The sequence below is a fragment of the Panicum virgatum genome, chromosome 2K (genome assembly GCF_016808335.1).
Source record: "Panicum virgatum strain AP13 chromosome 2K, P.virgatum_v5, whole genome shotgun sequence".
NCBI classification, from domain to species: Eukaryota; Viridiplantae; Streptophyta; class Magnoliopsida; order Poales; family Poaceae; genus Panicum; species Panicum virgatum.
In genome coordinates, this window is record NC_053137.1 from 55346174 (window position 1) to 55487520 (window position 141347).

General features: G+C 47.5%; 8 protein-coding genes, 1 long non-coding RNA gene, 1 other non-coding gene and 1 pseudogene across 16 annotated transcripts; 2 read left to right on the top strand and 9 right to left on the bottom strand.

Annotated features, from left to right (window-relative positions):
* Window positions 1–22232: 22232 nt before the first annotated feature.
* LOC120686694 (prostatic spermine-binding protein-like) lies at window positions 22233–24118 on the top strand. Its single transcript, XM_039968905.1, has 3 exons — window positions 22233–22590; window positions 23394–23452; window positions 23544–24118. Exons 1-3 carry the CDS (start codon window positions 22465–22467, stop codon window positions 23887–23889), a joined length of 531 nt encoding a protein of 176 aa, XP_039824839.1. The 5' UTR covers window positions 22233–22464; the 3' UTR covers window positions 23890–24118.
* Window positions 24119–27334: 3216 nt separating this feature from the next.
* Window positions 27335–34709, bottom strand: LOC120686674 (annotated as a pseudogene).
* A 206-nt stretch (window positions 34710–34915) lies between these two features.
* LOC120686684 (cysteine--tRNA ligase CPS1, chloroplastic/mitochondrial-like) lies at window positions 34916–40446 on the bottom strand. Its single transcript, XM_039968899.1, has 9 exons — window positions 40009–40446; window positions 39441–39504; window positions 38874–39035; window positions 37932–38102; window positions 37544–37825; window positions 37337–37462; window positions 36191–36391; window positions 35946–36047; window positions 34916–35479 (listed from the first exon to the last, which is right to left on the bottom strand). The coding sequence occupies exons 1-9, from the start codon at window positions 40374–40376 to the stop codon at window positions 35429–35431; spliced, it is 1527 nt and encodes a 508-aa protein (XP_039824833.1). The 5' UTR covers window positions 40377–40446; the 3' UTR covers window positions 34916–35428.
* Window positions 40447–50125: 9679 nt separating this feature from the next.
* LOC120686701 lies at window positions 50126–66988 on the top strand. Of its 6 annotated transcripts, none has more exons than XM_039968915.1 (22): window positions 50126–50307; window positions 50576–50996; window positions 51093–51224; window positions 51582–51670; window positions 51807–51896; window positions 52037–52754; window positions 53241–53860; window positions 53970–54258; window positions 54355–54472; window positions 58166–59685; window positions 62612–62744; window positions 62884–62986; window positions 63086–63169; window positions 64066–64216; window positions 64302–64531; window positions 64711–64806; window positions 65274–65420; window positions 65489–65632; window positions 65791–65904; window positions 65997–66179; window positions 66321–66365; window positions 66635–66988. In XM_039968915.1, exons 1-22 carry the CDS (start codon window positions 50221–50223, stop codon window positions 66767–66769), a joined length of 5649 nt encoding a protein of 1882 aa, XP_039824849.1. In that variant the 5' UTR covers window positions 50126–50220; the 3' UTR covers window positions 66770–66988. The 6 variants fall into 6 exon arrangements, with proteins under 6 accessions (XP_039824849.1, XP_039824858.1, XP_039824853.1 ...); XM_039968924.1 differs by having other exon boundaries at window positions 66004–66179; XM_039968919.1 differs by having other exon boundaries at window positions 58166–59622.
* On the bottom strand, window positions 54680–56543 carry LOC120686767. Its single transcript, XR_005680372.1, has 3 exons — window positions 55385–56543; window positions 55184–55275; window positions 54680–55079 (listed from the first exon to the last, which is right to left on the bottom strand). It is a non-coding gene; the product is annotated as an uncharacterized LOC120686767 (long non-coding RNA).
* Window positions 66989–66996: 8 nt separating the features above from the next.
* LOC120686741 lies at window positions 66997–69052 on the bottom strand. Of its 2 annotated transcripts, XM_039968956.1 has the most exons (5): window positions 67883–69052; window positions 67715–67794; window positions 67563–67634; window positions 67283–67471; window positions 67018–67222 (listed from the first exon to the last, which is right to left on the bottom strand). In XM_039968956.1, the coding sequence occupies exons 1-5, from the start codon at window positions 68912–68914 to the stop codon at window positions 67192–67194; spliced, it is 1404 nt and encodes a 467-aa protein (XP_039824890.1). In that variant the 5' UTR covers window positions 68915–69052; the 3' UTR covers window positions 67018–67191. The 2 variants fall into 2 exon arrangements, with proteins under 2 accessions (XP_039824884.1, XP_039824890.1); XM_039968950.1 differs by having other exon boundaries at window positions 66997–67471; window positions 67883–69050.
* Window positions 69053–69378: 326 nt separating this feature from the next.
* Window positions 69379–71107, bottom strand: LOC120686757 (uncharacterized protein At2g39795, mitochondrial-like). Its single transcript, XM_039968963.1, has 4 exons — window positions 70847–71107; window positions 70371–70726; window positions 70091–70272; window positions 69379–69636 (listed from the first exon to the last, which is right to left on the bottom strand). Exons 1-3 carry the CDS (start codon window positions 71027–71029, stop codon window positions 70113–70115), a joined length of 699 nt encoding a protein of 232 aa, XP_039824897.1. The 5' UTR covers window positions 71030–71107; the 3' UTR covers window positions 69379–69636; window positions 70091–70112.
* Window positions 71108–82458: 11351 nt separating this feature from the next.
* On the bottom strand, window positions 82459–85083 carry LOC120686775. Its single transcript, XM_039968976.1, has 2 exons — window positions 83507–85083; window positions 82459–83282 (listed from the first exon to the last, which is right to left on the bottom strand). The coding sequence occupies exons 1-2, from the start codon at window positions 85037–85039 to the stop codon at window positions 83253–83255; spliced, it is 1563 nt and encodes a 520-aa protein (XP_039824910.1). The 5' UTR covers window positions 85040–85083; the 3' UTR covers window positions 82459–83252.
* A 4415-nt stretch (window positions 85084–89498) lies between these two features.
* TRNAS-AGA lies at window positions 89499–89580 on the bottom strand. The gene has a single exon. It is a non-coding gene; the product is annotated as a tRNA-Ser (tRNA).
* A 24215-nt stretch (window positions 89581–113795) lies between these two features.
* LOC120695478 (probable purine permease 5) lies at window positions 113796–116724 on the bottom strand. The gene is made up of 3 exons (XM_039978717.1): window positions 116514–116724; window positions 114737–114950; window positions 113796–114321 (listed from the first exon to the last, which is right to left on the bottom strand). Exons 1-3 carry the CDS (start codon window positions 116722–116724, stop codon window positions 113796–113798), a joined length of 951 nt encoding a protein of 316 aa, XP_039834651.1.
* Window positions 116725–137541: 20817 nt separating this feature from the next.
* Window positions 137542–138883, bottom strand: LOC120695479 (probable purine permease 5). Its single transcript, XM_039978718.1, has 3 exons — window positions 138861–138883; window positions 138514–138717; window positions 137542–138076 (listed from the first exon to the last, which is right to left on the bottom strand). The coding sequence occupies exons 1-3, from the start codon at window positions 138881–138883 to the stop codon at window positions 137542–137544; spliced, it is 762 nt and encodes a 253-aa protein (XP_039834652.1).
* Between the last annotated feature and the right edge of the window lie 2464 nt (window positions 138884–141347).

The following is a 141347-nucleotide window of genomic DNA, read 5'->3' on the forward strand; positions in this document are numbered from 1 at the left end:
AATTTCAACTATTATTGCCCATGGAACAAAGCGTGCATGTGTTCAGTGTTCTCTACTAGAGATTTTCTTCATTAGGGGCTCAGTTTGCTATCTTGGATAAATGCCAAATGACGAGATCAAAGCAATGTAGACGTCCGTGAATTTTCTTCAATATGGGCTTTTTTCTTCTTCTAAATACAGTACACATACTTGTACGCTCATACACACACGCGCATTCACCCTTAGATGTTGACATTGTGTATAATAAAACATAGTATACCTATATACTGAGTCAGATACATGAATTTCGATTCCGCAAGTAATCTAACAAACTGCACTACAATTACATTAGTTCATACAAAAACAACGAGGCTCAAGGCATGCTATTACTTTCAGTTGCAGAATTGTTACTGTAGTTATTCAGTTAAATTTCAATTTTGATGCGTGTATCTCGGGTTATTGTATGCAACTAGTGCTGGCATTATTGACATAGGGCGGTGCACATGGCAATGCAATGATAGTAGTATACACAGCTTATCTGTTGCATTGAATTCGTATATATGCTCAGAGAAGCCGAAGTATATGTATGTATATAGAGCTTGGGTCTGTGGGACTCATTGTAGACAAAGAAGCAAACCCATGGAAAAAAAGGGGCCAGTTCGAGAGCTTAGGTCTATGGGACTGAGAGGCCAGGGCCGTCTCCAGGATTTGGAGGCCCGTGTGCGAAACACAAATGGGGACCCTAAAATATATGAAATCGTATCTAATAGAAACAAGGCATGTACTTTCACTAAATAATAGAACTTCAATATATATGATTCATATAGTATTTAGCAGTCTATCGAATGATTATTGATAAACAAGTCAACATAGTACTGACCTCACATTCCATGAAAAAGCATCATCCTTCTAGTGTTTGTTGAAATGAAAGCCTCAATTATATCTTCATAATTAATCTTCTCCAAGACATCAATTTCAAGTGCTATCGTCGCTAGCCCATTGAGTCGTTTTTGCGTCATAGTTGAACGCAAGTAAGACTTCAACAACTTCAGTTTAGAAAAACTTCTTTCCGCAGATGCAACAGTCACAGGAATGGTTAACAAAATTCTATATGCAATAATAGCATTAGGATAAAAGGTCATAATTTTTAACGGAATAATCAATTAATAGTCACAATCAATTCTTGTTGACTGATGTACCACATTGCAGATTATACACTTGCAAAGATCATAATTTTTAACGGAATAATCAATTAATCAAACAAACTAGGATACCTACTGGATAGGAATTTGGAAATTAGAAAGCAACAACAAAACTAGGTTAAAAGTTTAAAGCTCGGTGCCATGTGCTCACCCCAAATGTCTAATGCGGCGATGGTGTGCAGTGGTGCAGGTCAGCAGGTGCAGGCGTGGCGACCGGCGACCCGGCGACGGAGCGGCGCGGCGAGCCGAGCCGGCGACGGCGCTGCGCGGCAAGCTGGTGACGGTGCGGCTGGCCGCTGGCGGCGCGGCGACCTGCGACGGCACGGACGGACGTCGAGCGGAGGGAGGGACGAGCGTTGCGGTCACGTCCAGGCGATCGGTCGGCGACGGCGACGATTCGTGTTCTCGTGGAAGCAGGCCTGCGTGGAAAGAAGCCAGGAAGGTAAGTCAATGAGCCACTCTTCATTGGCCGACGGTTCGTGACTTCGTGTGCTGCTATGGGCCTTGACACTATTGATTTGGGGGCCCTCAGTTTTTGGAGGCCCTGTGCAGCTGCTTACCCTGCACATGGCCTTCGACGGGCCTGTGAGAGGCATCACGAAATTCAGCTGCTCTGACCGTCGTGGAAACATCAGTGAAGTTGGAATTCCTCGGCGCCCTGATACGTGGGTTCCAAGTTCCATGAGTCCCGAGCTAGGGGGCATCCAGCGGTGTTGATGAGCGGCGACGAGCCTCGGCGCCAAACTTTCCGCTGCTTGCGGCCCCCTACAACTATATCGCGATCAGGTTTGCCGCCGCCGGTCCCAGTCAGTCGCGTTGACTCGTTGCATCCTCCGCATCTGAGGCTCCGCCGCGCGCCCAAGACGACGTTAATGGCTAAGAGGCAAGCTGCAGTGGTGTACGGAGGGTGGCGGCGGGGAGGCTGTAGCCCGGGGACCAGTGGCGGCGCCAGGGGTACGCCCGTCTAGACATACATAAAATTTAAAGAAAAATACTAATATGTATTCATAGATATATACTACTCCTTCCGTCTTACAAAGAGTGTAGTTTTAGAAAATTTCAGACACATTACTCATTCAATGAAATGATTTTGTTACCCCTAATTACTTCTACCAATTGTGATAGAAAACCGTGTTATTTATTTGGTTTTTCATATCCTCAATGCATGCATACACATTGGAACTAGAAAAATAATATCTACTAAATATTTGATTGGCACTATTTTTCTATGCCATGCTTTCTTGGTACTTGGTATTGCGCTTTAATTAGATGGATCTTATGACAAGCTAAAACTATACTATTTGTGGGACAACATTTGAAAGCCAAAAACTACACTTATTTTGAGACGGAGGGAGTATTATATACAAACTTATGGTCCCGGTTCAACAAAGCCCAACAAGGAAGCCCAAAATACAAAAGAATCGCTCTCTCTCTCCTTGCGGCTCGCCCCTGTCCCCCTGGTTTCATGTCCGCCACAATGCGCCTCCGACCCTCGGCTCTCGGCCCTTGGCCCTTCGCCTGTCCCCAGACCGGCGTCCGGCAGTTCGTCTTCCACCTCCCGACCTCCCCATCTCGGCAACGGCAACTCCACCAGTGGCAGACCACAGCCGCCTCGCCGCCCTAGTGCCAACGCCCCAGCACCAGCACGAAGGAGGCCGCCACTAGTTATTATTATGGATTTGTTATGGCCGGTATAACTTAATCGTTCATTATATTGCGTATTAACTTCGAATTTTTTTTTTGCTTCGATTTTTTTTATGTTTGGCATACCCAGTCACAAATTCCTAGCTCCGCCACTACCGGGGACGCTCTCACGCGCTGGCTGGGCAGCTGGCACGCAGTCAGTGGATGATTGGAAGGATGACAGGAGATGAGAAAAAGAAACGAGGGAGAGATCGGGAAGCTGATGAGAAAAAGAAACGAGGGAGAGATCGGGAAGCTGATTCTATAATCAACCGTGAGTTTCTAAACTCACGGTTGCCGACTCGCCTAGCACCCACGTGGTGGGCCCCGGCACCCACGTGATATCATTCTCCAGCCGAACAAATATCCTTCCCGTCCGCCTCTCTCTTCCATTCGCCTCTTCCTCTCTTCTCTTTCTCTTTCTCTGGATCCTACTCCGGCCGGTGGGGGAGCTCCGCGTGGTTTGCTGGGGGCGACGACATCTCAGCTGGGCAAGCTCCGCGAGCTCCGCGCCCTCAGGGGAGCGCGCGCGGAGGTGAGGCGGCGGCGGCGGCAGGGGAGCTCCCCCCGGGATCTCGCCCAAGGCGGCGGCGGCGAGCTCCGCCCCTCAGGGAGCGCGCGCGGAGGCGTGGCGGGCTTCTCGGGACGCGTGATGGTGGCAGCAGGGAGCTCCCCCGGATCTCGCCCAAGGCGGCGGCGGCAAGCTCCCCGGGGCAGCATTGTTTTTTTTCTTCTTATTCTTGGATACAAAAGTTTCTTACAGAACTTTTTTCTCAAATTTTTTTAGTTCCGATTTGGATGTAAAAGTTTTGTCCTCCAAATTTTTTCTGATACAAGTTTTTCACCTGAGGTTTTTTCTTTTTTTTTTAATTTTTTTATGTAAAATTTTTTCTGTTGAAATTTTTTTAATTTGTTCGTACAATTTTTTCGATTTTTTTCTCTTGAAGGTTCCCTGTTTTCTAATTTTTTTCAAAAAAAATTTCTGCTCTCCAATTTTTTTCTTTGATTTTCCATCTTCAATTTTTTTCTCAAATTTTTCTCTCTAAAATTTTTCTCGTCAAAATTTTTTGTCTTTTTTTTCTCAAAATTTTTTTCTTGAAAAAATTTCTTGAAATCAGAAAACGACAAAAAAACTTACTAAAATAGAAAAAAAACGAACGGTCGGAAAATCGACCGTACGGAACTCCTCCGTACGGTTGACTGTAAACTAGCGGTTCCCGGGAGAGATGTATTTGATCTGATCCGAATATGGTCTGACTTTGCCGGCGTGGACAGCCGCACCTCAACTCTATACCCGGCAGGCAATCCTCTTGTTAGCAGACGCCGTCTCCCTGCTTGAATACGAGAAGATAGGCACACACACGCACTGCGAAATTGGTGACACACGATCGATAGCAAATTAGTGCTGCGTGTTTTCTTTTTACATTTTTATATGTGAAAAGGAATAAGAAGAAAAGGACATGGTTAGGAATTGATGATTCAGTTGAACCATTTGCAATTGGAGCTTCAAAACTTTTTCTTTCCCTTGAGGGATGTTGTGAAAACAGAGGAATACAATTTGGAGAGAACTAAAACGTACTGGTAGAGGATAACACTGTCCCCAATGGAACAGAGGGTGTGTGTGTTCTCTGTCCTTCCCACTCTGATAGATATTTTCTTCACTGGGGCTTATTAGGACCTGGCATATTTTCTATCTTGGATGCCAGACAATGATGAGATACAGAGCCCTATAGATGATGATGAAGCTTTCTAAAAAAATGGAGATTAAATTGGTTGATGCGTTAAGTGGGGGATACAAATAAATGATGCATGTTATTACTTGCTGTCGCAGCTCTATTTTATTTTTCATGGAAATGTTGGCACAGTTCTGTTATTGTAGTCCTTCAGACCAGAGGCGGAGCTCCTCATACGGCAGCATGGAGCAGCTGCCCCACCTACCAGTGGAGGAGAACACCATCCCCATAGAGTTTTAGGCGGCCAGACCTTGGATTTGGAGGCCGCGTTGAGCAAGCGGCGGTGTTCCGGAGTTCGATGGCTGAAGGAGGAAGAAGGAAAGAAAAGAGCTGTTGTGGGCCGATGGTTGGTGGTCTGCTAAGTGAAGGACCCAATAAACTTTGGTCCATCCCGCAGCGCAACACACCTTTGTCCCTTGCCCCCTGACTAGCGAACCTGCTCGTTAGTCGTCACCCACCCTCTCGTTTGGCACCGCCGCCGCCTAGGCCGCTTCCACGGCGCCCAAACCCATCGACCTGCAGCCCGCGCTGGCGCCGAGCGTTCCCACGCCACAGAAGCTACGCCAATCGACGGCTGCGCCAGCGGATTCCACCGGATCGGGGAGGAGGAGGAGACGCGAGAGTAGGGGAGCGGCGAGGGCCCGCTGTGGCATAGATTAGTCGTGCGAGTTTGCCCCAGCTAAAATTTTCAGCGAGCTCCACCACTGCTTCAGATGGAGTTTATTTTGCATTGATGGGCATATCTGGGTTGTTGCAGTGTGTGACGTAACTCTTGCTCGCGTTAACACAACATTGACGTTGGGTGTACTTGGGACAACATATTAGGCTAATCCCAGTGGAAGGTTTCATGTTGATGTTTCCAAAGTAGCCACATAAACAAGAAGACTATGAAACAATGGTTGAAACCACCTCTCCCAATACATAATTTCATGGGATCTATGTTGCATTTAATTTTAAGACTCATAGAGTGTTGGTATTCGTGTAGAGAGAGTTTTATCTAGATGAAACTGGTTTCTTCTCTTTCTTCATAAATTCTATGCCATGTCATCATATAATCCTATATGACATGCTAATTAATATACATGGAACTTTTATGAAACTCTTAGTAAGCACCTGCTATTGCATTGAATCTGTATGCATGGAGATGCTCTATATAGAGTGAGTGGTTGCAGTCATGATAGGCATCCTCCAAACTGAATATGTTATCCCGTGCTTACAACTTACACAACAATACCAGGTTAAACACAAGAAACATGTAGTGAAAGGAACTTCAGGTCCATGGAGAAGGGCCTTTTTGAGAGCTTTGGGTGAGTGGGACAGGGAGGCGTTGTGAAATTTAGCTGAACCTCAAAGTTGAGAAGTACTGGTTGGCATGTTGGCGCCATCTCGATATGTATGTGCCATCTTCCATGAGCCCCGACCTCGTGGGCTTCCTGCAGTTGAGTGACAAGGAGCTCCGGCTGCCAGAGTTTCTGCTGGCTACCATCGCGATGAACGATGCTAGTCTCCTGTATTTGTCAAGGTCAACATCTGTGAGGAACCAGCATTCTGAAGATTTAGCGTGCGGGAGGAGCCAAGCGCAGGGCTCGGCCGGGAAGGCGCTGCGTGGATGGCCCGGGGCCTAGTCGGGATTGCCGACCGAGTCAACCGGCCTTTTTTTTTTGAGATTGGGCCGATGTGAGTTATGCCTTCGTGGGCCAGGAGTCGCCGATCCCAAAAAAAATCAAAACTAATTGATTTTAAATTAGAAAAATATGAAATGGATATCAATTTTTTTTAAAAAAATATAACATATCTATTATTGATCTATTTGATTATTATTTATTAAAAAATAATGGGCATAACTACAAGAAAAAAATACTAAGAACATAAACATTTTGTGAAACGTCCCCTAATAAGAGAAGACTTAAATGTGATACAAATATCAGTCACAGAAGACTGATAACACATTTATTATATCAGATGGTATATCACCGTACAACTCTATGCAGTAATGAGCAGTGAAGCGCCACTATCGCGAGGATAACAACTAAAACCCACACAACGACATTAACTACGAAGAGGTCATCAGAGTCTTGCGCCATACGGAGCTTCCTGCAGGTGACCCTATCCACAGTCAAGATTAGGTGTAGGACAGAACCCCTATTCAATGTCTTCGGGAATGAAGTCTAGATCTTTTTCTGTAAAAATTAGGGAAAATGGGTGAGTACGAACATACTCAGCAAGTCCAACCACACCCACGGAGGGGGTATAAACAGAGTACATGCACAGGATGGATCAAGGATAAGGCCAGGATTTAATTTGCGGAAATCTAATTTTCATGCATGGGTTCATTTGAGAAAAGAGATTTTCATAGCAATTATCTTATACCGAGTAACACGTAGGGTTGATCCACACAGGATCCCAATTTTAAATTGCTACCGGACTCCTCGTCCGCCGTAGCACACCGACCAGCTGCCGGACACTTTTCCAAAACAACTCACGACAATCCATCCATTCCCAGAAGAAACACTAGTTGTGGGACCAAACCGTAACTCGCCCAGTACCGTGGGCACGACTATTCGAATAGATTTTAACTCTGCAGAGGTGCGCAACTTTACCCACAAGCGGGGTACCACAGCACGACTATTTTAGTGTCGGTGCAGATCCCAACAAAGCCATTACCCACCATATCTAGACCTGACTAGCCACCACGAGATCCACCAAGGGATCGTCGACCTATCACTGAGGTTTAACTGGGGCGTAAGTCACACAGAGTTTATCCCTTCTTCTTGATCACCCGTTGCTCTCAGCTCTCCTGATGGCTATCAGACTAACTAGTGGGGTTTATGCTAAGCCGTTGCTCATACAACGGCCGAGTGGTTTGCACGATAGTGGAGTTAGGCAAGATGACACACCAACTCGGTCCTTAATTATGACAAAATGGATATCTCCCAACTTTGCTCAACCACACAGGTACGAGCACACCATTCGACAATTCACACAGAAGTGTCATCCATCCCGTCTAAACTCATCTTTCGAAAATTCCACATTTTCCCTTCCCACACACTCACACATTTTCTTTTTATAAAACAAGTGGTACCATGTTCGAGGTCCTAAGCGTTCTAGCAGCGATTAACATCTAAATAGAATAAATCATATTCAGATATTAATCTATGTGGTCAAGGAATGATTATAACAAATCAAGGGTGGTTATCCAACCATGTTTTCAGCAGTCAAACATATGCAGTCAAGGGTGGCTATCCAACCATGTTTTCGCGGCGCGTGGACAGGCGGCGGCGAGCGCCATAGCGAGCGGCGCGGCCACGTGGTGCACGTGGGGGCGGCCGGGAGGAGGGGTGTGCACGCGCGTCGAGGTGGCAGGGGCACGGCGGTGGCGCAGGCAGGGGTGAGGGCGGTGGCCGGTGGTGGCGTTGTGGGGTGGGTGGCGTCGAGCTGCCCGGCTCGTGCGGCACGCGGCAGAGAGGAGAGGGAGGAAGGAGAGAGAGGGAGAGGGAGGGAAAAAGAAAAAAGAAAAAGAAAAAGAAAAGGAAAAAAGAAAAGAAAGAGAGAGAGAAAAAAAGAGATCGCGCCGGCGGGTTTCGTGGTGGCGACCGCGACCGGACGAGCACGCGTGCTGGTCGGGCGTGACGCGCGGAACGAGGAAGAACTGGGAGACGGGACGACGATAGGATTCGGATGTCGAGACAGTTTTTTCGGGAGATTGGGAGATCGGGCGGGGGACGATTTTGGATGGATTGAGCTCAACGATGAAAAGAGATTTGAAAATATTTTTTGTGCGTGATTTATTTTGGTAAATTTTCGGGCTGTTACAAACCTACCCCACTTAAAATGAATCTCGTCCTCGAGATTCGGCTGGCTTCTAAAGAGGTGGGAAAACTCCTTCTTCAGAGCATCTTCACGCTCACATGTAGCTTCTATTCCATGTCTGCTCCACTGAACTCTGCAAATCCGTACTTCGGAGTCTCTTGTCCTCCTAGTGACAGTGTCCAAGATCTTGACCGGTATTTCCTGGTATCGCAGGTCTGGCTGCAGACCTATCGCTTCTACTGGCACGTGTTCTGTCTCGGGTACCCTCAAACATCTTCTTAGTTGTGAGACATGAAACACTGGGTGTATATCTGACATTTCTTCTGGTAGCTCCAGACGGTATGCTACGGTGCCGACTATCTTCAGAACTTGGTACGGTCCAATGTACCGAGGGGCCAACTTTCCTTGTACTTGAAACCTTCGAGTTCCCCGAATAGGTGAAACTTTAAGGTAGACGAACTCTCCCGGGTTGAAACTTATTTTTCGTCTCTTCTTGTCTGCGCAGCTCTTCTGTCGAGACTGGGCGGCCTTCAGCTTTTCTCTAATCTCGGCCACTCTTTCTTCGGCTTCTTTTATGAGTGCGGGTCCAACTAGGGCACGTTCTCCAACTTCTGACCACATCAGAGGAGTTCTGCATTTTCTCCCATAAAAAGCTTCGAATGGTGACATGCCCAAGCTTGTTTGATAACTGTTATTGTATGAAAATTCCGCATAGGGCAAACTCTGCTCCCAATCCTTGTCATAGGTAAGGACACATGCACTCAACATCTCCATAATCTGATTTACCCTTTCTGTTTGGCCATCCGTTTGTGGGTGATAGGCGGAGCTGAAATCCAATTTGGTGCCCATGGCTTTATGCAAACTTTTCTAGAATCTAGAGGTGAATTGGGTCCCTCTATCTGAAACAATTCTGCTAGGCACACCACGCAGCTTTACTATGTTTTCCACATAAAGCTTAGCTACATTTTCTCCACCGTAATTGGTCCGCACGGGTATGAAATGAGCCGCTTTAGTGAGTCGGTCCACTATTATCTATATGGAGTCATGTCCTTTCTGTGTTCTGGACAAACCTACTACAAAATTCGTTCCTATCTCATCCTAATTCCAAACCGGGATGGGTAGGGGTTGCAACAATCCTGCTGTCTTCTGATGTTCGGCCTTGATCCTTTGACAGGTATCACAATGGGCGACAAACCGTGCAATATCCGCCTTCATTCCCTTCCACCAATATTTTTGTTTAAAGTCCATATACATCTTGGTGGATTCTGGGTGGATGGAGTAGGCCGAGTTATGGGCTTCATCCATGATTATTTGCCGGAAGTCTCCTTCCTGGGGCACACAAATCCTATTTTTATACCATAAAGTTCTCTCATTATCCACTCTAAAATCCGGTGCCTTATTTTCTCCAGTCTGCATTCGGATTTCCATCAAGTCCTTGTTCGAACTTTGGGCCTTTCTGATTTTATCCTCTAGAGTAGGTTGAATGCTCATCTTGCGAATGGAACCTCGAGGGACAATGTGCACATTCAATCGTGTCATTTCTTCCTGCAGATGGGCATCCTTGGGTCCATAAGATTTCCGGCTTAAGGCATCGGCTACCACATTAGCTTTGCCAGGGTGGTAATGAATTTCCACATTATAATCATTAATCAGTTCTACCCACCTTCTTTGCCTTAAGTTCAAATCTGGCTGGGTGAAAATATACTTCAAACTCTTATGGTCGGTGTAGATCTCGCACTTATTTCCAATTAGATAATGTCTCCAAATCTTGAGGGCATGCACTACGGCTGCAAACTCCAGATCATGTGTTGGGTAATTCTGCTCATGAGGCCTAAGCTGTCGGGAAGCATAAGCTACTACCTTCCCATCTTGCATGAGGACACATCCTAATCCTTGTCGGGATGCATCACAATAAATGACAAAATCCCGATGAATATCTGGTAGGGTCAGCACTGGGGCGGTTGTCAACCTATTCTTCAATTCTTGAAAACTTTTTTCACATGACTCTCTCCAGGTGAATTTCTTATCTTTCTTGAGCAGCTCTGTCATGTGCCGGACTATCTTGGAAAATCCTTCAATGAATCTCCGATAATACCCAACTAATCCAAGAAAGCTTCTGATTTCACTAACATTGGTTGGTTGCTGCCAGTTGGAGACTGCTTCGACCTTTTCAGGGTCCACTGCTACTCCTTCCGCGGTCAGTATATGACCAAGGAAAGCAACTTTCTCAAGCTAGAATTCACACTTGCTGAATTTGGCATATAGCTTATGTACTCTCAACTTTTCCAATACTACTCGCAGATGTTGCTCGTGTTCCTGGACACTCTTGGAGTAAATAAGTATGTTGTCGATAAAGACTACGACAAACTTATCTAACTCATCTATAAACACCTTATTCATGAGATTCATGAAATAAGCAGGTGCATTGGTGAGTCCAAAAGACATTACTGTAAACTCAAACTGCCCGTAAAAGGTGACAAAAGTTGTCTTTGGGATGTCGCTTTCTCTAATCTTGAGCTGAAAATATCCTGACCTCAGATCAATCTTGGAGAAGTACTTCGCTCCTTTTAGTTGATTGAAAAGGTCATCAATCCTGGGGAGGGGGTACTTATTCTTGATGGTAACTTTGTTCAGTGCCCGGTAATCTACACACAACCTCATACTCCCATCCTTCTTCTTGACAAATAGGACGGGGGCTCCCCAAGGCGACGAGCTTGCTCTGATGAAACCAATTCATTGTAGTTCTTCCAGTTGCTTCTTTAATTCTGCCAATTCAGAGGCTGCCATCCTATAGGATCTCTTGGCTATATGAGAGGTTCTAGGGACAAGGTCGATGACAAACTCTATATCCCTATCTGGTGGCATTTCGGGAAGTTCTTCAGGAAAAACATCTGGGTATTCGTTTACTACCGGGACTTCTTCCAAGAACTTGGCTTCCATGCTAAACACCATTGGGTCTGGTCCACTTCTCCGGGTATGGCAGGTCACTCGTACTCTTTCTGGGTTCGTTAGGTGTACCACCTTGTCAGTACAACCTATGAGACCATTGTGTAGGCTTAACCAGTCCATTCCAAGGATCACGTCTATTCCCTTAGACTTAAGTAGGCCTGCTAGAAATTCTACCCCGCTTAAATTGATCCTTACCTGTAGACAACCTAGTTGACACTTGATGTCACCTCCATGCGTCCGGGTTAATAGGGGTGTTTTTAGTAGTACTGTAGGTATTTTATGCTTATCCACAAAGCTTGACGATATGAATGAATGTGATGCTCCAGAATCAAATAATACTATTGCCAGAGTTGAGCTGACTAGGAACTCACCAAGTACTACTCCTTGTGCACCCCGAGCCTCCTGCGCGTTGATGTGGTTGACGCGGGCTCGTCCATAAGGCTGCTGGCTGTTGTTGTTGTTGCCCTTGTTGTTGCTGCCGATGGGGACACGGTTGGCTCCGGACACAGGTGGCCTAGGCCCATTCACCGAGTTGGAGAAGACTGATGCAGTAGGCTTGTTTTTGGTATACGGGCAGTTGGCAATGTAATGTCCTGTCTCACGGCAGTTGAAACAGGCCCTAGCATTGTTGTTGTTGGTGGTGACTTGGCTGGCATTGCTCTGCGGGGCCTTCATGATGGTCTGGCTCCGAAACTGTGTGTTAGGAACCTAGGAGCCTGTCACCTGAGACTAGGTCCTATACTGCATTGGGGCCTAAGATCTTGGTGCAGTATAGCTGAAGCTTCTTGGTTTCTGAAAGCGGTCCTGCTAGCGGGCCTTGCTTTCTAGAAATTTGCGCTTGTTATCCTTCCTTTCTTCATCTTTGGCCCTTTCTGTGAGAATGGCCTTGTTCATCAGAGTGTTGAAGTCCGGGTAGATCTGAGGGGTAAGCAAGGTCCGGAGTTCTGGGTTCAATCCCTTCTTGAACATGTCCTACTTCTTTTCATCATTGTCCACTTCCTCTGGCGCATATCGGGTCAGCTCCATGAATTGGTAGGTGTACTCTTCTACTGACATGCTTCCTTGCTGCAGTGCGCGGAACTCATCCGCCTTGTGCTTCATGGTGGCCGAGGGGATATGATAGCGGCGGAATTCCTTCACAAATTCATTCCAGGTGATGGTGGAGGCATCTTTGGCAGCGGCACAGTAATTCTCCCACCAAGCTAAGGCAGTTCCGGTGAGCTGATGGGCTGCCAGAAGAACCTTGTCTCGATGTTGGCATTCGAACGGCTCGAGCTTCCTCTGGATCACATGCAGCCAGTCATCTGCCTTCAAAGGGTTGCTGGATCCGGCAAATGTGGGTGGCTTGGTTCTCAGGAAAGCTGTCAGCTTGTCATTCATGGTCTGCTCTCTTGGCCGCTTATTGACGAGGGCATTGGCCAGGGTTTCCAGTATGAGAGTCTGATTATGTATTATTTGTGCCAGATCCCCGAGGGGTGGTGGCGGTGGCGGTGGCGGTGGCACTTCTCCTTGGTTTCCTCCTCTATTCTGGCTCACTTCCTGTTCTTGCTGAAGAGGGTTCTGTCCATTAGGCTGTCCTCCCGCACCAGCGGCTGCAGGGGTCCGGTTGTGGGAGGCCCTCGTACCGCTTCGAGAAGCCATCTATAGATTGGGTAGAGTTTTTGTGAGATTATGATTAGTATTAAGTGATGTTTAAGTTGTTTAATTCGTATTTTTGAAAAGGCAGAATCTACCTTCCGCCGAAAAGCACACAGACTAACAACAAGCACACAAACTAGCAAATAACAAGCACACACATCTTTATTACAGCAAGAGGGGGTACACACTGGGACAAGGCCAAACGCGTACTACACGTCCGGGTACAGGGTCAAACTTAAGGGTACAACTTAAGCCGAAGGGGCTGGGGTGGCTTCGGGGCATGCTACTCGCGGGGCGAGCCTTCTTCGGAGTGTGCTTCCAGGGGGACGAGCAGTCCTTGCTCGCCATTCTCTGGGTTCCCGTTTTCCAAGGGTTGTCCAGCAGCTTCCCCTTCAACGGCGGCAGTAGGCCCTTCAGGGTTCTCGGGCGGGGCTTGTGGGGTTCTCAAGAGTGGTCCCCATCCTATGATGGGCGTCCCAAGTAGAATATGGTCTTCCCCAATTGCCGGGACTGGCGTTCCACTTCTGGTCCATTCTTGCATACGCCAGTCCCGGGCCTGCCTGAGGCTCTCCTGGGCAACCTCTTCGCTGCTGACCATGGTCGCGGCTCTTGTCTTGGCTTGGTCTGCCCGGATTTGTTGCAGTCTTACCGCGAGCTCTGCTCGCTCGGCTCGATGGGTCTGCTCCCTCAGGATGCTGGCTTGCTCGTCAAAGAGCTGATCCAAGGAGGCTAGATAGGTAGTCACTTGGTATAGGGGGCCTTCTTCACGGCGGCGCCGTTCCAGGCTTCTCATACAAGCTTCCCAAACTGGGGTTCTGATGGCCGGAGGGAAGAACCTCATTAGTGTGGGAGCGAGGTGTCCTTCAAAAATCCGGCACAGATAACGGAGTGCCTTTCTGACGGCCAAGGGATAGGTGTCTTGGTGCCTAAACCCTGTAGCGGTCACTCGCCATGGCTGGATGTCGGGGTAGCGGTCACTTCTGGCGATGACCAGGATCACTCTACAGTGGAGGGTACCATGGTGTTCGTATTCTCTCCTGTAGTATCTTGGGCGTTCCGTAACGCCAAGGCTTTCCAGGGCGTTGATCAAAAGGCTGGGGAAGCTAGGTGCAGCTTGGCAATTGCCCTGGGTCCATCCTTCCTCAGCCATCTGAAAACAAAGATAGAGTGAACAAGTTTTGCACAAATATCTGGGTACAAAGGGGATAGATGGTACTTATTATTACAACATGATGGGGTATAGATTTCATGGATACACGATTATTAGGATAGAGGCTCTAGCTTAGGTGTGCTACTCTCCTCTCATGGGGACTCTTCCTCGATCTGGATAGGGCGCTTCTTTGGTGGAAGACACTGCTCCATCACATCATCTTCGGTCTGAGTACCCGTATCCCAATGGGTTTCTTCGGGTTCTTCTTCTATCCACCCACCTACTCCTCTGTGAGCCTCGTGTTCTTGCCATTGGGCTTGGAGAGTGGCTAGGGAATACTCGGCTCGCACGGCTCTGGTCTGTTGTTCCTCCATTTCTTGGATTGCCTTTTCTGCCCTGCGGATTTGGTGCTTCAGTTGTTCCGCCTGTTCGCGGTAGAGTTCATCCAGGCTGGTGAGGTAGATGGATAGGTGGGAGACCGTATCTTCTAGGTCTTCTTCTTTTCTCCCAAGTCCTCTCATCCGAGCAATCCATGAGCGTCCTCTTCCTCCAGTAGGCGGGAAAAATCTCATAGGAGTCCGCTGAAGATGATGCTTGTAGACCACGCGCAAACGTCGCAGGGCTTTTCGGGCGACCTTTCGATAGGTGTCTGGGAAGCGAAAGCCGGTGGTGGAGATGAACTAGGGTTGCACGTCAGGATAGCGGGTGCTCTTTCCCACGAAGATCATCATGTCACACCGAAGGATGCCCCTGGAGTCGTACTCCCGGTAGACGTACTCTGGTGGGTCCACAACTCCGACGCGTTCTAGGCTGAGTAGCAATAACTTAGAAAGGCCGGGCTCTGCGTGGCAGATTCCGCCCCATCCATTGTCAGCCATCTGGAATAGGGTAAGAACCAGCGGTGAGTGCTTGTGTGGAAAAAAGATTAAGCAAGGAAAGGTCCTAATGTGAAAAGGCCTGGAAAAAAAAGGTCTCGCTCCTAGGGTCATGTCCAACGGCCAACCTACGGCTCTGATACCACCTGAAGCGTCCCCTCATAGGAGAAGACTTAAATGTGATACAAATATCAGTTCAAGGAGGCTGATAACACATTTATTACATCAGATGGTACATCACCGTACAACTCTATGCGGTAATGGGCAGTGCAGCGCAACTATTGCGAGGATAACAACTAAAACCCACACAACGACATTAACTACAAAGAGGTCATCAGAGTCATGCGCCATACGGAGCTTCCTGCGGGTGACCCTATCCACAGGCAAGGTTGGGTGTAGGACGGAACCCCTCCTCAACGTCTTCGGGAATGAAGTCTGGATCTTCCTCTGTAAAAAATTAGGAAAAGGGGGTGAGTACGAATGTACTCAGCAAGTCCAACCACACCCACGGAGGGGATATAAACAGAGTACATGCACAGGATGGATCAAGGATAAGGCCAGGGTTTAATTTGCGGAAAGCTAATTTTCATGCATGGGTTCATTTGAGAAAAGGGATTTTTATAGCAATTATCTTGTACCGAGTAACACATAGGGTTGATCCACACAGGATCCCAATTTTAAATTGCTACCAGACTCCTCGTCCGCCGTAGCATACGGCCCAGCTGCCGGACACTTTTCCAAAACAACTCACGCCAATCCATCCATTCCCAGAAGAAACACTAGTTGTGTGACCAAACCGTAACTCGCCTAGTACCGTGGGCACGGCTATTTGAATAGATTTTAACTCTGCAGAGGTGTACAACTTTACCCACAAGCGGGGTACCACAGCACGATCACCTTAGTGTCGGTGCAGATCCCAACAAAGCCATTACCCACCTTAGCTAGACCTGACTAGCCACCACGGGATCCACCAAGGGGTCGTCGACCTATCACCGAGGTTTAACCGAGGCGTAAGTCACACAGAGCTTATCCCTTATCCTTGATCACCCATTGCTCTCAGCTCTCCTGATGGCTATCAGACTAACTAGTGGGGTTTATACTAAGCCGTTGCCCATACAACGGTCGAGTGGTTTGCACGATAGTGGAGTTAGGCAAGATGACACACCAACTCGGTCCTTAATTATGACAAGATGGATATCTCCCAACCTTGCTCAACCACACAGGTACGAGCACACCATTCGGCAATTCACACAGAAGTGTCATCCATCCCGTCTAACCTCATCTTTTGAAAATTCCACATTTTCCCTTCCCACACACTCACACATTTTCTTTTTATAAAACAAGTGGTACCAAGTTCGAGGTCCCAAGCGTTCTAGCAGCAATTAACATCCAAATAGAATAAATCATATCCAGACATTAATCTAGGTGGTCAAGGAATGGTTATAACAAATCAAGGGTGTCTATCCAACCATATTTTCAGCAGTCAAACATATGCAGTTTTGCAAAATAGGCCAATGTGTTGTGTTTATAAAACTGGGACAAAACATGCATCAAAGGGCAGGATTGAACTTGCCATCCTCAAAGCCTTCCGGGAAGTCTTGCTCGAGGTACTGTGCTTTGGATTCGGGGTCGCGAAACTGGTCCTCGTTCACTTGCTCGTAGTACTGCTCATCGATGGGTTCTCCCTCGTTCACACCATGATCTACGTCGCACACAAACAAGCACACAATAAGGAAAAGAAACAAAAGTTTTATCGTTGAGCTCGAATCGGAAACAATTAAGATATGGGGATGGGAGTAATATTTTTGGGTGGTTTCCTAATGGCATGGCCAACATTATGTTAGAAATGGTGTGGTAAAGTTTCGGGTTAATCCGAGAACGTTTGGCGCATGAAATGTCGAATTAAAGAGGGGTTCAGGGGTTAAATAAGAATTCAGGGACCTGTTTGTAATTATTTTGGGAGAGAAAGGACTTGGATAGAATTTTGGAAAATATTTGGGCTATTCTGGAAAGAGGCAGGGGCATATTTATAAATATGTTTACATGGTGGAAGGGTTTATTTTGGAATATAATAAAGGAGAGAGTTTCTTTTGCAAAAAGACTAAAGAGTGGGAGGGCTCTTAAAGGAATAGGGAGAAGGGCAGGGGGGTCTGGGCAATTTTGCCCTTCTCCTACCTCCCTCCCGAACAAAACAGAGGAGGGGGGCGGGCGGCGTACGGCGGCGCTCGTCGCCGGCGAGCTAGGGCAAGGCGGTGCTCGGGAAGAGGGGGGAAAAGGGAGAGGGGAGTGAGAGGAGCCGATCCCCTGCCGCGGCTCGGGCGGAGGTGGTCCGAGGCGGGCTGGCCACGACGGCCGGCGGGCGGCGGGCGGCGGCGGCCCTGGGCCGGCGTCTTGGAGGCGCGGCGGCGGTCAAGGGGAGGGGGAAAAGCGAGAGGGGACCGAGAGGGTTCTATCCCCTACCTCGGCTCGGGCTGGGGCGCAGCGAGGGGAGCTGTCCACGGAGGCCGGTGGCGGCGGGCAGAGAAGCTCGCGACGGCGGCGCTGTAGATCTAAAGAGGAGAGCTAGCGGTGGCGGTGGAGGTCGTGGAGGCGGTGGGCGACATCGAGGGCCCTTTTATAGGCAGGGAAAGGCGGTGGAGGGAGGGACGCGGTGGTGGCCGGCCGGCGGGCATCCCGCGACCATTAATGGTGCTCGGAGCGTCGCGGAGCGGTGGCGCGGGCGGCGAGGCGGCATAGGGTGATGGGATGGCTCGGGCAGGCGTGAGCGGGGCAGGCGGCGCTGTGCTTGATGGCGGGGGGGCGCGGCGAGCATCCGGGCGCGTGGTCCACGTGGGAGCAGTGCGCGCGCGTGCGGCCGGCGGCGATGGCGGGGCGCTGTGCGCGACTCCGGGCTTGACGACGGGCGGCGCAGCGAGCAGGGGCGCGCGTGTGGAATGAGTGCTGCGCACAGGGCGCGCGCGCGGCGCGTGGACAGGCGGCGGCGAGCGGCACGGCGAGCAGCGTGGCCGCGTGGTGCACGTGGGGGTGGTCGGGAGTAGGGTGTGAGCGCGCGTCGAGGCAGCAAGGGCACAGCGGTGGCGCGGGCAGGGGTGAGGGCGGTGGCCGGTGGTGGCGCTGTGGGGCGGGTGGTGTCGAGCGGCCCGGCTCGTGCGGCGCGCGGCAGAGAGGAGAGGGAGGAAGGAGAGAGAGGGAAAGGGAGGGAAAAAGTAAAGAAAAAGGGATAGAGAAGAAGAGAGAGAGAGAGAGAAAGAGATCGCGCCGGCGACCGCGACCGCGACCGGACGAGCACGCGCGCCGGTCGGGCGTGACGCGCGGAATGAGGAAGAACATGGAGACGGGACGGCGATTGGATTCGGATATCGGGACAGGTTTTTCGGGAGATTGGGAGATCGGGCGAGGGACGATTTCGGATGGATTGAGCTCAACGATGAAAAGAAATTTGAAAATATTTTTAGCGCGTGATTTATTTTGGTAAATTTTCGGGCTGTTACATTTTGGATCCAAATAATTAAGAAGTAGAGTGCCAATAGATAGCTTACATTTTAGAAAAAATTTGGTACTAATTTCATATTTTTTAATTTAAAATAAGTTTTTTTATGAATTTTTAGTTTAAACTTGAATATTTTGATTTTAACAAAATGAAAAATTAACTATAAAACCACCCTAAATGTCATACGTGTCTGGTTTCGACAATTGGATTGCTTCTATTATCTGATTTTGTAGTTGTCGTTGAAAATCAGACTTTTGTGATAATTTAAGGGTGTAAATTAGACTTTTCTCTAAAAAATTTTACGTCATTATCAGCTCAAGGGCCGAATATAAAGGGAAATGAGCACACATGTTTCAAGGATAAAGTCAAAGGCAAAATTCATCCATTTTTGGTGAATATATCCAATGGAGCACTGCACATGATGATTAGATTTCTTCAAAATGCACACTACTAAATTGGTCGATGGTTAAGCGAGGTAAGTAGGATTAGAACGAGGCATGTTATTGCTCACAGTTGCGGCTTTGTCACATAAAGTTTCATTTGGTGTGTGTGTGTATGATCTGGTTAGTTGTTGTTCGCAACTATTGCTCACATTAAGGTAGCATTGACGTTGGCTGTACTTTCATAGAGTCCGCATGCACGCATGAGGCCATGTATATATATTTGGGATTACAGAGGTCGCAGACATGATAAATCCTCCTCCAAATTTAAGATGATCCCATGCTTACAGCAATACACGGCTACTAGATAGGGTAGAGATCCAGATAGCAGAGGAAAGGCGGGTGACACCTTCCTCAATTCGATTTCTCGAGTTCAGAATCAAAAGCTAGACAAATCCTTCACGATACAGGGAACGGGTTATATCCCCCCGGCCAGACTCTGCCACGCAGGGCCCACCATACACGTGACTCACGCTCCCACGCTAACACAGTACGTATCCGACACACGAAGACGCCTTCACGATGCAGCCGTGACACTTAAACAAAGAAACATTTTTTAGGTCACACAATACAACTCCGACACTCACAACACATGCACACTCACACCTCTATAAACACACATACACAAATCCTATCCCTATGAGCATTTTCGAAAACTGAGCCGGCAAATCCTCAAGATTGACGAAGTCACCACAGGCGTCTCGCTGTCGACGGAAACATCGCCTACCACTGAATGCACAACACCGTTAAATCCCAGAATATTCGCTCCTACTTAAACAAAACAAAGAAACATGCGAACAAAGAAGCTAGAAGTCCATAAAAAAGGGCCTTTCCAAGAGCTTTGGGTGAGTGGGACTGGGAAGCATCACGAAATCTAGATGAACATTGTGGTCATCACGAGGTTGTTGAGGGTGAGCCGTTGGTGGACATCCGGCTCGAGCGAGTAAAATTGCAAGTCGGTCCTTGTCAGGTAGACCCAGCAGTCCAGATTGCAACAAACGGGCCAGTTCGATGTCCGTCTTCCGAGCTTGTGGTCCACTATTTTTCAGTCCTACTCGTTCGTGAGGCAGGCGTAGGGGTGGTAAAGGGCCCAACATTTTGAACTAGAAAATCTAAAGATCGGATCCTAAAAGGGCCAGACTCTAAACATATGTATTTTTGAACTAAAAATTTTAAAGACCCTATTAAGCTGTGAAGAGGCCACTAGGGCCATGGCCCATTACCACCCCTAGACAGACGGCTTCCGATCAAATCGATGCATAGCTCCACTCCTCTAGTCCTCAGGACCTCAACCCTCCTCATCATTACCACCATCTCCAAGCGTCCAATCCGCATGTGTCCACAACTCGAGCTTTATGTGGCCTCATCTCCACTCATCTTCGCAGCTCGAGCACAGGAGATGGGGACAAGGTCAGCGGGAAGAGCCCGTCGGGTGTCGGCGGCCGTGCTTACCGTCCTTGCTGCCAGCAAGGCCAGAGGTTCCTTGCTCTGCTCGCTCTTGCGGCGACCCGCTGAGAGTAGTATAGTGTTTTCGAAATGGGAGGCAGTGGGATTATAGTCCAAACATTCTAACTTCTGGATACCTAGGGCACATGAAATCTAAGGATGAACCCGGCCACTATAGTGTATGATTCATTGGTTTGTCGTTCGAGTGAACTTTTTTGTGTCAAATGAAGAGCTTGGTTCAAACGAAGTTGACTGGTGTACTTTGGTGAAGCGATCGAGAGCCAATTGTTTTCCTTCAGAGCCTTTGCATGAGGAGCTGACGAGGCTAAAAATGATATGTACGAAATGTGCCGCCTCACATGCTTAATCACGTGCAGCTTCTAGTCAATCCAGTTTAATTATCGTCTCTCCAAAGCAAGAAAAATGGAAATCTCCTACTGTACTGCCTAAAAAGAACGATGTTCTGTTTACCCCTCGGTTGAATCAGCTCCCCCCGTGGGCCGCCCCTCCTCCGCCGGCCCGCGCGCCCGTCCTGCGCCTCCCCACGCAAGTAGATGGTCCGCGCCGCCCGCCTCGCCGCCGTCACGCCGCCTCGATCGCAATCCCCTCCGTCCCCTCGCGACGCCCTACCCCTCGCCCCGAGCTGGTCCGCGCCGCCGCCATCGCGTCATCCAGCCATCCCCGCCCCGCCCCGCCAAATCGAGGCGCCCCTGGTTGCCGCCGTGAGGGGTCCCTGTCCGCTTGCACAAAGAAGGTGGGTCCCCGTCAGCTTGTCGCCTCCCCGCGCGCCAGCTCGCCGTCGACCTGCCCATTGAGACTGGTTTTAGAGGTAATACGATACTTTGTGCACTCATTTAATGACTTTTAGTTTTTTTTAATCCCTGGAACTAAACATGTAGCGACAAAAGTTTTTAGTCCAGAAACTAAAATTAGTCTATGAACTTTTTCAACCAAACACCACCTTAGGCCGATCCCAGTGGGGAGTTTCATATTGATATTTTCAAGATAGCTACATAAGAAAAAGACTATAAAATAATAGTTAAAACCACCTCTCCTAATGCATAATTTCATGTTGTAGTTTCCTAAAATCTATGTTGCATTTGATTTTAAGACTCATAGAGTGTTGATATTTGTGTAGAGAGAGTTTTATCTAAATGAAACTTGTTTCTACTCTTTCTTCTTAAATTCTATGCCATGTCATCATATAATCCTACATGGCATGCTAATTAATGTGCATGAAACTCCTATAAAATCCCTATTGGGACTGCCCTTAGACTGTACGAGTAGTCCCCTGGAAAAGTGTGGCTCGAACAGCCCGCTGCCAAGATGGGCCTGACGTGTAGTGAAACCCACCCACACACGGCAGACAGAAACAGCCAAGTCCATTAAAGACCTGGACGCATCACGGAGTCCCCCCATCCTCCACTCAGGACAGTTCCAATGCAGACTTCACTCATAGAGTCTAAGTCTCAAAGACTCCATCACAAGAAATTATACTTCCCAATACAAAGTGTGTTATTTTGGTTTATATGGCCCACTTGTCTCTCTCACATTCATTTTTGATTTGTGTGAAGACTTGGAGTCTAAATAAGACTTGGATTCTTGATTTCTCTTCCTCTCTCTTTTATAAATATACTATCAAAAAACAAAATAAATAGAAGACTTAGACTCTATGGTAGAGTTTGGATGAGGACTGCCCTCGTCACACGGCACGCGACCCGAACAGCCGAGGGGGTCGAGATCCCGATCGGCACCGCACCGCGCCTCCTCCTCTGACCTGCCCCGTTACGCTTTCGAATCCTCCCCGCCCATTGGACGAGCCACCTTCGCTGGGGCCCACCCGCCAGAGGCCCGCGCGCCCGGCGCCACGCGAGCGCCAAAAACCCTAAGCACGCGCTCACACGGCGCGGCACCCGCAACCCCACCCCACCCGGCGCCCGAGCACAAAACCCTAACCCCCCATCCCGCCTCCGCTATTAAAGCGTGCGTCGAAGAAGCCGCTGCGGCTCGGCGACCGCATCCGCATCTCCACCCCTTCTTCACCGCTCGCGCACACGGCAAAGGCAGCGATGGCGACGGCGGCGGTGGCGGTTGGTGGACCCGACAGGATGGCGGCTTCGGCGTCGTCGGCGACGGCGGCCGGGCTCACTGGCGCTGTTGCCGCCCAGAGGTTGCTGAGCCTGCTGGCTCTTGCGGTAAGTATTCTTTTCCTCTTCCCCCAGTGCGAGGACCTGTGTGACTGTGTTATTGCTATCCAATTGCTGGATTTGTAGTGACCGCGATAATCGTGTGATTTTGCTGCCCTTGCGGACTTTTACCCCGATTACCCTGTGACTCGGTTGCGAATAGAGCTAATTCTTCACGGCGTAATTTGCGTTTGACTGAAAATTTCGAAGTTTGCAGATCTAGTGATAGAGTTGATATGTGCCATTGCTATTTAGGGCGATGTTGGATTTTTGCTGTGTCGGAATTTCGGCTTTTTTTACTCTAGCAACTAGCAATAGATCTAAGCAGATCTGGGTAACTGAATATAGAAATTTTAGATTCAATGCACGATGGGAACCAGAGTAGTGAGTACTCAATGCTGTAAAAGCTACTTTAAGTGACATTTGTCCTGTCTTCTCACAATTCATCATGTCTATGTGTATTGACTAGGATTGTGCTGGAATAAATTGAAAACAAGATGCTTATGTGGAACTGTTCTGATCTGTGTGTATTGATCTGATCACAAGCAAGATGCGTATTTGGGAAATTCTAGCAGATCTGTTAGAGGAGTCCTTTTGCTACCCGTCTAAAGGGTGATCAGAATTAGTTGTCATACTGCTCTCTGTTTACCAAACTAGTGGGATTTATTTCTTTTTGATCAAAATCATGTTATTCTCACCTTGCTGAAGCTATGCTTTATATACCACTTGTTTTATGGAGTCTCTCCTGAATGATGCTTTGTTTATTTTTTTTTCTATTACCCTGTCCTGATGTAACTGCATTTCTCTCCCAGATTCAAGCTGTAAACAATGGAGTGGAAATATTGAATGAAGACCAGAAGGAAATTTACAAGTAGTTTTCTGAACTCTTTGTTTAAGTGTTTGTTCTGTGACTTAGTACATATGTTCTATGCTTACTTGTCTGTTGATGTATTTTTTTGAAGGCTACTTGCTAGAACTAAATCTGAAAAAGTTCCTGAGAATAAGGATGCTGGGTCAGATGACGACGATGATGACGACGATGATGACGACGACGAAGATGAGGATGATGAAGGGGGTGATGATGATGACGATGCTGAGGAGTCCTCTGGGGATGAAGGGGGTGATAATGATGATGACGATGAAGATGACCCCGAAGCTAATGGTGAAGGAGGGAGTGATGACGATGATGATGGGGATGATGATGACGATGACGACGAGGATGGTGAGGATGACGACGACGACGAGGATGGTGAGGATGACGACGATGACGATGAGGAGGATCAGCCGCCAGCCAAGAAGAAGAAGTGATTCGTCAATTACATCTGCATCCACCTCCTTGGCTGCTACCTTTGTTGTTTAGATGATGAGGTAGATGTAGCTTTGTCAGTGTCTCAATAGTGTAGGAAAATTTGACATCTGATGTTAAATTGTTATCTTGTGTTTTCCCCTTTGTGCATGAAGTCTTAATTGTGTGTTTTGGGTGGGGGTCATTTACAATTATTGGAGCTGTGATTCTGTGTCATGCCTTTCAATCTCATTCTGGCACCGGGACGGTGAGGCCAGAAGTCTGTTCGCTGACAAAAGACGCTGGAAGCATTGTGCAATGTGCTTCTGACACATGCTGGAAGCATAATGCAACTTCAAGCCTTCTATTGTTGGGACTCATTTTATCCAATTCCATTATTTATGCTGCTGGCCTCTTGAACAATTGCTTTTACTAGAGCTATATTGTACGGCTGGGCAATGTGATTGGATTATCCTAGGCGAGTAAAGTTTGTGTGGTTGAATTTTACTACCCTTGTTTTAAATTGTAGTTTGTTTAACTTTTTTGACTCTAAGTTTGACCACTTATCTTATTTAAAAAAATTGTGCAAACATTGCTAAATTTAAGTCATTCTTGAAGATCTTGTATTGATAAAGCAATTCATAACAAAAGTGATGTTTTGCACAAATTTTTAAATAAAACGAGTGGTCAAACTTGTGGTAAAAAAAATCAAACGACCTATAATTTAAAACAGAGAGAGTACATCACAGTGTTGACCAGGTGGCAAGCCTGTGAATTGGCCTTCTGGTTGCACCGGCAATAGAAATCAAATCCAGTCGAATAGGAGTACAGGAATATAGATATTAAGAATAGCACAAAAAATGAATGGTTGTGCTAACCCAAAATGCCATGCTGCCCTTCGTATTTACACCTGAAGTTTGTTTCCTGACACAACAATACTACATTAGTGCTGATGCAACCATAACTCTTCCTGACAAGCATATTGCTCTTTCCCTACTAAAATCATGTCAAAAAGTGAAAAATAACCAGAAAAGGCATATGTTAGAGTATATTTGGTAGTTTAGATATTGTATCCGAACTGCCATACATATCCGGTGGGGTTGCCTTGCAACCCAAGTCTTGTACTCTTATATATACCGGCCGAGGCATCAAGCTAATACAATCCATCCATTACACAAATTCTATCACTTCTACATGGTATCACGAGTTTAGGGTTTGAGATTCTGGGCAACCTTCCGCTGCCCTAACCCTAGCGCCGTCGGCGCCCCTCCTCTCGCGCCGCCGCCTTCCCCCTGTTTCCCACGGCGCCCCTCCAGGGCGCCCCCTCGCCGGCCTTCTAGCGCGCCCCCCGGGGAGGTCGCCCATGACCTCCGCCAGGGGCAGCGCCCTCCATCACGGCGGATCGAGTTAATCCGCCGCCCTTAGAGTGTCAAGCAGTAGCAGATCGGTGTAACTCGTCACCCGCATGGAATCCGCCGACGATCCGATCCGCGCTGCCGTGGTGGCAGTCGCAGTCTCCCGGCGGCGCCCGTGACCCACCTTGTGCTGCCGTGGTGGCAGCAGTGGCTCCGCGTGGCGCCTTCAACTCGTCGTCGACGAATTCCGTGCAGCACCTCCGCTCCGACCCGTCGCCTTCACGCCAGGCTTCCCGTCTGGATCCCGCGTCGGCTGCACCGTCCACCTGGCGGCCTCCTCTGCAGCGCCCGTGCGGCTCTGTCCCGCGCGCCTTGCGCGGGCTCCCTCCGCCGCCGGTCGCGCCTCTACCCTGGCGGCTTCCTCCGCATCTCGGGGGGATCCGTCGTCGCCGGCCAGGACGTGCGCCACGCTCCGGATCCGCTGCCATCCCTGGCGGGGATCCTCCATCGCCTCCGGCTACCTGCCGTCGCCGGGAGGGACGTGCGCCACCCGCCCTCATCGCTGTCGCCTGGCCACCTCTTTCTCACCCTCTATTTCTCTCTCTCTCGCCCTGTGGCTCTCGCCCTGTGGCTATGGTCCGTCGTTGGCCATGATGAGCAGGGGAGAGGATAAGAGTGGGGAGGAGGCCTGTGCTATGCGCACCCAGAGGCTCTACGCGAAGATTTGCTGCTGCTGATTTATTTTTGGTTAGTTTCTCTGATTTTTACTCGATCACTGATCGAGATTGAGTCGCCCACCGCCCGTCGACCTTGCGCCTCTACTTCGACATCGGCGTCGACTTCACCGGCCTCTTCTTCGTCTTCGACATGCGACATGGTGACATGGACAGTGCCCTAGGGGACGCCCATCTGCACTGCCCTCCTCGCCGCTTCGTTCGCACGTCGACCTTCGCCGGCTCGTCGTCGCCTTCACCGATCGGGACGCCTTCACCGACTTCGCCCACCGTCGTCTCGCCTCACGCTACTCGGTCTGATCAACCGATGTGCGTGATCCACCCGGCTCCCGTGACGTCCGTCCTCGTACTACGCGCCTCTTCCCCGAGTATGGAGGGCTGTCGTTGCTTCGCCTCTTCGGGCAGCCGCGGCGCCACCCGTGGTCTTCCTCGTCGTTGCATCTTCACCGCCGCCGACTACGTCCTCGACTTCGTCCACGCCGGCCACTTCGACCGCATCTTCGACATCGTCTACGACTACGTCAGTGCGCGCCTTGCGCGCACATGGTCTTCACCGAGCTGTTCGAGTTCTTCGTCGCCTTCTTCGAGCTCCGCCGCCGCGTCCTCCAGATCATCAGGCCTTGCGCCAGATCGTCCGGGGTTACCTCGTCGCTTCGTCCAGCACCACCTCGTCGCCATCGCCGCCGTCCACTTCTACCCCTTCGTCTACTCCAGCAACTGCGGGCTGCATCGGCATCATCTTCCTCGCCGTTCTTCTGCGCCTGCAACCGTCGTGGAGGCCTTCTCTGCTGGTCCCTCGGCGACGGCGCCTGGTTGTGCATCCTCCCTTGCACATCCGGTATTGGCAACACCGGTGCGTGCCCATCGTCCCCGATGCGTTCCCGAGCATGGCAAACTCGGGCATGTGTCGCCCGATGGCCTGACTGCATCGACTTTGGCATCGCTCCCTCTACGACTGCCTCGACGCGTCGCCATCTTCGTCTCCGGCGTCTTCTCCATTACGCCACCACCATGGCGCCTCCTCGTGCGCCCGCGGCTTCATGTGCGGCTACCTCGTCTTCGGCAACTTCGATAGCTCTACGTCGACCACGACTACTCTACGCACGGCATCTTCGACCATGGCTCCTTCAGCTCGGCTATCTCGACATCGGCAGAAAGGGCTACCATCCACATGAGTTTCTCGCCGGTTCTCTCCTGTCGCAACATCCGCATTGCGCCAACGCTACAACTGCGGGGGGATGTCAGTCCGTCGGTTCCTACCTTCGGCTTCTCCTCCAGTCTCACCGTCTGCAGTGCTCCCGCTGTGACTGCGGAGGGATGTTAGAGTATATTTGGTAGTTTAGATATTGTATCCGGACTGCCATACATATCCGGTGGGGTTGCCTTGCAACCCAAGTCTTGTACTCTTATATATACCGGCCGAGGCCTCAAGCTAATACAATCCATCAATTACACCAATTCTATCACTTCTACAGCATATATGCATGCCAGCCAATGGCCACATGCATTTACAGGTAGTCCTCTGCCATTGGCTTCCTCTTATCTCCAACTGACTGAAAAGGAACATAAAACCCATTCGCTGCCTAAGGGCTCCATAATTTTGCCTAGACTAAAGATGAAATTTCCCTCTGAAATAACCCCTTCTGTGCACAGGGGAACCATAGGTCACGACTTTGATCCTGACTTCGAAAAATCCTGGGGCTCACTGCTGGCAAATGCTAACCATAGAGCAGTACCAGTTAAGTAAAAGAAGACAGATGGCGCGAAGAGTGATATCTGCACACAAAACGGTACCTGATATGGTGATTAGAGTGGTTCATCTTCATGAAATGTAATGTAGCTTATGAGTTATGGATTGATGGCATATACTCCAAGAATGAGTTGAATCAAGAAGATAGCCTGTCAGTGCGACACCAACAATTCCAGGCACAGCACCCACAGTGTTTGTGATTCCCTGGAGCACAAAGCCACAAAGGGAACAGATTATAACAACTCGTGATGGAATCTACAGAAATGTAACCAGCATCGACTGCAGACTATCAGTCAATCATCCTTTTAAGCATCTAAGCAGCAGAACGCTACTTTTCTATTTCTTTTCAAGAAGATACATGCAGGAAATTTGAGAAGACAGGATTTCAATGAGTTACCAGGAGAATGCTTGCATATTCACGAGAGATATCTTGATGCGTACAATAAAGCCCTGTTCACCAACCAAATATTGAGGTTTGGACCTTCGAACCATGTAAAAAGTGAGGGGATGATTGCAATCTTAATAACATGACCTGAAAATGCGAAGCTGGAGAGTGCTAGACCACTTGTAAGAAAAGCAACGATTTCCCAGGGAGGCAGTCCAAGATCCACAGAGGACAGCATCATGAAAATCGCAGGTGAAACAAAGGCAATTGTTTGGCATATTTTTCGTACCTACAGATTTAAGAAACAGATTCATTTTTTTCAATTCTACAATTTTTTCTATGAGAAATACTATTATGATTTATAGCACAGCATATTGAGAATTGCCAGGGCTTCCTGTTGAGGAAACTAGCAGAAGCAATTTGAGAATTGTCAGGGCTTCCTGTATTGGAGTTTGATGCAAGCAGCAGGGGCTGATAGGAGTTATAGTCAAATAGGAAGACAAAAGAATCTACTTCGTGTGAAATAGTACTTGATCTTGGAATGGAGTGTGCACTGTACTAGTAATCCTAGCTGGGAAAATATCTGGTGCAAACCACCTTCTCGGTAGAAACATAAAAACCCTTTTAAAAGTTATAGTTGCAAGTATTCAAAAAATTTCAAACGATGCACATTCATAGTGCATCATTAGATGTATTTTGTGTCAAAATTTCAGATGCAAACTCAATCTAGAAAAATTCAAACGAAAATGACAAAACTCAAAGCAATTTTGTCTTGTAGTGCACTTGCATATGGAATTTGTCATTTTCGTTTGAATTTTTAAAAAATGAGTTTGCATCTCAAATTTTGATACAAAATACATCTAATGATGCACTATGGATGTGCATCATTTGAAATTTTTTGGATACTTGCAACTATAATTTTTAAAAGGGTTTTCACGTTTCCACCGAGAAGGTGGTTTGCACCGAATATTTCCCCCATCCTAGTGAACTGTAACAGTCCAGGTCTAGACGTCTAGTATGGTGTGTTAAGAAGCCCTCTAGTTAACTGAGAGGGGGGAGACATTCCATGAAAAGTAAAATATCAATCTAGCCTACCCCAACTTGCTTGGGAAAAAAGGCTATGTTGTTGTTGTTGTATCAATCTACTACCTTCCAGCTGCTATTGCCAACCCTCTCTAGTTTTCTCAACCCCAAGTCCCCCATTACTACTCTAAATGCCAACCATTGCACCTACACATCGGAGGTGCCTAAAGCTGAGGTTTAACACTCTGCAACAAAGGCCTTCTTTTTAGATAACCTGAAAGAAGTGAATGCTTTACCTTCGTGGTGTCAACTCCATTTGCTATCAGGTTATCTGCAAAAGGTGCTGCAATAGATGTAATGACAATTGAACCCAAAGGAGGAAGGACTGACACCTACAGAAAAAAAATGCAAATTTGAAAGCACTGCATGAGGCTGGAGTAAAAGCTAGATATCAATGACAAATAAAGATGAATACTGCCCTCTGCCCCAAGCATCAAACCGGCTCGCGTGGTTCACTGGTTCCACCGTCGTAGATTGCAGTGAGGACAGGGCTTTCAATAGAAGGATTTACTATAATTTAAGAAAGAAAACAAACTTGTACATACCCATGCTGCTTCTGTTAAGTTCAGGTTCAGCTCCTCACTGTGTAACACATGGTTTGGGGGGGAAAATCAGAATAAGAAGTTGTTGCCACATATTTTTGAAACAATGTAATGAACAAATAGCAATGTATTTTAATTAGGACTAACACTTCCCTGCATTTATAGATCATATAAGTAAGATAATAGGGGCATGCCACATGCTATAGACTGATATATCGCAGTATATGTAGCTAAGATGAGAGAAACTATAACAATCTTATTTTAATTCATGATATCCGATCTCAATCTTAGTCCTTTTCTCTTTGGTCCTATAAAGTAACTTGAGAAGAAAACTTGAGCTGACAAACCTAAAGAATGTTGGTAGCCAAGACAAGCAAGTATAATGCCCCCAACTTCCGCAAAAGTGCGCATATATCATTGCCCACACTGCCTTGCTTTTGAAAAATGCTCCCCAAGGAACATCCTACAAAACAAGTAATGAGCCTGCTATGTTAGAGACATGTATTAAACAAAAACAATCTTTATAACGAAAACTATGTGTCCATTCCCGAAGATGGTTACATCGCATCACATGAATTCGATAGTGATAAACTTCATCTGCATATAATTGAATAAGATTTTGGTCTTCTCAGACTCTGAGAGTTGCTAACTTCATTGCAAATACAGCACACTGATGCCAACTGGTTAGGAATGAAATTGAGCGACGAACTAGACATTAGATTTCCATTGGTTGTTCTGAATGTCATTGATGTCAGAACTTGATAACAGTTTTATGATTTGATCCCTGAATAGATACTCTAAGAAGAAGTTAAGATAGCGCAGCCTCAATTGGTGGAAAACAACCTTTAGTGAATTCTGCAAATCTTCCAATGACGAATCTGATGATTCTGAAGACACAGCTGATGAGACAAAGCCATTGGATCCAGTAGAACTTTGTCCCAAATCTGCAAAGTAGAAGTAACTTTTGTAATATGCAATTGATTATATGAACTGTAAGATAAAAAACATAAGGTGATAGTTAAAAATGTATTTAGCTAAAATAATGTAGACACACTTAAGTTCAAAGAGTAGTCAACAATGATCATATTTAGTTCTTTCTATTAAAAAGGAAACAGGTAAACACAGTGCAAATCAGATTAGGTGTAATCATGCAATTGCAATCCATCTTGGTTAGTGCACAAAATCAACTTGATACATGGAACTTTGAGGAGGTAGTCCTCCATATAATGATCCAACAAAAGAAGTTGACTCCAAACATGATACAGAATTTTCCAAAATCCTCTGAAAATATATGCCTACAGATGATAATTATAGTGATTTCTACGGGAAAGTTTCTATCAAGGTAGCTGGTATCATAAAGATAGCTCAACGCTTACTTAGGCCTTTCTTGTTACCCAACTGTTTCCCTTTAAGAGATTCAAACCCTATGCACCTGTGAACAACAGAAAATAAAGTTCAGCCACAATAAATTATGTGTTATCGACTTCTTAGAGATATACCATATATGCTTACCAAATAATCCCAAGAAGTCCAAATATGTAAAATACGGACTCCCAGCCAAGGTTCTGAATGATGGGAGGGGCAAACAGAAGTCTGCAATGTGATAAAACAGGTAAACCATTAACCATATAGCATAGCTACTGCTATTACTTCAAGCTGCATGGTTATAAAGACAAATGTAAGACAATGTTGTTTTGATAAACATGAAAAAAAAGTTTACATCTTGTTATTAAGGATGTCTGTGCAGCTATTAAGATTTGAGATAATGAAAAAAAATTGCATCACGGATGCCAAAAATGTGAACCTCATCCATGTGGATTAAAGAATGAGACAAATGTAACCAGCAGAATGGTTACAAGCATTAGATGCTTAGAAGTTAGAGCCGGATACTTTTAATAGCTTTACTTACAGGAAAGAACAGAAAATATCAAATGGTTGGCAGGAATTTCTGATAGAAGCACAATAGCTGAAAATAGTACTCCTATGAAGCCACTATTTACAGCTGAACACAGATGGAATAATTTAGTTTGGATTCAGCATTTACATGCATCAGCATATGCATGGAAGTATGTAAATTGTTGCATAAAGATCATGAACATATTAGCTACCATATATGTCAATACATACCCTAAGACACTTCCGAAGCTCAAACCACCAAAAACAACAGCAACTGCTCTTGATCGTTCTTGCAAGGGAATGGACCTGCATGTGAGAGCCAATGAAAGCCTGAAGTTCCAAACTACTCTTGCAAAATGCCAAAATGTATATGAACCATTGTGAATTATAATAGCATTCAATGTAAGATTCACAAATGTAGACACCACCCATGGTTAACGTGTAGCTATGCAAAAGTTCATCCTCTAAACATTAAAAGAGGAGCATGCAGAAAATGCCAACATATAAGCAGCCTTCGTTGCACTAGAATTTATAACCATGAGATAGATCACTATCTAGAAAACACTTTTAACACATTTGTATTAACTAACAGAAGTCCCAAAAACAAATGTCAAGACAAGGAACCAAAGTAGCACATAAAAATAGATCTCACCTAGCAATTAAATCTGTAGCAGCTGATGGGGAGACACCTTCTCCAATGCCTACCTAGCATATAACACAATTAACAAAGAATAAAGTGCAAATAAATAAAGATGGTAATTTTTTTCTGTTCAAGTTAACACACCCACCACACAGGCAAAGGAGATGCAATGACTAGACATTGTGCTCAAATGCAAATGTTCCAGAATTTATACAAGCAATTATGGATATCAGCATGTCACAAAGCTTCTGTATCGCAATGTGTTATTTCTAGGCGTCCTGACACTTTTGATGTTAGATTGGGTATAATGCGTGGATTGTATTGCATTGAGCCTCTAGGGCGAATATATATAGGAGCACATGGCTTGGAGGGCAAGTAGCCTCTCCTAGAGATAAGGAAGGTTATCCCGGGATTACAATCAACCCTAAAACTAACCATATCCGGAGTTGCCTAATATACTCTAACATCTGCAAATTGCATTTCATAAATAATATGTGCACAAAAACAGATTCTTCATAAAAAAAACCTAGTTTCTCCTAAACCTTAATTAAATGTCGAGGGGCTGCTTGTTCAGTGTCAACTATCTCGATACAAACGATACAACCCCTGAATACAAGAACAGAATAAAGTAGTGCAAATTTTGGATCAATAGCTAGGAGAGACTTTTAGTGAGTAGGTTACCAGAATCCTTGACAGCACAAGTCCTGGCATGAACCCTGCTACAACAGGAATTAGAGCAGTGGCCAAAGACCATGTCACAACACCGATCTCAAGAACTTTCCTACAATCAGCATAAAATATAATATTAAATTATTACAGTACAAAAATAAATAAATAGACATCAAATGTACTGTAGGAGTAAAATTAAATGATGAGAAAGAACATGGGATCCAACTATAGGAAATTGGGAAAGGCATCTGACTAGAATTCAACTGCTTCAAGTTATAATGGTAATACAAATATTTTCAGCCTGGAAAAGGGCAAAACAAAATAAAGATATGTTCAGCTTATGAATCATACAGTAGCAATTGGCAGTTCCTACTTCATAGTGCTGTTTTGCAATTTCCTACTTAGTAAACAATAATGGATCAGTATTTCACAATCATAGATGTCTTGCATTCATAAATATTCGAGATGATTTTGTTACCCTAAACAAACCTTCCGCCAAACAATTTTGCCAGCGATCCTCCTGGTAGTTGACTCAACGCATAACCCCAAAAGAATGAGGACTGAACTAATCCAGCAGTTGATGAGTTCCAACCATACTGATGTGACATTGGAATAATCGCGACACTCAGGTTAACCTGCAGAACTAGAATATCAAAATTAACAGAATTCCTCTTGGCAAAGGATGGACCCATCCATAAAAGCTAACTAAATAAACATGTTGCCAAGAAGAATGCATTGAACTGTAGCAGCAATTTCATTACTTCTTTTTTAAAACGAATTTCATTACTTCAAACATTTTCATGCTTGTAAGACAATGTTTAAAAACCCTCTTGGGTTAAAGTGAATATTACATGTTTGTACAGTGATGCAAATGCATGCTAAAATGAGCACTAAAAATGTGACAAGTGAGATATGGCCCGTATGATTAAGCAAGTGCAGACTATTGCAGCAGTGGCCTTCAGCTGAACTGTCCCACAGTAATGTCTCTACATTATGCCAAAGGAAACCCAGAGGAAAAAAGAAAACAGTGATCACATCATGCAGATTCATTTCGCAACTCAAATCCTCAATGAGCATCTGGTAAATGTTATTAGTAACACTTGCTAAATCCAAAATCATAGCACCAATTGCTTTCTTGGTTTCACACGAACCAAGCTATAGAAGGCCAAAAAATCGCATGCATACTATCATATTAATCCTACCAACTCAACATACCATTTATGCTTTCATTGCAACAGTGCGAATGGCCAGGTATAACTGTAAGCCCATAATCCAGTGCAAGGTCCAGATGGATGGGTCACTTTGTCCATGTTGCAGATGACGAAGGCGAGGGAGGTGGCGCCAATGAGCTTGTACCGCTCGGGCAACCCCCCCCCCCCCCCCCCCCCACGGCGGCCACCTCAGCTCCCAAGCGCCGGCCATTTCCCCCTCCAACTCCTCCACTCCCCTCGCTCCCTCATCCTCCCCGACCGCCCCCGGAACCGAGCGCTTCTCCACGGCGCTCGCGACCCCTCCCGCGCCCCCGCCGTCGCCGGAGGACACCCTCACGGCCAGCGGCCCCCGGCGGGGCCGGTGCGGGAAGGGCGCGCGTGGCGGGAGCATGCTGAGGAGGGGCCGGTGGCGGCGGCCGCCGCTGCCGGCAAGGAGGAGGAGGTGGCGCTCGTGCTGCAGCGCCGAGGCCGCCATGTCGCGTCGAGCGAGCTGCGAGCGACAGGCGTGGTGTCCCGTGTTCGAATTCCGGCGAGCGGACACGAGGAGAGAGTGTGCGCGCGCAACTGGTTGAGCTTTGGACTCTTTCCGGAGTTCGCGCGGCGGAGAGGAGAGCACGACGCCGAGAGCGTGTGGTTGGCGTGGCACGTGGGCCATAGCGCCGTGTAGCCGGGGCCCACACGTCGGTATGCCGCGAGCTGCCAAGCGAGGACACGTGGCTGCTGCCTGCCAGCCCCGTGGGCAGAAACGAAAACGAAAGCAGAACACGATCAACCGCAGCAACCATGAAGCAAGCAAATCGTATTGTTTTCCCGTTGAGACATTTATGTTTCTTGGATTTGAAGGCAAATGATATAGCTGGTATACTAGTTCAAATATTCGGCAATATGATCTACAAAACTTGCAGTAATGACTGTCAAACTGGCTATCTTTTCGTTCCACATTACTGACATGCACATAACTTCAGTAGCCCTCGCGGGAGCACACAATCGTGCAAATAATCTTGTATCTCTGAAACTTCGTTCATCTCGTCGCAGGACCTGCACACTACTGCAACCAAGCACGACCAACAGAGAACTGGTGTTCGTGGGTCTCCCAAAGAACTCGCGCAGATCATGTCTTCACAACCACCGCTTGCTCCTCAGAAAGAGGCACAGATGGTCTCCACGTTGTTCCGTCACGACCATCCATGAGGGCGATTCCAACAGCAGCCAATTCTTTCCGGATCTCGTCAGATTTTTCGTACTGCTTCGCCTTTCTTGCTGCAGTCCTCTCTTCGATCTTCTGCAGCACATGCTCCTAGGTGATGGAGGCTCTTCTCAATGCTTTCTCCCGCAGTTGTTGCAGAGCCTTTGGAACAGAAAGTCGTTAGTAGCACGAGTGACTCGGTGAAAGACAGTAGTGAAAATTGCAGCTTAAGTACAGGATAGTGCCAGACTTGGGATCAAATTAGCTGCGCCACAATCCAAATCAATCATAAAAAAGCTTCTAAGATATACTAGCATTCTCTGCTTAGGACTTGTATTGGGATACACTGACACGCTATGCAAGATTAAGCATATGTACTATGATCACTAAATAAGTTTCTTTCCTTAGGATGACTCTGGTTGAGTATGGCTGATAGGTAGGCCTCTCATAATATTTTGATTCTACAAAACTCAGCTTTCCTAGTACCAAGAGTTTACATAGTTGAGTCTGCAATGACCAACATGAAGTACTATTATTGAGAGACTGTAACAGTGATACTCGTATAGAAACAAATTTGTACTGCAAGCTATAGACTCACTAACTCAGCAGTGTTAAGAGATGCACTCACCTCGTGATAACTTGAAGGCAGCAATCCTAGAACAGAGAGCACTACTCTTATTTTCTCTTCCAAGGCAGCAAGTGATTCCAATCGTTTTTCCTGCTTCTTTCCCTGTTCAAATGCCAGAGTTAGGTCAAACCAAGTTAGATAAGTCTTACCATCTCCATGAAAATGGTAACCATTTGCACAAAAGTGGTACAGTGAAGTCTGAATACTAGTAAACAGTATCTCCAGGAGTTCATCATTAAATTTACCTTACGCGTGTGTAACAAATCATTCATGACTTTCAGTGGTTCAGAAATAGCAGCCAAAGCTACTGAAGTGTGGAGATCATCTGACATTGAAGTCTCAAATTCATCATGAAGTTTCTGGATATAATTTAGGGTATTAGCAGGCAAGGAATCTCCAGGGTTCTTATGTTGTTGCTGGCAACTCTCTTCACAATCTCGTAATGTCTGTGGACATGAAACATTTGAAAATAGCCCTTTAATTAGAAGTTACAGCAGTGAAATGATGCCAGCAAGATCAGTGAGATTATGACTTTCAATGCCATCAAAAACTTAATGAATGCCTCAGTTTTCAGGCAAATAGAAGTAACTTCTCAGTCTCCAGGCATGAATTAGCTAATATGTGAGCACTTGGAAGTTGGAAATAGTAGGCAAAAGGCATCCAGGCTGGCTAATATGTGAGTTTCAGTATTAAACAAAGAATTAATTCAGTTTAGGCAACACAGCTTTTCTTAGGTCCAAGGCAGCCAGGCCGGTTGATATGTGAAAACTAGGGAATCGGCTAGGACAAAAAAGAAGTTTCAGTATAAAAAAATAAAATTATGTTAATTCAAAGAAGTTGAGTATCAACTATTCATACATGTTATCTGGGAGAACTACCCATGAAACCACATTAGCAATCCATTTTGAATGCCGAGAAATTTGCTTCCAGAAGTACAAAGCAGGGTACCTCTGACTTGTGATTACACTTTTACTTGGCTTCTAGATATTGTTAACAAGCAACTAAAGGAAACATTATTATGTTACATACATCGCAACCTAAAGTTCGAGAGCTTCCTTCTTTCAGTAGCATGATCTCCAGGATATGTCCTCAGGTGTGCTTGAAATAGAGAACCCAAAAGTTTTGGACTCTTGGAAGACAATAATAGCTACAAGTAGTTGGGCAACCTTCAATATACATGTACCTGGATTTTCTTATTCACTACCTAACAGGTTTTGTTGCCAGAAAAAAATATTGATAGCATCAGCATCGATCATGGAGTTCATTTTTTTTCTCGAATGCGTAGGAGAACTATGCGTCGTTGTATTAATAGATAGAAAAAGCGGTCCGAAATCATGGAGTTCATAAACACGTCTCTTTATCACATATAATAATATATACACAGAACATACCTGATACGTGTAATACAATCTATCGGACGCAACATTGAGTTGCTCTATTGTGTAGTTGATTGGAAACCTGTAGTGTGTGCCAAGTAAGAACATTCTCAACGCAAGCGGGTGGTACATCTCTATAACCTGGGAAAATGGCAGCCTTTAATAAGAAAGTACAGGTACAGTTATTACTTACTAGGGGAAAATTTGAAATGTTGCCTTTACCTTGCGTATGGTGACGAAGTTACCAAGCGATTTAGACATCTTTTGACTATTTACATTGACAAAACCATTGTGTATCCAGTAATTTATGCTACTGTCGCAACACGCTGCACGGCTTTGTGCTATCTCATTCTCATGGTGTGGAAAGATGAGGTCTTCCCCACCACCATGTATGTCAAAACAATGACCCAAGTAATGTGCACTCATGGCGCTGCATTCGATGTGCCAACCTGGCCTTCCAGGGCCCCAAGGGCTCTCCCACCATGGCTCCCCATCTTTTGCAGCCTGGAATTGACATGGAATGAATTTGTGATTTATTAAACCATCTCAGCACTCAGCAGAGAATAGAATACAAAAAATGCTGCATACCAGCATCTGGGACATCTTTTACCCTCCATAGAGCAAAATCAGCTGGATTTCTCTTCCTCTCATCAACTGCAACCCTTTCACCAGCTCTATTATCATCAAGTTTTCGACCAGATAACTCTCCATATTCAGGAAAATTGTCAACAGAGAAATAGACATCCCCACCCACTACATATGCACAATTGTTATCAAGGATCTGCTCAAAGAAAAGTTGCAAAGAATACAAAGAAGTCAAGCTGTGTAGCAAAAAGTCATTATACCAAAAGAACAGGAATTCAACATCGATACTATTAGCACTTTAAAGAGCTACTGTTGGTACGCAGCCTGATGGAAATGTCTGTCATGCACAGTAAAAAGCACAAAAACTTATAATTCCTCTGTTTTTAAATACAAGATGTTTAGAGAAGCTAATTACTTTTTTTAACTAATACCTTGGTCTACACATCATATATTTAAAAAGGAGAGGGAGTACTAATTATTTACAGCAGATATTTTACATCAAGAGAGCAACACAACATGCTGTCCTTCATGTTCACAACTGCATACATATGGCATGATCACATTGAACAATGCCATACAAACATGGCACACAACATTGTGCAGCTTGTATACTTTTAAGATTATAACTGAGTCACATAGCACTTCCCACTGTTGAAATACAATGCCTAAAGTCCATCTCAAAATTGTGTGCTATTTCTAAATGAACCCTATGAGTTGAAAGGCCAAGCCACACAATGCAATAATAATCTATTGTCAGTTGTCAACTAAATGAAATATGATGAACCTTTTCAAACTGATCTAGTGTATGTCAAAGCAAGATCCAACCAATCCTAGATTAAAACTAATGTTGAGACTAATACAGAGATCAGTAACATTTTCAAGACAATAGCAAATAGAAATTGCATAAGCATAAATACTAAGTACTCTGCACAAAATACTAAGAAGCCACAAAACCAAGTACACATACCTGTTTAATCATTTTTATAATCTGATCAATATGATCTGAAACACGGGGCTCCACAGATGGTGGTAAACATTGAAGATTAGCCATGTCTGACAGGAAATCATCAGAGAACCTTTTGCTTAAGCTAAAAGGATCTTCCCCCAGCTGATCTGCTCTAGCAATTATCTACAGAATTCCAGAAGTGCAACTCAGGTTTCCTGTGCAGATTAGCAAATTGCATTTCAATATTCATTCTAGTCTTCCATGTAAAATTGCTTAATACGATTTCAGTAGAAAATAGTTTATATAGAACCATCTACATAAATTCAGGTCTAAATCTGAAATAAACATGACATCAGCAAAAATGTGTGATCGTTCAAACTAGATCTTTCTTATTTACTTTAATTCAGGTTAATGTAAATTCTGTACACAGTTAAGCTCTGACTTTCAAGAGCTTGTAAACAACAAAGATGTAAGAAAATAATAACTGCCACTTCAAGTATTGAGCTATGTAAAAATCATTAAATTGGTTAACAGAAACTGTGAAAACAGATTCATTTATTTGCAAACAAAATTTAGCCCGGAAATCACCTTGTCATCAATGTCAGTAAAGTTCCGAACATAGCGAACTTCATAGTCCAAATTACGCAAGTACCTATCAAGGTGGCACAGTAAGTTTATGCAATTCTTCCGTAGAAAGAAAACTACCATGGAAATAAATAACGTGATAGATACAAGGTTGTGAGAGCGTTAACACGCCATAATCTTTAGGAATCCATATCAAGCATCTATGCAGGTCCAGGTCAAATTATACATGCAGAATCAATTTACAAGGGATTTAACCATTGTAACCATGTCAGTATGTCACTACAGTGTCTATCCTACCACACCAGTTCAATCACAAAAATGTCGATGTGAAGTGACTACCAGCCATTTAGGGTTTGGAGTAACAAGCTTACAAGCAGCTTAATCATCACAAGGCATATGTATCTGTGGCCATTTGAGACCGCAATGTCAGCCATCAATTCACTCAGTAATTAAATGTTGCAATTATGTTGCCTCGTAAATCTGTAACACTTCAATATAACTCTACAGTACCTCCAGCGAGTGAATCAAGTGCGCGGTTAGATCAACAGAGATCATAGTTGTACTAACTGACCTGTAGAGGACGTCAAAGGCGACGTACGCGCGGGCATGGCCGATGTGGCTGTCGTCGTAGGGCGTGACTCCGCAGACGTACATGCCGACCTCCCCGTCAGGAGCTCGCGGCCGAAAATGCTCCTTCTTCCTCGACTTCATGTTGTACAGGTGTAGCTCGCGGGTTCTCTCCGCAGCGCCGCCATTCGATGCGGAGGCGGAGGCGGAGAAGGGGGAGGTGCAGAAGGGCCTGGCGGGGTGCGAGAGGAGGCGATAGGAGCGATGCGGAGAGATCAGAGATAGCGCCCGGCGGAGGGGTGTGCGAGCACCGGACGGCGAAGAGAGGAGGAGAGGGAGAAGGCCAGCGGCACGCCTCGCCGCCGCCGCCATCTCTGGGTCGTGACGGCAGTGCGCGCGAGGACCAGCGGACGAAGGGTTGTGGATAGCCTTCCGATCGTGAGATTTGTTTTTGTTTTTTTTTCCCCTTGACTTGAAGAGTTTGTCTCACTGTATTTGAATTTTGAGCGAATTGACCACGAAATCTCTACGTCGTCTACATGAAATGGGAATGGTTTTAAGGGAAATCACGCAAATCTACAGAACACTATCCAATCACTGTGCTTTGACTTGTTCTCAATCGAAAAAATAGTATTGGTGTGGAACCTAAGGTCAGTCTTAGTAGAAGATCGTACAGTCATTAAGATTGAAAACTTAGTAAACAATCCGAAGTAGCGTCACGGTGATGAAATTTCTCTCTCATTCTATAAAAATTTCCCTCTTTTTTTCATAATGATGATATAAAATTTAATGCTCATTACTCCTCTTAAAATTTCTATTAAGATTGGCCTAACAACCTCTCTTCTCGGTGCTGCCAGCAAAATAGATCACTCGAAATTTTCTAGCAAAAAATCACTTGAAACTTACCATCAAGACGATGGATCGATCATCGATTGAGCTGATTAGTTAGCCAGACAGCTAAGTCGTAGTTTTACATCACGGTAACATGGAAAAAGAGAGACGAATTTCACATAAACACACCCAGTTGCGAAATCTAGTTCAATAATCTAACGTGAAATTCACTTGCGTTGTACAAGGCCGGCCCACTGGTCGGGAGCAGGCTGCTGCTGTCGGCCTGTCGTGCTCGCTCACAACCGGGCCCGATGGGGGGCTCTTATATATCTCGTACTTTAACCAACATGTTATGAGAGGCTCCGTTTACTCGATCCTTCTAGTCGCTACAGTTGAGGGGGGGGACCGAAATCCGGCGCCGATTTCCTCGGTTCCCCGTCCACTCCGGCGGCCGGCTTGGCATCGGAGAGGATGGGGAGCCGGGATGGAGGCGGCCGTTGTACATATCTTTTTCTAGTTTAGGAAGCTATGGCCCTGGCGGCGTGCGGTTGGTGGAGGCAGCGCCGCCGGTAGGGAATAACCTTCGCCGGCTCTTCCTCCGCCTCGCCGATCTGTCCTCTGGCAGCGGCGAATGGCTCGGTGGTTTCTACCTCACCAGATCTGGGGATTCATTTGAAGCTTCGGATATGTTCTACGGCTTGAGCGTTCAACGGTTCTACAGCATGTCTTTTTTGACATGCTACTCGTTGTGCTATTGAAAAATCTTGATGTTTCTTCGTCAGGAAGGGCGTTGGCTTCGAGCTGCGACCTTGTCGGTACCCCAGGACTGGGGTACCCCTCTTGCTGTGTCTAGGCAAGAGCCTTATAGTTATCCTTAACTACAACCAGCAACCGGACCCCTGCGGTCCGGAGCCCTGCTTCACCCGGCAGCGGTCCCGGACCTGTCCCCTGACTGGGAAAGGTCCGGGAGCACCACGTGTTCCGGAAGAAGCTGGCGCTCAGCCCGAACGGCCGGAAGCTCCGGACCTCCCGTAGAGGTCCGGATCCCTAGGGAATCCCGGATCCCGGACCCCCCCATGGGGTCCGGGACCCCCGTATAGCAACCGGACCCCTCTCCAAGGGAAGGTTTCGACACCCCGCCTCGGGGTGGTCCGGGGCCGCCACGTGTCTACAGGCCCAGACACGTATATAAGGCCCTTGGTCTCCATATTAAGGCCCACCTACCACTGCATTCATTGCGATAGGAGGACGTCCGCATTGATGTAGCAGAAGCCGAGGCGATTCTTTGACCAGGGGGCACTATTGATCGCGTATTACCAAGATAGTGGAGCTGCTGGCGCCGCCCACACCGTGCCTGCCAGTCTGCCATAACAGATGGATACGACGGCTCGGCTTCACCCATTATGACGCCTACATAATAGCCTCCGCAGGTCACGCCGCAAGCTACGTTTCCCCAACGGGCGCCTTGCTGACACGACAAGAGAAGACCTCCCTTCGTCAGAGGGTGTGCAGGGCATGGAAGCATATCAGAGGAAAGATTCGCAACCACTGTAGCTGTTTAATTACTCCGCACAGTACGCTGCACAGTGGCGTTGGGCCCACCTGTCGGGGCATCAACATCCTATGTATCCGCACCCCTTGGTCTATAAAAGGGGGCCGTCCGCTAGAAGGAAACTCAGGCTGGGTGAAAGCCAAGACCCGGCAGAGGATAGGTTCATACACAATCGAGAACAATACTTCTCCCAGTGGACGTAGGGTATTACGCTCCGGCGGCCCGAACCACTCTAGATCGTGTGTTCTTGTGTGCCCGACTCAGAGCTAGATTAGCCCAATCGCCTAGTACTTCCCCGAGTACTCCCTCTCAGGGAATAGGCAGGTGCGTTCCGCCACTCGGCTGTGGGTACCCTAGAAATCCCGCAACATTTTGGCGCCGTCCGTGGGGAGTCAAGCGCAGGCTGGATCTGCGGGCTTCAGGGGCTGTGGTCTTCCTCTGCAACGGCGAACGAGAAGATGAAGGAAGGCAGGGCATCACCCACGCCACATGCCGTGGCACTAGGGCACCAACGCCCGCGGTGCCGCGGCGCACGGCAGCGGCGTCTGTTGTGCGTCGCCACTGCGACACCTCGGAGCCGGCGCAGCAACGCACAACGGAGGCGCCGCGAGGCGTTGCTACCCCTACGTCGACTCAAGGTTTTTTCTCAAGCAACAGTCATGCTTCCTCTGCGGCGGTATGGCGTCGGCTCAAGGCTTTCTCTCAACATGGTGCCTGGAGCCGATGGCCATCCCGGTGGAAGTTGACCGTGTCGTCGTGCCGTCTCCGGCACCACCCGAGGTGCTTGGTGCTGCTGCAGACAGGACCCCGCCGGGCGCGGGGGCCCCTGGCGCGAGCACCAAGGACAAGCCGGCGAACGACCGCCCTTCTCCACACTCCGTGCTCGTCCATACGGGCACACATTTTTCCCGCTGCGCCAGGGTGGAAAGCCAGCTCCTGCCGCAGCGGAAGGCGTTCCGGCTGGCTCCCGGTGGCGGACGGCGGCGGCAGGGGGCCTCTTCCATTCAAAGCCAAAGAATTTGTCTCATGCTACCTAAGCATATGATAGCTCTTAGGCAAGGAGGGGCCCCCCGGGCTCCCGAGGTGATGCTAGATGATGCAGTTCAGGCACATCTAGGGCGCCTTCGCCTCCGACGACTATGAAGAATTCAGGAGTGGCCGTACCACTTCCAGTCGGAGAAGAACACGTTGTATAGCATGCAGCCGTAGGTTACTCCTAAGAAAAGATTAAGAAGAGTTCCTCCTTTGTAAAAACGTGGCGCCTACGTGTGTGTCCAGAGCGGTCAAGGTCTGACCTTGTAAACCCGACCTCTAGCCCTATCACGCAAACAGGCAAAAAGCGGTCCGGAGCGGTGAAGGTCCGACCTCGTAATCCCGACCTCTGATGTATACCGTGATAACCACAATAATAAAGGAGATTTATCTTCTTAGTCATATCTCGACTCCACCCTGATTGCATTCATTCGTTCTGGTTGGCTATTTCTTGGTTAACCATCTTTTCCCCCCAAAACAGAGTCTTTTCTTTTGCTGTTAGCAATCCAAGTTAAGTTGCCGGCTTGAACTCAGGTGAGGACGCCCCTTCTAGCTGGAAGGCAGTCCGGACCCCTAAGGACCTACTCTGGAGAAGTGGTACTCGTATCCTGGGGTAGAGGAGCTCCGCGTAGCTTAGCCTGGTAATGTACCCTAAGTTTACGTACTTCACTACCTTGTTACAATTACTCTAGTAACCGAGACTGCTGTCTTTAGAGGTCCCGGGCTCCCTTTTAGTATAAGGCTTGGTTTCTTGCACCTTACTGTGAGGTCTGGCGACATATTCCTTTGGTTCGTCAGCAATAACTTAAGTCCACTCCGGTGGCCCGCTCCGGCGGAGACCGCTCGCCACGGTCGACTCAAGTCCACTCCGGTGGCCCGCTCCGGCGGAGACCGCTCGCCACGGTCGACTCAAGTCCACTCCGGTGGCCCGCTCCGGCGGAGACCGCTCGCCACGGTCGACTCAAGTCCACTCCGATGGCCCGCTCTGGCGGAGACCGCTCGCCACGGTCGCTCCAAGTCCACTCCGGTGGCCCGCTCCGGCGGAGACCGCTCGCCACGGTCTCTCCAAGTCCACTCCGGTGGCCCGCTCCGGCGGAGACCGCTCGCCACGGTCTCTCCAAGTCCACTCCGGTGGCCCGCTCCGGCGGAGACCGCTCGCCACGGTCTCTCCAAGTCCACTCCGGTGGCCCGCTCCGGCGGAGACCGCTCGCCACGGTCTCTCCAAGTCCACTCCGGTGGCCCGCTCCGGCGGAGACCGCTCGCCACGGTCTCTCCAAGTCCACTCCGGTGGCCCGCTCCGGCGGAGACCCCTCGCCACGGTCGCTCCAAGTCCACTCCGGTGGCCCGCTCCGGCGGAGACCGCTCGCCAAAAGCCGGGTCCGGGAGGAAGTGCTTGCTCCCTGAGCGATCCGAAGTCTGTGTAGCCGCTTAGCTTGGTTCCGTACCCTAAGCCTACACCTTCGTCGCCCTGTGGAGAACACTCTAGTACCTAAACCTGGCAACTGATGTACCGGCCTCAGGGGTCCGGGACGCCCACTCTCTCCATGAGCACACCAACGCAATCAAGTTGCGTGGAAACACATCACGGTAGTGGCCCCACCTGCGGGTTCGTACCTCTCCTGAGGTGGGCCGGGGGGCCACTGTCAGTACCCCAGGACTGGGGTACCCCCTCTTACTGTGTCTAGGCAAGAGCCTTGTAGTTATCCTTAACTACAACCAGCAACCGGACCCCTGCGGTCCGGAGCCCTGCTTCACCCGGCAGCGGTCCCGGACCTGTCCCCTGACTGGGAAAGGTCCGGGAGCACCACGTGTTCCGGAAGAAGCTGGCGCTCAGCCCGAACGGCCGGAAGCTCCGGACCTCCCGTAGAGGTCCGGATCCCTAGGGAATCCCGGATCCCGGACCCCCCCATGGGGTCCGGGACCCCCCGTATAGCAACCGGACCCCTCTCCAAGGGAAGGTTTCGACACCCCGCCTCGGGGTGGTCCGGGGCCGCCACGTGTCTACAGGTCCAGACACGTATATAAGGCCCTTGGTCTCCATATTAAGGCCCACCTACCACTGCATTCATTGCGATAGGAGGACGTCCGCATTGATGTAGCAGAAGCCGAGGCGATTATTTGACCAGGGGGCACTATTGATCGCGTATTACCAAGATAGTGGAGCTGCTGGCGCCACCCACACCGTGCCTGCCAGTCTGCCATAACAGATGGATACGACGGCTCGGCTTCACCCATTATGACGCCTACATAATAGCCTCCGCAGGTCACGCCGCAAGCTACGTTTCCCCAACGGGCGCCTTGCTGACACGACAAGAGAAGACCTCCCTTCGTCAGAGGGTGTGCAGGGCATGGAAGCATATCAGAGGAAAGATTCGCAACCACTGTAGCTGTTTAATTACTCCGCACAGTACGCTGCACAGTGGCGTTGGGCCCACCTGTCGGGGCATCAACATCCTATGTATCCGCACCCCTTGGTCTATAAAAGGGGGCCGTCCGCTAGAAGGAAACTCAGGCTGGGTGAAAGCCAAGACCCGGCAGAGGATAGGTTCATACACAATCGAGAACAATACTTCTCCCAGTGGACGTAGGGTATTACGCTCCGGCGGCCCGAACCACTCTAGATCGTGTGTTCTTGTGTGCCCGACTCAGAGCTAGATTAGCCCAATCGCATAGTACTTCCCCGAGTACTCCCTCTCAGGGAATAGGCAGGTGCGTTCCGCCACCCGGCTGTGGGTACCCTAGAAATCCCGCAACAGACCTCGATGTGTATCTTCAACAACCTCTGGTGCAGTGGCTGCTCGTCGAGGGGCTCCTCCATTCGCCGCGACGAAGACAACCGGGAGACCCTTGTTTGGATCTATATGTAATTTTCTTTTTGTTCAAGGGTGCTTGTGTAAGGGTTGCGATGTAAACCTTGATGCTTATATGTGAAATACAATCCCGGTTTTCTCAAAAAAAAACCAACATGTTATGAAAAAAGATAAACAATTATCTCAAAAAAAGATAAACAATTAGAATAAGTATGTTTAACATTTTTCATAAACACATACATCAAATTGTTGAAAAATACTACTTTCAATATTTTTACAAACTATTTTAACACCTCAAGAGAATCGATTCAACATTTATGAAAAACTAGATCAACATTTTTTTTCAAATGGATCTGCATTCTTCTTCGGTGGCGGCACGAGGAAGGAGCCGCGATGAGAGAGGCTGGCGACGAAGCGCAAGGCACACAGGGCCGGTAGGGGCGGCGACGGAGCGCAAGCAGCAGGCAGCAGGCCAGCAAGCGTGGCGGAGCAGCGCTCCCCGTGCGTGACGTTGCATTGGGGCCGACAGGCGCGCGACGACAGCACGCACAGGGCAAGCAGGGCGCAGCTGCGGCGCGTAGGGCTGGCAGGGCGTGGTGAAGCTGAAGGGCCTGGTGGCGGCGTCAATGGAGGAGGCTGGGGAGGGGTTGTGGTGCAGATGATCCAACAGATGTAGGTCTTTACTCGAATCTCAAACACTGAAAGATGGGGAAGAAATTTTTTTCCAAAAAAATGTATAGAATTTCCGGGCTCGATGCCCATAAAAACTGAGTCCTATATAACTTTCTGAAATATGGATAAACTGTGTATCTACAAAACCTATTAGGCCCAAATAGTTCTCCGGCAATTTGACATAATCGATTTAACATCTTTTACAAATTATTTCAACATTTTAACATAATTGATTCGACATTTATCAAGCCTACATCGATAATTTTTGAGGGGGCCTTCTTCTCCGGCGCTAGCGGCGGCGCTCCCGCGCGTGCAGGCAAGCGAGGTGGAGCAATGGCCGTGCGGCACAGGGGCGGGGATGGGCGAACGAAGCGGCGGCCTTGCAGGGCCGTGCGCAGGGGGCAGCGGTGGCGGACGCGGCGGTGGGGCAGTAGAGGCGGGTGCGGCTGCAGGACAGCGGCGACGGGCGCGTTGGCAGGGCAGTGGAGGGCCGCGCGTTGGCGGCGCCGACCCGCGTGGGGATGGCGGCAGGGCACGGGAGTGAGAGAGAGGGTCGAAAGTTAGGCTCCGTTTAGTTTGCGAAAATGTTTATGTTTTGACACTGTAGCACTTTCGTTGTTATTTGATAATTAATATTCAATTATAAACTAATTAAGCTTAAAAGATTCATCTCGTGCTAATCTGTTAGACTGTGCCATTAGTTATTTTTTTCAACTAGATTTAGTACTCCATATATGTGTCAAAAATTTGATGTGACGGATACTATTGAAATTTTTTTGGACTAAACAGGGTCTTAGAGTTTGAGGGACCGCCTAGTGAGCGCACGGACTCCAATGACACGCATCATTTCGGCTTACGGATCTCGGGGCTCTCACTTGGAGTCGTCATCATATCATTGCCCTTGTCAACGAAGCTTGCGTGCGTGGCAGTGGCAGTCCGCAGTCCACTCTCCTTGGGTTCGGCAGGCTGAAGTTGGAGACTGAAACTGGAGTGGTGTGAGAGAAAAATATTATTACCTGGCTGGTGGCTGGAGGCTGGAGCTGGAGCGATGTGAGAGGGAAATACTGTAGCGCTGGAGGGCTGGAGACCAGCCGAACGCAGTGTCTGTTTGCCGCGTCCAAACAATGTTTTTTTTCTCACACTAAATCAGCACCAACCAGCAGCTACGAACCAGCCAACAGTACTTTTCTCTTATAATAAATCAGTACCAGCCACTAGCCACAGCACAGCGAATAGAGTGGTGGAGAGTCACAATCCATTGTGGACGGCGTGTCGCTGAAAGTGGGACCACCGCACCCGCAACTGATGCCATTTAAAATTAACTCATACCATCATATGTTTGTGTCTCTGTGATTTGTGTCTTGGTTTTGTTTACTAATTGAGCTATGTGATGTTTGCTTTTGCTATGGGCTAACTAATATAGACTTTATGTTACTGTCAATTGTAAATTAGAATGAGTTGTGCTATTTTTTTTTTGTCAATATTGCTCGTAGGAACCACTGGACAAAGCTTCAATTTAGGTTGCTGTTTGTTTTTGAGGCTTAATCAGATGATGCTATTCAATTAATTGTCCTTCGATTAAGTTGCTGTTTGTTTTAGAGGCTTAACCAGATGATGCTATTCAATTGATTGTCCTCTCCATCTTACTTTTGTTTCTCTAGGATTGCAAGCCGACTGACTGTGTTGTTTTTATGTTTTGAACTCATCGTCAATAGATTAAGCATTCTCATATGCAACTATGGATATTTTGCAGATAATAGATTGCCATGGATCTCAGTATGCTTATTTCTAGACAGTATTGTTTTACTATAAATTTGTCAAGGATCTCAGTATTGCTTTACCACATACTAATAGGGACTTATTTCTTTTTTCGGATAAAAAAAAGCTCCAGCTGGACATCAATGCCAAGTTTTGAGAAGGGCAAAGATATATAGACAACTGAACTGTCATCTATTGCTTATTTGAATGCTACCAACTGAATGTATTTTCATTTATTCGTGTATTCAAGTGTATATATACATGCTTATTTTAAAAGTCATATGAATTATTTGAATGCATTGTGTATTTTTTTATGTATATAATAAAATGGCTACAAAGATTAATTATACACTAGATCACAATGAGTTTGTATAACAAAAGATGAATTAATCAACCTGCAGACAACTAAATAGACAACTCATTATACAAACTGTCTGTTTAGATATTTATTTGTGAAAAAAACAGTAACTGACTGTACAATTGTACCTGCCTTGGGTCTACTCCCCGAGCCTGAGGACACTTGGTCCGACCGTCCGAGTGCGTTTGTACGCCTTCAACTGTTACCAGGACCCACCACCTCTGCTCCCTTTGGCATCAAAAGTGGTCGCTGCACCGGGTCTCCATGAACCCATGTGGGCCATGTAGAGAGACGCGAACCCAGAGTGAAAAAAAAACTCACGCCCTATTTAGTTCCAAAAAAATTTCTTACAATATTCGTTACATCGAATTTTTAAATATATATATAGTATTAAATATAATTAAAAAATAATTAATTATACAGTCTAACCGATTAGTATGAGATGAATCTTTTAAGTCTAATTAGTCTATAATTAAATATTATTTATTAAATAACAACGAAATTTGTTACAGTACCAAAACCCAAACATTTTTGCAAACTAAACACAGCCTCAGTTTTCATCGTCAATTAGTTATGCAACTTTCTTTCGTTCGGTTCTACTAACTGCGGCTGGTGACTGATATTGATTTATTGTGAGAAAAAATTACTGCTGGTTGGTATTTATTTGGTAGGCCGGAGAAGTAGCCAGAACAAGAGCAAAGCTGGGAAATGGTGACGAGCAGTTTAAAGCAGAAGAGCGCTAGTAAAATCATGGAGAACATCATCATTGTAACGGGAGAAGACAGCGGGAACCAGTCAGTGCTTAGACCCGCTGACACCACGGGCCGCCGGTGAGCTGCAGCGCGTCACCGGCGGCGACTCGCCGAGCGCCATCAGTGGCAGGCCGTCCCCGTCCAGTGGACGGGGTCCAGGGGGACAGCGCCCTGCCAGCCCCCGTCGTCTCAGCGCCTGCCACGACTCGACAAGACAATCAAAGGCGCGCCGGGCCAAAGCGCCGCGCGTCCCCACGCCAGCAGCACGGCAGGCAGAGCCGCCCCCTACCACCCCCGGCCCCGCCTCGCTTGCGAAATCACTTTTCACCTCTCATCCCCCCCTCGGCCCTCCTTCCAGTTCCACACTTCCACCCTGCGGTTGCCACTCAGTAGCCGCTAACCAACCAGCCACCGACTGGAACCGAACCACGCGCCTCGCTGCCGCAGCGCCATGGACGGCGCGTCGTGGCCCGCGCGGTGGCCTCTGACGCCGGCGCCCCCCGCCGCGCCGCCGCCGCCGCCGCAGCTGACGAGCCAGGTACGCGCCGACCACGCGCGCATCTCTCGGTGGGGATTTCGGGGGTTCGGTCGCTGCGGGCGCGGAATGCGGGGGGTTTTGGAGGGGTTTTTCGACCGGCCCCCGAAACCTTCGCCCGTCCCGCGATTCGGGGGGTGGTTTCGCGGCAGCTCACGGATGATATGCGCGCGATTTCGGGGGTCGGAATGCTGCTGCACGTGCGCGGGGTCGCTTGCTGTCTCACTGTTGACTACTGGGGTGCTGCTAATGTTACCCCGTGCGTGTGCAGATGGACGGCGTCACTCTGCGCCACCTGCTCCGCCCCTTCGCCGCGCAGGAGGCCGCGGCGGCCGGTCGAGCGCCGGAGCAGCTGGTCACGAATCCTTCGACCGCTCAATCCGGCCAGCCCTCGAGAGCGGGGCCGAGCAACGAGCTGCTTGCTCAAGTTGCGGGGAGCTATTCCAGTTTCGGCCTTGCGCCGGACCTTAAGGCATTGTTTGGTAAGCCAAGTGCGAGCAGTGCTGCTGATATCATTGATCTTACTCGGGCTTCTCCGCCCGGCAGCGCTGCCACTGCCACTCTGCCCCTGCATTCTAGACATGGATTGACAGCAAGCAGTCGCAATGAGCAGTCCTCTGCTGGAGCACTTTTTGGGAATAAAAGTGCTAATGGAATGGGTACTTTTACTGGGGAAGGTTCAGCCAAACAAGGTACAGTTCTAGTGAGCTTTGGAGGCAACAATGGCACGTTATCCACAATTCTAGCTTTCCTGTGATCTGACTACTCACGGCAATTGCAACTTGCAGGAATGACAGACGGTGGCATACAGTTTCATGACTCAAGTGCGCACGCACTGCAGAAATTGCCGTTCAAATCAACGACTCAGCATCATCCTACACTGCTTGGTGATCGTATGCGTGTCGCCTGTCTGAACGTTGGTGGGTTCAACTTGCAACGTTGTTACAACCTGACTTGACTACCACAGTATCACTGTGGAGGTTGACTTTGAAATGGCTAGAATGTTACAGTAAGCGTTTTTCTACCACACCCAAAATCTATATCTGAAATGGCCTCTAGTAAATACACAGCCATTTAACTATGACGAGTCATGTGTAATCAAAACATTTACACCCAACCATTGGACGAGGTTCCTGCCTTAAGCATTTTAATAGCAGTCTGTTTATGTGTATTAGTTGGATACTTATAGCAATCTATTGATGATGTTGCCTAAATCATTTACTCTCACTTAACATACATAATTGAAGTTCCTCTGTATGCCCACGGTGATTGAATAGGTGGAGAGTTCTTTGTGGGTGAAGCTGGGCTTTTTGGAGTCATTTGCCTGTGTCATCGGTTGAGAATGTCTGTAGCTAAATTCTGCGAGGTACTTAAGGATCGTCCTAACTATTTTGTTGATTCCACATTTCAACACACATTATTTTTTTTCTTTTTACCTGTAACAGTTATCCACTTTATGTCTAATATGATTGAAGCTATGTACTTCCATATGATTGTTACAGCATGCGGGAGGAACTCCAGAAAAAGCTGGCGAAATAGTCCACGTGGAGAATGGCATGACTATCGCGCAGTGGTTTAAATTCTGCATAGGGGTGAGTATTAGAATCCAATTGTGGTTTCATCTGCTGTAATTTAGCTGGTCCAAGTTACATATTACTAGAACTAAGGGCCTTTTGTCAAATATTAAGCAGAGCTAATGTTATATTTCTTTTACCCTTTCATATGTATCTAGGTGGGAGGATCTATTGCTAGCACCAGGTGGGATTGGCCAGAATGGGCATGTATGAAAAGTTCTCCAGAAGAATACATGTTGAAAAGTCTTGCTTCTAGAAATAGTGGTATGGAAAAAGTAGGGTTATTAGGTGGATATGGAAAAATCACTGGACCTACAAACAACCCAGATTATTCCAGTAATTTGTACATTGAGGGTGGACGATGCACTAATGTTGACAAGCAAATGAATGGGTCAGATGAAACAAATTACAGAAAGAGTGTTGATGTGCAAGAAGCTTTAATAAAGAACTCTGCTTTACTACAGAATTCCACAATAATGAATTTAGGGCTCACTAAAAACCATACAGTTCATGCATTGAACCTGAACCCTCTTAGCACACCCAGTGGAAGCCTATACTTCGAAGCAAGCAGGGGAAGACATTACAATGGAAATCACTTGGCGCATAATTATGGAATCCTTCTGGAGAAAAATTTAGATTCATCTTTTTGTAATCCTGGACAACGTTCGACAAGAGTTGTGAACCATGATAGTAGGGTGTACAGACCTGATTTCCCCCACAAAATATTGCAGGACAATTTGTACAATCCTTCAAACACTGAATTAAAGCTTGGGCAATCTTCTTATCATCAACCTATGAGCACTCTATTTCCATTGGGACAGTCAGCAGTAATTGATTTTCAGAAACCTCAGTCACATCATGCATTGGTAAATCAAAGTGAGTTTGCCTCTTATATTGTTCTACTTTCATATTTACTTTGTGCATTGCCACTCGAAGGTAGAACATTAGAAGTTGACTATGATAATTACCAATCTAGCATCTCTAGTTTTGTGTATGCTTAACCATGCCAAAAGCCCAAAACCCTGTAATTGTCAAAATGACAAGGCACAATAAGAAACTGTCAAATATTGGTTATTGATAAATATGAAATTTTTAATACTCCCTCGATCCCAAATTATTAGTCGTTTTGGCTTTTCTAGATACATATATTTTGCTATGCACCTAGATATAACATATGTCTAGATGCATAGCAAAATCTATGCACCTAGAAAAGCAAAAACCGGCTAATAATTTGGGACGGAGGGAGTATGATTTAGAGCGTCATAGCAGAAACATCTGATTAAATTCATGATTATATGTGCATTTCCTTTTGACTGCATTTTCTGCTTTTCTTACACGTAATGCCATGGTCATGTGGTACAGATCCTTATCCAAAGCAAGCAACAAAGATCAACAATAATCTAGCTGAACATAATGAAGCATCCATTAGTACTGGGAATAAGAAGCAACCACTTGAAGTTGCTAATGGAACAAAACATTCTGAAGGTGGTGAGCGTACAGATGATACATATACATCCAAGAATTCATTTATCTCATTATTTCTTTCACACCTTGAGAGGAATAGTACACCCGAACCCATTGACGATATTCTCAACAGTAATGAGCATTATCATCCAAAGACTCCTGATGTTGCATGGGGTTCTGATCATCCAAAAATTGCCAGTAGACAGATTGACACAAGGGTTAATGATTATCATCCGAAGTTGGCCCCAACCACTATTCATATGAATAGAAGATCAGAGAGCACTTCTCTTTCAGGGGCTTACAGTCCTCAAGATGCATCCCATGCTAATAGTCAGGAACATTTGATTCATGGGGATTGCCCCTCACATTTTCTGCCTAATCAAGCTAATGCTGGAATTTCGAAAAATTGTACAAGAGTTTCATGTTCTGCAAATTGCATGAGCTGCACTCACAGGGGTAATAAATCCCGTCAGGTTTCACATGGTGAGATTGGGGTTCCCTGTTTCTATGATAAAATGGTAAGTGAATCTTGCTCTTGCACATAGCAGAAACAACAACAAGCACAGCCATGAAAATTGTTCTTCTTTATTGCTTTTCTAAATTCTATAATCCAAGAATTTTGTGCAGCCCAGGGGCCAGGGTACTTTTGAGCGAGTTGATGACTTATGCACACATAGAAGTTTGAGAGCTTATGCCAAAATTAACTGTGAGAATGGGAAGTCTTGCTGTTCTTCTAGGGAGTTTCTACCTAGCTCTTGCCAAAATGATAAGTCAACACTGGGAAAATCAATTTGTGCATGCTGTTGCAAAATTCAGGAAGATGTTTCCAAACTTGGTTTTATACCTGGTCACTTGTGCAGAACTTCATTTTCTAGTGATCTTGGTCCAGTTCTAGCCAGTAAGCCTACCCTTGAAGGTTGGTTTCTAGATCTAGGAAGGTTGTGTCTATGATGGACAATTGTTGAACTGTTGCCATGTCTTAATTCGTTGCAACACTTCTTTTTTGCTTCAGGGCAAGATGAACTTTGTGCCTGCTCCAAATTTGCACAAAGATCATCATTATGTTCTCGAGAACACATCTTGCAGTCTTCTTGTTATGCATGTCCCATTGATGGATTGTACTACAGAAGGTAACTGATTTATTTTGGTGGTCAGATCCTTTAGTTGCTTTTACTTGTAATAGTTTCTTGTTTTAACTAGTTAAATGCCCGTGCATTGCTACGGGTGATTTTTTCTACATAGGAGTCACCTCTCAAGCTTACACCCTTCCTACCACAAACAAAACCGCTTTTTGACAAGTACCAAAACAGTTAATGTTGAAAGATAAATGACATTTTAATCAACAAATAGTCAAATGATCATGCTTAACAAAAGAAAAATCCGTCCATCATGTACAAAATATATCGATCAATCCATGTGTGGATTGACATGAGGTTACACAATATTGATTTTATTTGCATAATACAGTGAAGCCACTATCTAAAAAAGAACATAATAAAGAAAAACAAGATACCATGAGAAGCACCAAAGACTGAAGACTCGATATAAAAATATCATTGAGGCAGACTTGTTGCTTCTATAACTGCATGAGCAGCGGGTTTGTTTTTTTGCATTGGCACTACTGTTTGCTTGCTTGACATTCTGTGCTGGCAATTGACTTCAGGATCTATTGAATTGCACCTCAAAATGTCAATACTTCAAATTTATGTGGTGAACCAGGCATTCTTGTAGCTCAACCTGGGGCCAAAAGTTTAGGTTCATGTACAAATCTTGGGTAAATACATACTCCAAAAAGGAATGCTACTAAACACAAACATTCAGAAAAGATGAAGTGGATATACATATATGTGGGAGGCAAAGGACAGAAGAACTGTTATAGTTGATTGCATTCAATAATACGAGGAACTCCATGTGAGACTATTTAAGCATGCATCTGCAGAAATAACACCATCATACGTGCAATGATATCAAAATATATCAGTAAAACGAAAAAGGGAAAAACTATTTAGCCATAGTTTATTTTGCCTCAATATTTGACTTACGTCGTTGAAGGTTGTAGAGTCCTTTCCTCAAAAACTTCAACCCACCATCTTGCGAGCTATTGGTGAGAGCCTTGACGTCTTCATCAGACAATGCATTGGTTGCAGGGGTGACCTGTTTCTAAAAAAAAAAAATTCCTCCAATCAGGTTCCCAGAATTTCAGGTTGAAAAAAAGCACAGCGCTTAGCCATGGCATCCATATTCATGGTTCACAATGGAAAAAAGAACAATATCGATCAATGGTGTTGAAGAATGAAATTCATGATCTAGAATCATAAATTTCTGTTCTGAAAACTCAACATTTCTTCAACCATCATCCATGGCAGACAAAGGATCAAGCACGAAAGGTTTTCCCTAATGAAGAAATAAGCACATGAGCTGATGAATAGCACTGCACCAACTTACATTAGACTACTATTTTCCTTAAGGGAACTCTTGCAGCGAACAAGGTAGTGATAAATTTCACGGCAACTCTAAAATTATGCATATATAGTAATAAACTGATTCTATTAAAATTGCATGGTCCGGAGCTGTTTCTTCGAATATGATTTATTGTTCTGCATGTCACCCTGCATAACCTCACAAAGCTTTAGTTTGGCACCACATATGTTCTTAAGGAGTGGAAGCATTTCAGTTTCAGGAAATAGTGATGGTTTGCAAGCTACATGAACAAAACAAAATCAAAAGCCAATCTCATTGAGTCATCCCGATTCCTGCCAATACTTCCTCGAGCATTGCCAATACCTCACACCATAAGAAAATACTAAATCTAAAGAGGCTAGTGTTGTATGTACTCACGAAAGCTAGGTGGCCTGTGCACCCATTCCTAAACTAAATGCCTCCAATCCTGGACAATGCTAGACTAATCTGCATCTCAAAATTTGATTCAAGCAAGCATAACAAGCAACTATGCACTCCTAGCGAAGAAACAAATGTAGAGCTCGTGTTGAATTGACTGATGCGAACTTGTATTTGTAATATGTCTATAGCAGACCAAGTGTGGCACAGACATAAAAGTTCAGAGTTACTCCGTTGACAATAAAATACTGAATCTGCTCGAAAACAGCAAATATTATCATAATAATATGGTCGGGTATCCTTACCGGCTTTTCATCAAACACATGGTGAGCATGCGGGGAGCAGGGCACAAGGATGGAATAAACTCAGGAGAGTAAACTGCAGCTTACTTACATCTCATTACCGACGAAATGGCAAGCGTCTTCAGCAAACCTCATTTAGAGAACCAATTTCCCATGGCACCACACAACAGTTCTCCTCCGGGATGTCATGGTGCTGTCTCCACCTGGGTGAGACCGCAGCCGAGTGGGGCGTTGCCGCCCAGTGTACCCTCCTCTGGGCCCACCCTATGCACCATCCACCGAGGCCGCGCCGCCCTGCATGCCGTCCTCCGTGGCGGGCGCGGCCGAGCGGCAACGTGGACGACGCGTCCGGCGCGACGTCCAGGGACGGATCGGCAGCGGATTGGACGACGGCGCGTCGGCCGGGACCGAGCGGCGACGCGGACGGACGCCCAGGGACGGAGCGGCAGCGGATTGGACGACGGCGCGTCTGCCGGGACGGCGCGACGTCGAGGGACGGAGCGGCGACGCGGACGGCGCGACGTCGAGGGACGGAGCGGCGACGCGGACGGCGCGACGTCGAGGGACGGAGCGGCGGCGGCAGCCGGACCTTGGCGCGGACGAGCGGCGACGCGGACGGCGCAGACGGATCCGAGTGCACGCCGGGACGGAGACCAGTGACCGAGCGGGCAGGGACGGCGACGTGAAACTGCTCGCGAGTTGCGCGAGTGGGGCAAGGCACGTGGGGTGCGCGCGGTTATCACGCGGCAGACACAGGCAGACACATTTGGCACTTCATTCTTTTTAGGTAGTAGTAGATACTGTTTCTCCAGCACCATTCTGGTCCAAGGTGGTGCTTGGAGTTTTGTGATTGGAATAATTTCTTCTTCTTAATACAAAGATACGCAGCTCTCCTGCGTGTTCGAGAAAAAAATTATTTGATCCTTTTCTCCTTGCTATTCTGGCTGGCTATTGCCATCACATTATACATTGATCAATGTTTTAGCACCATGATTGTTACCAAGATGCACGATAATGATTATGTCATCACATTCATTCCTTCCTTATTCTGGCTAATTGATCTACCAGCTTGCATACTGTATAATTTGAAAAGAGAGTAGTTCAGGGCTTTAGAGTCACCTTACAGTTCAGGGGTCTGACAAACATAATTGCATTATTTCTGAGCTGTGATCCTTCCTGCACTTTCAATGGGTGCAAGGACATATTACTTTACATCTGTGCCAGACTAAGATACCACAACCCTTTGCAGTTAGGGTCTATCCAGGGTGTCTATACATCCATAACCCACCCCAAAACACACACACACACACACACAAAAGAAAAAGATAAAAGAAGGAATAACTAACATGAAATTGATGCTATGAGACTCATCACTAAAAATGGTTTCATAATAGACAACTCTTTCCATATAAATTGCTGTCTCGATGTTCTAATGGACTTATATTTCGGATCAGGGGACTATTATTCTCCTAATACTTGCATTTCTTGATGAGGGCACGCAAGTGCTGTACTCTATGTAAATTTTCTTCTTAATGCAATGATGCGCATTCAAGAAAAAAATGGTTCTAATTCACTGTACTTCATTCTTTTACCCTACTCGCCTTGCATCACATTTCAGACTTAATAAATGTGCTTTTGTACCTATCTGCATGCTTCCTTACATTGTACTTCTATTTATTGCAGTTCTATGGGACATGCAGCAGATAGCTTGACAAAACACACTCTGTTTGATGCACTTAACACAAAAGAACAAGGTCCTTGTTACAATGGAAGATGCTGCTATTCTGTAGTCCCAAACTGTTTGTCTGGTTGTGGCTTTACAAAACACTGTGATGTTAGAATTGATCAAATTGGTCATAATGCACCTAAAGGCAAACACCAGCTGCAAATGCCTACCAGATGCTGCACATTAGAAGAGAATGAGAAGTTAACATGCCAATGCTTAAGCAATAGAATTGCTGGAACAAACTTGTCTCAAGCTTCTTATTGTAAACATGTATCTGATAAAGTAATGAACCAACCTTCTATTGCTATAACGGAGAGACTGAAGAATGTATCCGAAGCTTCAGTGGCTGATGACAGTTTGTCCAAAGCCCTAACAGAGAAAAAGGGCGCTTATACAAATTCTGTAGTATCCAAAGGACAACCAAAGTTCGGGTTCTCTTCTGGCTCTTCCAGCGTTGTGGTTACAAAGTTTCAGATGTCACCTGAAGTTAACAATGTATTGTCTACTGCTAAACATAGGAAATGTAAAAATCTATGTGATGAAGGATCAAGAATTGAGAAATGTTCCGCATCCAGCTATGTGCCTACCAGTAGCACAGGATGTGAAGAAGCCATAAATAGTTTTACCAGATCTCAGTTGGGTCCGTCTCGAGTGAAGCGCAAGAGTAATCAGATTTCTGAGGGAAGTAGACTGGAGGAGGACAATGAGGAACCTTGTTTTGGACCCCCCAAAAAAATTAGAACATTGAGGTTATCTGTTAAAAATTCCGAATCAGATGATTGTATTAGGACTAGTTCTCAGTCATCCCAAAAGGGGTGTTGCCAACCACAAAATGAGGTTGACTCATTTTCTTGCAAGGTGCTGAGAACCAAGCGAAAAGATACAATGCGACTGAATAAGCCTATTAAACGGCTTCATAACCAGAACAAGGTTTTCAAAGGTGATAATGAGCAACCAGATACCAAGGGCAGTTGTTTTGGTGGATCAGATTCCTTTGATAGAAGAAAGAATGTAGAGGATATGACCGCTCTGGATAGAACAAAACATCACCAGGAAGGGAGTCGAGTATTTATCCGCAAACTTCCTAAATATGTATCTCTGAATTGCATTGTCAACGAACCTGACAGTGAAGATACTTGCAGTGGGAGTGCTGGAATTGATCCTAGCTTAATTGCCACAGGGATAGCAAACGATAACCGAAAATCTCCCAAGATTGTTTCACTCAGTCTGGTTCTTAAAAAGGCTAAGAAATGTCATTCTGTTAAACTCTGTAAGACAGAAAGCACCCACTTGTATGAGGAAAGGGGCTCAGATTGTTCTGTGAACAGCTCAGATTGTTCTGTAGATAAGTACTCCGTTGATAATGAAGATTGTGGCCCACAAGCTGAATATGAAATGCAGGGTTCCAAAAGGGGTAGGTATTCATCTAATGGTTTGAGGTCTCATTTTGTGGATCACTGCAAAAGACCATCTAGTGGTATAGTTCAAGAACTTTAATTTTAGCTACTTTGAACATATAGCTTGCAGTGATTTTCCTTTAGAGAACTAGAAATATGAAAAGGCCTCTCATTTCAGTTCTTGGAGAACAGGAGAAGATGATCCTCTTGGTCTAACAGATGTGGAAACAAATCTTCTGTTAATAACATCATTAATAAGTAATGGTACGAGGAGAGTGCCGTAGTATGTTTGGCTCTATAGCACTGAAATTGATTATGCTCCATGAGATCTATGATGTTTGTCTAGATGCCCTGTAGTTAGCACCTTTTAGTCTTTGAAGCCAATTTTTGAGAAAATGATTTAGTTGTATTGTTGTGGTAGATCTAGGGATAGCACAAAGAACCTATTCGTCGCCCTCCCTCTGGAGGCTCTGACTACTTTTAGGGTTCTTCTTGCTTGCCTCTAATTGATACATCATAGTCCCTTTTATAGAGACGACAGACTACCCCCAAGCAATATCCTAACGGAATCAATCTAACTTATCTCTTTCCTAACAAACCCAACTAATCCTTATTAATGGCACTGTTCACGCGGTGCTGTTCACGCGCTACAGTACTGCGTGGGCCCTAGACCGGCTCCACTTGCCATAACACTACTCCACCCTTCCAAGACAGCTCGTCCTCGAGCTGTGGTGGTAGTTGCAGCAGAGAAGCAGAGGGGGTGCCACGGCGAAGATGATGTCAAGGTTGCTGTGCAGGCCACCTGTGGCCCATGTTCTTCTTCAGGACGTTCACCAGCATGTGCTCGAGCGCTTCATCGGCCCCAGACATCACCAAGGTGTCCAGGAAGCAGAGGACGCCTTTGCGAACGCTGATGGCAAAGTCATCGGCCTTGCCGTAGATGCGGTAGGAGGTCGCCGTCGATGCCGATGCGGGCGACGAAGGGAGCAGGTGAGGCGCCACAGCAAACAACGAGGAGGCGCGCCCGCCGAAGCTGAAGACAGGGCCGCGCTTGCCGCAGTGGGCACGACCGCAGGCGCTGGTGCGGACTGGGTCGCCGGGGCCACGGCAGGCGACGGAGACGCCAAAGCCGAGGCCGCTCGTGGTGCTGGAGAACCTCCAATGGGCGGTAGCAGGTGGACGAACGGCCGCGGACGAGTGCAGGCGCGCACAGACGCGCGGGCGGCCGCAGACGGGTGGAGGTGCGCGCGGATGGCGTGCTGGCGGCCGCGGACGGAGGTGCGCGAACGACGCGCGGGCGGCCACGGATGGAGGTGCGTGGACGGGCGCCGCGCGACGAGCGCGGATAGGCGCATACAGCCGCAGACGGGGGCGCGACGGGCGGGGACGGATCCACCGTGATGGGGGATGGACGCCGCGGCGGACGGGGCAGCCATATCCGCGACGGCCGGGGACGCCGCCGACGAGGATCTGGGCCGCCGAGGAAGGCGGCAACAGGCGGCGACAGACTGGCGGCGACGGATCCATGACGGGAAGGGGCTGCTGGTTCCCTCCCACAAGCGGATCGACGGCGGCGGCCGACGTTACTGGTGTCGCCGGTGGCTGCAGCGTCGGAGACGCCGGCAGAGCTCTTGGCGTCACCGGTGGAGCAGCGGGCGACGGCGGTAACAACGTCCGGGGTGCAGGGGTCGACGAAGACGAATCCACGCATGGCGCGGCGTAACTCGGAGGCGAGGTCGAGCGTGGCGCAGGTGTGGGTGCCATGACCCCGCGAGGCACGGCGTGCGGCGTGGATGGCAGAGGCACCGGCGGCTGCGGCGGATGGGAAGGCGCCGGCGGAGGGAAAGGCGCCGGCGGAGCCGCTGGCGTCGCTTGCGGCGGTGGAGTAGAAGGAGGCGGCGGAGCCGCTAGCGTCGCTTGCGGCGGTGGAGTAGGCGTCGATGTCGGGGGTGATGCAAGGGCAGGCACCCTTGTCGTTGTGGCCGCAGTGGTTGCCGGAGAGGATGTGCACATGGAGTCGAGCTTGGCGAAGATCTCGGCGACGATGGAAGATGCAGTCGCAGGCCGCGCTGGTTCGGCGGCCGGTGCAAACTTGCGGCTGATGGCGGCAACAAATCCTGCCCACGAAGGAACACCAATGTTCCTCTCCACCCAGCAGTACCACTGATATGTGCTGCCCTTCAATTTGAAAGAAGCAATCCATACCTTCTCCTCTTCTATTGTCCCCCATGCATCGAAGCACTGGTTGCAGTGGTGCAGCCATTGCAAGGGGTCGGTACTCCCATCAAAGGCCGGGATGCGGAGATTGGGGACTCTCATGGTGGCTGCCATGGGTGAATCGCTGCTGCAGGGGCTGGACATGGTGGCTGGACTGAATGGAGGGTGAGAATTGGGAGGGATTTTGGGTGGGAGTTGTGCGTGCAGGGGAAGAAATTGGCTCTGAATACCAAATGTTGTGGTAGATCTAGGGATAGCACAAAGAACATATTCGTCGCCCTCCCTCTGGAGGCTCTGACTACTTTTAGGGTTCTTCTTGCTTGCCTCTAACTGATACATCATAGTCCCTTTTATAGAGACGACAGACTTGACCCCCAAGCAATATCCTAACGGAATCAATCTAACTTATCTCTTTCCTAACAAACCCAACTAATCCTTATTAATGGCACTGTTCACGCGGTGCTGTTCACGCGCTACAGTACTGCGTGGGCCCTAGACCGGCTCCACTTGCCATAACATGTATTTTGCCATATGATATACAATTTGAGTATATTTTATTTGACATAGGAAAATGGGAAAAAACCCTTAAAAAAACAGAATGGCACAGCCATGAATGGATCCTGCGCCACATTGCTGCGGCTCCTTTGTTTTCCCAAGTTTCTACATACCCAGTTTATGTATAACTATTAACACAAGCAACAATTGTCTTTTGTACATGAAAAATGTATCAGGATGTACTAGTAAACTGCAGTTTTTTGGTTACTGACATTGTATTTCAACCATATACAGGGACTAAGAATCGAAGAGCAAGTGTATCCTTTGCTAGGATTAAGAGGCATACTAAATTTGCAAACAGATCAGCATGCTATTCTGGCAGTGACAAAGACAATGCTGTGCTAACCCATGAAGTGAATGTTAGGAGGTTGTGACTCCAGTACATGCATGATGCATCTTGTACATTTATTTACCAAGGATATATTCTTGGAAGAATACTCTATATATATATATATTTATTTCATTTCCAACTGATCTGATAAAGTTTTACTTAATGTCTTGTGCAGGCACAGTGGAAGGCTCAGCTCAGATGCTTCATGCTGTGTTTGTGGAATCTTAGACCTGGAGCCTTGCAATCAATTGATACAGTGCAGCAAGTGCTATATCAAAGTATCCCATCCAAAAAGTGCTATATCAAAGTATTTCACATTACTTCATACCTGTGCCCTAGTACTACTGCATATTTATAGAGATCTGTATTTCATGTAGGTGCACCAAGCTTGCTATGGTGTTCTAAAAGTTCCTAGAGGTCAATGGTTCTGTAGACCCTGCAAGACTAATACCCTGAACACAGTAAGCAAATTCATTTTCAGAAACAGAAAGTAATTTCTTTTAAGTACATGCATCCTTATGGAGAATTTACTTAGTGTAACATGTCATATGCAAACTACAAGAGTGGCTTTGCCAGTTCATCTTCTCATCATTAATTAAGATGTTGATTTCTTTGCTACCATGGTAAAACTATAGTTTCCATTCTTACTGTCCTTTGGCAATAAACCATGTAGCCTATGATTTAGTTGTTTAAGGAAGAGATGCCATGTGGCCACTGGCCAATGATTTAACTGGTTAAGAGAAATGCACATGCTTTATGAGTTTAGCAGGCTGCTTAAATACAAAAAGAGTTTGATGGTTCTTTCTGCAAGTGGACCTAGATATGGTGATTCTAGACGATAAAATTTCAACACTGGAATTCGGAACATGATATCTAGAAGAATAGGTTAAGAAACTAGTCAATTCTTTCACCAGTAGCAAATGAATATTTCTAGCTTTTTTTACTTTACAAAAGTGGCAAGTTTCTTTGTAATATATATCATTAAGCCTCCAATTTGCTTGATCCTCAGTTGATTTCAGGAAATAGAGCTACATACATGGATCCAGTTATATTTCTTTTTTAAGTTTGCGCATCCTATTTGCTACTCCGTTACCAAAGTTTATTTTATATTAACTTTGGTTCTGTTAAGACTTTAAGTGCATCCATGCCTTACTGATCTGAACCCTGGACGCCTGGACCCACTTTACTATTATCTTCTAGACTAGTGGTAGACTGCTGATAATGTGCTGTCTTGCCTTGAAGAAAAATATTTGATCATGATACAGCCTAGTTTTTTTTCTTAAATCTATCATGTAGAGATTAATCGTTTCAAAAAAGTTTGTCTTGCCGACCAGTCTCTTATTGCCTCTGTTTTCAGGCCTGTGTGTTATGTGGTTATGGAGGTGGAGCTATGACAAGGGCACTGAAAACCAAGAACATTCTGAAAAGTTTGCTAAAAGGTTTGACGACTATAGCGAGGTCAGAAAAATATGTTGATTCATTAGGAAATGCAAGCAGCGAGTGTACAAGTAAGTACTTACATGGGGAAGGTGTTGAGCATAATCTATTTCGTGCTTCCGAATCAACAAGATTTGAACATTTTGTCTGCAATAGGTTTGCGAAATCCAGTAGGCAGTGCACATGGGGATAGCATTGTGAATATGGAGAACATTACCAGCAATTCCTGGACCTCTATTAATCACAATTCTAGTTTGCTTGGACCACGAACAATGCAGTGGGTTCACATGGTCTGTGGACTATGGACACCTGGCACGAAATGCCCAAATGCTGCCACAATGAGTGCTTTTGATGTATCTGGTGCTTCACCTGCCAAGAAAAATACTGTGAGTTCCATACATGAATATTCTTATGATAATTTAATGGAGTGATCTTTCTGCACCTGACCATGGAATTCCTCTGATGTTTAGTGATGAAGCTGTCCAATAGTATTACAATCTAAATTTGATAATTCTAAATGAACATTTTTCTTGACCTTGACCCCTGCAATCCTTTTTGCCGTCAGGCATGTTCAATATGTGGCAGAACTGGGGGCTCATTTATTAAGTGCCGAGATGTAAATTGTTCGGTGCTCTTTCATCCTTGGTGTGCACATCAGAGGGTATGATACTTGCACATAAAGTAAATTCTTTTTTTGGCTAAAGTTGGCCCTCTAAATTCTCAATACATTTACTTACTGCATGCTCATAGGATATAGTTTGAAACTTTGATTATGTAAACCCGAGATGACATAGAGGATGCCCAATTCTTATCATGTTTTTAAAGCAATGTAAGGAACAATGTGGCTTTATTGTAGATAATTTCCACGCTGCTTGATTGTTTATGATGATATGAGTCATGTGCTGCTTTCCAATAGTAAGAACAAGGTTGCATTTTATTTTCCTCTCCATTCTGTTTTTCTTTATTTGGTTGTAAAATCAAAGCTGGCTCTTCTGTGTTTTCTCAGATCTTGAGTTTCATGCTTACCACCAAAAAAGAAAAAAGTCTGTGACTCAATGGTTGCAGTTAATATTACATCCATGGAGCTTATATGTTCCATGTTCATATTTGCTTGTGATATCTTAACAGGGTTTGCTGCAAAGTGAGCCCGAAGGTGAGCGCAATGAAAATGTTGGCTTTTATGGGCGATGCATGGATCATGCTAATGATTATTCTAGTCATGCTAATCCTAAGGAATGCTCTAGAAGCAGCAACTGGACATGTGCACGTACAGAGGTAATACTTTTTGAAACTTTCTATTGCCTGGAAATCAAAATTAGTATATTTATTATTTGAAAAAACAGGGTTTTAAAGGTCGAGAGGGAGAGGACTATCCTGGTACTAGCCACAAGAAGTCTGAAGAGTACAGTGGTGAGTTCAATGTTTCCCAAGAACAGGTAAATGCTTGGGTACACATAAATGGTTCGAAGCCGTGCGGAAGAGGACAGGTATCTTCATTCAGTTATCTTTCGTTGTAATGCACAGTGTTATACTTATACATATTCTATATTGCTATAGTGAGACATCATAGGTTGAAGCATATTGTAGAATCAACTTCTTGGACAAAGCCCTAAGCGTTCCATGCATGTCTTTATTTTTATTTCAGAAGGAATACATCCATTACAAGCAGTTAAAAGGTTGGAAGCATTTGGTAGTGTACAAATCGGGCATACATGGACTTGGCCTCTACACATCAGTATTTATTCCACGTGGCTCAATGGTAATTCATCAGTTCTCTTTTTTCTCTGTATACACCGATAAAGGAATTTAGCTTGTGAATTCATTTTGAAGTTTTGCACTAAAATAGTTCAGGTTGTAGAGTATGTGGGTGAAATTGTTGGGCAGCGGGTTGCTGACAAAAGAGAGATCGAATACCAGTCTGGAAAACGACAACAATATAAGAGTGCCTGTTATTTCTTTAAGATTGACAGGGAGCATATTATTGATGCCACCCGTAAAGGTGGGATTGCAAGATTCGTCAACCATTCGTGCCAGGTAACATGTGCTTGAACATATCTTTAGACCCCAATTGGAACATGATTTTTCTCCCACCATATTCTAGGGGCCCTAATCAGCTTCTTATTTCAAATATACCCTTTTATATTAATTCTGTTCTTTCAATCTTTGTTGGATCAGCCAAACTGCGTTGCGAAAATAATCTCAGTCAGGAACGAGAAGAAGGTACTCCTGCCTATATATTTGTTTCCTTACAAAATTTATATTACCACATTGTAAATTTTAGTCCAATTCAATTCATGAGCCTCATAAGAAAGCGAAATATGTCCTACACTCCTACAGCAGCACTAAAAGGGAAATAAAAAGGGCGAACTACAGTATGAAATTTGTTAAAAACTATATGGACTTTAGAAGTTCCAAGCTACAGGATTCTCACAATTCAGAAGTTCCAACTGTGATGGGCTAGAGATTGACTGCATCATTGGTATGTCCAGGTAATGTTTTTTGCGGAACGCGACATAAACCCAGGGGAGGAAATTACTTACGATTACCACTTTAACCGAGAAGATGATGGCCAGAGGATCCCTTGCTTCTGTAGATCAAGATATTGCCGGCGGTACCTCAATTAGTTGACCATGTGCCAATCTTGCCCTGTAACATGTCTATATAACCTTTATTTTTCATCCTTTAGAACTGCATTGCATGTCTGGGAGAATAATGAACTGCCTGCTGTAAATAAATTCTAGGGATACTACCAGATTATCTTGTGATAACCAAATGAACTATCAGCTCTATGTAGACCTTAGGGTCTATCATCTGACGCAACAAAAATGGTCGGTTAATGATCACTGGGAAAGAAAAATTGGCTGTGCATTCATAGATATCAAGGGTAAATGATTAATCAAAGGGAACTACACGCTCCCGCCATACAACTTACATCATTGACAGCAACCTTGGTCCAATATAACAATTGAACCTAAGCGGTAACCATAATGTAAACGAAACGATACATCCCAACGCGAGACCCAAACATCATTCACTAGTCTGACAATCAGTTGTAGTTTGTGTTCAAGAACGGGTTCTTGTTGTAGAAGGGGTTTGTGAAACTGCTGGTGAGGCTTTCATTGTCTTTGTTCCCCTTCACCGCTGAGTCTGGCTGATGCTGAGAGAAGGACCTGGGGTTAAAGTTGTCATCAAGGTCGATGTCCTCAAAGGTAGCCCAGCCCTCATTGCCAGTGATGTCCCTCTGCTTCTCCATCTCTTCGACATGCTCCTTGAATTCTTTCTTCGCTGCAGTGATCACACCGTCCCCATGCTGATCACACCATGCCCTGCAAAACCAATAACATCATCTTAGAAATGCCGAGAAGCATGTGGTGCCTGATCTGAATGGTGGATGGTCAAGTGATGTCTTGTTTATACTTTGGGAAGAAGGGCTTGAGGTCAGACTTGTCCACCGGAAGCTTTGTAGAGATGGCCTCGATTTGCTGATCCCTACAAAGACAGGAACCATCTTCGATCACATCAACCAAGAGAAAGAGATCACCAAGAACAGAGCACGATTTATGACTTACGAGAAGTTCAAGTTCCGATTTGTAGATGATAGCTCAGCCTGAATCCTTGAGAGCTCCTTCTTTGTGTTCTCCACCAGAACCTTCAGTAATTCCAGACACAAACTGTCAATTGCTCTACTACTTGAAACTTGCAAAATCACGATGAGAAGAGTGACCAATTCAAAGTACCTTATCATGCAGCAACTCGGAAGCGGACTCATCACCCGTCGCCGAGTGCAGCTTCGTCTTGGCCCTCTTGGCATCCGGGCCAGAGGCAGCCATGGGGCTCGCCTCGAGCCGGCACTCGCTGTACGATGGCCGCGGCAGAGCACGCTCCGGCTGCTCACCGGTGGCTGCTGCCTCGCCATTGCTACAACCAGCTTTCTTCCATTTCTTGAGCCCATCGAACCCCCACGAGCTCTTCTTCTTGCCTTTCGCCGTCTCCTTGTCATCGATCCCCTCCTCCCCCGCGGGGTCCTTGTTCTCGCAGCCATTGCCGCCGCTGTTGAACATCGCTGCGAGATGCCTCCTCTTCCCCTTCTCGGCCTTCCCGGAGGGCGCGGCTTCCGACGGCGAGCTCTCGGCCATGAGGACCGACGCGTTCTTGGCGTTATTCTGGTCCACCGGGGCCAGCGGCGGCCTTGACGCGCTGTTCGCGTCCTGCTCCTTGTTGGATCTGCTCTTCCATGGCGTGATGAAGGCCTTGTGCTTCGGCTTGTCGGATGCCGCCGCGGGGGCGGGGGGAGGTGGGTCCCGGAGGTCGATCTCCGACCACTCCTCGGCGGAGACCTCCGCGTCGGGGCAGTCGACGACGACGCCGAGCGCGGCGAGGCGCTGCACGAGGGGCGCCTTGGAGGCGTTGTACTCGGCGGCCGAGATGCACTTGGCGTAGAGGAGCTCCTGGAGGAAGAGGAGCTTGTCGCGCAGCACGGCGGGCTGCTCGGGGTGCTGCGGCGGCGCGGCGAGCGCGGCGAGCATGGGGCCGCGGAAGGCGGCGACGTCGGAGGCTGGGACGATTCCCTCGCGGTGGAGCGCGGCGAGGTGGAGGATGCGGTGGAAGGACTCCTGCTGCCACTTGAGCTGCTCGGCGTGGCGGCGCGCGGCGGCCTGGTCGGCGGTGAGGCGGCGTCCCACGCGGAAGGAGGGCAGGATGGACTTGCACAGGGACGCGATGGTGTCCTGCAGGCCCGAGTAGTACGTCGGCGTGTATTTGTACCCCATGGCCGTGGAGCTCGCCGCCGGCGCCGCTTCTTGGCGATCTCTCGAGAGGTGAGCTGGTGAGGGGAGCGTCAGTGGGAGTTGGCGATCGGATAGAGAAGTGGGTGTGATTTGGGGAGAGAGCTCCCTCACGTTTTGTTTGGTTCTTGCCCCAACGGTTGGGGGGTGGAACTAGCCGTTGAGGGGAGGTTGAATCTGCAGGTGGGCCCCGCTCGTCAGTGAGGTCATAAGCACCTGCCCCCTCTACGGCTCTACCTACCTGGCAGGTTCCTTGCATACGTGCTGCATTGAGGTATTGAGGTATGGATGGATCAGTTCATGTGCGGTCGATCTGAGCCTTTAGTCCAACGGTGGCAGCCTTGCAGGTCCTTCTTGAATCTTGACATTGTACTATCGGAGTCCGAAGAGCAGAATAATTCTAGCACGGACGTAGCTAACGTTTGGAAATTCAAGATGAACAGATTTGGTGTTGCAAAAAGTCAAACGGCACATATTTCAACGGATACACGATTGACAACATTCTTGATCACAAGGAAATGACAATACGGTAGGATATTCAGGCCATCGATCTCCATGAGCACTGAGCTACTATGAAAAGTGAAAAAATAAAACTTCTTCAGCAACAAAATGAGTAAACAGACATATAGCACGGCATTAAGGAGGATAATGCACAGTGACTGCAGGAGATCATCCTAGGGGAAATCGTGCTTCAAACAGCAGGGTGCCTGCAAATGGAACCATTGTTCAGAGATTTAGGGGCAGCAACCAAAGTTGTTGATATAGAATAGTAAACAATTCCAAACAGAAAACAGGTACATATGTGTAGTTGTATCAATTCCTCATACAAGTAATGAAACAGGTCTACAAATATCAGCAAAAAAATATCAGCATTCTGATGACTGCTAAATAGATTGTTCTTCACCATCTCCCCATCTTAACTACTAGAAACCGTACCGTCAATGCCCACAATACTGAATTTTGAAATTTCATAGCTTGTCGATGGACTATTGTTTCCCCCTCACCCTCAATAGGTGTTTAGGGCTTAGATGTAATCGGTTAGGTAATTATACTTCTGTTCCAGCAATGGAGCCCTCGAGCTTGAACACATTTTTACTTGGGCTCATTATACTAAAATTTTCCTAGAATCAAGGATATATCCATACGTATCACCCATATTACCTGTTATGTCTGTGTTCTTATCCTACTTGTCAAGGAATGATTCTACGGTCTTCAACCACCGGAGAAGCTCCATCTTCTCTTTGTTCGCCATGTAACCATGCAAGAATTCAGCGAGCTCCTCGTCCACCTCCCTCTCCTTCAAGAACTTCGTCACTGCTTCCCTATCCCCAGCACCCAGCTTCCTGCGAATCAAACCACACAAACCTCAGGAAACAGAGAACTCGAAATTAAACTGCAGTGTACAGTAAATCAGTAATCCTAAATTTCTAATTTTCCATACACGAAACTGCGACCACCACCACCACGAGCGCCATCGCTACTGGCGCCGCCACTGCCAGCCCTGAGGGCGAGCACGTGGCGGACGGCGAGCTCGTCGGGCCAGGCGGAGCAGATGAAGCCGAGGACGCGGTCGCCCCGGGTGACCTCGACGATGAGGCTGAGGTGGAGGCGCGGGCCGCGCTCGAGGGACTCCACGCGGCGGAAGAGGGGCGCGTCCTCGGGGAGCGGCTCCGCGGCGCCGTCGAACATGGTGGCCTCGACCTCGACCTCCTCATCGGCTCCCGCGCGGGAGCGGAGGCGCACCCACTGCTCCCCGGGACGGTCCTCCACGGCGAACGACTTGAAGCTCCTCGGCGGCTGCACGGAGATGAGGAATCCGGGGGGGGGGGGGGGGGGTCAGTCCTTGCTGCGAACGCGAGACGGGAATCGTGCGCGGGTAAGGGGAAGGGGAAGGGAAGAGGAAGGTGAGGAAATTACCGGGTAGGGAGGGCGGCGCTCTGCGAGGTAGGTGATCTCGGAGCGGAGGAGGCGGTGGAGGCGGTCGTCGAGGGGTGAGCGCAGCGGCGCTACTGTGGAGGTGGAAGCCAAGGCGCTGGCAAGTCTGGGCGGCGCAGCGGCGGCGGAGAGTGCGCAGGCGCGGCGGAGGAGCGCGCGCGCCATGTGTTCGACAGTGTGTCTCTCCAGGATGCAGACAACCGCTCTCTAACTCAATACTTCTCTAGTAATTTGACTGGGCCTGGGCCAGATTGGGCTTGGGCCAGACAATCTCTTCATGTGCCTTTCCGGCCTAACCCATCGAAAAAAGGAAAAAGTCATTTACGTCTCCTCAATTTTGGACCGAATCCATTTTTCCTCCCTAGACCACAAAACCGATTATTTAGACTCCTCGAACTTCCGAAACCGTTCGCGCGACCTCCTTTGAGCGGTTTCAGGGTGATGTGGCAGCGGTTTTCTTCTTTTCTTTTATATTTATTTTGACTAAATATTTGAAAAATCATATTAAATTATAAAAAAATCATAAAATAGAAAATCTAATTTTGTTGGACTCCACATGAGTAGATCTATGCAGTGAACATATTATATAGTATACTTTAGTATAAATTTTTTTTGCTGTAATTTTATATATATACTTTTCTGTAATTAATTTATAGATACAGTTTCTATTGTCTAATTATGGTAAATTTTTTATGGTGTGCTAATCATTATATGGTGGAGCTGTAGTAAAAGTTTTATAATTATAGGATCATGTATGACTGAGATATAGATTTATCTAAGTTTATCTATATATTCATCTAAATTTATCTAAGTTTATATAGATAAATCTATATCTCAGTCATACATGATCCCATAATTATAACATTTTTACTACAGCTCCACTATATAATGATTAACCCACCATAAAATTTTTACCATAATTAGGAAACGGAAACTGTATCTATAAATTAATTATAGAAAAGTATATATATAATTACAACAAAAAAATTATACTAAAGTATAATGTATAATATGTTCAGTGCGTAGATCTACTCATGTGGAGTCTAATAAAATTGGATTTTCTATTTTATGATTTTTTTTGTGATTTAATATGATTTTTCAAAGATTCAATCAAAATAAATATAAAAGAAAAAGAGAAAACCGCTGCCACGTCACCCTGAAACCGCTCAAAGGAGGTCGCACGAACGGTTTCGGAAGCTCGAGGAGTCTAAATAACCGGTTTTGTGGTCTATGGAGGAAAATCGGATTCGGTCCAAAGTTGAGGGAGGCAGAAATGACTTTTTCCTCGAAAAGAAAGGATCGCAGAGATCAGCACGACCGCGCGGCCCACCCACCTGTTTAGATCCATGGTTTGATTTTCTTTGAAAAATTGCGGGAGCACCTCTGTGTCATTTAAGAAAGAGGAACATGAGTTAATTTTTAGCCCCCAAAATAGCCCTAAATAGCCGAGCCAAACAGGAGGGCTATTTTTGTGCTATTTGCAAGCCTACCAAAAAAATATCCCCACCAAGGGGTGCTATTTGGGGCTATTTCGCGTGGGACACATTGATTCTCTCACTCTCTCTTTTGAAAAGTAGCAGCCCAAATTGAAAAATTACTTTATGAGCTTGGATCCAAACACCTCAAGGGCTATTTCATTGAAGGGCTATTTTTTTGAGCTAAACTTTAGCCCTCAAAATAACTCTTGGCTATTTCTCCAAACAGGGCCAAACGGAGTGTTTATTTTCAATACTATTTGCGTATTATTATTTTATGAGAATGCCAGACCCGAAGCAGGACGTAAGGTATTACGCTCCGGCGGCCTGAACCTGTCTAAATCTTTATGTTTCTTGCACCATCACGTTCTAATCTCGGCGAGTCTCTGCCTACAATCAATTTCCTCGGAGAGCTTGCCGGTAAAACACCGACAGAGAATATCTTCAAAACAAGGTGTATAATACATATTTTTAGGAATATTTTTAATGTTGCTGCTGAAGCACCCAAATTGTTGTTGCTGCTGTATTGTTGAGCATCCAAATTGCTGTTGTTGATGCTAAAGTATCTAAGTTGTTGCTACTGCTGCTGTTGATGCTGAAACATGCTACTATTATTGTGTTGCTGAGCACCCAATTTGATTCTGCTGTTGTGTTACTAAGCACCCAAGTTGTCGCTCTTGCTGCAGAAGCACCCAAAATGATGCTCAGCACCCATGTAGCAACTTTAATATATACATGATAGCAACTTCTTTAGTAATATCTAATCATACTATTACTATTACACATAAGTTGTTACTAAGATTAAAGAAACCAAAGTATATGCAGGTGAGGTATGTTCGTATTTTCGTGTAGAGCACAAAGGTATAAACAGAATTTTAAACGGACGTTCCATTCAAAAGTTATAGAATTTTAAAGTGTGTACTTCAAAATAGAATAACCCTCGCATGCATGCATACCGACTGGGTTGCGCGCTTCTAGCGCTTTTCATTCCCCGCCACCCGTCACGTATTCCTATTACAAAAATCCACCTTTTTTTCACGAACATGCCTGAGTAATATTTCATTAAGAAATCCACCTTTTTTTTCATCCTGTCCAATTTTACTTTAGTCTTTATTTTTCAAATCAACCTGCAGTCCAAACGAGATGCATATAGTTGATGCATCTGGTGTGTCATCCAACGGCTGCAATTTGTCGTGTGCACAGATGCACTCAGAGGACCCGAACCACGGGTGGGGATGTTCATCGAAGATCACGTGGAGAACTTGATGGCAGCGTTCAACTTTATCATCACGCTTGAGGAAGGCATGACATGATCTTCATCTTCGGCTCCTAACTCCGCATCATCAGTGGTAACATCCACCACGCGACCACGGAGGGGCCGGAGGCATATGCTTCGGCCGCATCATCGATGAACTCATCGAAGATCTCGGCGAGATCCAATTTGCCGGACCGGAGAAGAACACCGAGCGAGAGTCTAGGCCCTGCTCGACTCCCGTTCCCATCTACAATGGAGTGCTCGAGTAGGACTCTGTTCCATCGAGGAACTCGCTCCCAAGTAGTTTGTACGAGTGGACATCAGGTTGCAGGCGGGGCGGGTTCTTATACGAGCCCGCCCCACCTGCAATTTGACTCACAGAGAATATGTATAGTGATTACACAACATCGAAATTGCAGATACTTTGGAATATACATAGAACAAACATATAATTCAAGCATCATATCCTCACACAAGACATGTACGTACTCCAGATTACAGCATATAACAAGGCAGATAATAAGTTCGGAGATCACTCACATTATACGGAGCTAGCAATACTATAAGTGCAAATTGATGACCCCTTAGATGTACCTTCAACCCTCTTTAGTTCAAAATTTTGTACTATTTCATCAAAATAAAATCTCATTTTGAAGAATTAGTATAAATATTTGAACTAAAGATGATTAGAGATGCATCTAAGGATCACCAATTTACACCGGTAAACAATACTAATATTACTGCACATGCAGGTGCGTATGTACACGCGCGCGCGCCTGGATCCGCCCACAGAAAGGGCTGGTGGCGATGGCGCAACACGGGTACTCTCTTGCAGTGCAGCTAGCGGCGACCATGGCACACTCCGCGCTCTCCTGAGAGTACCTTACCAGTTGCGCCGGCCGCCCTGCCTCCGTCTGGATCGGAGAAGCAGCGGCGCCCGCCCCGGAAACTAGAAGTGGGCGATCCCGGCCACCCTCAGCTGGATGACCAGGATGGCCACGAAAAACATGGCCGCCAAAGACATCATCGTCGTCGTCGTGGCGCCGCCATCGCCCGCCGGCGGCGTGGACGACGAGGCGCCGACGATCGCGCCCGAGGCGAAGGCCGCGACTGCAAGAGCGGGGCGGAGCACGGGATCCATGTCCATGCGTCTGCTCCGTCCCCGGCCTCTCTCGTCGTCGTTGCGAGATGAGTTTGGAGCGAGGTTGGCCGGATCGGATGTACCAGAGCGTCCTGTATATAGAGGCACGTCAGTGCATGCGCACGCGCGCGCGTCCATGGAATCAAAGATTCGAAGCAGTGCGCGCGTTATACGCTGTTGGTAGGTAGGGAGAGAGGAAGTCGCCAAAACGACGGTCGGGCTCAGGACGTCCCTGTTAGTTGATCATTTGTTCCTGTGCTCATGAGCTCATCTGGTGTTTTAGTTTGTTTCAGAACTAAGCAATGTAGGGGACACGATCACACAATACGACGGCGCCGAACCTTGGAGCCTCGTAAACGAAGACGGGCAACAAAAGCATCCCAAAAGACGAAGCGGCACCTCTTTGCTTGTCACTTGTCATCCGCCGCTTACCATTGTTCTCTATTATTAATTTAGCAATAATATATACTTTTATGTACCTACCAAGAAATTACTCTTTCCAATACTATAAACAACTTCAGACATGGACGTGATCTTGTAACTTTAACTACCAATATCTGTAAATAAAAGACATATGACATTGGAATAGAAACAAGTTGCGCCCCTCGATCTAGTATATGTGACCAATAATCCCTAAACTATTTTTCTTTAATTTACTCCCACGACTTCAAACTCATTACAGGGTGGAGGTGCAGCGCCCATTATTATTATTATTATTATTATTATTATTATTATTATTATTATTATTATTATTATTATATAGTCGTGGGAGTAATAGATCAAACTATTTTTTATAGAAACAACGTGCCTAGTTTATATCTCGAAATTTTTTAGCAAAAAACATCACATCGAATATTGGGACACATGTAGGGATGCAAGTGGGTATCCATTAGTATTTTTGGGTTTTTTATTTTAGTTCATTTTCTTTCCCAAACTAATTATATAGCATGTCATTCTAGTTCATTTTATCAAGTTTTGAGTCGATCTAATGATCCAACAAAGATGTGACTTGCATCCCTAGACACATGCAGTGAGTACTAAATGAGGATAAAAGAAAAAAAACAAATTGCACAGTTCGCGTGTAAATTGCGAGACAAATTTTTTTAGGCTAATTGCGCCATGATTTGACAATGTGGTGCTACACTAAATATTTACTAATGACAAATTAATTAGGCTTAATAAATTCGTCTCACAGTTTACAGCCGGAATTTGTTTTATTATTAGTCTATTTTTAGTACTTCAAATGTGTGTATGTATACTTCAAAAACTTTACACCAAAAGAACTAAACACACCCTCATGAGTGTCATTATTTGATTTCAACATATCATCGTGCGTCCACGTCACAGAAATATTATTAGCACTATCGAATGTTGTCCTGTATATCTTTGATCTACCAGCCATGCATCAATAAACTGCAATCATGCATTCATGCGCATGCCCTGACCTAATCGGTAGTCGCGCGCTCGCAGGCAATGCGAGGTCAGCTAATTAATTAAGATCCGCCGCGCACGCCGTCTTCATGAGATGATCGACCAAGCATTGCTATTGCTAGCAGCTGTACAGAGCTTCGTATGTTTGGATGAGATAAAGATGAGCGCTACCTATTAGCATTTATGCTTTTACTAAAACTTTTAAATCTTTGTTAATGTTTAGCACATTCTACTAGCACTCCAGACTGGATAAGTTAGTGCTAAAGTTTTAGCACTTTTAGATATTAGCAATTTTGAATCCGAACACCCTCTATACATGGAGGCCGGGTACATCACGTGCCTAGCTAGGATTTTAGACAAGGGTGATACTTTAGTTATGCAATATTTCAATTACCACTCCGATACTGATATAATAAAATTCTAAAATCGAAATGAAATTAATGGGCTGTGATTGGATTTCTATTATGGGCCTTGGCCTACAGGGAAGCCTTCACGTATCGTGTTGCTTTTTGAGACCATATAAGGCAACATGGCCTAATTTCGGCCCATTTGCACTTTTGGCAAGGTCATCCTACTATTTCCAATGTAATCCAGCCCAGTCAGGTCAGTAGGAGTGGTCGAACACCGGTGGGCAGCCACTCAAGCGGTTGTTAGGATTTCATAAAAAAAAAAGCGGTTGTTAGGAGTCAATTTTTCGCATAAAATGGAATAACTTTTTTATTATGAAATATTTTTTTTAGATTTCTAAAATAATTGAAAAATTGTTCCACAACAAAAAAAAGTTATTTCAGCAATAATAAAATTTGTTTCAGCAACAAGATTCGAGTTGACCTATTTGCTGGACGGATTTTAGGCCAAAACACGGAAATTCTAGAGGGGGCGTGGACTGTCCACTCAAGCCGCTTGCTATACGTGCATGGGAAGGACATGCATGTCGAGCCACCGCACTATGGTGATTGGTGATTCAGTTTTGTTTATGTATGCATAATCTTAAAATAAACAAGGCTGCGCGCCATGCAGTACTTACAATGTTACCATGTGAAATAAAGAATCCTTTGCATGCATGGCGTGGTCCCATTACGTTCTGTCCAGAGACTCCAAGAACACCCCCCCCCCCCCCCCCCCCCCCAAAAGCTGATCTGTAAATCCATAAGCATGGGCGAGATGTCGTCTGTCCTTCTCGCGTGCGAGCTCTGGAAATAACAATGCATGCATTTAATTTGTTCATCCATCCCCTGTACAAAAACCATGTAGAACTGCAGTTGCAGCAAATTAAACAGCACAACCTTCGAAGGCGTGTCTGCGATCGCAAAGCCGTCGTTGCTTATTACAGGGAGATGCAGCAGCCGCCAGCACCGGATCAAGTCTGATCTGCCTGTAGCATACGGAGTTGCATTATTCCTCCATCATCAAGTTTAACAAGAGATTCACATGCCTCCTGTGGCCGTTGATCTGGACGCTTCTGCGTTCAGTCTGCAAACAACCCAACAACAGATCACCTCTGCATCAAGCTGGCTGAACAAATGTGTGCTGGTGTGGACATATCAAGTTTCCAGCAAATTTCGGCCAGTTGCCCATTTCCGATAGACCTTTTGATTCCTAGTGCAGATGGAAACTGCTGTCCATGCATGTGGACTAGCTCATCCGAGCGTCTCAGCGATGAAGTTAAACATCTCCATCAGGCCATGGTCGACACTCTGGAGACTGGACACTATAACAGAATTTCTAATCAGATCCCATTGAGTTCAAACCATCAGGATAGCTCTTGTTTAGAGTTTGTTATGGGCAGAGCATGTCGACTTGTGATCATCATAAATCAAGAAACTCAAGAGCGCCGGTAATCCTGCGAACTATACTTGTCTGACGAGATGTAGTAGCAAAACAAATCACTCCAGCGTAGTCTGACACGATTAATTTAGTGCTCCTTCAGAACCAAAACGACACACAGGACTCATCGACTTGGAAGAAAACACACACAAATGAATAATCAGCGTAACTTCATAGCTAGGCGGCCAGTGCTATCTTATGTACATACCTCGCGAATCCCTTTGGTCATTCGAAGAGAGCATGGGTATGTTTAACTGCTATCCTTTGATGCGTCACCCTGAACCCGAGAGCTCGATCTTCCATTGTTCACACTGCAGGCTGCGGGCATGGGTGCCCTTTCCGCTGCTGATTTCTACCATGGTTAAGGAGATACGTACGCATGCTATCCTTTGATGCAGAGGCAGTTTGACGCAGGCACGGAGGATGATGTGAACCTATCCTTCTTTCCTGCATGCTCCGAGCTCAAATGGGGAAGATAAATGGACGGATTCCGGAGGAAGTACTATACGAGGTGTTCAGAAGAGCAGCCAGCCAGCTCTTGCTGCAGCAGCTGCAGGTCATTCCATTGCTGCGGCAATTCGAAAAATGCGAGCAAGCAGCCAAGTAGGCAATGCAGGAGCAACTCGGGCGGGTATTTATGCATCCAACGAGACGACACAGTTCTGTTAAAAGGAAAATCTGAATGCTCCCTCCGCAAAAAAAAAAAAACTCTCGCTTTCCGAGAAGTCAAACAATTTCAAATTTAACTAAATTTATATAAAATTACAATATTTATATCTTCAAAAAAGTTTAGTATGAAATATATTACATGATTAATCTAATGATACTTATTTTGTAATATAAATGTTAATATTATTTTTTATAAATTTAATTAAATTTTAAAAATAACTTCTCCGGGAAGCAAGTGTACATTGCATTCTTTTTGGGAAGGAGGGAGTATTGTGGGAACGACAGTAGAACGTACATAATCAGATTGCACGTACTGTTTTGTTTCATTTCGTTCTGGAATTAATCTTTGGAAGTATTCACTAAGTAGTTTTGCTTAGATAAATAAATTTTTAACGACCACGTTAGACGGAGCATCCAAATTACGACATTTCACACAATACACTAACCTAGCAAAAATTGTGCACACCGTTATTACTGATGGGACTTGATCATGTATAGCTGTGCAAATACATGAATCTAATAATGTATCAAGTCAAAAAAGTAGGTGGGGCCTTCCATGCACACAGCACAACTCTGCTTATTTGACCTATCCAATTCGTGTTCGTCTCTGTGCTACATTGGAATATCCCTGAGCGCACGCAGTAGGTGACTAATTTTAAGGGTTTCTAGGACAGCTTAGAACACCCAATCCAAGAAGAAAATTTACCACAAAAGACGCCAGCACAAGCAAGGAAGCAGCCTAGTGTACTCCAAATACTGTGAGGAACTCAAAGGCTGCTCAGCTTTGTTCCCGTCGAAAATGCAGATGATATGATGGACAAAATCACAAAACCCATAAAGATGACGCACGATGCCGCGTGGTAGAAACCGAAATGCGCCATCTTCTTTGTCCTGAGGTGCATACTTCCTAGGAATTGATCGAGCCCACTTTGGCCTTGAAGATATCATCAGCTGAATGCATGGTCAATTGATTCGGCGCATCTCATACAACTCAACTTTGTCCCACATTGCTAGTATCTAATACTGTCGTATTGTTCGTGGGCGTCAAAAAATAGTTGAAGTTGCAGAAGAGATGAAAATGAACGTGCAAGCTCGAAGCCCATGAATTACAAAACAGTGGCCCAAAAGAAAAGAAAAGAAATACAGTCTGGTTGGCAGGATTCAAACCTGGGGAACCCTCTATATATGCTGTACCTGTAGCACCAGACTATGAGACTAATCAGCTAAAAGAGCAAGCATAGTCAAGATCACAATTTGAATTTGAAGCAGTCGCAAAGAGCGAAGCTTTCCGCCCAATAGGTAACTGTTAAGACCAGAAAACATTTCAAAAGAAGGCTAAAAAGAACAGGAACTGTAGGCACATACAGAACATTCACCCTTCTCTCACAAGAGACGGAAACAGAGAATGAGATACACAGGTCTCAACGGTCAACTGTACTAGCAGAGTTCATGTGTGGCATGGACCGTGGACTGCAAAACTTTATGCATGCTTTGTACACAACCACAAAACTCCTGAGATATCCATTCTCTCTCAGACCTTCACTCCACTCCTATGATCGATTTCAGTAACTGGAGTTTCATGTTTATCTCTACCAGGTCCGAAGCGTCCCTTGAGCTGACAGGGGGGTTCCACACCGACAAATATGTATAGCCTGGCAAGCTCGGCTTCCAGAGTCAAAGATGCCGCAGGGCGGTACCCAGTTATTGTTCTTAGTGTATCAAGCTGCTCCCTCAAATGGTACCCAGTTATTGTTCTTAGTGTATCAAGCTGCTCCCTCAAATGTTCCTCTATGTAGTTGCCCTGGTGGAAACAAGTGATAATTATGCTTGTCGGTACCCTGCAACTGGGGTACCCACTCCTACTGTGCCAAGACTCGCGTAGTTATCCGTAACTACGCCCTAAGGAGCTGAGCAGCCGGACCCCTGGGGTCCGACTCCATCTCACCGGACCAACGGTCCCGGACCCGCTTCTCGCTCGGGGACGGGTCCGGTGTCACCACGTGTCCCAGAGGTGGAAATGCTCAGCACCTGTGGCCGCGGACCCGGACCCCCGCAGGTGGGTCCGGGACCTCCACGTGCCATCCGGACTCCCGCAGATGAGTCTGGGGCCTCCACGTGCCTATCCGGACCCCCGTGAGCTCTCGGCTCAGCTAGCTGCTCGGGAGGGGTCCGGAGCCGTCACGTGTCACGCAGACGCGGGCGCGGGCGCAAGCCTTCCGTTGGAAGCTCCCTCACCTACCCGCATTAAGTGCGAGTGGTTGAGGCGTGCTCTGCTGCCTCTGGGCACGGGGCAGATTTTGTCAGTCCACACTGTGGATTGCCAATTACCGAGGCGGCTCGTCAGTTACCAAGGCAAGCATTAAAGACTCAGCGCCGCGCGCATGGGCGACGAGTCATGATGACCAGCTACTGACTGGAGCAACAGTGCACGCTGCTACAGTGACTGAGTCAGTAGTTCGGCGCTTCATCATGACCTCGACGCGCGGCTGCAGAGGTTAGACTTTACTCCGACAGGACAGCTCAAGACCATGCCTGGTCAGAAGATTTGTACGTTGTAAGATAATATATCGCCGGGTCCACCTGTCGGGGCCCCGCTCAGTGTACGTGCTCCCCTTGGACATATAAAAGGGAGAGCACGCCTGCTAGAACACAGGTTCCACAAGTTTTCACACATGCAGAGACAGGCATAGCTCCTCCCCCAGCTTGCACACAAGCTCAGGCAATACATCACACAGTGGACGTAGGGTATTACGCTCTGGCGGCCCGAACCACTCTAAATCCTTGTGGGCTTCCGTGTTCTTACGCCTCTAGATCGAGCATTCCTTGACTGCCCCAGGCACATCCTACACTTAGAATTAGGCGGGTGCATTCCGTCACCCGGCTGTGGGTTTGCACACCACAACAATGCTTTCATGTTAATAAAGAATTATAGATGATTATAGATCATGCTAGACAAATTATGGTTTCGAACAAAAGCACAGCTAATCAATAAATTGTTCTATAAACTGCCTGACGGGCTTGTTCATGTCTGTAGATTAGTGGTTAGTTACTTCAACTTTTCCATGTCGTCCGATGGCATGAAATCGTTAAAAAATTGTGACAACACGCCAAGCTTCGAACTGTTATTTTCCCTCGTGCCATCATCGATACAATGCTTTTCTTTACACTGTTAATTCTGGTCATGTGGCTACTGGCTTTTGCTTAGTTCTCGATAAGAACAAATTCTTGAGTACAGAAGTACTAAAAATAAGATATCATATTTTTCGTTGTGTTTTTAACTCCTGATTCAAGCCGTGCTCTGCTAATTCCCACTAATACAGTAACTCACAAAAGAAATTAGGCCTGATAACCAAATTTAGAACTACGGCAGCAATAAATTGTTCTAGCAAATGAAAATACCCTTTTTGTATAAACAATACTGTTCCTTCTGTGCTGGAGGATTCGATTTCACTTCGGTTGTATTGTAACTTCACTAGATCATGTTGATTGTGGTCTTAGTTTCCTATGAATGACAATTTAGAAGTCTTCAAATGGAGGAACACATAAAAAGATCAAAATTGGCACAAAGATCAGAACCAACTTATTCATGATTTGCATGTAGCATTAGTTATAAGCAGGACAATAAAACATTTCATCCAAGTTATGGATATCCTTATTCCTCTTTGCCATGAAACTGTAGCCTTTGATGAATGGCAAAAGTAGATATCAGCTCTTTTAACATAATTACTCAGGTTTAATACCAGAACAAAGGGATTCTATCATGTTTTAAGCACACTTCGTGTAGTGGCAGCATAAATACAAAATCCTTCTTTAGATTAAGGAAGTATAACTTTCAGTCTCTGCCCCAACTAGGGATGTATACAGCCACTAAATTCATAGTATAACTTTCAGTCTCTGCCCCAACTAGGGATGTATACAGCCACTAAATTCATAAACACCTAAACATATAACAAATCCTGAATAAGAAATTTAAAGATGATTTAAATGACGTAGCTAACCATGGAGGAAAAGAGAAAATATGTCACTAACTCACCTCTTCCTCAGCTAAAGCCTTCCTCTTGAGTCCTTCATTCAACAGCTTGTATTCAAAACCTGTCTTTATAAGGGTGCTCAACATCTGGCATACCTTCGACACTCTTTATATCTTCACGGATGGCAGAGATATAAGGTTTTCTCCTACTGGACATTACATCCTTAGCATCATCCATGGTCACCATAGATTCCCCTAAGATAAAACTGGAAGCGCCTCCCTCACTGTGATGCTCCACACCCTCTGTGTTTGTATCATCAATATCCGTCACAATGTCTCCCCTTACAGTAGTTCCCTGAATACTATCAACATTTGCAGCTTCAATCACCGGCTGTAACTCTTGTGGCGCAAGGTAAATCCGTGGCAGTGACTCACTTCCGCTTGCGATAACGTCCACTTGCACGCCAACCACCTCCCCTGTATCAAGATCAGTAGTACTCGTCACTTCTTCCAATACCGTCTCCACCGTTGCTTCATCTTCTCTCTTGCTCTGATCATCTGTCGCTGGTGATTTAGAAACATCAATGTCTTGTGGTGCCATGCTCCTAGTAGGCACCTTTTCACTCATGCTTTTGCTCCGTTTTCGTGGACTACCAAATGAACAAACAAATTTTAGACTGGCATCTTAATGGATGTCAATTATTTTAAAAAATTTACAACCCAGCAAAGACATTGCGTGTTGGCCATGAGGTCAATTCTTGCCAAGTTCACAGGGCTGAAGTGGTTTCTATCAGTAAACGACATTGATATAACCATTCTTGATAAAGAAAATTATAGAAATTTTAAATGATGGAGTGAACCAGGATCCACTCACCTTGTCCTCAACTAGCTCTTTCTCCCCCAATCCCTTTTTCGCCAGTGTGTGTTCGACACCAGTTATCTGATTAGAGTGGTCAACATCTGGTCTACTTTCAACATTCATCATATCATCACTGATGGCTGAGACATTCGGTGCGCTCGTACTGCAAGTGAGATCTGCAACATCACTCTCGGTCACCACTGAAACGACACCAGAAACATCTCCCTCACCACTGTGCTCCACACCCTCTGTACCTTGATCACCAATACCCAGTACAACGTCTGTTAAAGTACCCTCAAGAGCATCATCAGCATATGCAGCTTCTGCCATCGCCTGCGGCTCCTGAGGCACAAGATCACTCTGGTGCAGAGGCTCACATTCAGGCAGCTCAGTGGCAACGGCATCCATTTGCACACCAACCACCTCCTCTGTAACAGGATTGGTCTTAACGGTCACTTCCTCCAGCACCATCTCCACAGTCAAATCACCTTCCATCTTACTCTGCAGCGTGTTATCATCGAGCACCGATGATTCAGAAACATTAACCTCCTGTGGTGGCATCTCCTCAGTTTCTTCCAAGGCGAGGCTCAGCATCTCCTCTAATTTTCCCCCGACATCTGATATCGAAACTTCAGATTCTCCCGCTCTCTGAACCACTACATCATCTTCGCCCAATACCGGCAGTGGGAAGCCACTGACTTCAGAGGTATCCATGTCGATGGCCGCTGACACCATCTCTTTGCTAGACTCCATTTCCTCCACAGCTGTGCCCTTGCCATCCTCTGTTTTATCCCCATTGTCTGATACAGGTAACTCCTGAACTGGTTCCTCGGCAGCAACCGGAGCTTGTTCGATTCTAGGAACCATATCGTCTTCCTCGCACAAATCCTGTGCTGCTGATCTGGAATCATCAAAGTCCCGAGGGGGCACCGCCTCCATGGTAATGTACTCATTGTCCTCCTCTTCCTGTGCCCTATTATCCAACCCAAATGACTCGTGCCCTGATTCTTGGCGACGGAATTCACCTCGTGACACCGGATCCTCCTCGTCGTTCCACGCCGGCACCGGTTCGTCGGAGAGACGGCATTGCCGTGACAGAGGCAACGACGCGTAGCTGTCGTCTTCCTCCACGATGGCGTCGTCCTCTGCCTCGCCCCAGTAGTCGAACGAGGGGACCTCGCCGCCGTGCGCTTCCGATGCGTCCAGGAACTCGTCGTCTTCGAGGTCGTAGGAGTGGCATGGCTGGGTCCGGGGCGGCGGCAGCAGCGCGGCCATGAGGCGGTCCGTGGCGACGAGGCTGGCGAGGTAGGCGGCGAAGGGGAGGGACAGCGCGACGCCGGCGAGGGACAGGACGAGCAGGGGCGGGGCCACGACGGGCGCGGCCGTGGCCGCGACGCCGGCGATGGCGGCCTTCCGTGACAGGTCCCGCCCCCGGCGGAGCAGCGAGCGCCCCCAGCTGTCGCCACCGCCGCCCCCATCAGCGGATGTGCTAGTGTCGCCGAGGTAGTCGTGCTGGACCCCAGCGGCGGCGACCTGGTCGGGATCCATGCGCGTGGGAGTCGGCTTCGGATGCGGCGGCGTGGGCAGTGGCTGCTGAGAGGGTTGGAGGCTGCGGCCTGCGGGCGGTGGAGCCGTGGAGGGGGTGGACGACGACGCGTGTGCAAGTGGCGGCGGAAACGGCGGGCAGGTGGGAGACGGGCATGAGCATAGCTGCCACGTGCTCAGGCTACTTTAATTTTGTGTGGCGTACTGTTGCTGTCTGACGTGCAACCGTCAGTTTTTGTAACTCCGAAAATCGCCAGTTTTTAGCTAGACTATCTAAAATTTTGCTAAAAAAGTTTTATAAAATAAAAATCATTAGATTTATCATAAATTTTATAAATACATATTATTTGGTGTCATATGTAATACTTTTCTTTATAAATTCATTTTTGTAACATACATATATTCTTTAGGTGGAACTGAAACTAATACAGATGAAGATTTTTTTCGATAAAGGATAGTGTCTATCCAGTTTTATTCGTCTCAAGAAACGAAATCAGTCTACATTATTACAAGAATCAAGTTCTCGTCATGGCACATGAGCCATAGACTACACGACAAGTCGTAGCACAGAGCAAACTAACAAGCACATATATCAGATGAAGATGAACATTGAAGCAAAGATCAACCAAACAATGAACTAAGATTAAAATCAGGGGTCGAAGATTAGAAATATTTTAAACCGCAAAAGCTGTTGACATACAAATGATGACACTCTCATAATTTATAATCTTTCCGAGACCTGTGGAGAGAGCGTCCCCGCGCCCGCCTGAAAGCAAGCCACGTATTACAATATTAACACAAACAAAAACATATGTAACATGAACACAGGTGCATAACCCACACAACGGTAACAATATACATGCTCCTTTGGACGGAGCTAAACTTTAGCCCTATCACATCAAAGAAAAATTTATTATTTAAAACTATTAAAAAAATTAATTATAAAACTTTTTGCAAAGATATATGCTAATTACGAAAAGAATAGCCAGAAATTTTGCAATTAGTTTTATAATTAGACTCTATTTAATAATTCTAAATAATAATATTGTCTTCGATGTGATAGATAGGGCTAAAGTCTAGCCCCTAAATCAACTGTTGATCGGCATGCACAGCTAATACGTGCTTGCTGCACGGATGCGCAGTGCGACTGAAACAGCCGCGGCCGCGGTGGCAGCGGAGATGAGCAGCTTGTCCAGCGTGATCGCGCCAAGCAGCAGGTTATTGGTAGGGAGGAGGACGACGCGCGCGGCGGCGGCGCCAGGGGCGAGCCTGACGACGATCGTGAGTACGGCGAGGCAGACGGCGGCCGCCATGAAGGCGGCGGCGGCCGCTCCCTCAGGGGTGGCCGGCGGGCGGATGAAGGCGAGGAGGAGCAGCGCCTTGGCGACACGAAGGTACTCGTCGTCCATTGGTGAAGAAGCAGCATGCATGTAGTGTTATTTTTTCTGTGGTGATTGGTCGGTGCAATGACCAATGATGTACGCTGCTGAGGTAGCGTGCGTGGTTCAATGCGGGTGGTGAGACACCGGGGGCGCATATATAGCTCGAGGGGACTATTAATCATTAGGTGCACGGGACCTCGACGAATCAGCGTACGTGCTGGGTTTAATTTCTTAATTACAGTATGCTCTCGCGTGCATAGCCTAGCTTCTAGTAGACGTTGATGTTCTGAACGAATTTTGTCGACGGGCACGATGCAAGGATTCTTGTTGACGGTGCCGTCTAGGTTCTCGTCGAATCGAATGCATGGTACAAGCTAAGTACAGATGATTATTGGTCGAGTCTTTGAGCCTTTAATAGTTTTACGATTATTATGTAGTCTAGAAGGCATATATATGGTTGGGTGATAGCTAGACTCGGCGTCAGTGGTGATGCTTCCTCTCCTGCGCGCGCGACCAGTGCTTGTCTGCTAGCTCGTACGTTCAAGACTCTCGCGCAAACAGTGTCACCATGCATTCATGTATGATAAAAGAGATATGAATACCAATTCACAAACAAATGGTTCAACTAAATATATATCGAACACATATGGAGGTGTCATACAAAATGAAATCTGTTGCAACTAAATAATGATAAATATGTACTTTATGGTATGTGTTAGAATAATATTTAATAGATGAAAAAGAGTGTAAGATAGATAATTATAATTATTACCTATAAATCTTATTTTATATTAATTCTTATTAGCCCGTGCGGGAGCATAGGTTGGTATGCTAGTAAGTAATAACCATGGGTGACTTCACTACCACACAGTACCATACGTGGTGTTTGTATTATATGTAATGTACGTACCTAGCACACAATAATACCCACCACCTCAGCACTAATCTCAGAGCGCACCGTGCCCATCGGGTATGTTGTGCCTACCCAGCCGGGGCAGCAGGGGCAAAGCTATATAAATATACAGATTAGCGGGTGCTAATGCACCTTTAAAAAATAAAAAAGTAATTATGTTTAAATTTTCACCATATTTGCATCCTGTCCTCCATAACTCAACTTTACGCACGGCGCCACAAGTGCACACCTTTTCAATTTGCTCTAGCTAGCTTGCCACTGCGGGGTGATCTCCCTGGAGGCTAAAGAACCACCAAACGTTGGGATGACAATGCAAGTGAACGGGCTCAATGGAGATGGCGGAGCAGTCAGTCACCTAGCTAGAGTATTAGAAGTCAGCAGCTAGCAGAGAAATGGAGGCCATGGCACTCGGCAAGACGGTGATGCGCGCCGCGGCGCGCGGCACGCGCGCCGCGGCACAAAATGTGCAGGGACGAAACCATCGCGCACGCGCTGGTCTTGTATATATCTACGATGATCGATTAATATATGCGCACCGCGGAACTCGAATTTTGAACCGTATGCTGGCAGGTGCATGGCAGCTGTCTCCTTCCTGAAGCTAAAGAGAGAGGAATGATAAGGAACTCGTCTTGTGCGTGGATATCGTCCCGGTTTAATTTATACATGCATTGGGGAGATCGGTGCCAAAAACAGTCTGTACGCGTAGGAAACTAGGATGTCGATCGGTCACCAGTGGTTGCTTGCGTCATGTTCTTTGATTAATTAGCTCACCGTGGACGTCCCACTGTTGGGCGGCATACAGAGCAAACAAAGAGAATTTGGTAAGAACAAAGGTCCGTGCTGCTGGTTTTTGTTTTTCACGAGAGAGAGAGAGACAGAGAGTACATTCCGGAGTCTTGGAAAATTCTGATGCGTCGGACTGATCTAAACCCCATCAGCCAACAATTATTCATGTCAAAAAATTTCATGCAGTATCTATCATATCGAATCTTCGGACATATGCATGATGCGTTAAATGTAGTTGGAAAAATAACTAATTATATAGTTTAATTGTAAACAACGAGACAAATTTTTTAAGTCTAATTAGTCCATGATTGAACATTAATTGTCAAATAACAACGAAAGTGCTACAATTCCAAAATCCAAAAAATTTCTCCAACTAAACAAGGCCTGACTTCTGCTGGAGTACGTCGTAATAGTATACATGTCCGTCTTGCTTACTATGCTAATCGGCTTTAAAAGAGGTATATCTTTATCTATTTCTAAAGCAAGTATTGTTTCCTTGGTCAGTCAATTGGAGTTCTAATCGGAATCCGGATGACCGTTTGCTGAGTTAAGGGTTCGAGACCATTTAGAGTTAAGGGTTCAAGACCGTTTAGAATTAGTGTTTGGCGAGTAAAATAGTAAAAACTAAAGTTCTCAACGGACACGTACTATGCTAAACAATATATATTCATATGATTTCCCGTAGCAACGCACGGGCACATTAGCTAGTATCAAACTAACCTCAGGCTTTAGCTTCCTAATATTCCCATATGCTGGTCTATGCTACTACTTCTCTCCGTGCAGTTTGGATCGAAGTCCTATTTCTTCTAAGTTGGGTGGGTTACTGTGAAGGGGGCAAATTAAAATCACCAGAAATTGCTGACCAGGGAAGCCGTGGACTACATGTGATCCATACATTTAATTTGTTCCACCGTACCGGTGGAAAATGTTTATTCTACGTTACCAAATCGTTTTCGTTACACGCGATGTAAGGTTTTCCGTTCAATATATCTACATTTGTGCGCATCATGCAAAGTTCTGCCTCTATATATATGTGGTGTCGATATTTCTCTCCCTCCAATTAAAAATAATGAAGCCTTTGATAGATCGAGGACGGTTGATGCGATCGCCGCTACGTCTGCTCCCTCCAATCTATCGCTGAGATCTCGATCCGCTGACGGTGTCCGCTATGCTACAAGACAGCTAGCTCGCGGTTAAATAGACGCTTCTTCAGTTCTTGAAAAAAAATAGACGATGCTTCTTTCAAGAATCGGAGTGCGTTGGACTACTCTAGCCTCTAGGAACGCCGGCCTCTGCCGCTACTCTTTCCCCGAAGTGAACGAGAGTGAAAAGCAGCTCTCGATCGCATCAGTTGAACACGCTTGCTTGCAAAAAAAGAGGGCGTGGTCGGCAGGATTCGAACCTGCGCGGGCAAAGCCCACATGATTTCTAGTCATGCCCGATAACCACTCCGGCACGACCACTTGTTTGAGCAATCAGAACCTGTGTAGTACATAAATCCCTTTATCGCTACACAACGCTTCTCATCGCAAATTCGTCAGAATGAAACCATCTAACTGATCCCGGCCGTTATGTCTGTTGCCAACCGGCGGATCAATTTGCATTTGGCTGCCTGTTCGATCGAAAAGGAGGACACACGGGAGTTGATCGATCGAGATAGGAAGGACAGGATTCCAGAGGACGAGAAAGAACCTTCTGTGAAGCACACAACACACAAGAAGCTGGCCTCTCGTCAGGAGGCTTATTAGCTTCAATATATATAATTTAGACGCCAGTGCGTGCGTACGCCAGGCACCGAGCGACGACAGCAGCCACGGCGGCCGCAGTTCCAGTCGTGACCAGGAACCTCCGGAGACGAAGGTGCCCGCCGCCGCCGCCGCCGCCGCCTGGAGCAGGGTACCCAACTCTAACGTGGATCGCTGCCATGCCGAGGAAGAAGGCAGCGGACGTCAGCATGACGGAGGCGACCGCGTGTAACGGCAGAGCGTCGCCTGTGGCTGCTGTACATGGCCGTCACGAGGGCTTCGCCGAACGCGAGGCTGACGAGGAGCATGTCCATGTCCACAGTCCACTACGACGAGAGCAGACGAGATGACGATGAGCCGCAGCGCACGATGAACTGTAATAATAATGTGGAGCTGGATAGCCTGAATGTATGAAGAGAGTACTAGAGAGAGGCCGGCTTTTTATAGCTATGGTCCTGCTAGCTGTGTCCCACGATCGAGGCCATGGAGGAGGAGATTCACTACTTGCTTCCAATAGTACTAAAAATTAGTATCTAAGTACTATGCATAAATTTAATTGTCTTTTAACTCGGAGAGGAGCTTAGCGAAGTCCGAGTGTGTCGTCCGATCCGACCATGCTGCTACGGGCGACACGATGGTCTCTGAGTTTCTTGTGAATGATGCAGGTCGCCCTCGCCGACTCAGCTTGGTGCTTCCGTTCAATCTCTCTCTCCGTTTTTAGCATCTTATTAGATTTTTCAGATACTAAGTACTCCATAAGATTTATATACACTACCGGGTACGTGTCTTGGAGGTTGTCGGGATGCGAGGCAGCTTCCGTGATTTCCAATATGGGCCGGACTTTGCTGGCTCATGTACAGCCCATCCTCGCGGTGGGCCGATGGTGTATTTCCTTCTTCCTTTGCGCATGCACTCGAGGAGCCTGGGCCGTGCCACACACACATCTATCTAGCTGTGCCGTTCCGTTCGTCCTCCTGTAACGAAACTGGACTCGTAACACCTCACCTCCTCACGGCAGTGACGGGGCAACGGAAGCATTTAGACGATGATGATGCTACCTATAGCGCTCGGGGCCTAGCCAGGAGAACCGCGCTCCCCCTGTTAGAAGGGGAGGATGGGTGTGGAGTGAGCTAGTAGAGCGGGCAGGCCCTGGATGGCCGATCTGATGATCTGACTTTGAGCAGGTCCCGCTGGTTGCTCGTGGTGCGCTTTTATAGGACGCCTGACGGAACGCGCGCAGAGGTCGAGCCAGCACCCGCCTAGCGCTGATGGGGAGGGGGACGCCACTGCATAACAAGTGTGCGTGCGCGGACACAAGCACTACTCAAGCAGGCGAGCAGCGGTCGCTCTCGCGCGCGCAGCTTTTCAGCTTAGCTTCATCCGCCCGCGACAGGAAATTCCGAGCGCGCACAGCGTCCCTTTCCCATCAAAACAGCCTGCGGCGTCAGCCGAGGATTATCGGTAAGATTTTTTTTAGAGTTTTTTATCAGTATAAGATTTTTCCTCTGATGCCGACGCGGCGCGAGCCCCTCGGGAGGCTCGTCACCGAGGTGACCGCCCGAGTTGTTCCCATGGCAAACGAAGGATCGGCAGGATTCAAGCCTGCGCTGGCGCGCTGCATGAATTTTAGCTTGTCTTGGAAAAGCCCACGACCCGTACAATGGATAGGTCAACGACTACGCACGCTCTGGACAGTAACCCTCAACGTGTTGTACTCCCGCACCGTACATGAGGCATATGATCAGAACATCTTCCTAGATGATTTTTTTTAAAGAAACATATTCCTCGATGATAAGCCCGCTGAATCCGTGTCATTTTATTTTAGGGAACAAATTGGCTCATGCCCAAGTATATTCTTAACCTCTCACCCTCATCCTCCCTTAAATTATTTAAGAGCCTTGGGGGGCTCGGTAATTTGAAACCACGCTTCAGGGCGGATCTAACGTGGGAGCCGCGAGGGTACAGCCTATAAAGTCCGTTGCAGCATGAGGTGGAGGAGAGAAAGAAAGAAGAGGAAAAAAGAGATGAAAACAAGATGAATGTAGGGGCGGAAGGAGAGGGAGAGGAGAGCCTAGCTTCTAAGGCTGTATCCACCCATGCCACGCTTCTCTTTCTTGGAACTACGTCTTGAGCCCTAGCTCAAGGTAAATGATCTTATTTGTCATCATTCTGTTGTTGGAGGAGAACTTCTACATGACGTCTAAGAATTTTTCTCTCTTTTTAAAAAAAGGTGTAGGAATTTCCTTCGAGAAAACACTCGAAGGAATTATTAAACCATACGAACCACCCTCTAAAGAAATTATTAACCCGTAAGGTACCAAACCATATAGGCTCCCTCGAGCCTTGAGTACCATGTGGTGCCGAGGAAATCCCTGTTTAAGAAAAAGTTTGAGGAGCACTTTAAATGCGTGGTGGTCAAGGTGAGAAAATCGAGTCAGCTGTAGTTAATTGATGCAATTGCTCTAGTCAGCATTTGAACTCAACATTTCACCCTGATATCATATTAAGTTGAATGTGCTGACTAGTTCGACTACAAATAAGCTTAAGCGACTAGGTAAAAACAGGATTTAGTTTACCAGTTAGGATTTAGGAATGCGAGTGGGCATCCTATGGTATTTTGTTGGTCACTGTTTAGTTTATTTCTTCACCTAAACTAACTACTAGGGTATGTATTTAGTTTGGGAATGTATCAGGTGCAAACCAACCTCTCCGTGCAAACTATAGAAACTTCAATCTAAGTCATTAGATCAACATCTAAAGATTTATTTTAGCAGGTTCTTGGTCGAACTACTCGTAACATCCCAGCATAGCTGAGCAGCAATTACACATTTACACAGTTCCTCCTCTTTTGGGGAAGCAGTTACACAGCTTGCATTCCATGTTAAGTTTGGAAGAACTAAGAAAAGAAAGAACAGAGAAGAAACAGCTAATCTATATTTTGCCTGGTCCTTCACGAACTGTGCCTTGGTAGCTTATATAACATGACCATTCTTTTGCCGTTTTGCGTTTTGCCTGGCCCCAGCAACATGCGTGCACACGGACATGCATGATTGTGCAAGGGCCAGCACACATGCATCTGTAGTTGTTCAGTCAATCGCAGCCGCACAACCGTTGCCAGTCATCTTCCATGTGAGATTTCTCCAACGAGTTAACCCGGCCGGGCCATCGGGGTTCTCGTCGTCAACAAGCAGGCGATCCATTCGTAGCTAGTTGGCGGGGCAGTGGAGCGGCAGAACAGACGAGTGAAGAGCGCGAGCACGGCGCGGCGCGGCCACGAGCAAGGACGCCGTGGAGACCGGTAGAGAGAGGTAGCTAGCTAGGCTTGCGCGGCTACGCCCACGCGCATGCGCATGGCGCTGTCGGCGGCGCCGATGGAACCGGCCTCATCGGCAAATCGTACCACCGTGGTGTCCGCTTTACTCCTGCCGGTGCGGCGGCTCGCCTCGCCGTCGCCGGCGATCAGCGCGTCGTCCGCGGCGGGGACGGCAGGGGGCAATCGCGCGGGGAAGAAGGGGGATAAAAAAGACTACCCAGTTTTTGCAGATAACCAAGTCAATCGCAGCCACACAATCCCGATCCAAGTTCCAACGTCCGTAAGAGAACCCAGGGGTGGACGGTATTCCATTTACCGTCCACCCCAGGTCGCTACTCCGCTAGCCGACCGCCCCTGGGACCTGCCGTCTCGCCCAACGCCGCTGCGTTTCGGCTGCTTCCAGCGTACTTGGGGCCGGCCCGCATGCCCGGGGCATGTCTGCGCGACGGCACCGGCAAGTCGGCGCTGTGATTCTTCGACGGTGTTCGCCGTCCGCCCGATGGCTTGCCGAGAGGTGCTGTGCGTTAGCTAGGCTTGCCGAGAGGTCCGATGGCGATCCAATCCATTCGTTAACTACTTGATAGGGCAGTGAAACGGCCGAAGAGATGAAGAGCGTGGAGAATGCGACCATGGACGTCGTGGAGACGGATAGAGGTTGCGCGGTTGCGCGCCCACACGCGCACGCATGGCGGCATGGGCACATGGCGCTCAGCCGCTCAGGCGCTGTCGGTGGCGCGGAGGGCGCCGGGGGTGACGTCCAAGAAGCTCAGCCTCATCAGCGAACCACCGTGGTGTCCGATTTACTCCTGCCGGTGCCGGGGCCTCGCCTCACCGGCTATCAGCGCAACGGGGAGGGGGGGACGGCACACACAGTCGAGCAGGGAAGAAGGAAAAAAGACCTGCTCTTTGCAGTTAACTAAGTCAATCGTGGACGCACAATTCCGATCCAACGTCCATAACCGCACCCAGGGGTGGATGGTATTTCATTTACCGTCCACCCCAGTGCCCAGGTCTCTACTCCGTTTGCCGACCACCCTGGGCTCGCCCAACGCCGCCGCGTCCTGAATGCTTCCAGACGCTACCTGGGGTCGGCCCGCACAACCGGCGAACGCCTGCGCCGGTAGGGCGGCGCTGTAATTCTTCGACAGCGTTCGCCGTCGGCCTGATGGCTAGCTGACAGGTGCTGTGCTTTGCCTCGCCGGAGGCCACAATCTGGCGAGGCGCTGATCAAGAAGCAATTCCGGGTGCTATAGGCGCACGGTGTGCCTCCAGTCTCCAGCCGGGCGTGGTGCGCGTGTTCTTCTTGTCGATCGGTGCCAACATGTGCTGCCTTTGTCCTCGATTTGGCGGCGCCGCCGTCTTCGACGACTCCACGAAGGGGAGAAACGGCCATTGGGGACCCTTTTGGACCGTCATCCTCGGCCACGGCGACGTGCGAAGATGGAACGCATTGGCGTCCAATCGTTGATGCATATCGGCGACTAGAATTTGGAGCGGGGCATTATTGGCAACTGAACGCCACAGTGGCACAAATGTAAGGATGAGCGATATGCTTTTTATGGTGTCTGACATCAGTTTGCTGTGCAGCGAAACCTGGTTTCCAGTTGCCATCACAAATCCTGGTGCCGGCTCGACGTCGAGCTGGTAGCCTGAAATCTGAACGGCTCGTTCAGTTGGTTCTGGATGTTCTGTGCGTTTTCTTTCAATCACAGCCGCACAACGGTTGCCAGTCATCTTCCATGTGAGATTTCTCCAACGAGTTAGTATATAGTTAACTTCCCGGCCGGGCCATGGGGGTTCTCGTCGTCAACAAGCAGGCGATCCATTCATTAACTAGTTGACAGGGCAGTGGACGGAGCGGCAGAACAGACGAGTGAAGAGCGCGGAGAACGCGAGAACGGCGCGGCGCGGCCAGGAGCAAGGACGCCGTGGAGACCGGTAGAGCGAGTTAGGTAGCTAGGCTTTGCGCGGCTGCGCCCACGCGCATGCGCATGGCGCTGTCGGCGGCGCCGATGGAGCCGGCGGTGACGACGTACCTGAAGCGCAGCCGGCCTCATCGGCGAATCGAACCACTGTGGCTTCCGCTTGACCCCTGCCGGTGCGGCGGCTCGCCTCGCGGTCGCCGGCGATCAGCGCGCCGTCCGCGGCGGGGACGGCACGGGCAATCGCGCGGGGAAGAAGGGGAAAAAAAGACTACCCAGTCTTTGCACTTAACCAAGTCAATCGCAGCCCACAATCCCGATCCAACGTCCGCAAGAGAACCCCGGGGTGGACGGTATCTCATTTACCGTCCACCACAGGTCGCAATTCGCCGACCACCCCTTGGGTCTGCGGTCTCGCCCAACGCCGCCGCGTTCCGGCTGCTTCCTGCGTGATTCCCCTCTCATTGCCGCCACTGGGGGTCAGCGCCGCACGCCCGGCAAACGCCCGTGCAGGCAGCGCGGCACTGTGATTGCGTTCGCCGTCCACCCGATCGATGAATTTATTAGAGGTGCGGGTGCGTCGCCGGTAGCCGGAGGTCACCATCTCTGGTAGTCTGGTTTCGACGCCGAGAAGAATATCGATAAGCAAACAAAGCAGTTCCGGGTGCTGGAGGCCGTTGTAGCTACAATTTCTTGTCTGAGCCAACATCTTGTCCTCGATTTGACGACGGCGCCGCCGCCTTCGACGACTCGGCGGAGGGGAGAAACGGCTATTGCGGACTCCATTGCACCATCATCCTCGGCAACGGCGACGGGCGAAAATGGAACGTATTGGCGTCCAATCGTTGATGCATAGTATCGGCGACTGGTATTTGGAGCGGGACAATGGCCCATCTGATCGGTTGCGCCCACGCGCATGCATGGCACTGTCGGCGGCGCCGAGGGAGCAGGGGGTGACGTACCAGCAGCGCAGCCTCATCAGCGAACCACCGTGGTGTCCGCCGTACTCCTGCCGGTGCTGCGGCTCGCCTCGCCAGCGATCAGCGCGTCGTCCACAGTGGTGGGGGTGGGGGGACGGCATGGGCAGTCGAGCGGGGAAGAAGGGGAAAAGACTGCCTTAGCACGTAACCAAGTAAATCGCAGCCGCACAATCCCGATCCAACGTCCATAACTGAACCCAGGGGTGGACGGTATTTCATTTACCGTCCACCCCCTGGTCGCTACTCGACCGCCCCTGGGACCTGCTGTCTCGTTCAACGCCGTCGCGTTCCGGCTGCTTCCTGCGTACTTGGGGTCGGCCCGCACGTCCGGGGCATGTCTGCGCGGCGGCGCCGGCAAGTCGGCGCTGTGATTCTTCGACGGCGTTCCCCGTCCGCCCGATGGCTTGCCGAGAGGTGCCGTGCCCGTGCGGTTTTAGCTAGGCTGCTGGCTGAGAGGTCCGATGGCGATCCAATCCATTCGTTAGCTATTTGATAGTTCAGTGGAGCGGCAGAAGAGACGAAGAGCGCGGAGAACGCGACCATGGACGCCGTGGAGACCGGTACAGGTAGCTGGGCTTGCGCGGTTGCGCGCCCACGCGCACGCATGACGCTGTCGGGGGCGCGGAGGGAGCCGGGGGTGACGTCCCAGATCAAGCTTAGCCTCATCAGCGAACTACCGTGGTGTCCGATTTACTCCTGTCGGTGCCGCGGCTGGCCTTGCCGGCGAGCAGCGCGTTGTCCGGCGGGGGCGGGTTGGACGGCACGGGCAGTCGAGCTCGAGCAGGAAAGACTGCTCTTTACACTTCACCCAGTCAATCGTAGACGCACAATTACAATCCAACGTCCATAACTGAACACAGCGCCCAGGTCGTTGCTCTATTTGCCGAGTGCTGACCACCCTAGGACCTGCGGTCTCGCCCGATGCCGCCGCGTCCTGGATGCTTTCTTGCCGCTGCTTGGGGTCAGCCCGCACGACCGGCGAACACCTGCGCCGGCAGGGCGACACTGTGATTCTTCGACGGCGTTCGCCGTCGTGCCGATGGCTTGCTGAGAGGTGCTGTGATGTGCGTCACCATTGGCCACAATCTGGTTTTGACACCGAGAAGGACATCAAGAAGCTTACAACAGTGCACGTAGCTGCTGTCTTTTTGTCAGAAACAGACAGCTTGTACAATAAGCTGTCTGTTTAGCTGTCTATAGAGTAATTAATTGATCATTTGGCACACAAACTGAAACGAACATGGCACCATTTATGCCATTTCGAGTGATTTTGGTGATCGAATGACAACACAACACTTGGACTAATATGATTGTTAAGATGGTCATTCTCAGGCTTTTAGGTTCAAGTGATGACAAAAGAGAAAGAGAAGATAGGCGTAGTAAGGCCCGAAGGGCCGCCCCTACGGGGGTTCCGCTACCCGGTTAGCGGACGGGGGTCGAGGGGGAGCCGCCCCTCGCGGGTCTCAGGGTAGCACCCTGAAAGCTCTTCGGATCAGTAGCACCGGAAGAACCGATGCCTAAGCATCGGTGCATCCGACGCTTGTCGGAAGAACCGACGCTATGATGTTCGGTGCAGGAGGGAATCGAAGCCAAGTCAGCCTATAGGCACCGGTTGAACCGACGGTACAAGAAAGGGCATCGGTGCATTGGGCGTACTGTGTACCAGAGACGATGTCAAGTGTCCAGGAGAAGTTTCTTCAGCACCGGTTCAACCGACGGTGCATCGGAGTATTGCGTCGGTGCATTGACGTCAGCAGAAGAAAAGAAGGCTGTGAGTGACCGGTTTAACCGACGGGCAAGCATCGGTTCAACCGGTGGTCACTGTGTCAGCAGTCAGAAGTTCAACGGCTACTTTGTGCTTAGAGTGACCGGATGAACCGACGCTACCCATGCCAGAGGCATCGGTTCATCCGATGATACGCAGATTTTCTGCTGACCGTTGGAGCAATGGCTACAAGACTTGGTGGCCTATATATATGCCTCACCCCGGCCATTTGAAGTTTGCTGGAGTTGCTGGACATCCCACACACACCCAAGAACATCTCCAAGCCATACAAAAGCATCAAGATCATATCCTTAGCCCTTAGCACACTTTGAGAGTGTTGTGTAAAGGATTAGCTCTTAGTGAGTAAGATTGTAAGGCTTCAAGCCTTTGTGCTATGGTTCATTAGCGAACCAAAACAAGAGCTTGGTGTGCCGGCACCTTGGAGCGTGAAGCTCGCCGGCAACGTCATCGACCCTCCGACTTGGTGTGGAGCGGCGACGACATCTTTGTGCGAGGGACGTGGAGACCCCCATCCTTTGTGGAGAAGCTCCTTAGTGGAACCCGGTGCCAAGGTGACCGTGATTGTATTCACGGAAGAGACTTGGTGGCCGAGTAGCAATACTCTTAGTGAGTGCTACAACAACGTGGATGTAGGTGTGCCTTTGTGGCTAACCGAACCACGGGATAAACACCCGCGTCAAGAGTTTGCTATCTCCTATCCCGTTCTTTAAGCTTCCGCATTTCATACTAGCAATTTGTGTGCCTTTACTTTTATAGAATAATTTCTTGATAAGAAAGGTTATAGGTTGCTAAACTCTTTTGTGATAGGGGTTTCACACTAGAACAACCTAGTTGCACATCTAGATAGCATGTTTTAGTTTAAGTTTTGTGCAAACTAGTTGGAGCCATAGGTCTAAGTTTTTAGAGTGCCTAATTCACCCCCTCCCACTCTTAGGCTAGAGCACCCGATCACTTTCACAAACTCATGGTGATCTAGTGCATAATTGATCTTTGTAGACATTTTGTTGCATACACGTGAGAATGCATTCAAATAGTTCATATGACTTAAAATAATCATGTATATAATATATATATATATATTCATATGAAATGGTCTTAGAAATACATGATATTTTTTTTGAAAGATTTGCGGGAGCTCTGCTTTGTCATTTAAGCAAGGATAGAAAAGCAAGGTTCAGAGTTCTTACATTGATTTCTAAAAAAAAAAAGAGTTCTTACATTGACGATATTTACATAAATAAAGAAGTACTCACTCCGTTCTAAATTATAAGACATCCCAAAAATCTTGAAGAGTTAAAGCAATCTTAAGTTTGACCAAGATTATAGAGAGAAATATAAAGATTTATGATATCAAATTATTGTACTATGAAAATATAACTAATAAAAAAATCTAATGATACTTAGTTTATATAATAAATATCATTATTCTATTATATAAATTTGGTCAAATATAAAAAAATTTAACTCTCCAAAATTGTTGGAATGTCTTATAATTTGGAACGGAGGGAGTACTCAAACTCTAGAAAGAAGAATCTAAACATTGAAAACAGAAAGCTCTGGCCTCCCGCAGGCCAAGTTCCTGCACTGCATTTCAGCTTTAGAAATACATGATATGATTTAATAGTAAAGTCATCATTTCAGTTCACAATTGAATACACGCAGTCACCTGTTCAGTTCACACTTGAATTAAAACAAAGGATTATCTCAGTTCAGTTCACAAGTGGTTTATACATGGCAGGAATGCACATCATTTCACAAAGGAATACATGCAGCCACCACTTCAGTTTACACATGAAAAAAAACCATCAGTTCACACGGCATTAAAATAAATCAATTCAGTTCACACAATCTGAAAATAGATCATATCAGATGGTACATCAATAGCCATTGGTTCAAAATGCATCACAATAACTTGATTGTCATGCACAGCTTGGCTTGTTCGAATCACCACAGAGTAGAATAAAATAAGAGGCCAAAGAATCATCAGTTTGCAATGAGTTAGTATGGCACTCTATTCTGTGCTCTAATGGAACCAATCATCAGTCATAATGTTTTTTGAGGCCATAGTCCTACAGTAGTTCACTAAAATCATAGTCCTACTTATATATCATTATATCTTTACTGATCCATTTTTTGTTGCAAATTCAGAACTAACTGCAGCTACGTGCTGAAACTAGGAGATAAGCCAACTGAATCATAATTGGAGCATATAATCAAGGTTAAGTGGCAATAACTAAATCTTAATAATCTGAACTGAGTATCAGATCAAGTCAATATAATCAAGGTTAAGTGGCAAAAACAAAATCTGAATAATCTGAACTGAGTATCAGATCAACTCAATATAATCAAGGTTAAGTGGCAAAAACAAAATCTGAATAATCTAAACTGAGTATCACATCAACTCAATATAATCAAGGTTAAGTGCCAATAACTAAATCTGAATAATCTGAATTAAGTATCAGATCAACTCAACTTCTGCATGTTACATATATACTGTAAATGTTCAAAACTACAAAATTCCTATGAACATCCAAGATATTGTAAACAACATCTAGTCTGTACTAAGCCATAGGTTTCTGACCAAGTTGAAACAATTTACTAAGCCATAGCTTTGGTCTCCACTTTGCTTTTGTTTTGCATGCCAAACATTATTTCAATGAACCTGGTTATGCTATTCAAGCTAACACAGCCTATTCTCAGAAGAAATCCCTGGCACAAAATGAAGATAAATTCCTTCTATCATGCAACACGATGCTGTATGCCTCTGTTCTGTTCTTGTACTTGATATTGGAAGAATACTTTTGTTTCTAAAATGATCCTGAACTTGACAATTTAACTTAAAATATAGGACCTTCTCTATATAAAACTATGTTTAGTCATTTATGCTTATCATAACCATACGAACTTATCAGATTCTTGGACTTGTGTTTCTAAAATCTGATGTCAATGAACTTCCTTGTGGCATGCACAGCCTACCTAGAAGCTGCCCAGGTCGGATGTCTTGCTGAAACTAACTAGAGCTACATGCTGAAACTAGGAGATAAATCGAAAATTGGGCAAAATCGAGAATCGAGTTACTGAAGATTGAGGCATCCATGATTGCGGGCTCTGTCCAGCGCCGGCGAAGTAGCCACCGACGCCGTTGAAGAAGCAACTTGAATCGCTGAAGGAGGTTGGTGGAGTACCACCCCCGAACAGGCCGAAACCCTCTGCTCGGCCGGCCGAACTCCTCTGTTCCGCCGCTCTACTCGAACTGTTCTTCTTGTTGGCCACTGCCGTAGATCCCCCCTGATGTTGCTGCGAATCCGCCGCCAGAGATGCCCCTTGGGCCTTCCGCGACTGCGCCGCCGCAGATGCCCCCTGGGCCTTCCGTGAGAGAGCGCCGCTGTAGATGCCCCCGGGCCTTCCGCGAGAGCGCCGCCGCAGCCTTCCACTCCCGAGCAGCAAGATGGGCGCGCGGAGGGAAGGGAGGAGGGGGATTTTATCAGCAAGATGGCGCGAACCTTTGGCGGCAAAGAAATCCCGTGATCGCGCACATCGGATCCACGCCGCCGTCGCCGACCCGCAGCACTTCGTACAACGCGGCGACAACACGTTGCTTCGCCTCGCACCACGCGCGGAAGCCGGCGACGAACAGTTACAGCTTAGAAAATGGAGACCATAGTAGGGCGAGGTAGCTAGCTAGGCTTGCGTGGTTGCGCCCACGCGCATGCATGACGCTGTCGGCGGCGCCGATGGAGCCGGCGGTGACGTACCAGAAACACAGCTGGCCTCATTAGCGAATCGAACCACCGTGATGTCCGCTTTACTCCTGCCGGTGCGGCGGTTCGCCTCGCCGGCGATCCGCGGCGGGGCCGGGACGGCAGGGGCAATCGCGCGGGGAAGAAGGGGACAACAAAAGACTAGGCGTTCTTTGCACATAACCAAGTCAATCGCAGCCGCACAATCCCGATCCAACGTTCGTAAGAGGACCCAGGGGTGGACGGTGTTTCATTTACCGTCCACCCCAGGTCGTTGCTCCGTTTGCCGATCGCCCCTGGGGCCTGCCGTCTCGCCCAACGACGCCGCGTTCCGGCTGCTTCCAGCGTACTTGGGGTCGGCCCGCACGCCCGGGGCACGTCTGCGCGACGGCGCCGGCAAGTCGGCGCTGTGATTCTTCGACGACGTTCGCCGTCCGCCCGGCCGATGGCTTGCCGAGAGGTGCTGTGCGTTAGCTAGGCTTGCTGAGAGGTCCGATGGCGATCCAATCCATTCGTTAGCTACTTGATAGGGCAGTGGAGTGCGTTAGCTCTGGGTCGCCAGGACAGGACAGGACGGTGGAGCGGCGCTCTGGGAGTTTGCGAGAATGCGTTCACTGACAGGGAGGGCAGGCAGCTTGTTCTTGCCGGCGGCGCGCGCGGCCGCAAGAGAAGAGCGCGCCAGCGCAGAGAACGCGAGCACGAAGCGGCCACGAGCAAGGACGCCGTACGTGGAGACCGCGCCGAGGGAGCCGGGGGTGACGTACCAGAAGCACAGACTCATCACACCTGCGAATTGAACCACTGTGGTGGCCGGCCGGCTTACTCCTACCGGTGCCGTGGCTCGCCTCGCCGGCGATCAACGCGTCGACCTCGGTGGGGACGGCGTGGGCAGTCGAAGCGGGGAGAAGAACGGAAGAGGAGAGGGAGAGGACCTGCCCTTTGCCCTTAACCAAGTCAATCTCAGCCGCACAATCCCCATCCAACGTCCACAACTGAACCCAGGGGTGGACGGTATTTCATTTACCGTCCACCCCAGGTCGTTGCTCTTGCTCCTTTTGCCGACCACCCGTGCAGGGCTGGGACCTGCCGTCTCGGTCTCGCCCAGGTTGCTTCCTGCCGCTAGCTGGGGTCAGCCCGCACGCCCGGCGAACGCCTGCGCCGGCAGCACGGCACTGTGGTTCAGATTCTTCGTCCCGACAGCGTTCGCCGTCGTCCGTCCGATGGCTTTCCGAGAGGTGCTGTGCTGTGCGTCGCCGGAGGCCGACAATCTAGGTGAGCCCATCGAGAAGCAATTCCGGGTGCTGGAGGCCGTTCCCCTCGAGGAGGATGGTGTGCCTCCACAGCCGGGCGTGGTGCGCGTGGTTCTTCTTCTCTCCTCTGTGCCATTGCGCCAACTAACATGTGTGTTTCCTTCGTCTTGGACGAGTCCATGTCCATGGATGAGAGAATCGGCCATTGCGGACTTCGTCGGACTGTCCTCCTCGGCCACGGCGATGTGCCTCTCCCCTGCAGCGCCAACGTGGGATGGGCATCAAGAAAATGGAACGTGGTGGTGTCCGATCGTTGATGCTTATCGGCAACTGAATTTTGGAGCGGGACAATGGTCACAATACAGAACGCCATGGTGGCACAAATGTAAGGATGGGTAGTTCCTGACCCGAAGCATCAGCTCGCTGTGCAGCGAAGCTGGGTTTCCAATTGCCATCGCAAACCCTGTACATACAGTGTACTGATGCTTGGGTTCCTCTTGGAGTCTTTGGTTGATTTACTTGAATCAAGCATTCAAGCCCTTTGGGTTCAATGTTTGTTCGTAGTCCAGTAGTAGTAGCTGGTTGTGATTTGTGGTTACAAAGTGTACAGCCTTTGCACATTCGCAAGTAAAAAAAAAGAATTTTCTGCAGCGAGCCTAAAACAAAGTTTACGATATCAACTTGCTGACGTTTTCACCGTGATCACCAGAGCCAAGATCTTGAACCCACTCATCGGGTCGTGGAACCAGATCACCGCGGCGACGCTCGTCAGGGGCACCCTGACGGCGTTCAGCACGCCGGCGAGGACGGTCGACGCCAGGTACAGCGCGCCGGTGCCGCCGAGCACGCTCAGCTGGAACGTCACGGCCGTCCACACACATCACGTTGGCGTACGCATTGCGCCGCATCGCCGGGAAGCCCTCGGCGGCGGCGAGCCCCGCGGAGGTGAAGGCGAACGCTCAGAGCGACACCGCCGCCTGCTGCTCCATCACCCCGTGGAAGCACCGCCGGCCGAGGATCATGGCGAAGACGAGCTCCGAGAGCGCGAAGATGAGGCCGTGGAGCGTCGACCCGAGCACGTCCAGGGCAAAGCCGAGCGCGTACTGCGGCGCCGTCACGCCGGGCGGCCTGTCCGACGCGGCGGGGACGGCACGGGCCATCGCGCGGGGAAGAAGGTGGAAAAAGAAGACTACCCGCTCTTTGCAATTAACTAAGTCAATCGCAGCCACCCAATCCCCATCCAACGTCCGTAAGAGAAGCCAGGGGTGGACGGTATTTCATTTACCGTCCACCCCTGGTCGTTAGCTTGCCGACCGCCCCTTTGACCTGCGGTCTCGCCCAACGCCGCCGCGTTCCGGCCGCTTCCTGCGTACTTGGGGTCAGCCCGCACGCCCGGCGTACATCTGCGCGACGGCGCCATCAGGTCGGCGCTGTGATTCTTCGACGGCGTTCGTCGTCCGCCCGGTGGCTTGCCGTGAGGTGCTGTGCGTTATTAGCTAGGCTTGCTGAGAGGTCCGATGACGATCCAATCCATTCGTTAGCTACTTGATAGGGACGAAGAGCGCGGACAGCGCGAGCATGGACGCCGCACCGTGGAGACCGGTAGAGGTAGCCGTGGCATAGCGGCATGGCGCTCAGGCGCTGTCGGCGGCGTGGAGGGAGACGGGGGTGATGTCCCAGAAGCTCAGCCTCATCAGCGAACCACCATGGTGTCCCTGCCAGTGCCGCGGCCTCGCCTCGCCTGCGATCAGCGCGAGGGGGAGGGCCGGAGGGGGGACGGCACGGGCAGTCGAGCGGGGAAGAAGAAAAAAAGACTGCCCATTGCAGTTAACTAAGTCAATCGTAGACGCACAATTCCGAACCAACGTCCATAACTGGACCCAGGGGTGGACGGTATTTCATTTACCGTCCACCCCAGCGCCTAGGTCGCTACTCCGTTTGCCGACCACCCTGGGCTCGCCCAATGCCGCCGCGTCCTGGATGCTGCCTGCCGCTACCTGGGGTCGGCCCGCACGACCGGCGAACGCCTGCGCCGGCAGGGCGGCGCGCGTTCGCTGCCGGCCCGATGGCTTGCTGAGAGGCGCTGTGCTGTGCGTCGCCGGAGGCCACAATCCGTTTTCGACGGCGAGAAAAACATCGAGAAGCTAACGTGCGTTTCTGGCGGCGAGCCGCCGGTCGAGAAGCAATTCCAGGTGCTGCAGGCGCACGGTGTGCCTCCAGCCGGGCGTGGTGCGCGTGTTGCTCTTGTCTGTCGGTGCCAACATGTGCTGCCTTTTGTCCTCGATTTGACGGCGCCGCCGTCTTGGACGACTCCACGGAGGGGAGAAACGGCCATTGCGGACTCCGTTGGACCGTCATCCTCGGCCACGGCGACGTGCGAAGATGGAACGCATTGGCGTCCAATCGTTGATGCATATCAGCGACTGGAACGAAATTGGCACATACAGAACGCCAGTGTGGCACAAATGCAAGGATGGGTAGTTCTTGACTGTAAGAGCAATATGTTTTGTTTGTTGTCTGACATCAGCTCGCTGTGCAGCGAAGCCGGGTTTCCAATTGCCATCACAAATCCTGGCGCCGGCTCGTCGTCGAGCTGGTAGCCTGAAATCTGAACTGCACGTTCGATCAATTGGTTGTGGATGCTCGGTGTGTTTTCTTTCTGAATCTTGCATCCCTAGTTGTAGTTACAGCTTAGAAAATGGCTTCCACGTTAAGTTCAACAGAAGTGTAAAACAGCAGATGGAAAAAAATAGTTCTGTATATTTTGCCTGCTCAAAAACAGTTCTGTATATTTTGCCTGCTCCTTCACAAATGTAATTGTGCCTTGGCAGCATATCTCGTGACCATTCTTTGCCAAGGCTCAGTACAGTAGTATACTGATGCGTCGGGTTCTCTTGGAGTTTTGGTTGATTTACTTGATCTAGCCATTTGGGTCCTTTGGTTGTTCGTAGTACTAGCTGGGTGTGATTTGTTCCGGCATCCAGGACATGCCGGCAGTGGGCCCAATGATCGCTTCCCATTGTATGGAGCAGGACAGCAGCGACAGCCAACAAACAGTGGAGCGGCGCTCTGGGTGTTTGGGAGAATATGTATTCGCGGATAGGGAGGGCAGAGGCAGCGTGTTCTTGACGGCGGCGCGCGCGGCAGCAGAAGAAGAGTGCGCCAGCGTGGAGAACGCGAGCCGAGCAAGGACGTTGTGGAGGCGACTGCGCCGAGGGATGATACAATAGTATCTGTGGGCACTGATTGCACTACAAGGTTCTGGCTTGTGAAAGATAATTCTAAACGCAAACAGAAGGATGATATGGTTCCTTCAAACAGATAGATTCTAAGTAAGTATGCTTGTACCATTTTTTACTTCATATATGTGTCTTTACAAAAATAGCTTGTCAAATATATGACAAGTTTTATCTCAGGTCACTCAAGATCGTAAAGAACCATGATACAGTAGTTTTATGCACCGACTCATCAAGGTGAGAAATTTTTGTCAATCTGAGATAGATAATATAATTCTTAATTTGATATCATGTTGGACTCACATATCATATTTAGCATTCTGATATCTCATTATGCATATGCATGCTATCCCACGAATTATTATATTATATGGTAAGATATAAACTTTTATGGCATTCAATATACATGCATTCCATATGGTGTAATCCATGTACCCTGGCGCAATCAAACAATGGCACATATTTGCTTTTGTCAGTACAAGTATAATTAAAGTAGGGTGCATATGCTCAAGGACACTGAACATGCACCCCTAAACTCCCTCTCAACAACCCAAATGACATTTGGTTTTTCCTTTTATTAGTTTTGTTTTTCTTGGATGAATCATATGCAAAGTCTTTGTTTGTTTTAGGTGTCAATCAGGACATGTTGAGACTTTTATAGCAAGTGGGTGCGCTCAAAACAAAATTTGTGTGTATATCCAGGACATCATAGTAGGTTTCTCTTTGCTGTTTTTTCTAAAAGATCTGTTTGGTGTTTGGACAAGCACAATCTTTCTTGTTTTATTTATAATTAACAATATTGTATTATATATGTAGGTTGATCCAAATGATAGACTTCATTATTGTAACACCCCGGGTGTTTGCACAGTAATTAAAAAGGTGTCTGCACAGTAATTGTGTATGTTTGCTATGCATCATGTGCTTGAATTGCTTAAAAAGGATCTTTTTATAATTATAAAAGGCTATATGTGTAATTATGATTTTATGCAAGGTTCTTTATTTAGTTATTTCTGAATATAGCTTTTGTGGAGGGTGTTTTTGCAAAATTTCAGTGCATTTATTGCATGACAGCAAATTTTGCTTTTAAGTCTATGTTTGAAGTGAATTTGCTTTGAAAAAGACAAAATTCCTAGAATTCAAAATCCCTTCAATGTTTTTAATTTTAGATCTTGAATCTTTGATCAAATGAATTTTTGCACAACATCAAAGTTGTAGATCTTGAAAAGTTGAACAACTTTCATGTTGAGCACTTTTTCATTTGAGCCCTATTTTAAAAGTTATCGCTGGTTTACAGAGTGGTCCCTAGAATTTTTGGAAATTTCAAAACGACCCTTATCCCCATCTCCCACCTCCCTGCTCTGTTCTCGCCGCCGCACGCCGGTGCCGGGAAGGGCTTTCCCGGCCATTACTTCGCCTCGCGCTGGCACCCACGCGTCGCACCGCTCCTCCTCCCCCTCCTATTGCCTCGCGCTGGAGCTCTTCGGCCGTGCCACGCACCCCCGCCACTTCCAGAGCCACCCCGACGGCCGCCACCGCGACGCCGCCGTGGACAGCCCCGGGCAGAGCCCGCCGCCCTCTCCTCACGCGTTCCCGAGCAATAAAGGAACCCCAGAAACCCATTCCCCTCGCTCTCTTGCTTTCCCCTCGCGCCCACGCCTCGGAACGCCGCCGCCGCACCACCCCGAACCCCGGCGAGCTCACCCCGCCACGGAGCCGCCACCACAGACCCGCTCCACCCCAATAGCCCCCACCATTAGCCGCGCCTCGCCCTCGCGCAATTCCCAGACCGCTTCCCCTCGCCCAACCCTCACCGGAGCACCCTCGCCATCGATTGCCTCCGCCGCCGAGTCGCCCTGCTCCGTCGAGCCGCTGCCTCCGAGCCCCTCCCCGCAACCCTAGACCACCCAGATGTGCGCCTTGAACCCGTGAAACTCACGCACCCCTCCACCCTCGCCGCCGGTGAGCCCCTCGCCGGGAAACCGCCGGTCAAACCCGCGCTCCCCCTCTGACCCGGCCCAGGGACCTCGGGTTTAGAATTCCAGAAACTTCGGGGGGTTTTGTGAATAGACAGTGACTCATAGGAATAGTGCCAGCAGGGACTTGTTTGTAATAGTTTGCTGTGATCTTTGAAATTCAATATCAATTCGTGGAAAAGTCGTAAAATAGTAAATCTAGATGTTTTGGAATCCTCTTGAAGAGCTCTATGTAGTAGAACCATAATATATTAGGCTTTAGTTACAAGTTTTTGCTGTAGAATTTGATTTATGTTACTAGTGCATAAATATTGGTTGTTTTTATCTTTTTCTTAAATACTGTATAAAGCCATGTCTTGCAGTGAAACTTTTATGGTAGTTTTACTTATGTGACTAGCTTTTCTATAAAAATTTCATGATCAGTTCTCTTGTGTAGCTATTTCTTTGATTTAATCCTTGTTTGGTAGACTTTTATGGTAAATAGTTTCGGTCAACCCGCGCTCCCCTCTGACCCGGCCCAGGGACCTCGGGTTTAGAATTCCAGAAACTTCGGGGGTTTTGTGAATAGACAGTGACTCATAGGAATAGTGCCAGCAGGGACTTGTTTGTAATAGTTTGCTGTGATCTTTGAATTCAATATCAATTCGTGGAAAGTCGTAAATAGTAAATCTGGATGTTTTGGAATCCTCTTGAAGAGCTCTATGCAGTAGAACCATAATATATAGGCTTTAGTTACAAGTTTTTGCTGTAGAATTTGATTTATGTTACTAGTGCATAAATATTGGTTGTTTTTATCTTTTTCTTAAATATTGTATAAAGCCATGTCTTGAAGTGAAACTTTATGGTAGTTTACTTATGTGACACTAGCTTTCTATAAAAATTTCATGATCAGTTCTCTTGTGTAGCTATTTCTTTGATTAATCCTTGTTTGGTAGACTTTAATTATGGTAAATAGTTTCTGTTCATATTAAATCGTGAAAATATTTATGTATGTTCTTTTTGAGTAACTTAGCTTGTCCAAGAAGTTTGAGCATCATTGCATGACTATAACAGGATATAAAAATGAATCTTTTTAATCTACTTTCTGTTTTGTTTATTTTCTCAGAGTTAATTCTATATAGATAAAATCATGAAAAATTCACAGTTGCTAGATCATTTCTGTGTCAACCTTCTGTTAAATTTTTAGCTTCTGAATTTCTCTAGTTTGATCTGTATAATTCAAGATTGTACTAGGTGTTGTCTGAATGAATGAATTGTTGTGATTAAATGGCTACATGTATTGGCATGATTTTTACAGGGTAGCTTAATCTGTTCATGTTATGCTTAGGGTAATTTTTGCTAAATTTATTATTGTTTGTGCTTTGAGTTATTTATTTATTAGCAAACATGGAATTAATTGCTATAGGAATCAACCACCACTCATTTTATGAAGCTAGTCAACTTCTTTTGTGCTGTTGATCATGATGCCTTGTGTAGTTAAATTTGGTATTTAACTACTCTATAAACGATTGCCCATGTGTGTATTTATAATGTTGTTCTTGCATTACATATAGACACGACTGCCTTATCGGACGGGACGTACGAACTGATCCCGGAGTCTGACGGAGGTGATATTGAAGCTCAAGTAAACACTGCTGAACTAACTGAAGCCCCGGACCAAAGTTCGGAAGAGCCTAGGGCTGAAATAGTTAGCAACTATCGAGAAGGCAAGCCCCGGACATAACCTATACGTCAAATTAATATCATTTACTGTTTTACTTACTTGTGCATTTACAGTTCTTAGGATTTGAATTGAAACCCTAGATGCATGATCCTAGGAACCTATGTACTGAACACTAGACTTGAGTTCGACTACTTGCTAAGCTTATAGGACCGGTAAAAGTCGAGTGATTGTCTGTCACTCGCGAGCTTTATAGGAATTGCTTGTTTACTTCTGTTATCAATATAAGGACGACGGACGGGGTTGTGATCGATATCGTAACTTCATGTGAGACCCCGTCTGTGTTAATGAACTTGCTAAGGTCGCGGTGTGTGGTAGCGATGGTTAAGTCTTTGAAAGTACTAGCCACATGCCGTCAATATGGTACGCGGCAAGCCTAGTAGCCGATTGGACCGGGGAGTGGATATACCTGACACTCTCTCTTAGGGATAGGTTTTATTTTTATGTTGCGCAACACTGCGACTTCAAGGGACAAGGGTGGACCTCGTAGAAGGGTGGACCTTGGAGCCCTGTAGTCGGGGAGAGTGTTCCTATCCACAAGCCGGAAAGAAAGGTCAACGGTTGTTTGGGAATGACCCGACGGTGTTCCAGACGTGTGTGCTAGGTTTATCCTTGCAAGGTTGAATTTCGATTCAGAATCGTCCGCCTCTCACGATGAAATGAGACTGCTTGATCTCTTTGCCACACAGAGTAAGAAGAGCAACAATATTATGATCAATCTTGATGTTTGCTTAAAGTTCTACCATGATTGAATAGTAGTTGCTTACATAGAATGGTTAATCAACTAGAATCTTGAAAGCTAAAACTTGAAAGTAAGGACATACTCTTTATTGCTTTTCAGCAAAAGGAAAACCAGAGCCTCACAAAACCTTGCATAGTCTAGCTAAAGTGGGCTATTTATACCCGTTGGCGGTTAAGTCTTGCTGAGTATTAGAATACTCAGCCTTGCTGTTGAACTTTCCTTCAGGTATGAGTTTTGAGGATCAGATCGCTAGCTTGACCTACCCTTGCTCGTTGCCTCCTGGCTGGTCCGTAGAGTGGGAGACGTCTGCGACCGGCAATGACTATGACGAGTGATACCATGCTTGGGCTAGCCTGGTGTCCTTTTGCGACGTGTTGTAGCCGTTATGTTTTATCTTCCGCTGTTTTAAACTCTGAACTTATAGTTGTGGCTTGTATAACTGCTTTACTACGTTTGGTCTAGTATTAATGCTTTAGAACCGGTTTGTAATAACTTTTATGCCTGTGATGTAAAAATTGTGGTTGTAATATCTCTGGACTCGCCTTCGTGCGGGGTATGCTTGTTCGATCCGAGAACCGGTGGTTGTATCGGGACGTTACCCGACAGACCGAGAATTGTTCCGTTTGAAGTGCGTTTGAGCCGGTGTTGCCTTTATGGTGATGGCCCGCGCACTTGAGCCGGGATAATTTAGGCAGTTCTGCCACAATTATCTCACTGAAACTGCAAGATTTCAAACTGTTGCTGAAGAGGTCAAAGTCTACAAGGGGGCTATTAATCACATAAAATGGCATCTACAGGTAAAGTATTAAAAAAACTATGGAATCTTTTTAGACATTTTTTTGGTTGTCTATTCTGATTACTACTAATTGCAGAAATAGAGAAAATTTGTCTCCGCAAGTTCAGATGGTACAGTTAGGATATGAGAGGTTGAGGATTGAGGGGTTATGATTTTTTTGAGATTCTTGTCAGAAAATAGCAGATGCTTATGTATGCAACAAATCGTCTTGCTACTGCTGCAAACTCAGTTTTTTGTAGCGGTTGATTCTACAACTGAGTTTGATGATGGTGAAACCGAAGGATAGTCTATTCCTAGACAATGCTGTCTAGAAGTTCTAGCTTAGCAAAATTTATTATTATGTACAATTAAACCTTCTTTTTTTTGTCTCATATGCTCCTGTTAATTCTATTCAGGTTGATAGGTTTAACTCATCCTCCACAGTAACTTGTTTAAGGGTTTGGTGCTCCCCATGTTCAACCATTTGTCCAACGCACATCACTTTACTAGATTGTTAGATCTGTGGAGAAGTCTAGAGGGAGTTATTGGGTCCGTGATATTACAAGGTGCCCTGAGTCCTTGACCTAACACCACCAAACAAATGCCCCGTTTTAAGCATTAGCCTGTTGATTATTCTCCTTTTCTACATCCTAGTGTTTAAAATAGCGGGCTAAGACATTTAGCGGTTAGTGTTTGTAGAGGCTAAGAAAAGCTATAGCGGGTTATAACATAGTTAAATCTTTTAGCGGTTCTGTAAATACCATGTGTGGAGAAATTTGTGACTCTCACCAACTTTATATGGGAACTCAACTTTTTATTCATCAAAACTTAATACAATATAGGACCATTGCACTTTTTATGTAGCTACCATAACATGACACTACTACACTATATGACGATCTTGCCTTTTCCTATTTGAGACCTCTTATGCCATGGTATGGCAAGAGAGGAGGGAAGCACCCTTATTTATAGGACTCCATGGCTTATATAGTTTTTTTATATACTTTTTTACAAAATATCTAACTTTAGAATGTTACTCATACTCATCTAACCATGCAAATATCTAATTTCTAGAGTATTCCATATTTCACCATGAAGCATGGTAACAATGATTCATTTGTACTCTCTAATTTTTTAGAAGCTTCTCACAATTATGCATTTCTACAATAACACAATGCAATAATAGGTTAGACAGGAAAATCTGAGACAACAGCGACGGCCAACAAACGGTGGTGGAGCAGCGCTCTGAGTGTTTGGGAGAATGTGTTCGCGAACAGTAAGGGCAGAGGCAGCGTGTTCTTGACGGCGGCGCGCGCGGCAGCAGAAGAAGAGCGTGCCAACGTGGAGAACTCGAGCCGAGCAAGGACGCTCTGGAGGCGGCCGCGCCGAGGGAGCCAGCGAATTGAACCACCGTCGTGTCCGCCTTACTGTGCCACGCGTAGCCTCGCCGGCGATCAACGCGCCGTCCTAGGGGGGAATAACGGCGCGGGCAACCAATCGGGGAAGAAGACCGGAAGAGGAGAGGACTTACTGCCGAAGTTAATCGCAGCCGCACAATTCTAATACGATGTCCATATGAGAACCCAGGGTGGACGGTATTTCATTTACCGTCCACCCCAGGTCGTTTGCCGACCACCCCTGCGAGGTGGGGCCTGCGCCGTCCGTCTCGCCCACCGCCGCCGTGTCCTGGCTGCTTCCTTCCTGCCGCTACCTGGGGTTGGCCCGCATGCCCGGCGAATGCCTGCGCGGCACAGTGATTCTTCGACCCGACAGCGGCCGCCGTCCGCCCGATCCCCGATGGCTTTCCGAGGTGCTGCGTGTCGCCGGAGGCCAACAATCTGGTTTCGACGGCGAGAAGAACATGACAAGCAAACGTGCGTTTTAGGTCAGCCGATCGAGAAGCAATTCCAGGTGCTGGAGGCCGTTCCACTCGAGGAGGATGCATGGCGTGCCTCCAGCCGGGGCGTGGTGCGCGTGGTTCTTCTTCTCCGTGCCATTGTGCCAGCTAACATGCATGCGCTTCCTTTGTCTTGGACGACTCCATGTCCATGGAGGAGAGAAACGGCCATTGCGGGCTTCGTTGGACTGTCCTCCTCGGCCACGGCGATGTGCCTCTCTCCTGCAGCACCAACGTGGCGTCCGATCGTTATGCGTATCGGCGACTGAAATTTGGAGTGGGACAACGGCACTGTACAAAACGCCACGGTGGCACAAATGTAAGGATGGGTAGTATCTGACATCAGCTCGCTGTGCAGGGTTTTCCAATTGCCATCGCAAACCCTGTACAGTGTACTGATGCTTCAGGTCCTCTTGGAGTCATGGTTGATTTACTTGATCAAGCCCCTTGGGTTCAATGGTTTTGGTTTTTCGTAGTCCAGTAGTGGTAACTAGTAAGTAGCTGGTTGTTATTTGTTGTTACAAAGTGCACCTCTTGCACATTCGCAAGGGAAAATAATAATAATATTCTGCAGCGAGCCTAAAACAAAGCTTACGATATCAACTTGCTGACGTTTTCTTGACAGAAGAGGAGTGCCCAACCATGTAGGACGCGAACCACCACACTGTGATCACCAGAGCCAAGGTCTTGAACCCGCTCATCGGGTCATGGAACCAGATCACGGCGGCGACGCTCGTCAGGGGCACCCTGACGGCGTTCAGCACGCCGGCGAGGACGGTCGACGCCAGGAACAGCGCGCCGGTGCCACCGAGCACGCCTAGCTGGAACGTGACGGCCGTCCACACCATCACGTTGGCGTACGCGGCCTCGCCGCCGCGCGCGAACCGCGCCGCCTCGCGCCGCATCGCCGGGAAGCCCTCGGCGGCGGCGAGCCCCGCGGAGGTGAAGGCGAACGCGCAGAGCGACACCGCCGCCTGCTGCTCCAGCACCACGTGGAAGGACCGCCGGCCGAGGACCCTGGCGAAGACGAGCTCCGAGAGCGCGAAGATGAGGCCGTGGAGCGCCGACCCGAGCACGTCCAGGGCGAAGCCGAGCGCGTACTGCCGCGCCGTCACGCCGGGCGGCCTGTCCGACCCGGAGTCCAGCACGACGATCGCCACGCCGCTGGCGATCAGCACGTCGTCCGCGGCGGGGACGGCACGGGCCATCGCGCGGCGAAGAAGGGGTAAAAAGAAGACTACCCAGTCTTTGCAATTAACCAAGACAATCACAGCCACACAATCTCCATCCAACGTTCGTAAGAGAACTCAGGGGTGGAGGGTATTTCATTTACCGTCCACCCCTGGTCGTTACTCCGCTTGCCGACCGCCCATGGGACCTGCGGTCTTGCCTAACGCCGCCGCGTTCCGGCCGCACGCCCGGCGTACTCCAGAACCACGTGGAAGGACCGCCGGCCGAGGGCCCTGGCGAAGATGAGCTCCGAGGGCGCGAAGATGAGGCCGTGGAGCGCCGACCCGAGCGCGTACTGCCGCGCCGTCACGCCGGGCGGCCTCTGTCCGACCCGGAGTCCAGCGCGACGATCGCCACGACGGCGGTGATCACGACGACGGCGTTGAGGGAGGACAGGCTCAGCCTGTTCTTGGCAACGGCGCGGCCGAAGAGCGCGGCGAACGCGGGCGACAACACGGCGACGAGTGAAGCCGTGGACGTCGGGAGGTACGCGTACGCCCACGCGTACATGAGGTTGTCATGCGCTATTTTTATTTATTTATTTATTTTTTAATTATTTTCTTTTTTTTCAATAAATCTGCATTTTTTTTAAAAAAAAGGAGAAAAACAACCTTACAAGACACACAGATGCGACCAAAACTCTTTAAGAGCATGGAGACCAGCAATAACTTTCATAAGAGCATACAGATAAACTCCCTCTCTATCCAGATGTCTTTCTCCGCCTCCGTTACCGGCCGTTACCCTCTATTCTATCCAAAAGGGCATAGGGGTAAAAGGGAAAAAACACGAGGACACACAGGTGCGACCAAACTTTTTAGGGGCATGGAAGCTGGCACCAACTTTTATAAGGATATACATGTAAAAGATTCTAGAAGAGAAGGCTGGGTGGCATTGGTAGCGAAGCAGAGGAGGGAGCGAACAGCCGGCAGGGATCCGTGTGATGTTGACGGAATTTGCTAACGGGAGGTGACAGAAAGGCCATACAAGTGATAGAAAATAAAACAGAAGCCATACAAGGAACTTTCATTTTTCTAGTGTCATATAAGGGAGTGCTATTTTTCTAAAGCTATACATAGAATTTTCCCCATTCCTAACTATGAATTCTGGCTGGTGGCGCTGCTGATAGAACTTTTTTTTTTGAAAAAAGCCGCTGGTAGAAATAAAAGGCCTCATTTTCTGGATTATTCTTACAAAGATGCATGATGCTTTCACGTATACACACAAGATCACTAGCTAACCGAACTAGATCCTCTGCAGTACTACTACCACCCCTGCACTTGGGTCACTGACTTGCGGGTCCGGCCTCACACATCAGTGAGGGGGTAGCAGTGAGGGAGTCTTATTTCATTATTTCCACACACGTGACCCAATAAATAAACATATTTGTGTATACAGATACAGATCTCTCTGTAGTTGGGTCACTAACTAGCGGGTTCGGCCCCACACATCAGTGAGGGGCAGCACTAAGAGAGTACACGTGACCCAATAAACATATGTATATACAGATACAGGTCTCGCATTTAAAAAGTCAAAACTTACAATAATATAATAGCTATTTTTAAAAAGGAAAAATAATATAATAGCTCTCAGCAGCGTTGTGCGAGCCCCAGCTGCCAGACGCGTACGTCTGGCTTTATTCGGACAGCATGCGGCCCGTACACGCTAAATGGATCACACGCAACCGACGCTCACCCGATCAGTCTCTGACCCTGCTGATCACCAGCTGCTGCGTCCTTCAAATTTGCATGCACGGACTGCGCGCACGCCTGATGGATCTCCACGTCTGAAGAGTTAAACCACCAAAACGGGCATACCTGATTCGATCCGGTGTATCTTGCGAATCGAATCAATTTGGCTTCTGGAAAGTTCAGATGATATATATGGAAAAAAAACAAGGGATTGGATTTGCAGAGGACGAGAACCTACAGTTGGGTTTGGGTACGTACTTTATTATCTGGTTTTATTCAGGTTCAGGCGTCCGTCCGCGCACTTGTCCTGTTTCCACCCGCCAACGCCAGGCCCCGGGCGGCGACAGCAGCCAGGGCGGCTGCTGCTCCAACGCGCGACCTGGAGCCTCGGGAGGAGACCAGCGTGCCGGCCTGCAGGGTGCAACGCAGCAGCAACCCTAGCGTGGATTGCTGCCACGCCAAGGAAGAAGGCTACGGGCGTCAACACGAAGGAGGCAGCCGCGTAGAACGACGGCGGCGGCGCTGCTTCCGCGAGGTGATCGCCCCAGCAGAGGGCCTCAGCGAACGCAAGGCTGACGACAACCGTGGCGAGGGCACTGAAGCAGTCCATTGGGGTTTAATTCACTTTTTAGCTAGGCTGATCACCCAGGATGAGACGAGATGTTACTGATTGTTGGGGGGGCGGGACGGATCAGCCGACCCGGTGGCAGATATATATGGAAGAAAACTTGATGGGGACAGGACGGTAAGTCCTCAAACTGTTGGTCGTGAAGACCCATCTCGAGGACTGTCCCCATCAAATCTTCTTCCAATATAACTAACTAGGGTAGGAGTAGGATCGGAGTCGTTGTGTCCCACCATCGAGGCCATGGAAGACGATACATCCTTGTTCTAGAGGGAGTGAAAACTATTTTTTTTTGTGAAACAAAGAGGGGGTGAAAAGTTGCACTGGCAATCTCTCGACAATTACCTTATTATTACCAGACAATAGGGCGGAGCCAGACACGAATTCGAAGCACGTCGGGTTCACCAACACCAGTAGTGCATAGTATATTTCCCAAAGGACTCATGAAATTTCGTCAGGTTCGTTGGGGGCCCTGTCCCGAGCTTAGTGAAGTCCGGCCGGGCGCTCGCCCGCTCTGGAGAACCCAACCATATGCTCTCTTGCTAATGCAGGTCGTCCCCATCAACTAATTAACATGCTGGTGGGGGTTTTTTTTTTTGCTCCTCAGTCGGTTCCGATCCCTCTCTCTCCGTTGTTCGTGGACGCGAGCATCTTCATTAGATTTCTCAGTTTTTAAAAAAAGTTTTACATTTCGTATACACGTCTTAATTGGATTTGTCATCAGTTTCAGTGATTTCCGGTTCCCATGGCCATTTTTCTACTCAATCATCCATCCAGCGCGATCGAATTCATCAAAGAGCTAGCTAGCGAGCGGTGGTGTAAAGAGAGGCCCGCCCGGCCCCCAGCACATCATCCTGGCCAGGGATTATTAGCAGTGTCCTGTGGAATGCTACGAGACTTGGGAGCGACAGCTGTTCCGTCCGTCGCTCTCGACCCCTCCATCGACAGGCAACACGGAGGAAAGCCAGGCCAAAGCACTCGAGCCTAAACGCTCCAAGCCTCTAACCGATTCGTCACAGCCCAAACACGAAGAAGGTCGTTGGAAAAACGCGGGGACAAGGAGAACGCAGATATATATACCTCGCAACGTGTGCGCAAACGTCAGCTTGGTTGTCCACACTCGGCGCTACTGGGCAGCCGGAACGCATGGGAACCTCCGACTCCGAGCATGCGGTTGCCAGCAATCATCTTCCATGTGAGATTTCTCCGTCCAACACGTTAGCTACTATAGTTAACTTTCCGGGCGACTCCGCCGCCGCCGGCCGGCCCGGCCATCGGGGTTAGTTCTCGTCGTCGATCAACAAGGCGATCTCCGCACCATTCGCTAGATAGCTGGTAGGGCAGTGGAAGAGACGAATGGAGAGTGCGGAGAACGCGAAGACATGCTCTGGTTGAAGTTGCTAGGTTAGCTTGATGCGCATCTAGACCGATAAATGCTAATGGTAAGTTTCGGTGATTAATGACAATCATATGTGACTAACGTGTGTTTTAAAGAAAAAATCAATGATTAATTTAGTCTCATATGAAATGTGAAAAGAGACTCCTCAATTCGAAACAATCATGCGTGTCAAGGACTCAATTTCAAAGATTAAGGACCTTTCTAGTCTCAAGAGTCACAAGAAGATGAAGGACACTTAATTTAATTAGGGTTTATAGTTTTTAGTTCTTGACGGTACTATTAAGAGGGGCTCATGAGTTAGTAGCTTGATCAAAATTAAGTTGGCCTTAGAAATCTTGCACACTCGCTCAAAAACAGCCCTAGACAGTCAAAAGAATTCAACACAACACTTGGAAGAAGAAACAATCAAAGTTACATTCAACTCCAAGTCAATTCAGCTGAAAACGAAAAAAATAGTAGCACCGGTTTAACAGATGCTCATCATCGGTGCATCCGACGCTTGGCGGAAGAACCGATGCCCTGTCGGCATATCTCCTCTGGATGCAAACAGAAGTCAAGTTAACACAATCTATAGCACCGGTTGAACCGACGCTCCCAAATAAAGCACCGGTGTAATAGATGTATCATGTTTCAGAGAGCATGTTTGGTGGACCTCAACTCACCTTCAGCACCGGTTGATCTGACGCTTCAGAAACAACCATCGGTGCATTGGATGTACTATATTCCAGAGAGCATGTTTGAGTGGATCAGTTTACCTCTTCAGCACCGGTTGAACCGATGCCCCTTCGGAGCATGCACCGGTGTAATGACGTAAGCCTGGACACTGTGTCAGAACTCCCAACGATTACTATTTGGACACAGAGAGACCGGTTGAACCGACGCCCTCAACTTTAACACCGTCGATTCTTCCGATGATCACGATTTTTCTACAGTGAACTTTCAACGGCTATGTGACCCTCTCCACTCTATATAAGGGCACCCCCTGGCTCATTTAAGCTGCCTTTGACGCATTGAATACCTGAGGCCACCCTTGAGAAGTGAAGAGAGTGAGTTGAGCAATGAGATGAAGATCTAGAGCATTAATTGTGTTCCAACCTTGAAGAATTCAACCTTTGCAAGTGTACCAAGTGTGCTTGAGCTAGGACCAACTGAGTGTAGGTCAAGTGAAGGCTTAGGAGTTTGTTACTCTTGGTGTTTGACGGCACCTAGACGGTCTTGGTGATCGGGAGGTTTTTGGTGAGCTCTTGGAGTTTGTGGGAGCCCCAAAAAGAGAAGCTTGTACACGATGTGAAGCTCGCCATTCCGGAGATGGAGAAGGAGCATTCTTAGTGATCACTTGCTCTTTGGTGAAGCAAGGGAGCAATACTCTTATGTGGGTGCTCTAACGTGGATTAGAGGGGAGCGTCAACGCCTCGATACCACGGAAAAAAATCCGGTTGTCTCGTGTCTCTTGCATTTACTTTCATAGCAATTAAGTTTCTTTGTTTGTTACCTTGCTCTTGATTGCTTGCTACTTGACTAGGACAATCGCATGATAGTGTGACTTGTTGCATAAGAATTAATCTTGCTAGTGTGTTTTTCCTTAGGCAAATTGAACATGTTAGTGTGTTTACCCACATAAGGATTATTTGCTAGTGTGCTCTAGTGATTAGGTTTCAATTTATAGATTGGGCAAAACTAGTCTAGGTTAAGGATTAGATAGAAATTTGAAAAAGTCCTAATTCAACCCCCCTTCTTGGGCCTCGATCCTTTCAATTGGTATCAGAGCGTAGGCTCTCTTTGATAGGCATAAAATCCTAGAGATGGCCCCGGGGAGTAGTGGACCGCCCAAGCTAGATGGGAGAAATTATAGCTATTGGAAAGCTCGCATGGCGGGTTACCTTGAGGCTATTCATACCATCTGTTGGGAGGTCACGAAAAAACCTATTGTTGGTGCTTGGAATGAGGACCAAATCAAATATCATGCTAGAGTCAAGAATGCTTTGTTTGATGCTCTTAGTGAGGAGATATTTGCTCGTGTACATAGCAAAAAAAACTGCTCACGAAATTTGGAAAGAGCTTGAGACCATTCATGCTGGGTCTACAAAGCTTCGTGAGGAGAAGTATCAAGTGCTCAAAGAAAAAACTCAATGATTTCAAAATGTTTCCCAACGAGCTAGTTGAGCAAATGTATACTAGATTGAATGTGCTTGTTGAGGACATTAATGCTCTTGAAATTTCTCCTTTGTCTAATAGTGACATCATTCGGAAGATTCTTCACTCGCTTCACAATCCCAAGTAAAACATTGTCACCTCATTGCTCTATGAGAAAGATCTCTCAAAGCTTGAAGTGGGTGAAGTGGTTGGAAGAATTCGATCTCATGAGATGTTCCTCTTGGGAGAAGTTGATCCCCCACAAGCCAAGAAGGATCTTGCACTCAAAGCTAAGAGTAATCACAAGTCCAAAAAAAACAAATGCAAGGCTCCCTCACCAAGCTCAAGTGATGATGAAGCTAGTGAAAACTCAAGTGATGAGAATGGTGATCTTGAGCTTGCACTTCTCATGAGGAAGACTTCCAAAATGATGTCAAGGCTAAACAAGAAAGGGTACAACTATGATTCAAAGAAGAACAAATTTCGTACCCGAAGAAGCAATGACAATGCCAAGAAAATATGCTACAATTGTGACAAATATGGGCATCTCTCATATGATTGTCCCGAACCCTCAAAGCTCAACAAGAAGAAAGATGATGATGACAATCAAAACAAACACTCAAAGAAAAGTCATGAGAAGAAGGACTTCAAGAAGAAAATGTCTCTTAAGAGAAAAGAAGATATCAAGGCTTTTCTTGAAGAGTGGATCACCGATGGTGAATCCTCAAGTGATGATTCAACTGATGATGAATCCAAGAAGAAGATAGTGGGGATTGCCATGTATGATGATAGTGATGATGAGCCATCTCTACCTCCACCACCCATGTGTCTCATGGCAAGAGGTAACTCTAAAGTGATCGATGATGACAACTCCTCTAGTGATGAAAGTGAACATGATTTATCTCCTAATAAAGTGCAAACCATCCTAGATGAGTACCAACAAGTGATCAAGAAGTACAAATCTAAATGCAAAATTCTTGAATATGAATATGCTAAGCTTAATGCCTCAAACAATGAGTTGCTTATTAGACACAATGAGGTATTAGAAACTCATGATACATGTATTATTTCTAGCAAGCAACTTAGAGAGGGGCATGACAAGTTACTTGCTAAGCACAATGAATTTAATGTTAAACATGAGGAAGTAGTTTTGCTTAATAAGTCACTTACTTCATACAATAAAAAACTTAAACTTAATTATGCCAACTTAAGTATGAAGTATCAAGAACTTGACCTTGCCTTTAATGCCTTGGATGAAGAAGTAAAAGAAACTCAAAAAGAAGTCATCAAAGTCAATGTATCCAATTCTTGTGATAATCTTGTGGATTTGCCTCACCCTACTACTTGTCATCATACTTCTCCTTCTTGTTCAAAGACTAACCATAATATGGAGAAACAATTTGAGGAGGAACTTGAAAGCATGACCAAATACGTGTTCAATGTGACAAGGGGAGAATACTTGCATAAGGAGATTCTCTTCCACAATGCAAGGCACTTTGGGACAAATGGACTTGGATCATTTTCCAAGCCTCCGGAAAATTGTCCCAAGTCGCCGGAGCTCAAGGCATGTTTCAATAAGGAAGTTGGCTCATTTTGCCAACATTGTCGCATCACCGGGCATCATACAAGGGAGTGTCCAATTCCTACTCGCCCACCTCCTACTTTGCCTCTTAACTAAAAGTCTCAATTCAATGAACATCATTTCTTGTTAAGCAAGCTTAAAAGTGACAAGGTTGAGGCAAAATTTATTGGCACTCAAATGAAGAAAAAGCTACCACGCCAACTATGGGTTCCTAAAGCTTTAGTAACTCATGTCAAAGGACCCAAATTTGATTGGGTTCCAAAACCTCAAAAATAATTCATTTATATGTAGGTGAACTACAAAATCGGTGGAAAGCATTGGGTGCTTGATAGCGGATGTACACAACACATGACCGGCTATGTAAAGATATTCACCTCACTAGATGAAGATGTGGGCGATTATGAACATGTCACCTTTGGTGATAACTCAAAAAGAAAAGTGGTAGATTTGGGTAAGGTAGCCATAACCAAGGATCTCTCTATCTCAAATGTGTTGTTTGTTGAATCGGTTAGTTTCAATTTGTTATTTGTTGCTCAACTTTATGATTTAGGATTAATATGCACCTTTAGTGATAGTGAGGTTGTAGTGACAAGCAAGGAGGACAAAAGCTTAATATTCAAAGGATTTCGACATGGTAGCATTTATCTTGTTGATTTCTCATCTAATGATGCAAGCTTGGCGACATGTCTCTTCTCCAAAAATTCCATGGGTTGGCTTTGGCATCGCCGCATTGCTCACATTGGCATGAGCCAACTCAAGAAGGCTTTCAAAAGAGGTATGGTGGTTGGTGTCAAAGATATTACATTTGACAAAAATAAATTGTGTAGTGCTTGTCAAGCTGGGAGACAATTTGCATCATCACATCCCATGAAGGCTTATTTGTCAACATCAAGAAGCTTGGAACTACTACACATGGATCTCTTTGGGCCAACCACCTACAAAAGTATTGGCGGTAATCTCTATTGTCTTGTAATTGTTGATGATTACTCTAGATATACTTGGACTTTCTTTTTAGAGGATAAGAGCAAAACTATGGGGATCTTCAAGACCTTTGTCAAGCAAGCTCAAAATGAATTTGAGTCAAGTGTTTAGGAACACACAAGTTGAAGAGTTTTGCAATGACATTGGGATCAAGCACGAATTCTCATCATCTTACACACCCCGACAAAATGGAGTGGTGGAGATGAAGAATAGAACTTTGATCACTCTTGCAAGAGCAATGTTGGATGATTATGGCATCTCACAAAGATTTTGGGCGGAAACCATCAACACTGCATGTCATGCATCCAACTGTATCTATCTCCACCGCTTCTTGAAGAAGACGCCCTATGAACTTCTAATTGGGATGAAGCCCAACATCTCATATTTCCGGGTCTTCGGTTGCAAGTGCTATATCTACAAAAAAATGGAACCACCTAGGCAAGTTTGATACTAGATGTGATGTTGGTTTTCTTGCTGGTTATTCATCAAACTCCAAAGCATATCGAGTATTCAATAATGCCACACGCATGATTGAAGAAACTTGTGATGTGGAGTTTGATGAGACTAATGACTCTCAAGGGGAAGAGTTTTCTTGTGATGATGTAGGTGATGAACCACTTAGGAAAATCATGAAGAACATAGTCGTTTGGCAAGTTAAGTCAAAGGAGAAAGTTGAGGAGATATAAATTTCATCCACCCAAGTTGAAGCCACTTCCAAGGATGACTCCAAGAATAAAAAAAGAGAGTACATCTTCACATCACCATTATGAGTCATCCGATGAAGAAGATGGCGCCTCACATCCTCCTCATGACACCCAAGATGAACAAGTGTTTGAAGAACAACTTCCATTTGATGACACCCACATCATAAGTGAATAAGCCTAAGCTCAAGCCGAAGATCTTGAACCACTAAAAGAATCATCGTCTCAATCACAAGAGAGGCTCACAAGAACTTCAAGGAATCATCCCATTGACTTGGTCATGGGTGACCCCTCCGGTGGAGTAAGAACTCGTAGACATCAATATGTCTTTTTTGTGAACATTACTCGGTTGTTTCTTGTTTGGAACCCACAAATGTAGATGAGGCTCTTGAGGACCCGGATTGGGTAATGGCCATGCAAGAAGAGCTCAAAAACTTCACTCGCAATGAAGTTTGGGTTCTTGAAGAACGTCCTCAAGACAAGAATGTCATTGGCACTAAGTGGGTCTTCCGCAACAAACAAGATGAGTATGGTGTGGTGGTTCGCAACAAGGCAAGACTTGTGGTAAAGAGCTTTGCACAAGTTGAAGGGTTAGATTTTGGTGAAACATTTGCCTCCGTTGCAAGACTTGAAGCCATTCGTATCTTTTTAGCGTACGCTTCACATCATGACATGAAACTCTTTCAAATGGATGTGAAGAGTGCGTTCTTAAATGGTTTTATTAATGAGTTGGTGTTTGTTAAACAATCTCCCGGGTTTGAGGACCCTAAATATTCTAATCATATTTATAGGTTGCACAAGTCGCTCTACGGGCTCAAGCAAGCGCCAAGGGCTTGGTATGAATGCCTTCGTGACTTCCTTCTCAACAAGGGCTTCAAGATTGGGAGGGTGGATACAACTCTATTCACAAGAATCATCAATGAAGAGCTATTCATATGTCAAATCTATGTTGATGATATTATTTTTGGTTCAACTAACCCCACTCTTTGCAAAAAATTTGGAGAAATAATGGCTAAGGAATTCGAGATGTCCATGATCGGTGAGCTCAACTTCTTCCTTGGGTTTCAATTCAAGCAATTGAAGGGACTTTCATCCACCAAGAAAAATATACTAAAGATATTCTCAAGAAATTCAAGATGGATGATTGCAAGCCGATCAAGACTCCAATGCCAACTAATGGAAATCTTGACTTGGATGAGGGAGGTAAATCGGTTGACCAAACTCTTTATCGTTCTATGATTGAGTCAGTTCTTTACCTAACCGCATCTAGGCCCGATATCATGTTTAGCGTATGTATGTGCGCTCGCTTTCAAGCTAATTCTAAGGAATCACACTATAGTGCCATTAAGCGGATCCTTAGATATCTCAAGCATACGCCTAGCATAGGCTTGTGGTACCCCAAAGGCGCTAGTTTTACACTCTTGGGATACTCGGATTCGGACTTTGCCGGATGTCGTGTGGATCACAAGAGTACATCGGGTGGGTGCCACTTGCTAGGGCGTTCCTTAGTCTCTTGGTCGTCAAAGAAACAAAATTATGTGGCCTTGTCAATCGCGGAGGCGGAATACGTTGCCGCCGGGGCTTGTTGTGCTCAAATTCTCTACATGAAACAAAGCCTCTTGGACTATGGTGTAGTATTAGATAGGATCCCGCTCCTTTGTGATAACGAGAGTGCCGTTAAAATTGCTAATAACCTAGTTCAACACTCCCGTACCAAGCACATAGATATTCGCCATCACTTTCTAAGAGATCATGTGGCAAGGAATGATATACTACTTTGTGGTGTCCGTTCTGAAGATCAATTGGCGGATATCTTCACAAAATCTCTAGATGAGAGCACCTTTTGTAGGTTGCGAAGTGAGCTTAATGTCTTAGATGCCTCTCACGTCATGTAAATGCCTTGTCATGTAGATGCATTTCATATATACATATGTTAGGGGCTTGTCTAACTTTGTCAAGATAGTGATGAACACGAGTTTTGCATGAGCCAGTGGTCTTGGTTTTGCTCATGGCATGAAGAATGGTTCATCATGAAGAAGCTTGCCAAGGGTTTAAACTTGACAAGATAGATTTAAATTCTTGCAATGTATTGTGTTTGTCATATAGAATGCATCCATGTTTAATTCCTCGATTTGCATTGGCATTGCATCACGTTAGTAGCATCACAAGGGAGCAAATCACACTTCAAGAAAGATATTCATGCTAAATATGATATATCAACTCTACAAGAGTGATAAGATCAATGTTGCGCTTTCATGCCTATTGAGCCACGTCCTATCGAACTTAAAGTTTCAATCTATAAGTTCATAGGCAAAGTGGCTCATACATTTGGTTTTTATGTTTAAACCACGCTTGTATCTTAATTTGCCTATGTTTGTATAAAAGCTTGCGAGCATTATATGTATGAGTGTTTGAGGGGTGAGGTTGTCGCTCAAAAATGGTCCAAATTGAGTGTTTATGGCTTTGGTTTTGGATATTTGGATCAGAAGTAGAGTTTGTAGTTTAGCAGAAAATTTTCTTAACCACCGGTTAAACCGATGCCCTGTTTTCCCCTGCATCGGTTCAACAGGTGCTTAACTTCTTGTGGTTTGGTTTCTGCAACGTCTCTGGAATAATTTTCGGCAGTTACACCAACAGCCACCGGTGCATCCGGTGCTTGACGGATCAACCGATGCCCGTTGGCGGTTCTTCCGGTGCTACTGCGAAGTTTTCTTGACTCATGTAGCCTCTCTGGACAAACCTCCGCACGTTACACCGATGCCCATCGGATACTCCGATGCCTCGCTGGCGGATCTTCCGACGCCCCTCTATTGACCACGTTCAAAATCTTTCTGATCTGGTCAAATTTACTCTGATGCTCAAATACTCTGCATCATCGGTTCTTCTGGTGCCTTAGGGTTTGCGGGCCCGCGCACACCGTTTCACTTAACTTGCCTGCGGGCCCCACACGTCAGTCTCACCACTCCTTCTTCCCAAATCTGGAACCGCTGCCGCCGCCGCACCCCACGCCCGCGCTCCACTGCGCCGCCGGCTGTACGCCGATGTGCCGCCTCCCGCACGCACCTCCGCCGCCGCCAAAGCTCTGCTTCGCCGCCACGCACCTGCCTCGCGCTGCACTGCACCCTGCTCCGCTCGCGCCCCCCGCTCCACATAGCCGCCCGCGAGCCGCCGCCCATACGCCGCCGTCCACAGCCGCTAGCCGCGCCGCCACGTCTCCTTCACACGCCGCACACCTCCATCTTCATCCTGGTCTCCACGCGCGTAGGGAACCAAGCTCACCGTGCCTCTCCCGCCTTGTGCTCATCTGCACTCAAGGTGCTCGACAAATTGTCCCAAGGACGATTTTCATCGATTTCAACTCAGATTCATCTATGACCTGCTAGGGTACAATCCTGAACACTTCTTGCATGTGATGCACCTTCAATTTCAAACTTTTCACACACATGCTGCATCTTTCACACACACTTGCTCTCAAGTCAATGAAATCAATATCAGTGTGTTCTTTTAGTGTTTATCCACTAGATATCCTCTCATCTAGGCTCATATCACTCATTGCTATGCTTAAGGACACTCTTATCTCTAGTATATGATCTCGTATATCCATAATTCCCTGTCTTATTTTCTTATCTTCTATCGATTCTCTATGACAGATGGCTGGAGATAAAAAGGGTAAGGGCAAGCAGATGGTACAGCAGAGGAAGAAGTGCACTTGTGAGGATCGTGAGAGAGAGCGAGCTTAGGCAGTTGCAGATGCTACGGATAGGCAGGGTTCGCTTCAGATCAGGGATCCTCAGGCTCAGGGGGAGCCACAGCAGCTGTTACGTCGCTCAGGGCATACACGTTAGCCAGAGACAGCTCAGACCTCACCATAGTCTCGGTCTGGTCCACGGACTCGAGGTGGCAGAACACACAGGGCAGCAGGCCGTGACAGTAACAGAGAGGCAGTTGGTCAGGACAGTGATGCAGAGGCAGAGCATCCACAGTTTGAGCTCTTTGATCTCCGAGGGATACCATGGCCGAGAGTAAAGAGATTGAGATATGTCACCCCAGAGCAGTGGTTCCCTGAGCAGAGGGATGTTGGAGTTGACCATCGTTTTCACACTCTGCTCTAGGAGTCTTTTTACCACGCTTACTGTCAGATGGACATCAAGATCAGTGAGCACAAGATGCTTCACTGGGTCGCTTTGCGTATGGCAGCCGGTGGAGTTCCTGTACTCCCTTTCTTTGAGCACTACGATGGGGCTGCCAGCACTACTCAATGAGAGGTCCAGATATATCAGCATTCATTGACTTCATGTTCCAGGAGAGGCACTATCGGTTGACTCGAGCTCAATTGGCTACCCTGCTAGGAGTTTAGATTGCCGAGGAGCCACACTTCTTGCACTATCAGGCTTATGGAAACACGGTGCCTCCTCGTCGTCCTCATGAGACTCACTTCCCATCTGACGTGGAGGTCAGTGTCCTTTTCCAGCAGCCATTTTTGCCTGGCACTCCGAGGATCCCGGATAACCTGACTCCAGTGGCTCACACCATACATCTTGCTTTGAGGAAGAGTCTGTTGTTCAGGATCAGATACAACGAGGGAATCACAGCTCTGCAGCAATGGCTACAACTGTATATCATGACAGGTCGCGACTTTGACCTTGTCGACTTCTTCATCTGCGAGCTAGAGGACGTGATCATGGAAGGGATGACAGTTCACCGTCGCCATCCCTTTGCTCATTGGATCTGCTGGATACTCGCCCAGCTTGGACAAAATGCTCATATGGATGAGCTGGTGCAGTCGAGGACGTACTTCAGCTTTTATTCACCTACTACTCCTCGTGATGGTCGTCGTGGCCCGAGAAGCCAGCGCAAGGCACAGCGGATTCTGGATGAGCGTTCTTTGGCTGAGGGCAGAGTTGTGGATGATCCCACGGTAGCTGAGGACGCTTCACTCGCAGCAGCAGAGGCCCAGCTCCCGCACTACCTGGCCACAGACTCAGAGGACTCGGAGGACAACGAGGACTACTTACCCACTGTTACCATCCCCCGAGGTGCTCACGATAATGAGGCAGGATCTTCTGGTGCAGCCCGAGCCCCTTCTCCTCCTGTTTCAGCAGCTCAGGTCACTCAGCCGGATTCACTAACTGCTATACTCTCTTGGCTCTCTGATCAGCAGAACAGGTTTGCTGCAGCTCAGCAAAGCATGCAAGCAAAGCAGGCTCGCCAGCGAGAGGCCCAGATACTTGTGCTTGAAGGGATATGCCAGCAGCAGGAGGCCATGAGGATACAACTCCAGCAGCAGTCCCAAATTCAGCAACAGATGTTCACCTTCTTCTCGGGATGTTTTGGTCAGCTGTACCGTCACACTGGATTGCCTGAGCCACAGCTTCCTACACCACAGCAGCTCCAGTTTGACCCTACTGCTCCTGCTCCACCTGCTGGCGGGTTTGTGCAGACACCCCTTGCGTCATTCCCGATGTCACCTCTTCTTCAAACCGGGGTCTTTGCCAGCCCTGCTCCTACTTCTACTCCTGCCCGGCTCCTGCTCCACAGCCTAGTGTATGGACAGCCGACCAGCGTGCAGAGTTCCTCAGGCAGCAGCAGGTTCAGCACCAGCTTCAGTACCCATCAGCTCCGTCGCTCACTTTTGAGTCGCCCTCACAGCCTGAGCTGATCCGTCCATCCGCTGTTCGCCCCAGTCTGCCAGACCTGACTCCTGTTACATCTGCCCCTCCGACAGACTCCACGGTCATCCTCTCCGCACCAGGCACTACTTCCACTCCAGCTCCTTCTGCTGCTCCGACGACTCCGGTCACGCAGAAGTCCTCTTCGGCTGACAAAGACTGGACGGACGACGACGCCGACGACTCAGCCACGCAGTTCTCCACCGGACCCAGCATGAAGACTCTGCCTTCTCCAGCTCTGGACTAGATCGCCTTCCTTTTTGGTGCTTTGTTGCCAAAGGAGGAGATAGATAGGGGGAGTAGAGATAGGGGGAGCTTTGGTGGGTTGTGGCGTGTTTTGGATCTTCATGGATTTTATGTATGGACATATTATTTGGATATTATGTATGCTCTGTGTTGACATGTCCCTACATGTGCTTTATTTCTAGTAATGCATGCTTGTTTATCGCATTTAATTTCATATCTTTGTATCTCTACTTTGTGTTGTCATCAATCACCAAAAAAGAGGAGTGTTGACGCTCACTAACGATCATTTCCAGGCGTCAACTTGATCAGAAAATCAGGAGAGTTTGCATTTCTTACACGCATCCTTATCTAATAATGTCCCTAAACCACACTTTACCTTTTAGAATATACAAGTTGTGTTTTCAAGCTAATATGTAGGTTACAAGAACACTTTGGCCCGACATAAAATCACAGAAATTATCAGAGAACTGATTTAGGCTCAATTGGACCAAGTGTAGCCCAAGAACCACACCAAAACACGTCAAGACAAGGCAAACCCCAGCATTCAGACAAGAGGAGGCCCAAGACAGCCCGTTGGAAGAAGATGGGGGTGGTTGGCGGTATGGGTGGGCATTCGGGTAACCCGAAAAATTCGGGTCGGGTATTTCGGGTTTCGAGAATTTCGGGTTTGGAAATCTGTAACCCGAAATTTGCCCGAAATAATGAAAACCCGACATTTCGGGTACCCGGAAATTCGGGTTCGGGTTCGGGTTACCCCGAACTACCCGAAATTTGTACGTCTCCATGGCGAGCATCGGGAGGCGAGGTGGTGATGCGAAGACCGGCGGCCGGCGGCAGCGGGGGCGGCGGCTCGGTCACGCCCCACGGCTGGAGCAGGGCCTACGCCGAGAACGTCTCCATGGTGCAGGCGTGCGTTGAGAGGCGAGGAGACCGGCGGCCGGCGGCGGCGGGGATGGCGCCTGCATCGGCGCTGAGCCGCTGACTGCTCGGGGTGGGGTGGGGGTGGGGTGGATGCGGCGGCGGCGGTCGGGGTGGGGGCTAGGGTTGGACGCGGCGGCGACGGCCGGGGTGGGGGCTGGGGTGGATGCGGCGGCGGCGGCCGGGGTGGGGGCTGGGGGTGGATGCGGCGGCGACGGTCGGGGTGGGGACTGGGCGCGGCGGCGGTGGCCGGGGTGGTGGCAGGGCGGTCGGCGCGACGGCTGGGGTGGGCGCTGGGCGCTGGGCGTGGAGTCCATGGATGGACGGCGGCGGCATGAGGGGCTGGAGGCGAGGGACTGAGGGGATAGACAGGGTTAGGGTTAGTGGAAGAGGAAGGGTTTGGTGGGCTGGGCTCAAAATATGAGTGGGCCGAATGAATAATAATTTTGGGCTGGTTTCTTGTTCGGGTTTGTTCGGGTATTTTGGGTACCGTGGCCCAATACCCGAATTACCCGTAATAATTTCGGGTATTGTGGCTTGAAACCCGAATTAGGGTTCGGGTTTTTCGGGCTCGGGTTTTTCGGGCTCGGGCTCGGATTTTTCGGGCTTGGGTTTCGGGTATCGGGTATTTTGCCCAGCCATAGTTGGCGGCCCGGGCAGGCCGACCGACCTACTTGGCCGGCCGACCTGGCCCGTGGGCCCCACCGCCTCAACTTCACCATGTGTCATCTCCTCACTGGTTGCTGATGGCGGTTCTGCAAGCTTCACCCCGTGGCTCCCTGCTATAAATACAAGAGGGGGTGGAGAATAGAACACACACACACCACTCACCTCTCCTCTTTTACATTCCTTGCACAGTCTTTAGGCTTAGTAGAGTTTAGGAGAAGTCTAGGAGTCATCGAGTCACGGGAGTTGCTCGAGAGTCTGGTATGGGTTCATCTCTAGCTCTCTTTTGTAATATTCGGTTGTTTGTAATAGAATTAGACTATGGTTACCGATATCTGCTTGAAGTATGTTCTGAGTTATCAAATATATGCTTCTTGATATGGTTGCATTATCATTCCATACTTGCATTGTATGATCGCCCTGTGCTGGAGATGGTTAGTCTTTTGTTCTTAGAACTCTATCAACTGCTCCAGTATTTGTATGATTGCTCTAGTGTGATGTCTGTCCATCCGAAGGGTGGGGGCTCCGCGCGGTACACTAGAGTATCCCTTACTAGTGTAGACATGGTGTCTAGATTAGTTAAGCGTTGCTGGATGTCAACTATACCCACGGTTTGTAGAGGTAGCCGGCAGGTGGTGACAGCCCTGTCCGAGCCTTTTAGTAATCCTCCATGTTCGGTATGGGGGGTAGGAGGTACATAAAGTCGCCGGGGTGTACGGGCTCCACCCGTCGCTTCGATAGCGATCTCCTTGTTGTGTAGTTTAATCTCTGACGAGCTAACCAATGAGAAAGTGTTGATATAGCTAGCCTAGCACAGCTGACTCGAGCTCTGATTTTTACCTTGCTCCCGGCCTAAAGCATCTTTTATCTTTATATATCCAAGAGGATAGTTTGTGTGTGTGTCACACTACCTCCTACCATGTTATTATCTTACCCCTGTTTATACATGAGAATATCCAATCTAGATAGAGTTCACCCACTAATCTATATATTCTCTCACTCACCGTCTTCCCTGCGGAAATATAAATGACACCCCGGTATACTCCCGAGTAAAATGCTACAGCGGTATTCTGAGCGCTTGCGGATTTATTCGTGGTTCATGAAATACTGCCACCCCCAAATTGGCGTATGCGGGCGTCATTGCTGGTGACGTTGGTAGGCGCCAACAGGGAGATTGAAGCGCATCTAGGCCGATAGATGCTAATGGTAAGTTTTGGTGATTAATGACAACCGTATGCGACTAACGTGTGTTTTGAATTAAAAATCAGTGATTAGTTTAGTCTCATATGAAATGTGAAAGGAGACCCCTCAATTCGAAACAATCATGCGTGCCAGGGACTCAATTTCAAAGATTAAGGACATTTCTAGTCTCAAGTGTCACAAGGAGATGAAGGACACTTGATTTAGCTAGGGTTTATAGTTTTTATTTTTTGACCGTACTATTAAGAGGGGTTCATGAGTTAGTAGTTTGACCAAAATTGAGTTGGCCTTAGAAATCTTACACACTCGCTCAAAAACAGCTCAAGATAGTCAAAAGAAGTCAACACGACACTTGAAAGAAGAAACAATCAAAGTTACATTCAACTCCAAGTCAATTTAGCTGAAAACGAAGAAAAATAGTAGCACCGGTTTAACCGATGCTCATCATCGGTGCATCCAACGCTTGGCGGAAGGACCGATGCCCTGTCGGCCTATCTCCTCTGGATGCAAACAGAAGTCAAGTTAACACAATCTATAGCACCGGTTGAACCGACGCTCCCAAATAAAGCACTGGTATAATAGATGTACCATGTTCCAGAGAGCATGTTTGGTGGACCTCAACTCGCCTTCAGCACCGGTTGATCCGACGCTTCAGAAACAACCATCGGTGCATTGGATGTACTATATTCTAGAGAGCTTGTTTGAGTGGATCAGTGAACCTCTTCAGCACCGGTTGAACCGATGCCCCTTCGGAGCATGTACCGGTGTAATGACGCAAGCCTGGACATTGTGTCAGAACTCCCAACGATTACTATTTGGACACAGAGAGACCGGTTGAACCGACGCCCTCAACTTTAACACCGTCGGTTCTTCCGATGATCACGATTTTTCTACAGTGAACTTTCAACGGCTATGTGACCCTCTCCACTCTATATAAGGGCACCCCTGACTCATTTAAGCTGCCTTTGACGCATTGAATACCTGAGGCCACCCTTGAGAAGTGAAGAGAGTGAGTTGAGCAATGAGATGAAGATCTAGAGCATTAATTATGATCCAACCTTGAAGAATTGATCTTGCTAGTGTGTTTTTCCATAGGCAAATTGAACATGTTAGTGTGTTTACCCACCTAAGGATCATTTGCTAGTGTGTTCTAGTGATTAGGTTTTAAATTTATAAATTGGGCAATACTAGTCTAGATTAAGGATTGTATAGAAATTTAAAAAAGTCCCAATTCAACCCCCCTTCTTAGGCCTCGATCCTTTCATAGCTTACGCCCACGCGCGCGCGAATGACGCTGTCGGCGGCGCCGATGGAGCCGGCGGTGACGTACCAGATGCGCAGCCGTCCTCATCGGCGAATCGAACCACCGTGGTGTCCGCTTTACTCCTGCCGGTGCGGCGGCTCCCCTCGCCGTCGCCGGCGATCATTGCGTCTACGTCCGCGGCGGTGACACGGCATGGGCAATCGCGCGGGGAAGAAGGGGAAAAAAGACTACCCAGTCTTTGCACTTATCCAAATCAATCGTAGACGCACAATTCCGATCCATCGTCCATAATTACACCCGGGGTGGATGGTATTTCATTTACCGTCCACCCCGGGACGCTACTCCGCTTGCCGACCGCCCCTGGGACCTGCCATCTCGCCCAACGCCGCTGCATTCTGGCTGCTTCCTACGTACTTGGGGTCGGCCCGCACGCCCGGGGCACGTCTGCGCGACGGCGCCGGCAGGTTGGCGCTGTGATTCTTTGACGGCGTTCACCGTCCGCCCGATGGCTTGCCGAGAGGTGCTGTGCGTTAGCTAGGCTGGCTGAGAGGTCCATGGCGATCCAATTCATTCGTTAGCTACCTGATAGGGCAGTGGAGCGGCAGAAGAGATGAAGAGCGCGGAGCCATCGACGCCGTGGAGACCGGTAGAGGTAGGTAGGGCTGCATGGTTGCACCCACGCGCACGCATGGCGCTGTCGCCGGCGGCTCGGAGGGAGCTGGGGATGACGTCCCAGAAGCTTAGCCTCATCAGTGAACCATCATGATGTCCAATTTACTCCTACCGTACCGGTGCCACGGCCTGCGCGCCTCATCAGTTGGAGTTTTGGTTGATTTACTTGATCTAGCCATTTGGGTCCTTTGGTTGTTCGTAGTACTAGCTGGGTGTGATTTGTTCCGGCATCCAGGACATGCCGGCAGTGGGCCCAATGATCGTTTCCCATTGTATGGAGCAGGACAGCAGCGACAGCCAACAAACAGTGGAGCGGCGCTCTGGGTGTTTGGGAGAATATGTGTTCGCGGATAGGGAGGGCAGAGGCAGCGTGTTCTTGACGGCGGCGCGCGCGGCAGCAGAAGAAGAGTGCGCCAGCGCTGAGAACGCGAGCCGAGCAAGGACGTTGTGGAGGCGACTGCGCCGAGGGATGATACAATAGTATCTGTGGGCGCTGATTGCACTACAAAGTTCTGGCTTGTGAAAGATAATTCTAAACGCAAACAGAAGGGATGGTATGGTTCCTTCAAACAGATAGATTCTAAGTAAGTATGCTTGCACCATTTTTTACTTCATATATGTGTCTTTACAAAAATAGCTTGTCAAATATATGACAAGTTTTATCTCAGGTCACTCAAGATCGTAAAGAATCATGATACAGTAGTTTTATGCACCGACTCATCAAGGTGAGAAATTTTTGTCAATCTGAGATAGATAATATAATTCTTAATTTGATATCATGTTGGACTCACATATCATATTTAGCATTCTGATATCTCATTATGCATATGCATGCTATCCCACGAATTATTATATTATATGGTAAGATATAAACTTTTATGGCATTCAATATACATGCATTCCATATGGTGTAATCCATGTACCCTGGCGCAATTAAACAATGGCGCATATTTGCTTTTGTCAGTACAAGTATAATTAAAGTAGGGTGCATATGCTCAAGGACACTGAACATGCACCCCTAAACTCCCTCTCAACAACCCAAATGACATTTGGTTTTTCCATTTATTAGTTTTTGTTTTTCTTGGATGAATCATATGCAAAGTCTTTGTTTGTTTTAGGTGTCAATCAGGACAGGTTGAGACTTTTATAGCAAGTGGGTGCGCTCAAAACAAAATTTGTGTGTATATCCAGGACATCATAGTAGGTTTTTCTTTGCTGTTTTTTTCTAAAAGATCTGTTTGGTGTTTGGACAAGCACAATCTTTCTTGTTTTATTTATAATTAACAATATTGTATTATATATGTAGGTTGATCCAAATGACAGACTTCATTATCGCACTGAAACTGCAAGATTTCAAACTGTTGCTGAAGAGGTCAAAGTCTACAAGGGGGCTATTAATCACATAAAATGGCATCTACAGGTAAACTATAAAAAAAACTATGGAATCTTTTTAGACATTTTTTTGGTTGTCTATTCTGATTACTACTAATTGCAGAAATAGAGAAAATTTGTCTCCGCAAGTTCAGATGGTACAGTTAGGATATGAGAGGTTGAGGATTGAGGGGTTATGATTTTTTAAGATTCTTGTAAGAAAATAGCAGACGCTTATGTATGCAACAAATCGTCTTGCTACTGCTGCAAACTCAGTTTTTTGTAGCGGTTGATTCTACAACTGAGTTTGATGATGGTGAAACCGAAGGATAGTCTATTCCTAGACAATGCTGTCTAGAAGTTCTAGCTTAGCAGAATTTATTGTTATGTACAATTAAACCTTCCTTTTTTTTGCCTCATATGCTCCTGTTAATTCTATTCAGGTTGATAGGTTTAACTCATCCTCTACAGTAACTTGTTTAAGGGTTTGGTGCTCCCCATGTTCAACCATTTGTCCAACACACATCACTTTACTAGATTGTTAGATCTGTGGAGAAGTCTAGATGGAGTTATTGGGTCCGTGATATTACAAGGTGCCCTGAGTCCTTGACCTAACACCACCAAACAAATGCCCCGTTTTAAGCATTAGCCTACTGATTAATCTCCTTTTCTACATCCCAGTGTTTAAAATAGCGGGCTAAGACATTTAGCCGTTAGTGTTTGTAGAGGTTAAAAAAAACTATAGCGGGTTATAACAGTTAAATCTTTTAGCGGTTCTGTAAATACCATGTGTGGAGAAATTGGTGACTCTCACCAACTTTATATGGGAACTCAACTTTTTATTCATCAAAACTTAATACAATATAGGACCATTGCACTTTTTATGTAGCTACCATAACATAACACTACTACACTATATGGCGATCTTGCCATTTCCTATTTGAGACCTCTTATGCCATGGTATGGCAAGAGAGGAGGGAAACACCCTTATTTATAGGACTCCATGGATTATATAGTTTTTGTATATATATTTTTACAAAATATCTAACTTTAGAATGTTACTCATACTTATCTAACCATGCAAATATCTAATTTCTAGAGTATTCCATATTTCACCATGAAGCATGGTAACCATGATTCATTTGTACTCTAATTTTTTAGAAGCTTCTCACAATTATGCATTTCTACAATAACACAATGCAATAATAGGTTAGACAGGAAAATCTGAGACAACAGCGACAGCCAACAAACGGTGGTGGAGCGGCGCTCTGGGTGTTTGGGAGAATGTGTTCGCGAACATGAAGGGCAGAGGCAGCGTGTTCTTGACGGCGGCGCGCGCGGCAGCAGAAGAAGAGCGTGCCAACGCGGAGAACTCGAGCCGAGCAAGGACGCTCTGGAGGCGGCCGCGCCGAGGGAGCCAGCGAATTGAACCACGGTCGTGTCCGCCTTACTGTGCCGCGCGTAGCCTCGCCGGCGATCAACGCGCCGTCCTAGGGGGTAATAACGGCGCGGGCAGCCAATCGGGGAAGAAGACCGGAAGAGGAGAGAAACGGCCATTGCGGGCTTCGTTGGACTGTCCTCCTCGGCCACGGCGATGTGCCTCTCTCCTGCAGCACCAACGTGGCCACGCGGGATGGGCACGAAGAAGATGGAACCTGGTGGCGTCCGATCGTTGATGCGTATCGGCGACTGAAATTTGGAGCGGGACAATGGCACTGTACAAAACGCCACGGTAGTATCTGACATCAGCTCGCTGTGCAGGGTTTTCCAATTGCCATCGCAAACCCTGTACAGTGTACTGATGCTTCAGGTCCTCTTGGAGTCATGGTTGATTTACTTGATCAAGCCCTTTGGGTTCAATGGTTTTAGTTTTTCGTAGTCCAGTAGTGGTAACTAGTAAGTAGCTGGTTGTTATTTGTTGTTACAAAGTGCACATCTTGCACATTCGCAAGGGGAAAAAAAGAATGTTCTGCAGCGAGCCTAAAACAAAGCTTACGATATCAACTTGCTGACGTTTTCTTGACAGAAGAGGAGTGCCCAACCATGTAGGACGCGAACCCCCACACTGTGATCACCAGAGCCAAGGTCTTGAACATGCTCATCGGGTCATGGAACCAGATCACGGCGGCGACGCTCGTCAGGGGCAACCTGACGGCGTTCAGCACGCCGGCGAGGACGGTCGACGCCAGGAACAGCGCGCCGGTGCCGCCGAGCACGCCTAGCTGGAACGTGACGGCCGTCCACACCATCACGTTGGCGTACGCGGCCTCGCCGCCGCGCGCGAACCACGCCGCCTCGCGCTGCATCGCCGGGAAGCCCTCGGCGGCGGCAAGCCCCACGGAGGTGAAGGCGAACGCGCAGAGCGACACCGCCGCCTGCTGCTCCAGCACCACGTGGAAGGACCGCCGGCCGAGGACCCTGGCGAAGACGAGCTCCGAGAGCGCGAAGATGAGGCCGTGGAGCGCCGACCCGAGCACGTCCAGGGCGAAACCGAGCGCGTACTGCCGCGCCATCACGCCGGGCGGCCTGTCCGACCTTGAGTCCAGCACGACGATCGCCACGCCGCCAGCGATCAGCGCGTCGTCCGCGGCGGGGACGGCACGGGCCATCGCGCGGAGAAGAAGGTGTAAAAAGAAGACTACCCAGTCTTTGCAATTAACCAAGACAATCACAGCCACACAATCTCCATCCAACGCCCGTAAGAGAACTCAGGGGTGGACGGTATTTCATTTACCGTCCACCCCTGGTCGTTACTCCGCTTGCCGACCGCCCATGGGACCTGCGGTCTTGCCTAACGCCGCCGCGTTCCGGCCGCACGCCCGGCGTACTCCAGAACCACGTGGAAGGACCGCCCTCGCGAAGATGAGCTCCGAGGGCGCGAAGATGAGGCCGTGGAGCGCCGACCCGAGCACGTCCAGGGAGAAGCCGAGCGCGTACTGCCGCGCCGTCACGCCGGGCGGCCTCTGTCCGACCCGGAGTCCAGCGCGACGATCGCCACGACGGCGGTGATCACGACAACGGCGTTGAGGGAGGACAGGCTCAGCCTCTTCTTGGCAACGGCGCGACCGAAGAGCGCGGCGAACGCGGGCGACAACACGGCGACGAGTGAAGCCGTGGACGTCGGGAGGTACGCGTACATGAGGTTGTCGGCGGAGGGTGCCGAGGAGGTTGTCGAGCTGGGAGTATGTCAGTGCGGTGCGTGACCATGTCAGGCCGTAGCCGTCGTCGGCCAAGATGAAGGCCGGCTTGGCGGAGAACGCCGGCAGCTTGATCCATACCAGGAGGTAGCCGGTCGACCACCGGCTGGTCGGGCTAGCACGGGTCGTAGCTCTTGGTGCACATGGCCGGCAACTGCGCTGCTCGTTACACACTCCTAGTCCAGCAATTTAGCTAACGCATGGAATGGAAATGCTGTGCATGAGCCGATGGCTATCAGGATGGAGAGTTGGTCTATTTGTATGGGAGATGAGGTGATCGAATGCAGGATTTTTGTTTCCCTTTGTGCTTAGAAAAAGAATGACAGGAATTTTGTCCATGTTCCTTAAAAACCAATGGCAATGCGATTCGTCTCCATTCACTGCACTCAAACAAGGGCAATGCGATTCGTCTCTCTTATTTCTATTAGATCTGAAATTGAAAAAAAAATAGCATTATACGAGAAACTCACCCTTCTCACGGACTTCCCCTTGTCATGCGCTATTTTTTTATTTTTTAATTATTTTCTTATTTTTCAATAAATCTGCAATTTTTTTTAAAAAGGAGAAAAACAACCTTACGAAGCAAAGCCACACAGATGCGACCAAAACTCTTTAAGAGCATGGAGACCAGCAATAACTTTCATAAGAGCATACATGTAAACTCCCTCTCTATCCAGGTGTCTTTCTCCGCCTCCGTTACCGGCCGTTACCCTCTATTCTATCCAAAAGGGCATAGGGGTAAAAGGGAAAAAAACGCGAGGACACACAGGTGCGCGACCAAACTTTTTAGGGGCATGGAAGCTAGCACCAACTTTTATAAGGTGTTATCGCCATAAATTAACCCTCTAATTTATGGGCCGAAATCAAGACGGGCCTAAAGCAAAAGATGAGGAAGGCTTGTAAATCGGCTTCTGCGTGAGCGTCTGGGCCACATTGGCCGTGTATCTTTAGTTTAAGATTAGAGATAGAGTCCAATCGGGACAAGACTAGTTTAGATTGTTTCCCAAGTCTCCGGACTATAAATATGTATCATTTGTTATTCATGAAGAGAGCGTCATCACGACTCGCAAACAACAACTCTCGGCGCATCGCCACCCCTAATCCTAGGGTTCCATCCAAATAAGTGCCATGCTGCCCTGATCGCTTCTTGCGATCAGGGCAGTATTATTCTTGCTTTTAACTTGGTATTACTCGTACTGAAGCGTTTTTTTATGGCGAGTAGTACTAGTTATCATGATGTTCGTAGCATGGCTTTTAGTAGATCTGTTGTGCTTCGTTGCTTATCATCTGCGAATATCATGTTGTCTCTGTGCAGTCACGTTTCAATCTCTTGCTAATTCTTATCGCATAGAATTAGTTGCACAGGGGCAACACCCTGCTTCTTTCATGTTTAGTAGATCTGATCTGTTATGGTTTACTCTTATCTTAAGAGTTGGCATAATATCTGCTAGGTTAGGCCTTGCAAACGGATTGGATGATCCGGTGGCGTAGTAGATGCTTTATCTTAGCCTTGATAGGGATTGTTCCGGGAATCGGCTCTTGCTAGTTCTTAGGCCTATGTTTTGGGTTGTGGTTTAGTTGTCTGTTATGTTCGCTAGGCCTAGTCACGTGTAGGATGTTCCGATCTAGTAGTGAAGCCGTTACTATCGTGGATTAGATCAATTAGATTTAATTGAATCAGTTTTATAGTGATTTGCTCTATTTATCATATCTGGATACAATCAGATCCCATCTGACACCGGGACTCGATCGGCTCTTCAAAGCCGATGCAAGAGTCGTCCCGGGGAGCCGACCACGGCTCGGACTTACGTTTACACGTGTCTTTGTATGCAGGAAACTGTTCGGAGCACGTCTGCACCCTCCTGATCGGGTATAGGTCAGGTGGCACGCCCGGTTTTCATACATCCTCCGGGCGCGTGACGGAAATTGCGGGCCGTCGACGAGGGAGCAGTGCCTCTAGCGCCCTAGCAACCTCCCGGCTCTTCGTGTTGCCCGTCGTTGCTCGCCGGTGGGTTTCGGTCGACAACATAAGGATATACATGTAAAAGATTCTAGAAGAGAAGGCTGGGTGGCATTGGTAGCGAAGCAGAGGAGGGAGCGAACAGCCGGCAGGGGTCCGTGTGATGTTGACGGAATTTGCTAACGGGAGGTGACAGAAAGACCATACAAGTGATAGAAAATAAAACTGAAGCCATACAAGGAACTTTCATTTTTCTAGGGTCATATAAGGGAGTGCTATTTTTCTAAAGCTACACATAGAATTTTCCCCATTCCTAACTATGAATTCTGGCTGGTGGCGCTGCTGATAGAACTTTTTTTATTTTGAAAAAAGCCGCTGGTAGAAATAAAAGGCCTCATTTTCTGGATTATTCTTACAAAGATGCATGATGCTTTCACTTGGATCACTGACTTGCGGGTCCGGCCTCACACATCAGTGAGGGGTAGCAGTGAGGGAGTCTTATTTCATTATTTCCACACACGTGACCGAATAAACATATTTGTGTATACAGATATAGATCTCCCTGTAGTTGGGTCACTAACTAGCAGGTTCGGCCCCACACATCAGTGAGGGACAGCACTAAGGGAGTACACGTGACCCAATAAACATA

Excerpts from the sequence above, each read along its gene's own strand:
- LOC120686694 (XM_039968905.1), top strand. The coding sequence starts at position 22,465 with ATGGCGACGGCGGCGGTGGCGGTTGGTGGACCCGACAGGATGGCGGCT. Across the intron at positions 22,591-23,393 it reads TGAGCCTGCTGGCTCTTGCG|ATTCAAGCTGTAAACAATGG; the intron begins GTAAGTATTCTT and ends TTTCTCTCCCAG. Across the intron at positions 23,453-23,543 it reads GACCAGAAGGAAATTTACAA|GCTACTTGCTAGAACTAAAT; the intron begins GTAGTTTTCTGA and ends ATTTTTTTGAAG.
- LOC120686684 (XM_039968899.1), bottom strand. The coding sequence starts at position 40,376 with ATGGCGGCGGCGGCGAGGCGTGCCGCTGGCCTTCTCCCTCTCCTCCTC. Across the intron at positions 39,505-40,008 it reads GCCTTTGACGTCCTCTACAG|GTACTTGCGTAATTTGGACT; the intron begins GTCAGTTAGTAC and ends CCACCTTGATAG. Across the intron at positions 37,463-37,543 it reads ACTTCGTCACCATACGCAAG|GTTATAGAGATGTACCACCC; the intron begins GTAAAGGCAACA and ends CCATTTTCCCAG.
- LOC120686701 (XM_039968915.1), top strand. The coding sequence starts at position 50,221 with ATGGACGGCGCGTCGTGGCCCGCGCGGTGGCCTCTGACGCCGGCGCCC. Across the intron at positions 54,259-54,354 it reads CAGTAAGCCTACCCTTGAAG|GGCAAGATGAACTTTGTGCC; the intron begins GTTGGTTTCTAG and ends TTTTTGCTTCAG. Across the intron at positions 65,905-65,996 it reads TTATTCCACGTGGCTCAATG|GTTGTAGAGTATGTGGGTGA; the intron begins GTAATTCATCAG and ends AAAATAGTTCAG.
- LOC120686741 (XM_039968950.1), bottom strand. The coding sequence starts at position 68,914 with ATGGGGTACAAATACACGCCGACGTACTACTCGGGCCTGCAGGACACC. Across the intron at positions 67,795-67,882 it reads CCGAGTTGCTGCATGATAAG|GTTCTGGTGGAGAACACAAA; the intron begins GTACTTTGAATT and ends GAATTACTGAAG. Across the intron at positions 67,635-67,714 it reads AATCGGAACTTGAACTTCTC|GGATCAGCAAATCGAGGCCA; the intron begins GTAAGTCATAAA and ends CTGTCTTTGTAG.
- LOC120686757 (XM_039968963.1), bottom strand. The coding sequence starts at position 71,029 with ATGGCGCGCGCGCTCCTCCGCCGCGCCTGCGCACTCTCCGCCGCCGCT. Across the intron at positions 70,727-70,846 it reads AGCGCCGCCCTCCCTACCCG|CCGCCGAGGAGCTTCAAGTC; the intron begins GTAATTTCCTCA and ends ATCTCCGTGCAG. Across the intron at positions 70,273-70,370 it reads GGTGGTGGTCGCAGTTTCGT|GAAGCTGGGTGCTGGGGATA; the intron begins GTATGGAAAATT and ends TTTGATTCGCAG.
- LOC120686775 (XM_039968976.1), bottom strand. The coding sequence starts at position 85,039 with ATGGATCCCGACCAGGTCGCCGCCGCTGGGGTCCAGCACGACTACCTC. Across the intron at positions 83,283-83,506 it reads AAGAGCTAGTTGAGGACAAG|TCCACGAAAACGGAGCAAAA; the intron begins GTGAGTGGATCC and ends TTCATTTGGTAG.
- LOC120695478 (XM_039978717.1), bottom strand. The coding sequence starts at position 116,724 with ATGGACTGCTTCAGTGCCCTCGCCACGGTTGTCGTCAGCCTTGCGTTC. Across the intron at positions 114,951-116,513 it reads CCCTGCAGGCCGGCACGCTG|CGCATGACAACCTCATGTAC; the intron begins GTCTCCTCCCGA and ends AAATAAAAATAG. Across the intron at positions 114,322-114,736 it reads TCGGACAGAGGCCGCCCGGC|GCCGCCCGGCGTGACGGCGC; the intron begins GTGACGGCGCGG and ends CGGGTCGGACAG.
- LOC120695479 (XM_039978718.1), bottom strand. The coding sequence starts at position 138,883 with ATGTGCACCAAGAGCTACGACCC. Across the intron at positions 138,718-138,860 it reads TGCACCAAGAGCTACGACCC|CTCGACAACCTCCTCGGCAC; the intron begins GTGCTAGCCCGA and ends ACATACTCCCAG. Across the intron at positions 138,077-138,513 it reads ATCGTCGCGCTGGACTCCGG|GTCGGACAGGCCGCCCGGCG; the intron begins GTCGGACAGAGG and ends GCTGGACTCAAG.